At 39.4% G+C, this 144,179-nt stretch overlaps 1 protein-coding gene across 11 annotated transcripts; it reads right to left on the reverse strand.

Annotated features, from left to right (window-relative positions):
- Positions 1-5,686: 5,686 nt before the first annotated feature.
- Positions 5,687-121,399, reverse strand: LOC126297862 (orphan steroid hormone receptor 2-like). 11 transcript variants are annotated; one of them, XM_049989153.1, is made up of 12 exons: positions 121,043-121,399; positions 115,345-115,495; positions 109,587-109,700; positions 92,845-92,995; positions 92,581-92,760; positions 89,367-89,561; positions 89,067-89,215; positions 80,307-80,530; positions 45,074-45,242; positions 44,842-44,950; positions 38,693-38,956; positions 5,687-14,070 (listed from the first exon to the last, which is right to left on the reverse strand). In XM_049989153.1, the coding sequence occupies exons 4-12, from the start codon at positions 92,954-92,956 to the stop codon at positions 13,991-13,993; spliced, it is 1,482 nt and encodes a 493-aa protein (XP_049845110.1). In that variant the 5' UTR covers positions 92,957-92,995; positions 109,587-109,700; positions 115,345-115,495; positions 121,043-121,399; the 3' UTR covers positions 5,687-13,990. The 11 variants fall into 11 exon arrangements, with proteins under 11 accessions (XP_049845110.1, XP_049845102.1, XP_049845104.1 ...); XM_049989145.1 differs by having other exon boundaries at positions 89,367-89,576; positions 121,043-121,353; XM_049989147.1 differs by having other exon boundaries at positions 89,367-89,576; positions 121,286-121,304.
- Positions 121,400-144,179: the final 22,780 nt, after the last annotated feature.

Genomic DNA, 144,179 nt, shown 5'->3' on the forward strand with positions numbered 1-144,179 from the left:
CTGCGAATATCAGTGAGCATTAAAAGTGGTCATAGAGAATTATTCAGTGAATTTTTATTCCATTTGTTGTGAATTGTCATAGTTGAAGGTGCAGGTAGTAACAAATTGTACATATGCAAGTAAGAGAGAATTTTCAGGATACGAGCATTGTTCAAGCACAAAACCCACTATACAAGTATCTAAACTGTCACTTGGAACTGGCAACACTGCTATCCTGTGACCACAGTCATTCATGAACTGGACTATGTTTGTTGTTGTATTCAGCCCAACGTCTGGTTTGAGGCAGCTCTGCATGCTATTTTATTCTGTGCAAGCCTCATCATCTCCGAATAATTACTGCAACATACATCTTTCTGTATCCACTTAGTGTATTCATCTCGTTGTCTTCCTCTGCAATTTTTATCCCCCACATTTCCCTCCAATACTAAACTGATGATCCCTTGATTTCTCAGAATTTGTCCTATCAACCAGTCCCTCCGTTTGGTCCGGTTATGTCACAAATTTCTTGTCTCCCAAATTCTGTACAGTACCTCATCATCAGCTACATGATCTACCTACCTAATCATTGGCATTCCTCTGCAGCACCAAATTTCAAAAGCTTCTATTCTTTTCCTGTCTAAACTAGTTATCGTTCATGTTTCACTTCCATACATGGCTACACTCCAAACAAATATCCTCAGGAAAGACTTCCTAACATGCAAGTCTATATTCAGTGTTAACAAATTTATCTTCTGCAGAAACACTCTCCTTGCCATTGTCAGTCTACATTTTACACCCTCTCCACTTCGACCATCATGTCACTTTGCAAAACTCATCTACTACTTTGTTTTGCTTTCCAATCTAATTCCCTCAGCATCACCTTATTTAATTCGACTACATTCCATTACCCTTATTTTGCTTTTGTTGATGTTCATCGTATGTGCTCCTTTCAAGACACTGTCCATTCCATTCAACTGCTCTTCTAAGTCCATTGCCATCTGATGGAATTATAATGTCGCCAGCAAACCTCAAAGTTTTTATTTCTTTTCCCTGGACTTTAATTCCTACTCCTTTTTTGTTTTGTTTCCTTTACTGCTTTCTAACTGTAAAGACTGGATGAGGACAGGCTACAACAACCCTGTCTCACCCCCTTACCAACCACTGCTTCCCTCTCATACCCCCAAACCCTTATAACTGCTGTATGGTTTCTGTACAAGTTGTAAATAGCCTTTCGCTTCTTGATTTTACCGCTGCTACCTTCAGAATTTCAAACAGAGTATTCCAGTCAACATTGTCAAAAGCTGTATTTAAGTCTACAAACACTATAAACGTAGTTCTGGCTTTCCTTAACCTCTCTCCTAAGATAAGTTATAGGGTCAGTATTGCCTTGCATGTTCCTACATTTCTCCAGAATCCAAACTTATCTCCCCTGAGGTCTTCTTCCGCCAGTTTCTCCATTCCTCTGAAGATAATCTGTATTAGTATTTTGCAACCATGACTTATTAAGCTGATAGTCCAGTAATTTTCACACTTGTCTGCAAATGATTTCTTTGGAAAGCAAATTGTAATACTCTTATAGAAGGCAGAAGGTATTTTGCCTTTCTCATAGACAAGATAGAAGAGTTTTATCATGACTAGCTCTGCCAACGCTATCAGCAGTTCTGATGAAACGTCATCCACTCACGGGGCCTTGCTTCAAGTTTGGCCTTTCAGCGCTCTGTCAAATTATTCTTGCAGCATCATATCTCCCATCTCAGCTTCCTCTTGCATTTCTATAAAATTGCCTTTAAGTACATCTCCCTCAAACAGACTCTGCGTACACTCCTTCCACCTTTCCGTTCTTTGTTTAGGGCTAGTTTTCCATTCGAGTTCATGATGTTCATACATTTTTCCAAAAGCCTCTTTAATTTTCATGTAGGTGATATCTATGTCCCCCCAGTGAAGTAGGCTTCTAAATCATAACATTTGTCCTCTATCCATTCCCGGTTAGCCATTTTGCAACTCCTATCAATCTTATTTTTTAGACATTTGTATTCCCTTTTGCCTGCTTCATTTTTGTATTTTGTCCATTAATTGATTGAATTCAATGGCTCCTGTTACCCAAGGATTTCAACTAGGCCTTGCCTTTTTACCTGTAAGATCCTCTGCTGCCTTTCCTATTTCATCTCTTAAAGCTACCAATTCATCTTCCACTGTATTTCTTTCCCCTGTTCTAGTCAACTGTTGCCTAACGCTCTCCCTGAAACTCTCAACAACCTCTGGTTCTTTCAACTTATCCAGGTCCCATTTCCTCAATTTCCTACATTTCTTCAGTTTTAATCTACAGTTCACATCTGACCTCTGGGAAATGTTTTACAGTTTAAATTCTGGTTCCAAAATCTTTGTCTTATCATTACATAATCAATCCGAAACCCTCTGGTGTCTCCAGGTCTCTTCCACGTATATGATCATCTTTTACAAATCTTAAACCATGTGTTATTGATTCTATTATGCTCCATGCAAAACTCTACCAGGTGGCTTCCTCTTTCATTCCTTTCCCCCAGTCCATATTCACCTACACACTATTTCTCTTTCTTTTTTCCTCCTATCGAACTCCATTCCCCTATCATTATTAAATTTTCATTTCCCTTGATTATCTGGATAATTTCTTATATTGCATCATACATTTCTTTAGTCTCTTCTCCATCTGTGATGCTAGTTGGCATACAAACTGGATGTGCGATTCGTGTCTACATTGGCTATGATGATGCGTTCAGTATGTTGTCCATAGTAGCTTACCTGCATTCCTAAACTCACTCCTGTATTACCTGTTTTTTACTTTATATTTATAGCCCTGTATTCACCTATCCAGAAGTCCTGTTCCTCCTGCCACCACACTTCCCTAATTCCCATTATATCCAACTTCAACCTATCCATTTCCCTTTTTAAATTTTCTAATCTACCTCCACGATTAAGGGATCTAACATTCCATGCTCCAAACCAAATCTGATGATGATACCCTCCTGAGTAGTACCCATCCAGAGATCCAAAAGGGGGTATTGTTTTATCTCCAATACATTTTACTCAAGAGGATGCCATCATTTAACCATGCAGTAGAGCTGCATCCACTCGGGAAAAATTATGTATTGTTTCCACCTGGCTATGGGCTATAGGAGTGCTTAATAAGGTACACTTTTAAAACACAGCTAGGTGTAACTATGTCATTCTACAAATTTATCAACGCTGATGCCCACCCAGAAGAAACTGTAAACAGGAAATATTTCATGCTAAGTGGTATTGGCTAGGTGCCGAACAATAACTTACTATACTTTAAAGCATGCCTTAGTTATTTGAAAGCTAATTGCCCCTTTCATGACAATGTCAGACAACTTTCTGATTCACGCTGCTAAATAGGATTAATACAAGCAAGTCTTTTTCCTCACTATTGTAATTTACTAATATGACCCATTCATAAACAGTAGTACATGAGTAGTCCACCATTTTCACCTACTGCCCACTTTTGTATTAGGGCTCACAGTCAAATTTTCTAACCACCCTCGGGTTTCTCAGTAATGGTGATTTATAATATAGGAAAGTATGTTTAAAAATCTGCAAAGCAGTTACTGCAAAATAAAGCATATAATAATAATTACTTACCAAATACTTTACATCAACATTTTATGAAAATCTAAAGAAAACGTTTTTAAGCCACATACTTCCTACTGGCCGCAATGAAAGCTGGAACACCCATTAGTGAGCGGTATGGACCAGGTTGGCAAGTAACACACAGTACACTAGCTTATGAGTCATGGAGTGATCCAGACCTGAATTGAATCTGCATGTCAGATTGACAACCATGAGTGGGTACACTGCCTAGACTGAGTGTGGTTTCTAGGTGGTGGCCCATTTGTTTAGGCAAATGCTGGGCTGGTCCCCAAGCTGCACATCAGAGAATATGGTAAACAGTCAAAATATAACACACAAAACAAAGTTTAACTGATTTACATACCGATGGTACACTTCCCTCCATCAGGTTAACTTGATGACTGTGGTACCAAGAAGGGCATCTAGTCATAAAGTTAAACAATAAAATAAAATTTGCTACATCTTGAAAAAGCGGACCTCATACTAGGAGGTATAAACACCACAGAAAAGAAGAGAGAAGTGTCACATAGGTGACAAAATGTTATTGCAATATGGTTTGTTAGAAGTAGGGTACTTTTGTTTCACTTCAACTCTACAGACATAGTTCTTTATGTGGGACCCAACTGTCATTCTAAGGTTATGCACATTTTTCAGTGTTGACACAAAAGAAATCTATTTTCAACACTTAACTAGTTATTAATATTAATAAACTACCATCCTCAGGGTTATGACATTTCTACATGGCAAGTGTGCAAGTACCAAATTTTGCAAAAATTGAAGCTAATGTACTGGAACATAAAAAACTTCACATTTTTTATTATCATTTACACAATATTTTCCTGTTCCAAACTATATGCAGTGAATCAACGGAAATAGGAACAACTGTACTATGTACGAGCAACCACCTGGAGTGACCTAAAGTGGAATAACACCAAAACTATTTGTAGGAACAGCAGATTTTTGACAGATTCATTGGGAGAACTTTCAAGATATGTAATGTATTCACAAAATAAAAGCAGTTTGACTATTCTTTTGAGTATTGCTCATCAGCCTGGGACCCTTGCACAGATAATAAGACAGAGAAAAATCAAACTAATAACAGCATATTTTAACACACAGCAAGTTGCAGACACTACAAGAGGGGTGTTGTACTTCATAGAGAGATTTACTGCTGAATTTTGAGAGCATACAGTCCAGTATGTCAGGCAACATACTGCTTCTATCCACATATATCTCGTAAACTGAGCATGGTGACAAAATCAGAGAAATTCTAACGCACCTGAAGGTTTAGTGACAGTGGTGGTTCTAATGTCTTGTTAATTAATGGAACAGTGGAAGTGGGGGAAAAATAGTGGCAGCATGATTGTCCTCTGCCACATACCACAAGGTGGCTTGTGGAGAGTCAAAAACTGCAGCTGACAGCATTTGGTTGCACTGTAAATTTTGATGTAATGCCTAATAGAAGTTTGTGGGAATGGATTACATTTACCACTTAGGGAAACCAATTTGTAAAAATTTTGCTAATCCTCTTGCTTCTTGTATTCTAGGAATGAGTTTAGTATGATTCTGGTGACTTACTTTTTGGCAAACAGTAGATATTCAAATCTTCACAATTTAATATCTACTGTCATTAAAATCTATGCATCATGATCTGACAACACAGTACTGAATTTTTCAAAATACACTTGCAAGCCAATTAAACATAAATGAAAAGTCTGATGGACAGAGAAAAAATGTGAAAGTCAAGAAAATTTCCAGTAAAATAGTGACTGGGCTCTGGAATTAAATATTCACAAATATAAGGCAATACACCTAAACAAATTATACACCACTGAATTTCTTCATTGGAAAACAGTAAAATATGACGATCTTATCTCCAGATTACCCATTATGCCTAAAACCTCGGTTTAGGACCTAGGAAGTGTATGTCTTGTGAGACGAAACCACAAAAAATTGAAGTATCAACAACCTGTTTACAAAATACAGCTATCAAAGAGGCAAAAAGACACTTGAAAAGTATTGAAATAAAACTGGTACATTGTGTATTTATGAATGTGATACATCATAGACAGAAATAAATCAATTACACACAACACTGACAACATTTATTTGTGCAATCATTACAGTGACAATGTCATCTGGTTTTCATACAGGTACATACAAAGACACAGAAGTAGTACACTTTCATTTTGAGAAGTGAAACTATTTGAAATTATAATGCAAGCTGTACCTTATGGTAATCTATACACAAAAACAAATACTCTGGAGTAACAATTTATAGAATCTCACACAATTTATTACTGTACATACATATATACATTAAAAAACAAACAACAAAATCCTATCAGTGCACATCCCGGGGTCTACATTATTCTACATTGCTTAGGTTTATACCCACATCATTATCATAACAACAACATTTCGATAAAAACATTTCTACAACACTTATCAATGGTATACATATTTTATGTGTATTCATTGAAACACTTCTTTAAGACTTATTATTATCATTGTGCCCTTAGTAATTTAGGCCAAGCCCTACAACAAAGGCAATAAATGACTACTCATTATTTGTCTGCAACTTCAGGTCAAATTGTTGGACAATTAGAGGACAAATTAAGAAACCAGGATTTCAAAAATTGAAATCACTGTGCTGACCACTGGATGCTTCATGTGATATGTTAGCATATATATGATGGCAGGTAGAAAACAATCACAATTCTGTAACACAATGCACTTAATTAAAAACAAAATGAGAAATACAATGCTAGAAATAATACTCCCAGATTTTAGGACGGTGTATACCTACATAATGACTATGAAAATTACAAAGTTCTCACTGATTTCAGTTTCATGCACAGCAAACAAATGTTTTTTTACACATCAAATACAGTTAAGAAAGTTAAATGTGCAATAAAAATCTATTGTTAACAATTCATCACAACAGTTCAATACATTTAAGAAAGTAAAAATTTGTAATCCAAAATTATCACCACCAATTCTCATCACAACCTATCATTTTAAGGCTGACCTACTGCAATACTTTTAATGTCTCCAGAAACTAAAAATGCACAGTTTTAGTTATTTTGACACGCAAAGCTCACACTTTACATAAATATAAACGGAAAGGAAGTTAAATTTAGATGTCTACAGAATACACCAACATGAAATACAGAGGTCCTTGATGCAGATAATGTTCAGAATCCAAATCTCTCACACGAATATGAAATTATAAATATACTAGAAAACCTGGCAATGGTTCTCAATTGCTAAATATGAATGAAAATTGGATATACGTCCTAATTTCTTTCTCCTGAAAATTGGATATACGTCCTAATTTCTTTCTCCCCCCCCCTCTACTCCTCTCCCCATCCCCCCTTCCTCTGTCCACATCCTCCTCTTCCCCCCTACCTCTGTCCATCACCTTCCCCATTGCTCCCTATACCTCTGTTATCCCACATTCACTCTATTCATCTTCTCTTCCTCATCTCTCTGACCATATCCTCCTTCCCCTTCTTTATATCCATTTTCTCCCCCACTCTCTGTCCACCTCCTTTTCCCCCTACCTCTGATCCTATTTACTGTTATTTCAAACGGAGCCTTGATTGGAGATAAAAGTAAAAAATGCATCCGTAAACCGGCTGGAATCATTAGTACAATGGGTATGAGAGACTTTTCCAGCTGCTGGATCTTTGAGGACAGTAGTTTTAATGGCACATGGTTTTAATCTACAAACAGGATTATAAAATTTGCCACAAACACAACTTTCCTGTTTTCTGTTAAGTCAGTCAGTCGAGAAGGGATTCGCCCAACCAAAACTTTACTTGAATTTGTGTGAATTGAAACAAAACAATTTCAATACAATCATGAATTTATTGAAATGAAATAAATTTTTGAGGCATAATTGGATTGCACTCAGAAATTCTTATTCAATTTGCCTCCATATGCTGTCTACGTTCTTTGTCAGTCTCATTGTCTTTATGATCATGTTGCACACGTACACCGACCTATATTTCAATGCTTCACTTGTGACATTTTTTCCAAAGAAATAAACCACAAACTGAAATCAACTGAATATCTGCATCGTATATCAACTGAATCAATTTGCAACACACCAAATTACCATGAACTGATATCAATTCAATCTTTGCGACACACCAAGGAAATAGTCACCACTGATAACACACTGAAATATCACTTTCAACTGTATTCTGTATATCAATATTCACTATGGAATTTTTTTTGTTTTGAAAATGTGTGACAATAGAACTGTCAAACTTAATGTCGCAAGTTTATTTTTGTTATGAAAACCTGTGATAGCAGAACTGTCAGACTGACTGTCACAAAAATACTGTCCAAATTTCCAACTATCCTGCTGTATTTTTTTCCCTAACTCTTACTGGGGTGAACATCTTGGCCACTTTTCCAGACAAGTAGTGTGACCATTTTTCCCAACTGGATGCCACATCGGCATTTGTGATCCACAGAAGAAACTGAAGTAAATAACAAGGAACTACATTAATAGCCCAAAGATATTGCTTAAGCATTGATATGGTAAAAAATTTATTATATTCCATACAAGTAAGGTAACAAAAATATATTAATAACACTAATAGCAATGTAAGACATGATCACAATTTTGAAATGAAATTTTAATTTTTCTTGTTGCACTTTATTACAACAGCCTTAATTTTATTGCAAATTACTTGCTGCAAACATGTACCACGTCTGAAGATGACTGCCTCTATAACCCATATTCACGAATCTATTACTTCTATTTGACATTTCTACCATAACAGTGATTGATGCCAGTTGCACGCACTTTTGAGTTGTCGGCATTGGAACACTAAAACATTTCCTTTCTCACTTCTATTAACCATGCAGTGACTGTGCTATACACCACTCTGCCCCTGACGTATGTGGCAAACTTTACTTAGCTCCCAGCAGAAATCACCAGTGTCAATTGAAAGAAACACTTCTTAAAACATTACTGTCTCTGTAAGTACTTTTGTTTGCTACTGAGCACAGATAATACACTATTAAGAAGTTCTTAATGTTAGTTGACATTCTGGATTCAGTTGTTAGTTGCTTGATGCATATTATTACACAGTACAACTGAGAAGCATGGGCCACACATTTACTTGATTCGGGCTGCAGGTGGCCCACAGGCTGTCTTTTGACTACCACTGATCTAGATGAACAGATACGTAATTTAAATTTATACTCCACAAGCAATGTCATGTTGTGTAACAGAGGGAGATATACAAAGCAGTGTTTGAAAATAGAATAAGTGTGAGAGATGGCATAACAAAATATTCACATACTGGTATTGTTTTCAAGTTAAAATACTTATCAATGTTTCACCAGAAAAAGTATTCATTCAGCCAGAGATGCTACTGGCATAGGACTTTCGGTGGAGAATCCAGATAGAACCCATAAATTGTTTTAAGTTATAGGAAAAGGAACAGTAATCCAGGACAAAATCAGAGAAAGTTGGCTCCGAGTACCTTAAAGAATATTGCCTACTTTTACATGAACACAACCTACAAAACTGTTTATCTCATTTTATAATTTATGCCCACACAGCATATAGAAAATAATACACAAGTTTACACCTTATTTTGTAAAAGCAAGTAAGTTTAAAGCTTCCACTTTTGAGTTGAAACACAGTTTATTCATTTAGTGTGGATTGTTCTCATCCTGGAGTTTGTATACTTAGAATGGTTACAATCATGTCACAAGCAGTAAATATTATTTACATAACATATTTTAACTTGAAACCTGTAACTTCACACAGAAGTAACTTTGCAACATGCCTAATATGCTGACAACACATATTTTCATATTGAACTCTTGAGCTATTATTCGACAAGCAACTTTAAGTAATTTCTTTCATTAATTCAGAGCTCTCTGTGACAACTACACTACAAGGCTAAGGGACAGTGTGTGGCTGAAATGTTGTCAGAATTTATCAATGACAACCACCTTAACTAATGACAACTACTCAGATCTGTTATGACAAACCACAGAGAAGTTCGGTATTATACACCATTATATACCAACTGAACTACCCAAGCAGGACTCACGACCCATCCTCACAGCTCGACTTCCACCACTACATCGTCTCCTACCTTCCAAACTTCACAGAAGCTCTCCTGATATTTCTGCTTTTATGCTTCAGGCATACGAATTATTACAAATTTCTGAGCAGTTTAAATTGTTATCACTAAATAAGCACTGAGTTATATAAAGTATTATTTTGTTGTCTCCCTATTAATTGACTCATACAGCAAGTGATGTGGGTTTACTTTTTACTATAGACTTTTCAGCACATGCTTTTAGTAGTCTCTACTGGAGCCTATGCTACTTGAATCATTTTCATAAATCTTCAGTAATCATTTATGCTCTTTGAAGGTAGTGTGCTTCCCCCTTACTCTATTAATGTGGTCACCATAATATTACTCATGGCTTACAGGGCTTTCAAAACTACTCTACAGTTCAAGTATTCTGACAGTTGTGCAAAACTCAACACACACCTGGCTGACAAAAGAGCCTAACTGTATCATTAATTTCCAAACTTGGGTACAGAAATTGACTGCAATGGAAATAATTACTTTTCTTTCATTTATACACATGAGAGACTTGAATACATTCTGCTTCAAGGAATTTGGTAAATTACCCTACTGTAACAAACTACAACTATCCCACAGCATAAAAACTGTGTTTCCAAATATAAAAATGTTTGGATAGTCAGTATTACAAAATCCTCATTTGTGACAGTACTGCCCATTCCATCACTTTTAGTAGTTTCATTTTTTGTACTAGCAAATTTTCTGCGAATAAATAACATTAAATTCTCTTAGAACAGCACAATTACTGCATGTCACACTTAATGTATAGTATCCACATGCTGATCTGTATATATTAAAAGTACATTGCAAAACTTTACAAAAGTCATATCTTGGCAGCAGCATCTGCAAGAGGAGCAGTCTCAGGTAACCCAACACCACAATTTTTTCGGAACAAATAGGAAGAAAGTTTCCCTTTTTCACATAGCTCTTAAATTTGCAGTTGCAGATGGCTGCTGATGCTTAAATTCTGCCAAAATCCAGTATGTGTGAAAATAATACATGGTGTAGTGTTGCACTAAATACCATATAATTTGTAATTTTCCTTTAAAAATGCAGTAAATAAAATATGCAAGTTCTAACACTTAATGAGTTGTGGAAACTGATAAAATCATGTAAACAAACTTTATAGTGACAAGGTGCCTGTAAAGTAACACTCAAAACAAAAATACACTCACCAGTGAGACATTTAACTGGCAACCCATACATTAAAAAAATTCTACAAGAACATGCCATTAATTAACTCAATTGCACTTTAAGTCAAGGCCTTCACAAATTCACAGGAAAATTATCATTTTTCATTAAAAGATAAGGAGCCACATCTGTTGAACAGTGTTAACTTATGTAAGTGGTGAGATCATCCATTACCAGGCACTGTCTCTCTGTCGCTCGAATTCCTCTAGATACTGGTTTTTTAAAATAATTACTAATTACCTATATAACATATTAACACTGTATTTTTATCCTCCTCAACAATCATCTTATTGCACAAAATGGAAACACAAAAAAACACAAAGTTACAGTTTTATACAAGGTGTGACTACATTTATAACACTAAACCTTGGTGTAAAAATTTAAAGTAATTAAGTACATATATAATTTTCATCCAGGAAGAAAAGACGTAGATGTAACAAATCACATTTTTTATATCGTGAAGCAATATCAATCTGGAAATGATTCACATAATTTAACATGGTATGGAAAACAATCTGCACTGCTGAATGGTTTAGTATTCTCCTTTGCTCAACTATTTTACTTATATGACTATTTTTCTACCTTAGACTCATGAAAACTGTTATCCAGATTACACATATCGAGATATGATGAAAACTGAAATAATTTTCTCATAAAATTTAGCTAGACTTCCTCTACCAGCACCAAAAATACGAATAAAGGAATATACAACTTTCAGAATGAAATTTTTGGCCTTCAGCAGTTTTTGTACTCCAGCAAAACTGTGTCTGTTTTGGACTTAAACCTGGAACTTTGCCTTTTGCCAAAAATGCTTAACCAAATGTATCACTGTAGCTTACCTTACAGACTGACTCCAAAGCTTTAATGTGAAGCTCACTACAGGGATTCACAAAGATGACAACAGTTTGGGCATCAGTTCCATTTCTTTCCATAAATGTTGCAGCTTCATCTTCTGAATATCTTACACTTGTCTGACAAACAGTAACATTACAGAAATTTCTTACAGGCAAGGTTCCTATCTGCTGATGCTAACATGTTCCAAATAGTTACAAACAAATTTTCCTTGAGGATTAAGGTCTTCTAAGCTAAGCTACTACCAATCTTCTATGTTCAGTTCTAAATATAAACATCAATAATCAATTTTTCTGGTTCAATTTTTGACAACAAAATACAGGCACAAAATACCTCACCATTATTTTATTATGCTGCTAACACTTCTTTCCATTCAGTACAAAAGGAAGTCAGCATATGAAATTATGGTACTCTGAACTCTCTATAGCATTTAATTGTCTGTATCTTTGAAACACAGACCATTTGCCCAATACAACATTCTGTAACATGATAAAAACTAACAACATTTTGCCCAAGGTACTTGTGACAATTACACTCTCAAATTTCACAACAACTGTGGACGGAAATGAAACAGAAGTATTCATATCTGCTCTGACAGTATGGAAACATAATGCTCAAAGTATAAAGAAATCAAAACACTGAAACAGAGATGAGTAATAAGCCATCTTCCAGTATAAGGTGAGAAAAGGCCATAGGATATGATCATTATACTTATGACTAGCCATTGGGTTTTGTATTTTTCAGCATAAGGGCACATTATGGATTAGTTGGTGCACCCACATTTAAAAGGTAGGGACACAAGAGTAGTAACTGCACTAGTAATAGTTGGCAACTCCATGGTCACAGAAAGCTCAAACTGAGAAACAAGTTGCATCTGAATATAGGTTCTTTAAAACACATTCATCTGATTTCACAAGACTACATCTTTTCCACTAATGTAGATAGAAACTGGGATGAATTTTAACTTACTTTAACTTGAATATAGTTTGGATATTTGTTTTTTGTACAGAGGAGGGCACATTGATCATTTGTGAAAATTAAATGAAGACTGTGATACTAAATGTAACTATGTGCATGCTCTTAACAGACATACTCCCATAAATCAGATGTCTGTTTTGAAAATAAAAACTTTGTATTTCTATGTGTAAGTAAAAATACACCCCACGTCCCTATCTGCATTGATGTAAAGGGTATAGTTTTGTGAAACCAAATGACGTGGCTTGAAACTTCCTATGTAAAGGAGTTAGTATCTCAAGAAATTTGACTACTCACATTATTGGATGATTTTTCTGCATTAATTTCATTGAAAGGCAAAGTACTGATTAATGGCTGCAAAAAATTTAATCAACGAGTTTAGTTCATAGGAACAATTGGTTGTGCTCAATAGCCTGGTTGTAATTGTACTAGGCACCATGGCCATCTCTATGCAAACAACCCTAGCAATGAGCAGGGTTCAATTTATAACAAAACTGCTTTCCTTGTCTCACCTTACCTACATATTCAACAAAAATCTCAACGTTTCTCCATTCCTTGGCAATCCCTGTCCATCCTTCCTACCCATTTTTTATATTAAACATACTGCTGCTGTAATAAGAGACGATGATGTTCTCCTAATGCAGGAGCAGATCCAACTTTTAATCAATTACTCTACCTATTTAGGATGTAACAATTCCTTGTTACCATTTTACAACTTTATTACTGAAAGATGGCAAACTACTAGATACAATATTTTTAATATTTCATATGTTTTTTTTTAATCCCTGCATGACTCTGTGTAATATATAAGTTGAAAACTTCTTTTCTCTCCGTCTCTCTTTATAAAAACATTTTCACATAAAATAAGTAAAAAATAAATTAGGCAAGATCATAACAATAACTATTAAACAAGTTTCTGAAATTATATATCACAGAAATTACTTAAAAGCACGGAACACACACAGAACGTCATAGTGATAAAATAATGAACTTTAACAAATTAACAAAATAACATTGCAACAATTAAGGGGCTATAAACACAGTTTAAAACTGCAGCTAGTTCATTAACAGGTTAAGTATCTTACAACTGCATGTAATACATGAAATACGAGGACAATCTTTCTCCCCTCACAAGCATTTTTAATAAAATATTTTCTGTAAAGCTACAGAAATGTACAAAATTTGCAAAAAATAGTGTAATCATTTCCTGCTTATTAGAATTTTCATATGAAAATACATTATGATAACTCTTCTTCACTATCTTCCACTTTGAACAGCCTTCTTCCAAATTCACCAACATTCATATCATTTCCTGAAACTAAAAAAATAGAATATGCATAGAAAAATGTATGTGACTAGGTACGTTTCAATAAATTTAAAACAACAGTACAGTAGCAGATGATTTAAGATTAAAATTCATCACACTATAGCAAAAGTGCCACACCAAAAAGTATTTCATTATAGCAGATGATAATAATAATTATTATTATTATTAATAATTAATAATAATAATAATTATTATTATTATTAATAATAATAATTAATAATAATAATAATAATTATTATTATTATTATTATTTACTATCCATCTGCAGAAGAGAAATAAGAAGGGTGCCAAAGGAAATGAGTTCATGAGTGGAGGTGGAGACAATAGAAAGAAATATAAAACCGCAAATTACGGAGAAAAATTAATGTTTCTAATGAAGCAGAATTCAATTTTTGTTACAGGCTAACAGAATCAACAAATCTTAGTTTTATTATATTCGTACTGACTAACGTATACAGGATGTCCCTGGCCTACCGTACCTGCCTTTTTCTAGAAAACAGTATGTCTGATAATCCTAGTAAATTACGTTTTATTAATGGAATTAAATTTACTGAAATGAAAAGAATGAAATCAGTCAGAATGATAACAATGAAATGCAATGACACAATCTGATACCATTGAAATTCGCTCTCAAAAACCCTGTGGGAGAAAAACTTCTGGTTGTAGAATTTGGAAATAATAGAAAGGCAACATCAGTGACACAGGAAACATAAACTGCTTCTGGAGGACTATGTATTTTTCTGATAAGCAAGAGATCAAGTTTTGGATCGTAGCTTGTCAAACATTCTCGTCTGTCATGACTAATTAATTATGGTTTGGGCAAAACATTACAGAGAAAATGAATGATGTGTCTTCCAAGTGCCCATAATCTATTGGAAACTGGAAGAAATGAGATCCTCTTTAAAATTTGAAATGAAGGAAAAGGTACAAAAGTATATTAGCATTGTTGAATAGAGGAGGAGGGGCATTTTTGTCAGATTAGTTTTGAAGTAGGATGTACTGATTCAATAGTATTATTAACAAATCTACCTAGTCCTGATAGGCTGAGCAATGATTAAAGAAATAAACACTTATTCTACAGGTAAGAAAAGTATTAAACTGCTACTTTACGGTGGGATGAGGAAGCACATTTTGTTAGACATTGGTATCTAACAGATGTACCTTCTTTCCAATAGATCAGTTATATAATTATGAGTGTTAAACTGAGTACAATCTTCTGTTTGTAAAATGTTACGGAGCAAGTAATTAGCTAGTTTGGTTATGGTTTCCATTATCAGTTTACTTGGTGGCCAGACACACTTCAAACAAAATTTTTCTGGTTCATGTCAAGAGACATATCACCACATCTAACTCATCTTTATTAATTATTGTGCAGCTGCAACAAAGACACCATGTACTAATAGTGGCCTAGATAGATAAATCTAATTCAGAAAATATATCAAATGCTGCAACTTATAGAGATCCAAAGTACACTGTTCACATCTGCAACAAAATGCATCTCTTACAGTAAACTGCAGACAGGTAAATGTGTTCTTTTGCAATAATTTCTGCAGAAGAGGGTTACTGCTCACTTAGAAAAGACTTTACTTTTTTTTTCTAGAATACCAAAAAATGAATTTATTTTAAGTAAGTGCAAGAAAACTTTTACTGTCAGTAAAACAATAAAATTTAATTTTTAATACTATTCCTTATCCGAAAAAATTCACATCTCTCTGTTTCAGCATTGTTAACAGCCCATCAGCAGTAGGAAGACTGCTTTGATGACATCAATGATTCAGCACACTATACAAAAACACTTTTCTGACAAAGAATGTTGTTTTGAGAGGTTTATTCAACAATACTATCTATGTACCTTCACATGAGCAATTTCACAGTTAACCTCATTTCCTGCAGTCTCCAGTAAATTCCACACACTATGAGCTACGCCATTTAATTCATCCTTAATGGTTCATCTAAGGTAGGTAGGTAGGTAGGTAGGTAGGTGTAGGTGTGTGTGAAGCAGGATTTTTGACAAGCGGTATAAAACAAACGGGAGAGTATACTGCAATGTGGTCAATAATCTTAGTTTTTTTAATTATTTACTTATTTTCATTTATGGAGCTACTGAAGCAACTATTCTGTTAATGGAGCTAAGCAATTAAAAACAAACCCACAGGCTGTGGAAAGCAGCGTATAGTGATATGACATTTGCAACGGATTGCTTAGTAAGTTTTCCACAACAACAAATGGGGGAATGTACTATCAAGTCTAAGACCACTAGCATAATGCAAGTTGTGCTCCAGTACCAGTACCTATCATTTATGCAGTAAAGTGGGCAATGACGGACTGTAATATCAGTTTTATCTTCTATTTACCAAATAGTTTAGGTGAGTTACATTTCGCTGTCTGCCCGGTTAGCCGAGTGGTCTAACGCGCTGCTTTCCAGGTGGGAAGGCATGCTGGTCCCTGGCACAAATCCGCCCGGCAGATTAGTGTTGAAGTCCGCTGTGCCAGCCAGTCTGTGGAAGGTTTTTAAGGCGGTTTGCCATCTGCCTCGGCGGATCCAGGCTGGTTCCCCTTATTCCGCCTCGGTTACACTATGTCGGTGATTGCTGCACACACACTATCACCACGTACGCATGCACCATAATTACTCTCTACCACGCAAACATTGGGGTTACACTTATCTGGTGTGTGACATTCCCAGGGGGAGGGAGGGGAGGGGGGGGGGGGGCAGGGTGTCCACTGGAGTTCGAACAGCACAATAACCCTGAGTTTGGTGTAGGGTGGCGGAGGGTGAGCAGACTGCTGTAGCCTGTTGTGGGGTTGTGAACCACTGAGGCCTATGAGGGGGATGAAGCCTCTCCATCGTTTCTAGGTCCTGCGTTCCCTACAATACAATGCAATACCTTTCACTAATCAATCCAAGTTACTCCCAACTTATAAGAAAGATTTTGAAAAATTATGTCAGGCTTATATCGCTGATATAAATTTATTGTAGATTTATGTAACATGTTTTATGCTCACACATTATGATTTTTTTGGAGAACAAGAATTTTTCCTATAAAAACCAACATGGAGCTCTTGTGAAATGCTTCTAACTCTTTTTGTACACGAGATCCAGGGCACCATAAACAACTGCACCCAGATTAATACAGTGTTCACTCACTTTCAGAAAGCATCTGATAAAGTTCCACACTGTTGTTTAGTGAAAAAATTACAAGCTATCATGTAGCGGAACATACTGTGGCTAGATTATGGATTTATTAGCAGATACAACTCGGTCTGTTATACTCAACAGGATGAAATCGACATTGGAAGTTCACTCCAAACATTAATAAATGTAACGGTTTGCACATAAAATTACCAAGCGATCTACTAACGTTTGATTAAATTATTGGCGACAAACAACTGGAAATACACCAACTGACAAAAAATGTTAAGCATCCAGAAGGCATGGTTAAGTGTCAATGTAACTTTGTACACTTACATACTGTCAGCAGGCATGGAAGTAATTTGAGCTGCAATTCTCTGTGACAGCTAAAATGGCCACCAGAGTCCATTAGTACTGTTCACATTCAGTGCTGTTACCAGATCTGGTGGGATATACAAGGGGCATGAACAGTGTTGCATGTGATTACTGTGAAGGACTTAGAGACACCATGTGCTTTTGTGAAACTGTGTTTAAAAGCACCTGATAGGATTTGAAAAGGGCCTCATTGTGGATCTCCATTTTCCTGTCTGGTCAAATTGTGCAATACCAAGATTTGTGAGGAATTCGGATACGATGGTTGCCCAATGTTTGACTGCATGGGAATGTGAAGGCAAGGATACTCTTCGCCAATGTTCTAGTAAACAATATCTGAACACCAAACGGGAGGGTAGTGGTATTGTGCACCAAACCTAACATAACCCTACACATCTGCACCTGTCATTCAGGAAATAGTAATCGACTACCTGCAACATTCTGTGTCATCCTGCACCACTGACAGACTAGAGATCACAAATGGAGCAAGTACAAGTTTAACACTGAGGATTGCGAACTTTGGAAATCAAGGTTCCACTGCTACATCGGTGCGATATTGGCTTCCTTCTTTTCCACTATAGTTTTGTATGATGAGTCTGAGAAAGGTGTCACTGCAATTGCTTCCTGTTCATTGTCTCATTCTCTCTTACTGAAATGTGCAGGACAGTAAGGCTAGTCATGATTTAGTACGGAACCTGCCTGCAGGATTGCAATATTTGCATATACTTTCAGTCATCCCAATTTGTCTCCATGGACCAATAGTGAGTTACGCAGCTTATCGTTCATTTCTGCGACTTTTTCGAAAACTGGTGTAAATTCACTTTAATAACTGATCACCATTTAGATAATACACTTCATCCTCATCCTGCTTTCTTGTGCTGTCATCAAAGAATCGGTGATGTGTGAGTCTACATGTAACTGTTAGGAATGCGCGCTCGCACTCGCGCGCGCTCTCACACGGGGCATCATCTCCAAACTCCAGGGGTAGCGAGTCAGAGAGATTACAAGTCCAGCGCAGGGTGCCTAGGTTTGAACAGTCCAGCAAAATGTGGACGACTGTCAAACGCAGACAGTGGGATGCATCCTCGCGATGGATATGACCATGGGTCAGCCATGTATGGCTGATGCAGAGCCGGCAAAGGACAGTAGAGTCCTGCATGGAGGACCCCCACAGATCAGTAGTCTCCATTATCACCTATAATTAGTATAGTGAAGACAGAGTGAACCATTCTGTATTTCAGGCACCTAAAACTTGACAGAGTAATACCAATCAGAGGTCTGTTTTCGGAATACCAATCTTAAGAGTCAGTTTACTGGTAAACAGTTTGGCCAAGCTGTCAGTGAGTCCATTCCTCATGATCTCAACATGGCCTGGGGTCCAGACGAAGGTCACTGAGCATCCCCACTGTTCAACGGCATACAGGGAATCCTGGATAGCAATGACCAAGGGATGGCAAGGGTAGCACTGGTCAAGAACTTGTAAACTGCTCAAGGAGTCGCTGTAAATTGGAAACGACCCACCAGTACAGGAACGGATATGCTCAAGAGCACGGGAGCTGGCTACTAACACCGCAGTGAAAAAATTAACAGCCATCCCCACAATGAGAGCAGTTCAGTATGCCCCACAAAAGTATAAACAAAGCCCACGCGACCACAACCATCAAGCCATCAGTGTAGATGACTCGCAGACCTGGGGATGTGCGAAGGATCAAGAAAAATTAGTGGCGGAGGGCCTCGGGATGAACAAGTCTTTTGGACCTTGTGATAGATCAAGACAGAGCTGCAGTTGTGGGATGCACCACAGATGTGTGCAGGAGTGGGTCCACAGAAGAGGTGGAAGAGAAAACAACTGAAGTTAGAGAGTATAAACAAGATGTGGATTGCGATCGTAATTCCTTATTGGGGTCGCCGTTGCAGGAGATGAATTACTATCTTTGGAAAGAGGTGACGGTAATTCGGATGCTTAGGGAAGCTGCAAACATGGCTAGCATAATTGCATGGTATCTGATAAGCAATGGAGGGACACCAGCCTCCATGAGTAAGCTGTTCACAGGGCCAATTCAAAAGGCTCCTGTCGCAAGTTGAACCCCAGAGGGATGTATAAGACCCAGTATCCACAATGCTGAGAGTGATGCCGAACCCTATGCCAGACTCCCATAATAAAGGCACGATTGTATCAGGATTCTGTAAAGCTGCAGAAGGGTAGTGCGATCTGCACCTCAGCTAGTGGTACTCTGGCAGAGAAGTGTATTAAGGTGTAGCCATCACTTCCACTTAAGCTGGCAAAGATGGAAAATCCATATCAACTGGAAATCAATGACCAGTCATACAAACTGATAAGTCTCCACCACACCGAGTAGTTGGTCATCAAGGCAACACTTTGGTTGTGTGTGAATGTTACAACATTGACGGAAGTGTAGTCTTGGCAACATAAAATCGAAGGCCATGGGTGAGGAGCCATGCCTGGGCGTTTTGTATGGCGCCTTGCAGTTGACGTTCAGTGACACCAACTAGATGAGGAATAGCATAGGCAAAAGTCATCAACATGATACTAAGGAACCCACAGCTGCTGCCGGACCATTGATGGCAACTAGAAAGAGAGGGGCATTCAGTACAGAGCCCTGCAGGACCCCATTCTCTGGGATATGGGGTGTACTGTAGTAAACACCAACTTGAACCTGGATCGTACGACGTGGTAGGATGTTCTGTATGAAAACCAGGAGCGGACCCTGGAGACTCGACTCATGTAAGGTACCAAGGATGTCGTGTCATAAGCTTTTTTCAAACCAAACAAGACAACTATAATGTGCTGGTGTCAGGCAAAAGCTGTTCAGATGGCAGACTCCAGGTAAACCAGGTTATCAGTAGTGGAATGGTCTTGGTAAAAACTGCCCTGGGACAGAGACAGAAGACACCAACACTCAAGGAGTCAACACACCTGCTGGCTCACCATGCATTCAAGAAACTTACAGGATACACTGGTGAGACTTACTGGGCAATAACTGTCTGTCTCTAGAGGATTCGTACCCCGTTTCAGTACTGGGGCAATGATGCTTTCTCGCCACTGCGATGGGAACTCAACCTCGTGCCTGATGTGGTTAAAGATGGCAAGGATATGATGCTGACAATCCACCTGAAGGTGCTTGATCATTTGGTTGTGGATGCGGTCTGGACCTGCGACTGTATCAGGGCAGTGTGCGAGGACACTGATGAATTCTCACTTACTGTATGGAGTATTATATAGCTCCAGGTGGTGTGTAGTACAAGATAATTGTTTTTATTTCAACCGTTGTTTTAGGACACAAAAGGCCGGTTAATTCTCAGTTGCTGATGCTTGAGAGTAGTGCAGAACAAAATGTTCGGCAACAGTGTCTGGTCAGTGTAGACAGTGCCATTCAAGGTAATACCAGGTACACCTGCAGGTATCTGGTATCTACAGACATGTCTGATCTTAGCCCAAACCTGTGAAGGAGAGGTACAGGCTCCAATGGTTGAAACATACTGTTCCCAACATTCCGCTTCAGTCTCTTTATAAGGTGGATGACCCGGGCACAGAGCTGCTTAAAGGCAATGAGATGCTCCATCGGTAAGTGCTGCTTATGAAGTTGGAGAGCCTGCCTATTATCTTGAACGTCCTCTGTGTTTCAAGGACCACCAAGGAACTGTCTTCCATCACAGCAGGCACAAGGAAGAGGGGATCCCTAAAACATTTGCCATAAGAATTGCTGTAGTTATATTCTGGACTACATCATTGATATCTCCAAGGGGCAGGGAGCCAAGGTCGACAGCAGAGGCGAAAGCATCCCTGTCAGTACTGTTGAGAGTCGTTCTGGGCAGGCGTCCAGGGGGGTAACACTGAAAAGTGGTCACTACCACGCACGTCACCATGGACCCTCTAAGGATGGATGGGAGAAGACAAAGACTGCAAATGGAAATGTCTATGGCCGAGAAGGTTCTGTGTGCCACACTGAAGTGTGCTGGGGGTACCAGTATTCAAGAGGCAAAAGTAAAGTTGTGCCAGTATAGTTTCGAGGTCTTTACCATGGCCAATGACCATTGTTCCACCCCACAAAGGGTTACTGATGTTGAAATCACCCAATTTAGGAAAGGTGGAGGAGCTGAGAAACCAGTGCAAATAGTATGTTCTGAGACACTTCACCACTGAGAGGGAGGTAAATATTGCAGATGGTAATATCCTGAAATGCTCTTATCCAAACAGCCACAGTCTCCAAAGGTGTATTAATAAGCACGAGTTTGCTATACAGACTGTCTAGAACACATTTGCAAACTTCTGACAACCTGTCATATGCAGCATGATTCTTATAATCTCCCCAGTATCCACAAAGGCATTGGGTCTGCCTTGCTGGAAACCAAGTCTCCTGGACTGCAATGCAGAAGCCAGGGGATGTGCTCAACAGATGCCATAGCTCAGCCAAGTGGTGGAAAAACTGCCACAATTCCACTGGAGAAAAATGTCGAAGTACAGTGAGGCCATGAAGGGACCAAGGGGGCAGGCTATTCCTTAGGGTCACCTGCTGCCACTAGTCGAGGGGTTATGGCATCAATATATACAGGTTTCGGGTTCCGTTGTGTCTCAGGGGCCACTAGACTCTCTACCTCGGCCCAGAAGTGGAACAAGTAGGATTTGGTGGCATGGGGGTCACCAGAATGGCCTCCTTCTTGGAGGACTTTTTCTTGCCTCTACTTTCCTAAGAGGATTTTGATGATTGTGTGAGCTTCTCTGAATGAGTTTCGGGTAAAGAGCATGATCACGAAGCCCTGCGACCAGCAGCCTGGTTTTAGGGCACAAAACTGCTATGGTCATAAGCACCCATTCTGTGGCTTAGTGAAGGGTAAAAAACCAAAATTTAAATCAGCAGGAATGGGAGCGAAACTCAAGGAAGGACTCTAAAAATTTAAGGAAATTTTAGGAAATTGCTATTGAAGGAGGGTGGTTTTCCCTGAAAAGGGTGTCAAATGACTGATGTTATCTCACTTAACACTGATAAACTCAAGGATGCGACCTGCTGGGCATGTGTCATCTGCTAAAAGGGAAGATATCTCAGGTGACAGCTGTAAACAGGTGCATAGCGGATTAAAACAGGGGCACTGAAGTATAAAGTGTCTAACCGTCCACAGTTGAGAGCAGTGGGACAAAGCGGGGGAGGATCGCCACTTACAAGATGTCAATGGCCAAAAAGACAGACCCCAATTCGGAGTCTAGTTAAAATTACCCCCTTCTCTGACAAGGCCGGAAGGAAGAGGTCCAAGCACAGGGAAGAGCTTTTATGTTAAGTATTTATTATCAGGAAGTGATGACCGATGTGTGTGCCGCAAAAGAGCAACACTATGACATAAAATGCTCTGTAGTTCGGCAAAGGTAAACAAGCAAGCCATGGGCCAAGGAAGAGAGACTGCAGCCTTTGCTGCTACATCGGTTGCTTTGTTTCCGCAGATACCAACATGTCCTATGGCTCAGAGGAATGCCACAGAGATGCCCCCCCAAGATGAGCATGTGGAGGCAAACCTGAATACGATGGACCAGATGGTGGACAGGATAAAGTGTTTGGTGGTTGAGAAGAGAGCTTAGCGAATCCATGCATATAATATACTGAATCTGTTTATGGCAATGGATGTATTGGACAGCCTGGAGAACAGTGTAAAGCTCCAAAGTAAGAACCGAACTCTGCTCGGGAATCTGAAACCTAATTGGGGGGTCGCCAACAATATAGGCACTCCCAAAACCAAAGGCGGTCTTTCAGGCATCAGTGTAAATAAATGTGGCATCCTCCATTTGTGCGCATAGAGCAGCAAATGCCTTGGGAAGCTGACAAAGGTCACAGAGAAGGCACGTCTGGGGGCAAAGCCAATGTGGCGCCATACCCCCATTTGTCAAGAAAGTTTTAGGAAATTGGGAGGAAAGGTAACGTAGCAGTAGAGAGGAAGGGTGCCCCGCATACCCTAAATCCAAGGAGGTGTCAGAAAAAAGGGCATGGGTCGGATAAGCAGGCAGGGAAGAGAGATGACTAGTATAATGACTCAGAAGGACAGTTCGCCGATTGGACAGTGGAGGTTCAGCAGTCTCAATGTAAAGGCTCTCCACGGGCCTGGTGTAAAAAGCTCCAGACACTAAACGCAGTCCATGGCGGTGGACAAAGTCTAGATGCCAAAGAACAGATGGCCATGCAGAGGAGTAAACTATGCTTTCACAAACAATTTCGAGTGCACGAAGGTGCAAGATAGGCAGAGGAGGACCACTCGGTCCACTCCCCAGTACGTACTATGCAGAACATGGAGGGCGTTGAGGAATTGCAGACAGCGAGCTGAAAGATATGAAATGTGGGAAGACCAGCACAGTTTTCTGTCAAACTCAAGTCCCAAAAATTTGGCGACATCTGCAAACGGAAGGTCAACAGGGGCCTAGATGTACGGGAGGCAGATAAAACTTCATATGACACCAAAAATTTACATAAACGGATTTACTGGGAGAAAACTGGAAGCTGTGGGAGGGGGGGGGGGGGGGGGGAGGTACATGGTATTGAAAGTGAAAGTTCCACGGCTGTAAGAATAGCTTCCGTAACATACGAGTGGCCTGATCGTCAATGCTAGTAAATTGACGGTCATCAAATGTAGCTAGAGAGGAGGAAGTGTCCAATCAGCTTGCGAAAACTGCCAGCATCCTGGGCACATAGATGGCAGTTGTGGCTGTAATCGATGGACACAGGGAAAATGGTCAATCCAGTGTGTATCAGCAAACCATTCATTCAAAGTGCTGAGCTAGCTGAACAGTACCGCTGGAAAGGTCCAAATGAGAGTAAAATGTAGGTTCCCAAGGGTTGAGGCGAACCAGATCCACTTGGTGGAAGAGGTCAATCAATAGGGAGCCTCTCGGACAAGGACACCGGGATCCCCAAAGCGGGTGATGGGTGTTGAAGTCCCCAACCAGCAAAAAGGGGTCTGGGAGCTGACCAAGGAGATGAAGGAGATCGGTTCTTGCCATTGGTGTAGACGATGGAATGTATATGGTAGAAAGACAGAAGGTGTATCCAGAAAGGGAAAGACATACAATGACAGCTTGGAAGGAACTGTGCAAGGGGATTGGGTGATAATGGATAGTATAATGAAAAAGAATATTATGTGCCCCGTGAGCCACAGCACCATCAACAGTGGAGAGATCAAACCGGACTCATTGGGAATGAGGGAAGACAAAGTTATCATGGGAACATAGCTTTGCTTTCTGTAGACAGTAGATGGCCGGAGAGTAGGATCATAAGAGATTTGACAATTCATCCTGACTGGAGCGAATTCCGCGGGTATTCCAATGGATAACTGACATAGGTTGGACAGAAAAGGGAAAAATCTCACCACGGTTGCCTCAGCTCAACAACCACTGATAGCCAGCGGCCGACAGTGTGGAACTTCATTCAGCCAGAGGCAGAAGATCCTGACCCATAGGTTGTTCGGGGGGGGGGGGGGGGGGGAGGGGAGGGGAGGGGGGGCGAGGGGGGGATGGCGGAGGAGGGTTAGCTCCTGCTGCCAGTGATCGGCTAGTTCATTGTCTGCCAGTGGTGCATCTCGGTGACATGGAAGGTGGCCGAGAGCGGCTACTGCTGGGTGGTGCTGTAGAACGGACACACCTTGGTGGAGAAGGAGAGGAACTTTGTTTCTTATGAGTCTCCTTGGAAGCAGGATGTTGAGATGAGGGAGGAGTCGATGCTTGTGAGGTCTGGGTGTGTAAAAAATCTTCACTGGTAGGCTCTTTTTTGGAAGTCTGGGTGTCTGATTTTTGGGCCTGTGATGTAGCAGGAGCCGATGAAGGTTGATCCTTAAAGTGCGGGTGATAGTGGGGAAGTTGAACGATCTTTGGGCTGGCTGATTTGACGACCGTGGTGCTAAAGGCGAGGTCGTAAGTCTGCGTGGCTACCTCCTTAGTAGGTAGTGGGCAATGCTATATTTACCCGCTGGTAGCACAGTGGGCTACCAACCGGTGAATAACTTATGAGCAGCAAAAATAGATGCCATTTTCTTCATTCGGATTTCCTCAATAACTCTATCATCTTTAAAAATAGGGTAAAATCTAGAGCAAGCAGCGTGGTCACCCATACAGTTGATGGACAATCACCCTCAAGGGCATCCCTGCCACACGCAACGCATTTGGCCAAATTGGAGCACAGCTGGCTGGTATGATTGAACTGTTGACACTGATAGCAACGCGTAGGGTTGGGGATGTAAGGGCAAACTGAAATCATCCCATATTCCACTTTAATGTTCAATGGAAGTTGAACTCTGTCAAACGTCAAGAAGAGAATGCCAGTCGGTACCACTTCCTTCCTTTTCAACCCTTTTCATGAATCAATGTTCAGCCATTACAACCTGATCAGACCGGTAATTTTGAATGTCCTCATTGGATAATCCATCGAGTGATCTCACGTAAACCAGCCTGTGCAATCAATTTAAAGTAAGGTGCGCTTCCACCTAGGCACGGAAGGTGTGTAGCAGTAAGCAATTTATGTACCTGGAGGGCACTGTCTGTTTCTAACAACAAGGTGCCATTTCGTAACCGGGAACAAGATCTTCAATTGCGTCGACACCTTTCTGAATAATGAAAGGGCTGACTGTAGAGATGTCTTGGCCTTTGTCAGACCAAGAGACAACTAGGAACTTTGGCACTGACAGAAGAATTGTCCGTGGTTGAAACTCATCTAGATTCCTCTTGTGGGCAGAAGTTGTAGAAGTAGAAGAAACCATGATTACTGGCATCTCCAATGGCGCAATCCTTCTTAGTGGGGTCCCTCTCTGGGGGCAGTCACACCTTAGGTGTTTGTCCACACCTCAGGTCACACCTCCTGAGAAATGGGCGGAGGGACCAATAGGCATGTTCCAAAGGTACCAGCTCAGGTAATCACCCCTCCCCGGGCCTGGCCTTTACCAGGGGGTACGTATGTGTCCTACTTGTATACCTAGGGCAGGGAATTACATGTTACCCTGTCACCGGTAACACATGGGTTGGCCTTCAGACACGCACAGGGAGGAAAGAAAGAGAAAGGAAGAAACAAAGAAAGGGAAAGAAGAGAAAAATTCTCAAACACTGCAATGGAGAAGAAAGTAAAGAGAAGACAAATTAAGGGCAGAGACTTTCCATTAGTGAAATAAAAGAAGAGAAACCATGTCTTACATTCACAAGTGCCCGCCTCCGGACCTATGCACACAACATACACCCAAAGAGAAGGGGAAGGCGAGGTGTGGGGTGAGGAGAGGGGGGGGATATAGAGGACAGGGAGGGATGTGAAAAGGTAAGGTATGCACCCTGGAAAGGAAAAGGGAGCTGCACTAGCTCGGGATCCCGTGCTCGCCATGCACATATCCACGGAAGAGTTGTGGACCCCCTGGGGGTGCACAGGGAGTGTTCGCGTGCAGCGTTTGTCCACAATCTCTACAGATGGTACTAGCACTGCGATGAGAAGACATGTGCCCCAATTTAAAGCACTTGTAGCCCTGGATAAGGGGGAAGGGGGGTAGCCCAACATGTGCTTTCACATCGCATTGGTATACCATTACTATCAAGTTGCATACCGGCCTTAAAAGCCAAGATGAAGGCACCAGTAGCAACTCTATTGCCCTTGATGACAATGAAGTCCCATACTCCTTGACAGAGCATAGGGGAGCGATGCAGGAGTCCCGCACTGCTGTACTAGGCAAGGTCCTAGTGGAGGTGGTTTGCCACCTTCCTCTGACAATAATGGGGATGGGTGGTGGTGGTGATGATGATGATGATGATGATGATGATGATGATGATGATGATGATGATGATGATGGTGGTGGTGGTGGTGGTGACAACACAACACCCAGTCATCTCGAGGCAGGTGAAAACCCCTGAACCTGCCGGGAATTATACCCGGGACCCTGTGCTTGGGAATTGAGAACTCTAACGCGGGACCATGAGATAGACCTCCTATGTACACAATGGACAATGTGTACAGTCCATCACTCCAGGCTGTAAGTTGGTGCATAGCTCATCACCAGATTGTAAGAGCAGGTCTCTGTGGCAAATAATGTCCTGAACTAAATTCAGACAGTTGTGGAGAGTGACAGTCACTGTTATGTCAGCCAGAGTGTTACAAGTGAGCAGTGCCCGCCACTGGGCAGAGGATGCTATTTTTATCAGAACTGATCCATTTTTAATTTTAGAGATGGCAGTCACTTTGCAAAACTTTTCATCTAAGTTCTCTACAAAGAACTGCTTGCTCTGCTTGCTGTCTCGCCATAAGTTTCTCTCATGGTGTAGCCAGAAGGGAACATTTTAAGGTTGTATCTCTTTGTGTTGAAAGAGGACTGTTTTTTCATAGAGACTGCTGGAGCTGTGTGGCCACCAACAGGAGATAACTTCATCCGCTTCATTTGCGGATGATCCACCACGGTGCCAACAACTCCGAATAGGGACTCCCTCCATGGGTGCCACCCAGCCTCAGCAACAGCTACCTTGCCACCAATCCACTGCTCAGAGTCCCTGTGCCCCAGTCAAGATGAGCACATACTCCTTGGCATGCATGGGGAGTTTTCAGCTCAGGTACCAAGAGTGCAATCCCTCTGTGGTCAGGGGGCTACTACCATGCAGGTACTTGACGACCCAACCCACAATGTGGTGGCTACTGTGCTAGGTTTTGGTGGTGCTCTGATGGAAACACACAAAGGTGGAACACACATCGCATTGGGCAATGTTCCTTGCACAATCCACACCTCTGGAGTTTTGAAAACTGGTGGCAGGTCAAACCCAACAATGGGGATCATGTGTCTTATTTGATGAAAACTTGTGGAATATGCCCCAAGTGGAAACTCAAGGCCCAATCATAAACCAGGTCCAAGCACGGACGGCACCAAGACAACCATCCGGTGGAGAGGCAGAGGGAGAGGGAGAAAGGGATAGTGGAAATACAAGCATGCAGCAGGGAAAAGAGGTAATGCTGCAAAGGCTATGATCCTGTGGTAGCCAAGTACGTACTCACAAAAGAGTTGCGAGACCCAGGGAAGGGTGGCAGTAGCAGCAATGCCCCAAGTTCTCTGTTGTACTTGTAAACTTGTTCTCCTATCTGCACAGGTAGAGTCCAATTGTATCTTCAAGATTCAAATGATGAGCTAATGATTAAATGGCCAGTGGCAGAGACAAGGTTCTGAGCATATGGAGACTGATTTCAGAGATGACATCATTGGTCTCGTTGGCAAGTTTAAGGAGAGTATAAGGAGCTCTATTTGAGACTAGAAGCAGGCGGACTAGGGAATTACTGTGTCACTTGTAGGCTGTCATTAACACCATAACACAAATGTTGTATTTTGTTCAGTGATGAACTGCAGTTCTGCACCATCCTAGACGACTACCATCAGCAAGTATGGTGGCAACCTTTGAGAGGTACAATTTTTCCAATGTTTTGGGGAGAGACAGCAATGTTACTTCTGATATCATGGTGGGGCGAGCCATCGAGTATGACTTAAGCTCACAGCTGTTAGTGATCGACGGAACTGTGATGGTACAATGATATGTCACACAAATTCTACGTCCTTGTGTGTTACTTCTCATGCAACAGTACTGTAGTACCATTTTTCACAAGGCATGTCTGTCTACAGACTGTGTGATATGGAGGTACTTCTGTTGCCAACAAAATCCCTGATCCACCCCCAATAGCTCGGACAACAACTCCAACCCAGTGCCAATATACACGATATCAAGGACCAGTTACAATGGTTGAGTCAGCTTGCCTAAGGAGAGGGTACAATGGATTTGCGACACTCTTCTCAACAGTGTCTGTGCATTCATCCAGGCCAGAGAGGGTGCAACATTGTACTGGTAAGTGGGCTCATTCTGCTAAGTTTCTTGGATGTTTGACTATGTTACAATCACTACAATGACTTTACATACCATCTCTACGTCGTAGATGTACCATACTGCTATTGCACACCTTGAAAATGAGTTTCTCGTATCAGTGTTTGTAATGGCACGTGTAAATTGACAGTTGTTGGCAATGTGCCACAAACAGGTGTCAGTTCCACTATGAGTCTTTCACTCTGCAGTTGACTGTGCACTGTTTCGAAACTTTCTGGTTGGCAAACTGCGACTATAAACCAAAACCTTGACTTAGGGATAATGTTTGTATTGACTGAGCTATCTTGGCCATCCACTCACAGTTTCACTTTTGGCAATACCTCATTCCTACCTTCCGCACACTACAGATGTATAATTGCATTCGTTGTATGACAAACACTCCTGCAAGAAGAGACGTTTTGGAGAACAGTTAGCCACAACCTCTGGGATTATTCCCAGGACAAATCTTTCACTCTGCAGTGGAGTATGCACTCCTTCGAAGCTTCATGGTGTGCACACTGCTGCAGAATGAATGACTCAATCTGGAAATTTCTGTCTTGTTCCAGCTTTGTAGAATTGTCTTCTTCCATAGACATTCTGTAAATATTGTTTCCTCCACTGTTAATCACATCTGCTGAAACATCGCCCCCAGATGCTTTCCTTCATATCTCAAATGCCAACAAATGAAATGTGTTTTGCACCAAACACTTTGTCTCCTTCATTCCTGTTTCTCTAACCAAATTTCCATAATATATATTTTCAGCTTGAACACATTTACTAACTACTTTATTTAATTAAGCACATTCTGTCTGCCTGAAAGTTGCATTCTCTTTCACAACCACCTCTCAGTCCACTTGAGATATCCTCCTTTTCCCAATTCAATAAAGTTGTTCACACCAGCAGCATCTTTTGTTATCTGTTTAAGCATCTTCTTTAAGTACTTGCCTCTCTCACTGATGTCTAAACAATTTTCATTTTTTAATATGCTGAACATGGTGTTTAATTTGAGTTACTATATCTCCATACTCTTAAATTACCCCTCATGACATATTTCCTATGTCCTGCCTGATGAGTATCCATTTTTACTCTACGTCTTAACAGTCCACAGTCAGTAGAAACTCTAAATATTTCAACTAGTCCAGCAATTCAGACACAAAAGAAATATTTTACACAACCTGGCTAGAAACAGAGCTGATCCTTCGAAGCACATCACAACTGATAGAGGGGGATAAATGAAGCTATTAAAGGAAATGTTAGGGGAGTATTTTCGTTTGGTTAAATTAACAGACTGCCAGTACCTACTTACTTGAAGGTCAAACTGAGAAACATTTAGTTCAGATGTGGAAAATGCCAAATACTTTATGAATCACAATCTACATATGTGTTCCACGTAATAAGAGGAAGCAAAGATTAATTTTGGTCTGATGGTACTCCTTCAAAGGAGGTTGCAAAAACATGGAAACTGATACAGAAAACTTAATAGCAACTTGTGCATCCACATGAAAGAGTATGCATGGAGCCTACAAAAACGTTCAATCAGATCTTTTGACAGATGTATCATGACACAATCCTAAGTTTTGATCAAATGTAATTTCAATGGAGGAATCAAAGCCTTCCATTCAGCATCTCACAGATTCATCTATTGTCGAAACTGAAGACAGTAGGCAGAAATATTAAGTTCTGCTTTTAAAAATTTATTCACACATGAGGATAATGCCATTTAAATGACTGACCACCATAAAGACTCACAAATGAGCATTATTAATATAAGCAAGCCTGACATTTAAAAGCAATTAAGACTATTTAAAACAAATAAGGCACCACGCCCTGACACTGACAATATTACAGTACAGAATTAACCCCTTTTCTAGCTCATATTTATAGAGAATATCTTTTGTGGCAATGGGGAAAAAAGTGCAAATGACTCCTGGTTATGAAAAGGGTAAAAGATCAGATGCACATAATCACATACCATGTATCTGTTGCAAGGCCCTAGGGCATATACTAAGCTTATGAAATTCTTTATTCATAAATGATATCTTGCAAACAGAAAATGCAGTGAATAGGTAAATCCCTTCTTCCCAGATTTCCGAAAGGTGTTAAGAAAATGTACTGTATCACCGAATACTAACCGAGATACACTCATATAGAGTCGCTATGCAGATATAATTGTTGTTCTCATGGCATAACAACTTTATGTGGGTCTTAGTCTATTCAACTAAGTTCCACCATTCTGCCCTCTCCAGTGCATTTCTCAACTGTTCTCCGACCCAGAAATTTTGTATCTTCTTCCACATTGTCTACCCACTACTTTTCTGGTTTAAACATGTCTTCTCCCAGTTGGCCTCTATTCAAAGACCTGTGTAGTCATTCTTCCAGTATCAATCCTAAGCACTGTAGGAGTGACTCCTGGTTTGTGCCAAACTAATCTTATGATGTTAGCTTCTTGTATGCGGTGGCCCAACTCAACATTCTTTCTAGATTCCCGGGAACCATTGCTATCCTCAACTACACCACTGATCTTGCAGAATTCTGTATTCAAATATCCTGAGCTGCTGCTGATCAGTATAGTTTATTGTCAATGTTTAACATCCATTAGGTTACAACTGGTCTGTTCAGGACCCTACATACTTGCAATTTAAACTGTTTATTTAATAATCTGCATTTCGACAGCTGACATCCCTTTCACAACAAAAAAAAATCCCTACCATACTGCATGGCCACCTGTGGATGGTGTGCCTCAGTAACAAGAACTCCCTCACATAGTACGCTGTGGGTCTCATCCAGCCCTTAACAGACAGGCACTATAGCCAGACCCAGTCTGCAAACACATATCTTGTGCCATTTCCCTCGCACCCCCAATCTTACCAACACCTCCAAGAACCAGCTACAAAGGGATGCCCCCTTCATTACCCAGTACCACTCTGCACAACAACGACCGGACCACATCTTTCGCCAGGGCTTTGATTACCTATCATCATGCCCTGAAATGATGGACATCCTATCTGAGATCCTTCCCACTGAAGTGGTGTTCCACCATCCAACCTCACCAACATTCTAGTCCATCCCTACACCACTCGCAACCCCAAACCCTTGCCACAAGGACGTATCCCTGTGGAAGACCCAGTTGCAAGACCTGCCCAATCCACCCACCCAACATTTCTTATTCCAACTCTGTCACAGGTTTATCCTACCCCATTAGGGGCAATGCCATCTGTGAAAGCAGCCATGTCATTCATGGGCTCTGGTGCAATCATTGCACGGCTTTTTATATTGGTGGACTACCAAACAGCTGTCCACCAGGATGAATGGCCCCCGCCAAACTGTGGCCAAGAGCAAAGTAAACCACCCTTTGGCACAACATGCAGCTGAACATAACTTCTACATCTACATCAATACTCTGCAACTCATATTTAAGTGCATGGCAAAGGGTTCATCGAACCACCTTCACAATTCTCTATGATCCTAATCTCGTATAGCGCGTGGAAAGAACGAACACCTATGTCTTTCTGTAGGAGCTCTGATTTCCCTTATTCCATCACGGTGATCATTTCTCCGTATGTAGAGCGGTATCAACAAAATATTTTTGCAAGTTGGTGATTGGAATTTCATGAGAAGATTCTGCTGTAATGAAAAACACCTTTGTTTTAATGATGTCCATCCCAAATCCTGTATCGTTTCAGTAGTTGCAGAAATGTACAAAATAATAATAATAATATCAGACCAATGAATATTACACTAACAGAATTCAGTATGTTATACCTATGCAGAATGTTGTAAAAATGAAAGTAATGATGAGTGTGCCCCAAAGAAACATAACAGAGCCTCTAATGTTCTCAATATGTGTAAACAATTTACCAGGCAGGGCCAGCAACACAGTACAGTTGTTCATTAATGATACTGTAATCTACAGGAAAGTATTGTTGATGGGCGATAAGGAAATGCAAAATGATTTGGACAAAATTTCCACTACATGTAATGAACTGTAGCTTTTAAATGTGGAGAATACAACTTAATGCCTATGAGGAAGAGAAATAATCAAATTAGAAGGTTAGTGTTAAACATCTTGAGCATTTCACATCGTCCAAGTATTTAGAGGTAATATTAAGAATTAATGTGAACTGGGACAATAACACAAAATCATTTTCAGGAAAGGCAAATGGAAGAAATTATGTATGTTGGAAAGGTACTAGGAATGTACAGTCCACCTATAAAGAAAATTGCGTACAATATGACGGCACTCGGAGTCTTTACCAGCAGGCATTAGCATACACATGGAGTAAATTCAGAAAAATGTCACTAGGAATGTAACTGGGCAGTATAGCCCTTACTCTGGAAAATTAGATGTGAATACTTGGAAAGAAGGTGACTCAGTTCTCGTGCAGTGTCTTACAGAATACATATGTAGATGTAAATTTGTTTAAAGTTGTTATATCCTGTATATCTTTATTGTTCAACAACACAAAATCAATTTCATTTTTATTCCATTTGGCCCTTGTCAAGTTTGTTTTCTTCTGGGTGAATACGTTAAGTGTTAATATGCTGCTGTTCTTCGCAAATTCTACGAACATTTAACATGTGTCATTTCTGCAATTTTACCCAAAGTTTCAAACTGACAAATTTTTATATTTTTATCCTACTTCCATGTTTAAGTCCTACATTATTGTTTTGTAGTGAGATTTACCGTAATCTATGTTTCTATAACCCAGAAGTCTCTCACTTTTTCCATCAGAATGTGACCACACTGGATGATTTCCTAACAATATATTCCACTTATTTATAAAACAGACCTTGCTAATATATTTATGATTCCTTCATAACTGTCATCTTCCAACACTCCACTAAATCCAGATCGAATCCTTTCCACCAAAATCCTAAGCACCAGTCCTAACCAAATGCCTTACCTTTGGCACTAAACCCAAATTTAGTCATGTTGCACTTGTCCAAGGCCTACTCTCGTTCTCCTGAAACCTGCAATGCAAACACTTCTTTGCCACCATTCTCTCCAGCAAAAGCCAACCTAATATCAACATTGAACCCTGTCTATCCCAGTTTATACTACCATCTAACTGCATGCCTCCTCCTCCACCCCCCCCCACCCCCAAAAAAAACCACCCCTCTCACACCTAACCCCCACCTTCAGGTATTCTTTATCTTCAATTTCACCATTCTACCCCTGATCCCTTCCTTAGAATGTCAACCTTTCAGCAGAAGACAGGGCAGTAAAACACAGCCTGAAAACAGATACTGCCCTAATCAACCGACCTGCAGACAAAGGTTTCTCCACTGTTGTTATGAATCAAATGGCTACATGGCAGAAAGTCTTCATCAATTGTCTGACTCTTCCATTTATAAACTCTGCCAGAGTGATCCCATTCCAGAAGTCCAACATATCCTCCAATCTCTGCTTAAGGCCTTAGGCCCTTTCCAGATCCTCTCCCCTGAATAAATTTCTCACCTCAGCCCTATTACACCCTGCACACCCACCATCTACATGCTCCACAAAATCCACAAACTCAACAACCCTTGCCACTTCATTGCAATTTGTTATTATGCACCCACTGAAAAAAAATGTTGACCCTCATTAACCAACACCTCCAACTAATTGCCCGAAATACGTCCTCCCATGTCAAACATACCAAACACTTCCTTCACTGACTTTCCACCATTGTCAACCCCTTACCTCCTGGATCCCTGCCTGACACTGTTGACGCCACTTCCCAACATCCCTCATACCTACAGTTTTGCTGTTATTGAACACCACCACTCCCAACATCCTTCAGACTCTAAACCACCAAGCTTATTCCTCATACACCTTAATAACTTTATCCTAACACACAAGGAAACCTTCCTAGCCTCCCAACACCCCTAACCCCTGGTCTGGTTCCAGTTCATTGATGATATCTTCATGATCTGTACTCAGGGCCAAGACAACCTCTCCTCATTACAACTTCAACACCTTCTGTCCCATCTGCTTTACCTGGTCCTCAGCCCAGTGTGTCACCTTCCTGGACATTGACCTTATCCTCTCTAATGGCTCCATCCGCACCTCTGTACACATTAAAGTCACCAACCGCCAACACTGCCTGCATTTTGACAGCTGCAATACCTTCCATATCAAAAATTCTCCAATGCATCCAGACCACCTGGGAATGACGTATCTACAGTTACAAGAACCCCCCCCCCCCAATCACCCAGTATGCTGAAGGTCTCACCAAAGCCTTCACAGACAGGTCTATCCCCAGACCGAGTTTGCAAACTGATTTCCTGTGTCATATACACCCCCCCCCCCCCCCCCCCAAAGAAACAGATATGGAGGAATGCCCCTTTTGCCACCCAATACCATCTGAGGCTGGAACAACTGAACCTTTGTCAGGGTTTTGATTATCTCTCATAATACCCTACCAAAGATCCTTCCCACTCAACCTCCACAACATCCTAGTTCATCCCCATGCCACTCCCAATCGCAACCCTTAGCCACAGGGATCATATCCCAGTGGAACATCCAGCTGCAGGACCTGCCCAATCCATTCACCCACCATTGCCTATCCTAGTCCTGTCACAGGCTTATCCTACCCCGTGAGAGGATGGGCCACCTGTGAAAGCAGCCACGTCATATACTAGCTATGCTGCAGTCACTACACAGGTTCCTATATTGGTATGACTACCAACCAGCTGTCAACCAGAATGAATGTCCACCACCGAACTGTGGCCAATTGGACCATCATGTGGTACAACATGCAGCAGAAAATAATATTCTTGATTTCAATAGCTACTTCACTACCCAGGCTGTTTGGATCCTGTCTACCACTAGCTGTTCTGAACTGCGCAGATGGGAGTTACCCTCACAACACATTCTCTGCTCCCGAAATTATCCAGGTCTCAACCTAGATTAACATACTATTCCTACACCATCCACCCAACAGTTTCTGCCACCTCTGTCCTACCACCTCCTCCTAATTTACATTCACTCACTCTCACTGTCTGATGTACTCTACCAATGCACGAACCAGTCTTTTCCCCTTCTCAGCTGCTCTCCTTTTCCCCTCCCTTCTCCTCACAACCCCCCAACCACTGTCCTGCTACCATGTAGACCCTGCATGCACCCCTAGACAGTGTTGATTTCTCTCCCCTCTACTATCCCTTCCCCTTCCCCACCCCACTCTAGATGGCTGCTTTTGGTCAATGTGGCACTTGCATTCTGGATGGAGATAGCAGTCATGTGTGTGATGTGTGCTTGCTTGTATGGATGTAAACTGTGTGTGTGTGTGTGTGTGTGTGTGTGTGTGTGTGTGTGTGTGTGTGTGTGTGTGTATTCTGGAGAAGGTTCTGGCCGGCCGAAAGTTCAATATGTAATAGTCTTTTCATTGTGCCTGTCTGCATCTCAATGTATCATTTTTACGGTGTGTTGCAATCTATCCTTTTCATAACACTGTTTTTAATTTTATTATTTACAAAAGAACCTATACTTGAAATTCCTTCCTGTTCTCTTCCTCTACAATAAAACATAATGCTATTTAGTCTTCCTTTTTTTACCATACACCTGATAACTATCTTATATCCTTCTTAACAATATCCTGGATTTTCCATTACATTCCTTTCAAAGTCATTTAATTTGTCTTCCAACAGCACTCACTTGTACTGGTATCCTAATGGCCAGCAGATTACTGATTGAAATGAGAAGATGCAGAAGCAGTTCTATTTGTAACATTCATGTTATAGTTTTTCAGACAGAATTTGAACAACCCATTCAATCCTCCCAAGTTCAACGTTCTTCCACGGAGGCCGGATACCAACATTCTAGGAACTTTACTGTGATAGTAGGGTCTTAGATAATCTCACTCACTGAACACTATCTTTCAGGGCACGAGTTCAGCAACACTCATGTACAGTGCTAAAACTCAATAGAGGTATGGTCATTGAGGTTTCATTTCAGGGCTGAGTGCTTCTGAATCACAGAATTTTGGCTCAACACAAATTGTACTGTAGATAATTCCAGTTTTACAACAAAGTATAATAAAAGTATTTCAGATGATTAAATTGTACAAAATTTCACTACTTAAGAAAGAAAAATGTAAGGCTACTTTAACAGTACGAATTTTACACAATTTGTCTAATCTATTTCAGTCACTCATCCTCATGTTCCTGAATGTAAATCTGTTGCACTCTTGTTTGAAATCAAAGACATAGTACCTGCATGCAACTTAAAGTGTGCATACATTATTGGTTTTCTTGAAACCTGAAATCTGGATAAAAGCTCTGGCTTTTGGCTGTCAATACGATCATCTACACCAGGAGCAACTGACTGTAGTGGCTGCTGTTATGGTAGCTGTGATAGTATGTTGCTTTTAACAAAGATGATGGCAGTGACTGTCAAAAACTTTTACCCACATTTGATGCATCAAGAACGTAATATTTCGGCACACTGCCATTAAACCTATTCCATTTTTGCACATGTGAGAAGAAACCCATGCTTTTCCAATACACTGGCATCAAAAGGGGACATTCCATAATATCCAATTTACTGATCTGCAATTTTAACCATTTCATCAGCAATAAAAAATTCAGTTTATTGATAGTACAATATTTAAAATTGAATGTAGGGTAAATTAGTGAAAAAGATTGAAAAAATAATAAAGATAACCAATAACAGGTTTCACCCACACATTGCTTTCATGTGACAATAATGAGGTAGTAACTGTGAGACCACATGTAATTAGAACTGACTGCTGAAACCTCTAGAGTGAAGATTCTGTCGACTTCATAAAGTGAACACAGGTCAGTCAGATTATGTTTCAAATATGCTTGTTGGAAATAGCTTTCTTGTTATTTCTCTAGCAAATCTGAGTATCACTGTGAAAGCAACTTTCCATCTCCAGGAACCACATGTTCCAGCTATTTCTTCATTTTCTTTGTGAAACTGACAGAGACATGAAAAACAACCCGAATTTGCCTAACTTTCAAACAGAACATGTTCGATTTCTGTATTGTTTGTAGTAAATCACTGCAAATTCAAGCAGGGCATACCCTACTACAGTTTAGTAAAGCAGTGGTGCAGTTCTTATGGAGGAGGAAACAATACAGCAGAATACACCAGGATAAGGGAAAGGGTAAAGGAAACTTACCATGGTAAATTCTGAAATATCATTCAGAACAACCACATTATCTCTGTGAGAAAAATCACATGAAATGCACTTAATCTGAATAGAACACAGAGTACCATAACTTGAGGAACAAAAACGTTTTATTCTTACCGATTTGGTCATTGCAGTCACCACCATCCATTCTTAATATGTATGGTATCACACTATCAATTTGAACACTACCTATTAAACCAGCGAAAAATAGTTCTTCCACAACTTTAGGCTGTAGAGCTCGAAGAGGCGGTAGTCTGAGTAATAACCGCGGGAACCTATCACTATCTTCTGGAAATGTTTGTGTTACATATGTACGGAGTTCTCTAAAAGCTTTTTCTTGAAATTTTTCTACCTGACGTCGAGTGTGAAGACCAGGCTGATCTGAAAACAAAGCAATACAATGATTTAAATCAATGTGCCCAATGAAGGCTATGTACACTCTAAACTTCCATTACACAGTATTTCCATAATATTACGTTATGATTAATATCGCATAAACACACACACACACACACACACACACACACACACACACACACACACACACTTAAAGTTTATTAACACAAACTCACTCACTCACTCACTCACTCACTCACTCACTGTCTGTCTGTCTGTCTGTCTGTCTGTGTGTGTGAGAGAGAGAGAGAGAGAGAGAGAGAGAGAGAGAGAGAGAGAGAGAGAGAGAGAGTGTGCAGGGGTACAATAGTGATGAAAACCAGTCATCTGTCCATACGAAGACAATACTGCAACTGTCGCAAGAGACAAACTCTTTTGGAGAAATACATGAAGCAATGGAAGCAAACTGGGCAAAAACTGGACTTCCTGTAAATTAAAATTGGTCACAACAAATGATAATGTCCAATTCAAAGGCCATATGACTACTACATGACCTGAAAACCTCTAACAAATGTTTCAAAGCTATCAGTTGCTTCATTTATCTAGGTATCCTTTCAACAAGGCATAATAATATGAAGTAACGTATTAGAAAAAGGCTAAAAAAAGAAAAACCAGCCTATTCTGAGAACGTATAGATATTTAAGCACTATCTAATTGCAAGATCAAAACATATGAAAATATACTATTCCACTGTGTGGCCAGTTGTGCAATCTCAACACAGTCACTACAGTGCCGGCATGCACCGATACCTGTAAGCAACAGATGTTGACCCATCAGTTATGAGCAGGTATTATTAAGCAGTGGACATGTGACTGTAGTATGTCACTGTTGTTATGTTACACACTGCAATGGAGCAACCTCTTTCAATCAAGAACACGCTCCAGAATGTTTTAAAGGTAAGAAGACTATGTGAAAAGTTTGTCTCGCATACCCTGACTCCCAAACAAAAACAACAATGCGTGGACACCTGCCACGATTGATCGAAGTGAAAGATGTGGACATTATCAACTACAAACCTATTACAAAATGACAAAGTGCAGAAATTCATACGAAGGGTCAACGCTTGACAACATAACCTACATTTGTTTCACTATGACAGTGAGTTGAACAACATCCTGAAGGACTTTTCTGACTGTTTCACATGATTGTATGGACGTTCTGTGCACTGTCCTTAAGTGGGGAGAGGCTATGTAGAACACCTTAAAGCATTAAAACCTCCAATTCAACCTTTCTCTCTTTTCATTCATCCAGTCTCTAAGTTTTATGGACTCAGAGGGTACAACATAACCACGAATTACAGCAACTTATACAAGGAAAAGATAGAGTCAATTTCTCGAATATCAGACAATCCACTGTTCACGACATAATCGACATAATTAGAGGACGGCAGATGGCAGGATGCCCAACAGAAAAATGAAAGAAAGATTGTATTCTACCAGAAGAAAGAGCCAATTAAGAGCAACATAGATGGACAATTTGTTGGAAGGCCTAGCAAAATGGAGATCTGAGGATGAAGGATAAAATTAGTGAACAGAACAGAGTGGATGCTGACTTTTGACGAGGCCAAGGGCCATCAAAGGCTGTAATGCAAGAAGAAGAAGACCATGTTATGGTAAAATGATAAACATTTTGGCCAGTATGGCAAGTGCCTTTATCATACTACATAATACTCCATAGCAGCAAAAACACTGGTTCATCATTTTACAACATGATGCAGTTACAAATCAGAAGAATTTTATGGAATCCTTGTTACTATTCACTTACTCTTAACAGTTCACAATTCTACACAGATGCAAACTGGTCAGAAACTTTCCTATGTTCTCAATTAATTGTTCTGGATGGATAGCTGATCCAGTACTTCAATAAGGCTAGAACTTAATTTTCAAATGAGTTATCTAAGCACAACTCACAGCCCAAATTATAGTTTAAATCTGCTGACACTTCTCTCCTGTCAATTTAAGTTCAAAGGTGCTCTTCTGTTGCACTAACAACCTTAAGATTAAGTGTTGCCCAAGAAAAGCAGGGTTGGAGTGAATCCCACTCTCAAACATAATTTTATGGTTTAAGAAATTAGTTTATCATGCACATTCAGCTGCAGAGGAAAGTTTTATTCTACAAATAATCATTAAGCTCCAAATGAAACATTTTCCATCAACAAATTTCTTTAAAGTGTGTTAGTTCATCAAATTAGCAAGACAGCATCTGAAAGGCAGGGGAGATGTATTTGCAGGGTTAAAGAAAAAATGAAAGATTAAGACTATAACACACAAAGCCATTACAGATAGGATATAAGCTCACAAGGGGACCATCAGACCTATTAATCACCTATTTTGATGAGTCTTAGGTACGTTGTAGAAGGAGCTGTCCTGAGTACCTGAGTAGCAGCTGCTTGTGCCTGAGAAAATCAAAGTTTTAGTTTTATGCATACCTCCTCCTACATCTATATGGTTACTCATGTTATGACCAAGCAAACAGAGCACAGCGGCTAAGGTTCATGGCTACCATGCTGCCAGTACTGGTTCAAATGTTGCCTGTGTAGTTACTTTCTTTTTTTCAGTTTCGTAAAGAGTATCATTAAACTGCATATTTCACGCAAAATTATTCAAAAATATTCATTTCTGCCATAGCAATTTCATTAATTAACCAGTCATTACACAAAATTTTCTACCAATATGTATTCGGTTTGTGTTTAGTAGTTAAAGTTCCAAATATTTTGACAGTTGCCTAGAGTTTGCAACAAGTAACAAAGTGTTAACAGCTACCAAAGAATTCCAGATACATACAAAAGTACTTATCCCTGAGTTTGAACTGATTATGCAATTAATACCAATCACATTAGCTGCCAGATCAACCAATGTACAACAGATCTCTTGCGGAACAAGCAGCAAAAACCGTCACTGCGCAGAAAAAAAGCTTTGAATGGGACTAGTCAGTTCTGCGTTGCCCACAGGGAGCCACTGAACCAGTACTGACAGTGTGCTAGCCATGAACCTCAGGCAATGCACTACGCTCGCTTGGTCAAAACAGGAGTAAGATTACGGGTATAGGAGGTGCACATAAAACTTCAAGATCAATTTTCTCAGCAACTAGAGCCTGTCACATGAAAAGCCACTAGCCCAGTACTCTGGACAGGTCCCACTACAACATACCGAAGACTCATTGAAATCTGTTATTAACAGTTCTGATGGTCCCCTTGTGAGATAGAGCAAAGATGAGGAAGGGAGCTGTTCCAACAGCTCTATTAACAAATTTAAGAAAAAACCACATAACAAGTACATCTGAGCAAGTGGATGAGGGCTGAATCTCTGCTCCTTCCATATGTCCATAACGAAATTTTGAGCTGAACTGTGTTGAATACTCTGACAAATTAATTAGTGAAGTGTTGCCCATAACAGGCATATATATGAATCCAAGTTCCATACAGTTTTAATCTGTTGAACTGTTTATCTTCCCTGCACTATGTCTGTCTTTTACTGTGTGGTGTATAGAGTAGGGGGAGGGCGGCAATGTGTACAGAACAAAACCTCAACCTCTAAACAGTGACAACATTTCACCTCTTAAATAATGACAACATTTCGGAAATATACAAATAATAACCACTTTATAAGTTTTAAACTGGATAGAGTATTCACCTAATCACCTGTCTTGATGTAATCTGGCCTGACAGCTCACAGTACTACTACTCTTTATTGTGTGTCAAGAGCAAAGGGAAATGTCCTCAGCCCAAGCAACAGTTGCACTGATATGAATGAAGTTTTGCTTTTGTCACGTGAGTACATGCTGTGCAATAATGTAGAAGTCAGGGGTCAACTTCATCCACGCAAGAGATTGTTGTTTCTTTTCTTTATGGTTTTTACAAGTGGTATTTTGTACAAGTTTCATTTGAACAGTTAAAGTGGAATACTGGGCTATCACAAAATTATTTTGGTTTTGACAGTTATTAGCCAAAGGTAATTGATCCTAAGCTGTTGGGGATTATGTAAGAAGTCTACTCCGTCATGTCTGACACAAAAAAAGGGGTAGATGAATTTTCATGTGGCTACAGTGAAGGATGCTATAAAACTGTAACCACAGCCAAAAACATGAAGAAGGTGCAACATATGGAACTGGTCGATTGGTGATGGAATGATTTTCTTGAAAATGGTACAACAATAGCTGCAAAACAGTTTCCAAGTGTTCTACACACATTAAAAAAAGTTTTCCATCACCCGGTTCCCAGAACTCGGGAAGATAGATGCTGACTATGGATATTGTATCACAGACACAGCCCCTTTGACTGTTATGTCACTAAATCCACCCAAATATGTAAACAACCATATATGAGCAGCACCTATTAGACAGAGGTGATCTGACAGTCGATCAGTTCCAGTCATCCCACCAGGGAGGAGGTACACGGCTCATGTTGTCTGTAGTTCAACCATGCCTAAATGGTCAATACTGCAGTTCGATTGCATCCACATTGTTATTTTGTGCCAGGAAGGGCTCTCAACAAGGGAAGCGTCCAGGCCTCTCAGAGTGAACCGAAGCGATGTTGTTCGGACATGCAGGAGATACAGAGAGACAGGAACTGTCGATGACATGCCTCCCTCAGGCCTCCCAATGGCTACTACTACAGTGGATGATCGCTACCTACAGATTATGGCTTGTAGGAACCCTGACAGAAATGCCATTATGTTGAGTAATGTTTTTTGTGCAGCCACAGGACATCGTGTTACAACTCAAACTGTGTGCAATACGTTGCATGATGTGTAACTTCACTCCCGACGTCCATGGCGGGGAGACGGGGGAATGAATGATGCTATAATTATGAAGGTCAGTCAAATGGAAATGAGACGTGTGGAAAGACAGTAAACTGTTAATCATTGCAAAAGTAATCACCATAACTGTTAATACATTTTATCTCAGTGAGAGACAAGACAGTCAGTGCTTTCCCTTAAAACTGTTTGTGGTTTTCTATGGAACCTCAATTCTACCCAAGCATGCACCTCTTCAACTGAAGCAAATCGGCCACAAATGTCTGTCTTCATGGCTTCAGAAATGTAGAAATCAGATGGGGAGAGATTGGGACTGTGTGGAGATTGTGTAAGGGCTTCCCAGAGGAACTTCTCCAGCATAATCTAAACAACCTTTGCAACATGTGAGCTGGCCCAGAGCAAACTTTTTTCCATGAACGTGCCAATCATCTTGTCTCACAGTGGGATAAATGTATTAACAGTTGTGGTAATTACTTTTGAACTAATAAAGAGATTACTTACTCTTTTTCCATCTGTCTTGTTTTCATTTGACACCACCTTAAACTTATACAAATGGGCTATCTAAGAGTGGTACTGAGTCTACATCAATTTGTGTTGCAAGTACACAATGCCAAGTGTCAACATTTTCTTTATGAACAATCTTGAGCTAGTATTTGGATTTGATCTCATATTGCATTCACGCAAATACCACATCTGATAGTGTGTAACCAATAGGAATTTAAAAAAAATTACGACTAATGATTATAAAATCCTCAACAAACACTGACACTTCGTCACCCAGGAACATGCAATTACAGTATTAAGGAGTGATTCCACTATCAAATTAAAATAATAATAATAATAATAATAATAATAATAATAATAATAATAATAGAAATAAATGGTAACTATTCCACAGACCTAGTGAGAGACAGAAAAAGCTTTGTGATGTCTGCAAAAGCCTACGACTTTATTTGGTGGTTCAGTTAAGCAAATATCAACATTTTACAGGCAATAATGGAAATAAAACAGTCAGAGCAAAAATAAACTTCTCTTATGAGAATTAAATAAATCTACTATAAAAACTGCATTTTCATCTTAAATTATAGAGAGTTGAACTGTATAAATCATACTTACCAGCACTGAAAAGTGTAATCGCTTTCAAGTAAGCATATTCATGCTCATCAATCTGGAGCCTATTCATAGAATTCACGTATTCCTGCAACTTACATATGTGATCCGTCACCTGTAAGACACCATACTTATGAAAACACCACATACTTCTATGTTTTAATTTCATATGCTCTCATATGAAGGAATGTAAGACGCCAACCTTAGTAAACATTATAACTTCCAAATTTCAACTTACTTGTTTCACATGTCGTGCAGATATGCTTTCTTGTGTTACAGAAGTTTGAAGATGACCAATAATTGATGAAAGGATGGAAGAAAGTGAGAGCACCTCAGAGCACTGAGCAAGTCCAAGAGTAAAAAGCTCAGCCCAACATGCACGTAGTAAAGCAACATGTGTATCTGAACTGAAAAATGCACAGACACATTTAGGGTGATGCTCTGTGTACGTCTTGATGCATAGAAACTAATTTCCTTACAACAATGCGCAAAAAAAATATTGCTAAAGGCAAGATGAAAATAAGCACAATAATATTTGTACAGCAAGCATATGTAGTGTTAACTGCAGCTCATGCACAATAAAAAGTTTTATATGCGTGCACAAGCTATTGGCATCACATTTTTATAGTTGCATATAACCATACAAAATTAACTAATGGTAAGGGTCCCCCTGAATCATTTAGAACAGTAAGAGACGTACAGAGCAACAGTTAAACTGGAGGTGTAAATATAGAAAGTAAACTACCCTCCCCTCAATACACCTTTCCTACTGGCTTCCTGCAACTCCTTTTCATGCCATACACTCCAACAGAAGTTTGAAACCTTTGGCCACACGGCCTGTGCATGCCTAGCAGAAACAGGAAAACTAAAGCCATCAAACAGCACGGTCTTGACATGTGTGTATAGCGCATTACAAGATGCTCACATGAGCATGACACTATTACCAAAATCAGCAGACAGTACATTGCAATAGAGATTTTCAGCCAGACACAAACAATGGGCTCTTTTAACTTTTTTTAAGGCTGAAAAATCATACATCATGAAAATTTTTCAAAATACTGGAGTGAAAGAGCAGCCAGAGCTCCATTCTGGAGGCCTTCCATGTTTATGTATTCTTGTGTGAATTAGGAGGTATATTGCAGCAAAAGACATTACTATCACTCACCTGTTAAATTATAATTATTGCAGTTTTGATTACTTGAAAATTTAAGCAATCATTAGGTCTTCAAGTGGATTATACCCCCCCCCCAACCCCGCCCCCCCCCCTCCCCACAACGAACACTGACAAATAAGCCAGTGCAGATACTGTATGCCACTGGCTGTTCTGTCTTGTACTGATAAAATTTTGGAGGCGATAGAAAAGGGGAAGATAGCAAAGGGAGAAAAGCGAGGGAAAAGTGTTTATAACTTTGGAGAGGAGAAGGAAGAAAAAAGATAACAGTTAACGTAACTTATTTTTGTTTAACTATCCTGTGCAAAGAACTAAGTGTACCCAACGAACTGGGTACCTGAAGAGTCATTTGCATCAGTCACACTTGCTTTGAATTCAATTTCCTTTGCTGGCTTCCTTCAAGAAGTCATTTTAAATGTGGTGTATGCACTTCACCCAATCTTCCACAGTACCTTCATTAAAACCTCCTTCAAGTAAATGCTGCACATCTTTAATTCAGAATGGTCCAGTTCTGCTCCTTTGCTCAAAGGTGCTTGTAATGTTCCTAACTTTTCCAACATTTCCACTTGTGTATAGCAACCCAAAATTGGAAGGTCTCTCTTCTAGCTACTGTTCAATTTCTTCCTGCTTTGTGTTTGAATTAGGAATTTTCTCCTCTTTCTCTCTCTCTTTAATGACAGCTGGAGTTATCCATGACAATCACACAACCTTCTCCTAACTAACGTAAAAAATATAGAAACCAGTGTTTTAACACATTACTATTCAGTGCATGATCGTAACTGCTAGATTCGCTGGTTGTTAAAATTAGTTTTGCACTTTTCATAACCACCCCATGAACCATGGACCTTGCCGTTGGTGGGAAAGCTCGCGTGCCTCAGCGATACAGATGGCCGTACCGTAGGTGCAACCACAATGGAGGGGTATCTGTTGAGAGGCCAGACAAACATGTGGTTCCTGAAGAGCGGCAGCAGCCTTTTCAGTAGTTGCAGGGGCAACAGTCTGGATGATTGACTGATCTGGCCTTGCAACATTAACCAAAACGGCCTTGCTGTGCTGGTACTGCGAACGGCTGAAAGCAAGGGGAAACTACAGACGTAATTTTTCTCGAGGACATGCAGCTTTACTGTATGATTAAATGATGATGGCGTCCTCTTGGGTAAAATATTCCGGAGGTAAAATAGTCCCCCATTTGGATCTCCGGGCGGGGACTACTCAGGAGGACGTCGTTATCAGGAGAAAGAAAACTGATGTTCTACGCATCAGAGCGTGGAATGTCAGATCCCTTAATCTGGCAGGTAGGTCAGAAAATTTAAAAAGGGAAATGGATTGGTTAAAGTTACATATAGTGGGAATTAGTGAAGTTCGGTGGCAGGAGGAATAAGACTTCTGGTCAGGTGAATACAGGATTATAAATACAAAATCAAATATGGGTAATTCAGGAGTAGGTTTAATAATGAATAAAAAAAAAAAATAGGAGTGCGGGTAAGGTACTACAAACAGCATAGTGAATGCATTATTGTGGCCAAGATAGACACAAAGCCCATGCCTACTACAGTAGTACAAGTTTATATGCCAACTAGCTCTGCAGATGATGAAGAAATTGATGAAATGTATGATGAGATAAAAGAAATTATTCAGGTAGTGAAGGGAGACGAAAATTTAATAGTCATGGGTGACTGGAATTCGTCAGTAGGAAAAGGGAGAGAAGGAAACATAGTAGGTAATTATGGATTGGGGCTAAGAAATGAAAGAAGAAGCCATCTGGTAGAATTTTGAACAGAGCATAACTTAATCATAGCTAACACTTGATTCAAGAATCATAAAAGAAGGTTGTATACATGGAAGAATCCTGGAGATACAAAAAGGTATGAGATAGATTATATAATGGTAAGACAGAGATTTAGGAATCAGGTTTTAAATTGTAGGACATTTCCAGGGGCAGATGTGGACTCTGACCACAATATATTGCTTATGACCTGTAGGTTAAAACTGAACAAACTGCAAAAAGGTGGGAATTTAAGGACATGGGATCTGGATAAGCTGAAAGAACCAGAGGTTGTACAGAGTTTCAAGGAGAGCATAAGGGAACAATTGACAGGAATGGGGGAAAGAAACACAGTAGAAGAAGAATGGGTAGCTCTGAGGGATGAAGTAGTGAAGGCAGCAGAGGATAAAGTAGGTAAGAAGACGAGGGCTAGTAGAAATCCTTGGGTAACAGAAGAAATATTGAATTTAATTAATGACAGGAGAAAATATAAAAATGCAGTAAACGAAGCAGGCAAAAAGGAATACAAACGTCTCAAAAATGAGATCAACAGGAAGTGCAAAATGGCTAAGCAGGGATGGCTAGAGGACAAATGTAAGGATGTACAGGCTTATCTCACTAGGGGTAAGATAGATACTGCCTACAGAAAAATTAAAGAGACCTTTGGAGAGAAGAGAACCACATGTATGAACATCAAGAGCTCAGATGGAAACCCAGTTCTAAGCAAAGAAGGGAAAGCAGAAAGGTGGAAAGAGTATATACAGGGTCTATACAAGGGCGATGTACTTGAGGACAATATTATGGAAATGGAAGAGGATGTAGATGAAGATGAAATGGGAGATATGACACTGCGTGAAGAGTTTGACAGAGCACTGAAAGACCTGAGCCGAAACAAGGCCCCCGGAGTAGACAACATTCCATTAGAAGTACTGACGGCCTTGGGAGAGCCTGTCATGACAAAACTCTACCAGCTGGTGAGCAAGATGTATGAGACAGGCGAAATACCCTCAGACGTCAAGAAGAATATAATAACTCCAATCCCAAAGAAAGCAGGTGCTGACAGGTGTGAAAATTACCGAACTGTCAGTTTAATAAGTCACAGCTGCATAATACTAACGCGAATTCTTTCCAGACGAATAGAAAAACTGGTAGATGCGGACCTCGGGGAAGATCAGTTTGGATTCCGTAAATATGTTGAAAGACGTGAGGCAATACTGACCTTACGACTTATCTTAGAAGAAAGATTAAGAAAAGGCAAACCTACATTTCTAGCAGTTGTAGACTTAGAGAAAGCTTTAGACAATGTTGACTGGAATACTCTCTTTCAAATTCTGAAGGTGGCAGGGGTAAAATACAGGGAGCGAAAGGCTATTTACAATTCGTACAGAAACCAGATGGCAGTTACAAGAGTGGAGGGGCATGAAAGGGAAGCAGTGGTTGCGAAAGGAGTGAGACTGGGTTGTAGCGTCTCCCTGATGTTATTCCATGTGTATATTGAGCAAGCAGTAAAGGAAACAAAAGAAAAATTTGGAGTAGGTATTAAAATTCATGGAGAAGAAGTAAAAACTTTGAGGTTCGCCGATGACATTGTAATTCTGTCAGAGACGGCAAAGGATTTGGAAGAGCAGTTGAACGGAATGAACATGTCTTGAAAGGAGGATATAAGATGAACACCAACAAAAGCAAAACGAGGATAATGGAATGCAGTCAAATTAGATCGAGTGATGCTGAGGGAATTAGATTAGGAAATGAGATGCTTAAAGTAGTAAATGAGGTTTGTTATTTGGGGAGCAAAATAACTGATGATGGTCGAAGTAGAGAGGATATAAAATGTAGACTGGCAATGACAAGGAAAGCGTTTCTGAAGAAGAGAAATTTGTTAACATCAAATATAGATTTATGTATCAGGAAGTCGTTTCAGAAAGTATTTGTTTGGAGTGTAGCCATGTATGGAAGTGAAACATGGACGATAACTAGTTTGGACAAGAAGAGAATAGAAATTTTCGAAATGTGGTGCTACAGAAGAATGCTGAAGATACGGTGGATAGATCACTTAACTAATGAAGAGGTATTGAATAGGATTGGGGAGAAGAGAAGTTTATGGCACAACTTCACTAGAAGAAGGGATCGGTTGGTAGGACATGTTTTGAGGCATCAAGGGATCACAAATTTAGCATTGGAGGGCAGCGTGGAGGGTAAAAATCGTAGAGGGAGACCAAGAGATGAATACACTAAGCAGATTCAGAAGGATGTAGGTTGGAATAGGTACTGGGAGATGAAGAAGCTTGCACAGGATAGAGTAGCATGGAGAGCTGCATCAAACCAGTCTCAGGACAGAAGACAACAACAACTTTTCATAAAACCACATTCAGATGATCCTGCATGACAGATAATAAGCCCATTTCCTGTGCCAGTTAGCACTGTCAAACCACCATTGCTCTTTGAATCCTGACAGGTGTACACTGTGCCATGATTTTTCATCGAGATAAATAATATGGCAACGACAATTTTCTTTCCTGATGGGCATTTTTTCATAAAAGTTGCCCTAGTTGCTACAATATCAGATTGTCCATAAGAATGAATCTTGCATTGTTGAATTTTCTGTACCCAAATCTGCTGCCTTTTGGAATACTCTCCACAATCATAAAATTCAAATATAGTACAGTGAACTATGTCCTTGGATCCGTGACCGTTCTTATTCCCCTATTTTCTTTCCTGAGAAAGTGTAGCTTCATTTCTTGATTACAGGTTTTATTCTCTGTGCTTCAGCACACATTCTCTGTAGCATTCGGACTGAAACATAACACGCCTCTCGTTGCGGATGTGATGCTGATAAGATTTTCTCTCTTCTGGGATTATTTTTAAGGTCTTGATGAAATTTTAATAGCTGGTGTGTCATAACTGAGTAATCTGAACTTGTAAACAAGAAAGCAGTAGGATGCAATGAAAATCACAGCTATCTTTGCAAACGTACAACAGTTCTATACAGAGAACATGTGAGCAAATGATTGGTAGCAACGAAGTTCCCCAATCAGGGGTACAATTAAAGTGCGGTGTTGCCACATGAACCATGTCAATTAAGGGCAGCAGCCTCCTATAATGCTAACTGGAGCACAGATGTGGTAGAAATGGCACTGTGGGAACAGTGTGCAATTAAAATTGTGGACTAAGCCAGACTAGGCCAAAAACTTCTCATTGGCAGTCGCAAATGACGAGTATATTGAGGTCAGAGAACTGACAGCATATTCTATCTCTGAGTTGGTTTGAGAAGCACACATGGATGGCTTAGGCTGTATTCTGTTGACCATCAAATTGAAATATATCTGTTTGAATTCCACTCTTGTATGCATTTTTAATACATTAGGAATGTTCAAAATATTCAATAGTTCAAATGGAAGTGTATCATGATTACCCGTGTATTCTGACTGAGTCTAAAATTAGTAAGTAAGCATTACAAACCCCCACCCCCACCTGCCACTGTGGTTCATACAAAGGATTTTCGATACAATGGCACCAACCTTCAGAGCTAGGATCTTTAGTGTGTTTGGAGAAGGACATCAGAATTTCCACCCAAAACCATTTTGTGTCCATTAAAGATGTCATCTTTATGTATTTCAATTTCTTGCTTTGGCATAGTCATAAGACAGAGATGTCTCTCTCAACACTTGCATTACATTGCAGATCACTGAACACATTCTCAGATTGTTAACTTTGTCAGTTGTCACACGTTCTTTGCAAGGTGTATGTCCCATTGTGTATAACACATACCCGAAGCACACAAATCCCATAGTTTTGGGAAAGAAACAGGTACACAGTTTTCACTGTAGCATCCAAAATAGCATGGGTTGCAGTGGACTTATTTTTGTCCTCAAAGCTAGTTTTCATTAAGGTCCAACACTATAACCTTCAATCAGCACTTTGAATGCCCATCCATTCAAATTATGAAAATGCATGAATATTTCAATATGAGGGGGTAATGAAAAGTAACGCCTCATAAGTTTTTATGGGAAAACGATTAAACTTTTCAAAATAAAACAAATGTGATTAAGTTTCTACACCTTGTCTACATGTTTATGTCTCAACATAGACACACTGGCAATGAATGCATTTCCTCCAACGAAAGACCAGTTTGTTGATACCCGCAACTGTAGAATGCCTGACTTTGCTGACAGTGTCACAACCTCACCTCCGCTTGCTCTACTTCACCACTATCAAAATGAAGTCCTCAAGGTGTTCTTTAAGTTTTCGAAACATATGGAAATTGGATGGGGCCAAGTCAAGACTGTGGATGATCTATGACAGTCAAACAAAGACATCATATTGTTGAAGACATCACTTTGCTCATGTGTAATCCGGCATTTCATGCTGAAAGAGACTGTGCTACACATGTGGAAGAACTCTTTGAATTGGTGCTTTCAGTTTTCTGAAGGTCTCACAGTATCTTGCAGAATTTATGGTGGTACCTTCAAAAAGGTGTACACGTGGACAAGAAAAAAAAAATTCCCAGATTTTTCCCCTGATTTCCCAGTCAAAAACACTTTTTTCCACAGGAAAATACACTTCTTCCTAGGTGAAAAATACACTTTTCCATGACAAGTGACAGTATATTTTCCATTGGACCCATAAAAATATCAATCCTTTGAAGGGTAAAGGTTTTATACACCAGCGCGGAACTTCAGAGAATGAAAAAACTCTCAAAGAAAAAAAAAAAAAAATTGGGAAGATCTGTTAAGTGCAGCAACATCCACACTGTATATTTTCGTATTACAATACACTGCATATTTTTGTATTTGTATTATGAAAGTACAGATTCCAAACAGCACATTACCTTCCGAAGCATTGAAATTGAGATTGCAATGTGCTACTGTAAGCCAATCATAGCTCGTGTCACGTGATCGTGCAGCCAATGACAGCAGATATTCAGAGCATAGGACATGTGACGTTGTCAGCCAATAGCAACATCACTGTTAAGTAATGTGAACACACAAATAGGAAAAGCTATTGGTTTAAATTAATGTACATAGTGTGGCTAAAAGAAAAGTTAAGCTTTCACATATAATATTTGCATTTTTTGTGTGTGTTACACTTTAAGATACATCACACAAATGTGCCTGTAAAATTTTAAATAATTAATGTCTGGTCTTCTGAGCTCAAAATTCTTCTACATGGCTAGTCCTCAGTGTATCAAGTTTTAAATGAGAGTCAAACACTCTTGTCATTTAAGAAATCCATTGTACATTTGCACACGTAATATAATTCATCTTGCGTAAAAGGGGATGTAGTTGGAAACTAATGGTTTTGAAAGTACCTATTGCAATATTTTCCCCCGATGTATTAGAAATAGCTTCGTTTCAGCAGTTGCCAGAGAGCACCAGAAAACAGGTGTTAACTACGTGTGGGCCACTATGAGGACATAAAGCCCATAGGTTCGTACATATATAGTATTAAGAGATCTTACATGATGTCATAAAAGAAATAGGATACTCCAAGAGCATTGGAATTTTGTAAACCATACTAAAATGCATAATTCAGCTTAAAGTGCACATTCATATGTCAAGATTCACAATGAAGTAGGCCCCAACCTGATATTTAGCTTTTCAGTGCGATTTGTGTGATGCAAATTTTCTTCAGGTACTAGTATTGCATTATCTCATGTTTGATTCTTTACTATGGGATCATGCCATATGTGCCTGAAGATGAAAATGTGCACTTAAAATTCAGTGAATATTTGAAACCAGCCATAACTCAGAATGAAACACTTTATTGCTATTAAACTGACTACCTCTGGGGAAAAGATTAATAAAAGCCACATTTATTTAGCAAACTGACAAAAATAACTTCATTGATCTGCAAGGCGACCGACTGCCAAAAACATGGAAATAAAATAAAATCAGAAAACTGAAACTAATAACATATGTTAGCCTTCAGTAATTATGTGAATGTATTTTAATTCACTTGATTGCTTCCAACGACAGAAATCCATTGTTTTCATTTGATGTGGTAAGTGTAAATGAAGAGGGAACAGCAGAATCACTAAACGTAAACATGGCTTATGTGGAGACTAACCCCCTCCCTACAACAACCCAGACTGCTATGCACGTGCGCAAAACCATCTACTTGGGCATGCCAGAACAATTTTGGCAGATAGTATCTGGCTGCTGATACAGCTAACAGCCACACTTCAAGTAGCCGGAAGCGGGAGAAGGTACTGCCCATAAGCAACTCATCTATGCATGTGTGTGAGCCTCTGGGCACCTGCTCAATGAACTTAATGTAAACAGTTGTGACGTCACACTCATCGGCAGCAGTTTGTTGCTATGAAGTACTCCATAGTCTTTGTTCTAAAACCTCTGACATGTTTGCTGTTTATCAGTTCTAACCAGTCAAATAAAAAAAATTTAACTGGAGACTAATACAATGAAAAATTCCCATAATTAACAATGTGGGCATGACTTTGCCTGCTGATGGCATGGTTTGGAACATTTTTTGGCACTGGTGATACTTTGTTGCACAATTCCATTGACACTCTCTTTGTTTTGATGTCAAAATAGTGAATCTAGCTTTCAACACCTGTCACAATGTTTTTAAGGAAGTTATCACCCTCATGCTCAAAACGCAAAAGAAATTTTTGATAGATATTCACAACCTACCCTGTTTCACGTCAGAAGTGAGCATCTGAGGCACCCACCATGCACACAGTTTTCTGTACCGCAGCTCTGGCCTGTAAACACTCTCATGATATTCTACACTTACATGAGAGCTGTGTCCATGTTCTCCAATGAGTTCATCAACCTAATTTCAATAAGTGTCATTGTTTGCTGGGTGCGGTCATCCACTCTGAGCTGTGTTATACACACTGAGATTAGCACCCCCATTTCCTTCATTACGAGCATCAACAAAAGAATGTTGCACATTACTGATGTCATGTCAATCATCACCGTACACAGCTTGCATTCATCTATGAATTTCAATTGGAGACATGTTTTCTGCAGTTAGAAACTCAATTACAGCGCACTGTTTCTCACACACTGACTTAGATTGCACACCACTGTGTTACACACTAAAATTAGGAGCTATCTAGCAGCAGAGGGTTCCAACTTGCATCACTGAATTGGGATAGTCAACCAAATAACATGAATGGTATGTAATGCCTCAACCGATATCGAGAACAGAATTAAAAATTAAGGGGCACTACTTTTCAGTATGCCCTTGTACAATGACAGCATGTGAGTGAAAGCTTCCACTATGAATTAACCTTTCCTCCCCGTTTGGTGTGATTTTCTTACACCCGAATATGATGTAACCAAACAAATAAATTCCACAGAGCCAAGAAAAATATTAAGGTCTCACATTCTGGATGCCCAGATAGATGAAATCTAATATCTGAAGCCTAGAAGATAAGTATTTGCTACTGATGGGGCAGCAGCATAGTTCTGTTACGTAGTCATGGCTTGGAGCCAGCCAATGGCTAATAGAACTTATGCAGATAGCAACAACTGTCTCATCAGATGTATTAATCTTAGCAATACAGGATGCTGATGTTTCAGTTTGCTGCACTTGACATCAAATTAAAAATTTGCTTGACTTTTAGTGTTTGTTTAATTTCATTTCATATTTAACCATGTACCGTGCAGCGAGTAGTGCAAGCAAAACATATTAAGTGAAATAATGAAAGGAAAGTATGCCATGTGGCCAAGCTCATGAATTGGTGTGTTCAATGACGGAGTACTGTAAAGTAGGGAGGAAATATGGTGAACCATTATTTCCTATTGCTCCAGTTGTAAAAAGAACTGCAACAACTTTTCAAATAATGAAAAATATCATAGTAGCAATAGGGTAAAGGTAAATTTGAAGTACATTATGATTAGACTGGCATAACACAGCTTCAAACACCGAGAAAAAAGTGGTTCAGGTAGGAACAGGTGACAGCTTTGGACTACTTCTAGGAAGACACGATTTACTTTAACACTATGCCATCCAGCGACACCATAGTGGTGTTATGCATGAAATAGTGGTCAATGGGCGGCGATACCACAGTGGTGTCGTGTTCATAGTATCGCTCAGTGGCCAGCGACAGCACTTCGTATCCTTTCAATTCTGTTGGTGTTTTGGTTAGGTAACAATAAGTTATATATGTCGTCAAGTTTTTTTTTATTTTTATAAGTACTTGTGCCCTTTCTTCATGGCAGAGGAAAGAAATGATATGATTATTTACGATGAATGCGCGGATGTCTTAGCTGATTGGGAAGAAGACATTGACTATAAAAAAATGGAAGTGAAGCGGAATTGTCAGAAGATAGTGAAATACTTCCACGAAGAATTCAGCAAAAGCTGTGGTTGCCAGCTGATTTGGACGTATCAGAAGAAGAAGCCAGTGAACAGTGGTCAGACTGATTTACCGAAGACCATTAATAAATAATAAATTTGCACGATCTCTGGGTCCAAACATATTTCCCAAAGATACACAGAGCGTCGAGGATATAGTAGAATTATATATTGTGAACGATCTATTTGAATATATTAGCAATGAAACCAACAAGTACTACAGTCAAAATTGCAATAGAAGAATACTGAATTTTAAAAAAAATTGCCAAGTTTGTTGACATTAGGGGACCCGAACTTAGAAAATGCAATGATCGATGATTATTCTTCAACAAATCTGTTGATAGGCACACCGATATTTCGCAAAACAATGTCCTGCAACCGATTCAGACAAATATTACCATTTTTACAACGATAAACAAGATAATGCCGACCGGATCTTCAAATGCAATTCATAATTGATTATTTTTCCAAAAGTTTAAATAAACCTTTAATCCAAGTCAAAACATCTCAGTTGGTGAAGGAATGATACCGTGGCACGAAATGTTAAATTTTGAAGTTTACAATCCATCAAAAATTACAAAATATGGCATATTTATTCTGATGCTGTGTAATTCAAGTATCTAATACATTACTTCATTCAACATATATTCCTGCGCTGGAAATCCTTTAGCAAAAATAGTGATGGAACTATTGATACCTTCTTATGGAAAGTGGAATCACCTCTACATGGATAATTATTATAAAAGTGTAGAAGTTACTTGAACAGAAAATTCGAGTTTGTGGAACGATATGGCAAAATAGAGGATTTCTGGAAAAATTAAAATGCGCAAAAGTCAATGTGTTTGAAGCTTGTCATCAACGGAAAGGTGAAGTACTCGCATAGGTATGGAGAGCTTCGGAAACTAAAACGCTACAAATGATCTCTAGAATACATAATGCCACTTTGACTGACACTCAAAGAAAATGTAGAAAAACCAATTACACAACAAAAAAGCATAAAGTGTTTTAGACTATAACAAATACATGAAAGGAGGGTATCGGGCAGATCAATATTAGAGTTATTACCCTATATACAGAAAAACTATAAAATGGTCAAAAAGTTTGAATGTACCTCTCTAACTGCACATTATTTAATGCGTTCCGTACATGGCAATATTTCAATCTAGACCACAAGAGTCTCAGATTTCACATTTTTTTATTGAAAGTGTCCGATTCGTGGATAAAAGACAATGTACCTGCTTCTGAGCAAGACCTGGGGATTGCCACTATGTCACGCATGTCTCATTATGACCAGGTTTCCAGTCACATAAAGCAACACTAGCTAATACTTATTTCCGAAATGAATAAACGAAAATGAAAGAACTGCCACGTACGTTCCAAAAACAAAAAGGAAGAACAACAAACTTAATGTACGAGTCTTGTGGAGTTGTGTCACATACTGGAGACTGTTTTGCTGCATATCATACAAAGGAGAACTACTAAGTACCAAAGACAATGCAAATAAACAAATATATGAAACAAACAAATTTTCTATTTATTTACATGCGTAAACCTTCAAAATTTTATGAAAGTAGGGGAACAGGATTGTGAACTTATGAGAACTAAAGATGAGATTGGTAAAACTTAACAATTTCTAATCCCCTGATAATGTCAAGAACAGCCGGCGACAAGCCAAGCAATCCGAATCAGCGCTGCTGGCGCCAAGCAAATACATTTGTATGAGATGTGCGGACAGTGAAGTGTTAATAAACATAAGCAACTCTGATAACAAGCTTTTCAAAATACTTGTATTGCATCAAAAAGACCATTGTTTCAAAGGGAGCAAATTTTTGTTTAATGCAGTTCTGTTGGCCATTTATCAATGGATGGAAAATATTAATGGAAATAAAAGATAATAACTCATGGCAACACAGATTTCTACAGAGGTTGTGTGTGAACATGTGTAATACAGTATCAATCATTAATTACATAGAAGGTGTACAACAGAAGCAGTGTCACTTGATATATGACAAATCAACGCAGCACACGCAAATACATTGGAGAGTTCTGTGCCAAAGTGCTTGTTAATGTTTTGTTCAAGAAACGCAAGTGACTATAATAAAAACTATAGTTTTAGAGAAGTTCCCAGAATGAATTGTCACTCTGCAGTGGAGCCTGTACTGATCTAAAACTTCCCGGTTGATTAAAACTGTGTGCCAGTTAAAGACAAAGGTCCCAGCTTCAAGTCTTTGTTTGGCACACAGTTTTAATCTGCCAGACAGTTTTTTTCCAGAATTGCTGAAAACATCCCTAGTGATAATCTTGCATGGCCTCCAAATGTTGCTACAAATACTCCACATTATTCAGCTGTTCTCGGTAAGATGCCAACTTTGGCAATATGAAAAGACAAAATTATCAACAGGTCGAAAAGATGGGATGAGGATCTCAGAGAAAATAAGAATACTGAATTGTTCAAATTGTGGTGTAACATGCCACAATTTCCTAGAGCCACAATACCGAGGAAATTGCAAAATGATAAGGGCAGTCGGTAAATTTATTCACAAATTTATGACCTGCATGTCATTGCACTTTTGTTCTTACCGCATGGTTATTTGAGTGGAACTCACCATAATTCTGTGTGCCAGCTGTGTAAGGAGTCAGTACCAATGATTAGTTTCATGGACTATATTGGAAGCTGAGCTACACAAACAATTACTAAAAATTTGCCGTTGCTGCCACTCCTTATGCAATAGAAGAATATCAAATAGCATACTTCAACTGTACCTTGTTATCTGCAACCACAAGAGTTTATTAAATAAACTTCACACTTAAAATGAGAGTATAATGGTCGCACTGAATGACAAAAAAACTAAACAATGCTCTTCATCATATATGCCCACTATGCTCTGAGAGAAACAGGAAAGCAACCACAAAAATTTAGAAACGTAAGCCAAGAGTTGATATGAATGGATGTGTTGCAGCCAACAATGTGGCATTAAAAAAGCAGGTCAAAATCCTCTTACACAGTTATTATTAAGAACACAGGCTGTACATGCAGTCAGTGAAGGTGTGCAGAAGAGAGCACGGAGTTCCAAACTAAATTGTCAGAAACGACTATTCCACAATAATTCTTGGTCACAGAACACAAAATTATTTGCAATAAAATAATATCCATACATAACTCCTAGCAATCCTCATACATCTGACCTTGAAGCAGTATTTAATATCTACATAAATGAAAAGTTCATTATTACGACAGTTAAGTATACTGGCAACTCTCAACTATTACTAACTGGCAACTCCCAATCCTGTATACAACTGACGAAAATGTCACAAGGAGGGAGTGCACGATACCTTGCTGCAGAAGTGGATACTACACTCCTGGATACACCTGAAAATGACTACATTGTGTGTACTGTTGAAACATCCTACTTGCCTGATGATCATATCACCTTTCTTGTCTGAGAGATGTCCAAGTTACGTGAGGGGACAACAATTATCAGTTTTCCATTAATATAATTTATCCTAAATGCGCAGTGGCTTATGTATGAAATTTGAATAGCAACTGTAACAATACAGAGCTACCATCGATTTATCTTTAAGCATTCAATCTCTACAATAGAAGTAATACTAATCAAAATGACATTTTCGGCTTACCTAATTCAAAACAATGGCATATATCCTGACTAGTTTTTGGAAATCAAATGAACATTAAGACCACAGTGGTGCTAACATGATTGATGGGTGGAAGCAAGTACATCAGTAACTAGGTAGGTTAAATGTCAGTAAGTAAGGAAGGCAGGTAGGTTAGATTCTAAGAGCTCACTGACAGCAAAGTCACTATAGGCATCTACAATACTATGGGTGGGATACCAGTATAAATGTAAACATTATACAGGTTCCATTGCTTTACTCTTCTCGAACTGGTATCACCATGAATTTTATGTTATTTATATAGAAACATTTATATCAAAAATAGAACAATAAACAATAATCAGCAGTTTTCTATGGAGCAGTAATTGAAGTTACAAGAAGAACATGAATGAGAAATTTGATGATCTAATTGGTACTTACAATTAAGAAGCACAAAATTTTTATTATCCAAGAACACTTCATATGCAACTAATAAGTCCTCACAACGGTAAAACAAAAGTGGTTAACATTTAGTACCCATTTAAATGACACTAAACATGTGTTTCAGCAATCGGGATTTATCATTCATGTTTCTAGTTCTTAGCTATCAGAGCACACATTAAGTTCATAGTCAAGAAAAAACTATTGGCAAATTTAGCTCTGCATCACTGCACAATATTTTTTATGCTTATTACTGTAGTACTGCCACTGATAGTGTCACTATAAAATAATTTGAATATTTATAGGGAATGCATAGCAAAATGCAAGAAGAGGCCAAACACTGCTGGTGGCTTCCCCTTAATTAGAACACTGCACATACGTCACTTTCAACAAATGACATAAATCCCAAGCAATACAGTAATGAATAATAATGCAAAGCAAACACTGAAAAAGGTAAATGGAAAAATTCAACAGCTTGTCAACACAGGATACAACACACAAATTTTCTCGGCTGTAGCTAAAAATTCAACTCCAACATAAGGTGTCACAAGTTATCCAGGACGTCTCCAGGGAAGCTCAGTATGATAACAGATAAGGAGGGTGGAGGTATATGACCTACTAACTTAATTTTTTAATATTATAATAGTAGAAACAAATCATCTTTATTGTTTAGCTGAGAAACCCCTATCGAGAGCAGATTAAGACTACTGATCACTACACTACAGACAAACCTAGTGGGTTGTAAACATCTATCTTATAGAATGAAGGAATAACACTTGTTTATTGAAATGGCGATAATCTATGTTCCCTTGATATAAATGAACAAGATTAAACTATATGTTGGCTTTTCATCCTACCCATCAGATCCACATGCAGCTGTCAGAGTGCTTAAGCATACTCAGCCAATCTTCTACAGTGTATAGCTGTAAGTGAAATATACTATACTAAGATTGGATAACTCTCTATTACTAAGTGACTCTACCAGAACCCAGTACCAGTTACAGATCACATTTTGCATAAATATTGATCAAATTTAAAAATTTAATGTGTTATCATAATCTACTCATTAAGAGGTATAACCTTATGTTACAAGTTTAATGCAACAAGACAAGTATTAGAGTTACAAACTGTGTGTTTCTCTTTTGGCAACACAACTGATGGCGTGCAAATACCTGGACATTATTTATCCAGTATTTGAGAATGAGAGTACACAGCGACTCCCAACAAACTTTACACAATTTAAAACCTTTAAGGAACTTTTTCTCGCTGACATGCACTACAAAATGATGAAAGGAAAAATTTCATCGCTTACTACATTTTCGGTGTTCATGAAGTAAAACATCAGCAGCAGACATGACATTTTAATTCAATACTTCTTTACTACCAACTCTATACACAACACAGTTTGTCTACAGTATCCATATATACCACTGAATGCACCTGAAAAATTATATCATTGTATGACACACAGTTCAGGAGATACAATGTCATACACATTGAGATGCGTAAAAAACTAGCTTTTGCTTGAAGCAGAACACAAATTACGCAAACTATTTTCATCCAGTGTTTCATAATGAGAGCATTTGGTGACTTCCAATGATCTATAAGCATAATTTCAATCCTTTTCTGAACTTGTTCTCATTTACATGCTTAACATCAAATATTTAACACATTAATTCATTTGTAAAGTAATCCAAAGTCTGAAGCTGTATTATGCATAAGAGTTTGATTCTTTAAGGAATCTGGTAAAATACTAAACAATAAATGAGGAGGTATGTGTGGGATTGCGCCACAGTTCAACACTTTAAGACCAAATATTGATACATATTTTTATTTGCTTAATGTTCTCCACCTTTATGAAGATGTTCTGGTGTACTCCCCCTCCCCAAACACAAAGATACCAATACACTCAAAAGAAACAAACATGGAAGTACACTGGGTGGTCAGAAAGAGAATGCTAAGCATCAAAGCATGTACACGTGTTGCAGAATAGTTTGTGATGAACGGAAAAAAAGCATAAATATGTTGTGCCATTTCTGAGTTAATTAGCACTGAAGATCAGTGCTGTTGTGTGTACAAATTACAGTGGTCCTCCAAATAAAACTACTGTCTGTCATTCTTGTAGCACAGATTATAGTGCGTCAGGCTTCTCAGTGTTTGGCTTGCGTTCAGACCTTACTGCTGTCCCATGTCCAATTTTTTGATCACTCGCTTGTTCGATTTTTAGGAAACCGAACAAAGAACATGTATGGCAGCACCGTCTCTGGCAGGCCGTTCGAATCTGTGCACACAACGGCCTGACTGGCTAACTTCAATGCTAATTAACTCAGAAATGGTGCAACGTATAAAATTTTTTCCTTAGCAATTAATTCTCAGCACAATTTATGCTACAACTCCCCTACAGATTTTCAGACTGTTTCTGACCACCCTGTGTAGGCTTAGAAATGCACCTATTTAAACTTTTAAACACCTTTCATATTTGTGAACTAAACTGATATGCTCACAGGTAAAATCCATGTTTTTGTAAACAACCAAGGACCAAGACTTACATCTAATATCACAAACCGGCTTGACTATTTTCTCACGGTTTCCTGATAAAGCAAAATATGGTCACACCCCACAAAGAAAATTTCAAACTACAGAATAAGAAATTTAGTTACCTAAAGAAACAAAAGAACCATACAAATCACCGTCCTCTTTCAAGTTACTTTTAGAAGTACTTCATTCACAAATCTGCACAAAATTTCTACTTTTTATTGCAAAGATTATTTTTATTTTGAAGATCTAACATTCTTAATTCAGCATCCTATATCCCTCAAGTCCTTCCACTCATGTTATTATCTTATGAAACACTATCTTCACCACATTATAATGTTACTTGCAACAGCATTACGAAAATCAAACGAAATTCAAAAGATGAAAGTTACAGTCAACATGACTGAATAAAATCAGAAAAGATATAACGTGAATTGCAAAGAGATTACACTACATTTGACCAATGCATGATGTCCTTCACATTGCATATTAATAGTAAGAACAATTACATGCAAAACTAAAAAGCATTTTATTTAAAACAATACAGTCCAAAGACTCAGTTGATGTGACTGCAACGTATTGCACTTAAAGAGCTTCTCATGGCAGGCTAAAGCAACTGACAAGTAAAAAAATGAACATAAGCTGAAATATATTTCATTTATAATGAAAAACCTGTTGAGTATTTGACACAGTGCTGGAGTCCAACAAAGTGGCCACACTTACAGGCACAGCACTTCACGAACTACACATGCCAATTAAGAATCACGTTCCTCTCAACATATAGATTGCTGCTTCATGTAGAAGTGAAAATTTTTGCAGGATGAGAAGACAACGTTCACTACAGAGAATGGAAAGAACAAGCTCCTCCCCTCTTCACTCAAAATACATTGTTGTAAACTGCAATAAAAGAAAACTATGTTCAGCACATTACTTCAATGATCATTTGTAAGTGACAGCATGCATTTGCAAGTAAGTTGCACATTTAAGTTCCAGTTTATTGAGTGGTTTCTAGGCTCCATGAATGCTCAACACAATATTTACAGAATTTAAATGATACTCAACAATAAACAATTGTCACCAGAAGAACGACAAACAAGGAACATCTGACGACATTTATTTCAATTGTGTCAGTACTTATCTATCCCATAAAAGAAAGTATCTCATCTGGTAAACACTATTTAAGAGCCGATTTCCTGGGATAATGTAGAAGAAGACCAGCACAACAATAAGTAAGGACAATGGCTCATTGTATAGTGGAAGTAATGAGCAATGGAGAGGCCCAAGAACAACAACAAGCGTAGCTCAGTTTGTAAAATAGCCGTCTTCATCAGTACGTGCATTTACGAAATTTCAGTCACCAACTTTCTCTTCCGAATGCAAAAATATTTTGTTGAGCCCAACCTACATAGGTAGGAATGATCATCAAAATAAAATAATAGAAATCAGAGCTCGAACAGAAAGGTTTAGGTGTTCATTTCTCCAGCGCACTGTTCGGGAGCGGAATGCTAGAGAGATAGTATAATTGTGGTTCGATGAACCCTCTGGCAAGCACTTAAATGTGAATTGCAGAGTAGTCATGTAGATGATGTTGATGTAGATGTATTGACTACTTGAAGTCTCAACTAGACAGAGTGTGACTATCATTACCCATTCCACTGTTTTTGCTCCTCCTATCTCTTGCCTGTCTGACCCAACCAACAAAGGGTTGGAATTCTTATCAATGGATTTGGCACGATTGGTAGGAGTGGCCAGATCCTCTTTCTATTGCCACCCCATTTCCTTGCTACGATGCAACATGTGTACTGCAACTGTCTATGTGTAGTGCGATTTGTGTGACAGTGAGCAAAACGTTTCCAAAAGTCTGTAAATTGCATAACTGAGGTCAGAATTTAGTACCAGCCCGTATTTACCTAGGGTGCTATGGGAAACAGCCTAAAAACTACATCAAGCCTGGTCAGCACACTGACCCTCATTGTCAATCTGCCATGCTGATTTTATCTGGGGCCAGTGAATCTCCCTGTCCCAAAAACGGTGCTTTAACATTCACGGCTATTGTGAGGGTACTCCACCACCAATAACAATACTTTTTCAAATTCAAATTACTTCAGTATTTTGAATTCTGGTGTCCCCTGTGCTCTCTCTCTCTCTCTCTCTCTCTCTCTCTCAACACATTTCTTTAATATTCTAAGTGGCTACTTCTATCTTGATTGCAAAGTGGAACGCTTAGCGTGTCGGCTTAGAAACCAATGCATTAGGTCGGAGTCAGACCAAATGCATCATTATACGTTTGAAAGTTGGACCAGTAAACCACCCAGCCTGAATGTGAGTTTTAGAAGATAAATTTATTAAAATACAAAAAGTTTCAGGACAGAGGCTCTACACACACACACACACACACACACACACACACACACACACACACACACACACACACACACACACACACAACTACAAAACTCAAGAAAACCAAAGTATACCGCAAATCTGGAATAAAGTAAGGTAGCAAAAAATGAAGGAATGTAAGATCTTATGAAGAAACATTTCCTCAGCGTATCTTCAAGCTGTTTAGCATAAAGAAAGCAGTTACTAGTGTAATCACATTTTCTTTTCACAACAAATGGATAAAACAGATTTTGTTGTACAGTGGAATCTCATTAGTACGTCATTCATTACATTTTCCTGCATAGTACGCACATATTTGGAAGTGCTAGTCAAAACTGCATTAAACACACATTAAACTGACTTGTTTGTGCATTCTACCTTCCTGCTTAGCACATTCAAATTTAGCAGTATAGGCACTGTCTGGCAACTGCAAATTTTGCCCCTGAGAGTTGTCAGAGTCGTGGGACTAGGAAGTTTGCAGTTTTGTGATGTGGAAATGCGCATGAAGAGACTGCTATTCAGTGTTGGCAACTTTGCAAGTCATACAGATCATTTGCTACAGTACAGATAACATGTGGGAGTAGTTCATATAGGCTGGCAGCAGCTCTGACAACTTCCAGTCTCTATAGCAGCCAAACAAACTGAAAAGCTTGAAATTCAGTCACTGATCTCCTCTGTTCATGTTTAGTGTTTGAATGATCCTAAGTTTGTGATAATTTTTTTTATGTTAAATGGTATTCTGATACATCATGCATAAAAAACAGTGAGACAGATAGAAAAAAAGTGGAATCTTATTCAGAAAGTGGACAGAAATTCACACATGAAGCATGTTGATTCTGCACAAAAACTGAGTGTTTCTCCATCAACATTAAATACAATAGTGAACAAATAAAAAATAATTGAAACAGCAAGTTTGGAAGAAGGAAACCACAAATGAAAATGAGATGACATTCAGTTTCCAGAACTGGAAAACATGCTGTTGAAGTGCATAAACCAAGCTTATGGTTCGATTATTCTGGTTGATGGTACTGTGGTTCATGCTAAAGTAATATGTATTTCGCACAAAAATTGGGTCTCACAGATTTCAAAACATCCAATGGTTGTATCAAAAAGGTTCAAGAACAAACATAATTTAGTGTATAAATTTGTTTGAGGTGATTCTGAATGAAAGAATATCGAGACTGTTTAGTCGTGGAAAAATACTCTTCCATCAATCATAGAAAAGTACAGTCCCAATGATGTTTCTAATGTAAATGAAACGGGCTTATTTTTTCACCTTCTGCCTGACAAAACTCTCGAGTTCAGAGGTTGGTGGCAAATTTGATGAAGAGAGGCTAACTGTTTTATTATGTTGCAATGAAAGTGGAACAAGAAAGTTGGTGCAACTAATAACTGAAAAGGCAGAGAGTCCACAAAGCTGCAAAGATGTGCAGACATATCCATGTAAATATACACCCAATGTGAATACATGGGTAACAACAACTATGTCTGAACAGTTCTTGCATGCCTGGGTTGCAATGTTGGGGGTAGAAATAGGAAAATCATCCTGTTTATTTACCAGTGTGCGGTGCATCATAAAGATACGTTGTATCTGCGCAATATAAATGTAGTGTCTTTTTTCCCCTCCCAATTGTAAAAGCCATCTTCAGCCACTTGACCAAGGTGTTATAAAATGCCTGAAACAAAAACACAGAAAGATTCTTGTACAGAAGAGGCCGTCCTGTCTTCATTCTATGATGATAAAGGTTATGCTCCTGGATGCTATGCATTTTGTAAGAACTGCCTGGGATTCCATGCAAGAAAGCAGAATCAAACTGTCTCAAGAAAGCTGGCTTTCATTGCATACTTATAGAAGAAATCATGCTAGAAAACAAAGTAACTGCACCTGAATAATGGTAGCAAATAACAGGGCATAAGAAAACACAGACTACCTTAGCTTCAATCAACATTTTGAAAGTGACAAAGGTCTTATCTGTTGGTCCATGACAACTGATTAAGTGTTGCATGGGCAGATGGCAGAGAAACTAGAAGAAAGTGAAGAGGAGGATGGAGCGGAACCTTCACTGCTTTCTACAGTATCAGAAGCTATTGACGCAATGGGCAGAGTTAAGCATTATGTTTTGAGTTTTATAATCAACGAACAATTGATGAACATGTTAACTAATATGGACAATATAATGATAAAACTGAGACAAAAGAAAGTCCTCTATTGGTGCATTTGCCAAACCTTTGTGAAGCCAGGACTACACACTCTCTGTTATGTCATAGTGAAGTTAGGCTAACAAGATGTGCAATTTACCAATAGTTTGTTAAAACAACCCCTATTTAGTTGCCTGTAGGGATTCACTAATGGAGAAATGCTAAATGAACGATGTTAATTTGTTATGAGAATTATAACAAAAATTGCAGTTTTAGGATCTTTTTAGTTTTTCTACATCAAAAGCCCGGTACATATTTTGGACAGAGGTTACAGTCTCACATCACATGATTTTTCCTGCATTACAATTGGCTCAGAGAAAATATGTATATGTCTGCTATATTGGATGTAGCCAATGTCACACTGTATTTAACACATTTTTGCTTCTTGCACAGTAACACTTAGTTTACCAAGTTTCTGGGTGTGATATTCTGAACTTAATCTTGATAAGGTGCATTTTGAGTCATAATTTATTGACACAGCATGCCAGGAAGTGTGGCATTATGAGATCACATATTACCCAAATTCGATACCCTTAATTTCACATTTTCACTGAAAAAAGAATTGAATCATTACCAAATAAGGTAATTTTTGGTAGTACGTTTAAAATCTGCAGGCCTTTCAAACACAAGCTAATGAAATTCCACTGTAGTCTATCTTTTGTTACCCATTCTAACATTTCCCATTTTAAGATGTGTCCAAGTGACTGAAGATGAAACTGTAAAATGCTTGAAAATCTGTTGCAAATAATGTGAACAACGAACACCTGAGTGAAAAATTAGTAAATGCAGTCTTTCCGGGGGGAGGGGGAGAGGGGGGGGGGGGGGGGGGAGAGAGAGAGAGCTGATGTGCACGAATCTTATCAGCTTGCAATAACAAACCAAGTCACAGACGCTTGTTCGCCCACTGCTTGAATACTGCTCAGCAGTGTGGAATCTGTACCAGATAGGGTTGATAAAAGAGAGAGAGAAGATCCAACGGAGAGCAGCGCGCTTCATTACAGGATCATTTAATAATCGCGAAAGCGTTACGGAGATGATAGATAAACTGCAGTGGAAGACTCTGCAGGAGAGACGCTCAGTAGGTCGGTACGGGCTTTTGTTGAAGTTTCGAGAACATACCTTCACCGAGGAGTCAAGCAGTATATTGCTCCCTCCTACGTATATCTCGCGAAGAGACCATGAGGATAAAATCAGAGAGATTAGAGCCCACACAGAAGCATACCGACAATCCTTCTTTCCACGAACAATACGAGACTGGAATAGAAGGGAGAACCGATAGAGGTACTAAAGGTACCCTCCGCCACACACCGTCAGGTAGCTTGCGGAGTATAGATGTAGATGTAGATATGGATAATTCAAAGTACTGCTATGAGTTGAAATAGGCACTTCCCAGTAACTGTTTCTCAAGAATGGATTTAAATAATTCCCTCACAGTATAGAAGACAATCACCATTCTCTTCTTCGCAGTCTTTTCAACATGTGAATTATAATCTTCAAACATCCACTTTTGTTTCTACAATTTTGAAATTCCATTATAATAAAGGCATGTGTCGAAGTCTGTAACTCAACAAGACAAAAACTTCCTCACATTACTGTGGTCTTGCAAATGCTGTGAATTTCTGACACAGATAGGCTCAATGATTTCTCTGTCGCAGTGTCCACCATTAGCTTCCACACAGTAGTGAAATTCCCTTGACCAACAAACCTGATCACATTGAGTAGGAATGGTTTACACAGCTTTTCTGCTAATTATGTAGGATGATAATCTGTAGACTTTTAAAAGTGTGAATGCAGCTATGCTGAGCATCTTAGGTAAAAAACAAATTTCAAAATAGCTTTTTGTTCATCGTCTCCCACAGCTTTTATAGATTATAAAAATGGCGTAATGCAACATCTCCAGCTGCTATTAAATGTATTCTTTATTGTGCAAGCAGTTTCAGTCAAAGACCATTATCCAGCCATTAATGTTAAACATTTTTTTTCCTTAGACTTAAGTTAGAAGTAAAAGTAAGTGTACTAAGGTAAGGTATTTTCTCTCATTTTTTTCATGTACTGTGGCAGAGGAGAACCGCCTCAAAGGGAACTGAGAGCAGTGCATTTCCTTACTAATTGACGGCATGGACAACTTGGTGAGAAAATGTGTAAAAGCTCATTGAAAAAGTGGAAGTGCTTGTGAAAATTACTAAACATTGAGCAAATAAATTTTTTTTCTAAACATGAACTGCAATGCCCAGTATAATAGTGTAATTCAACTTATTTGCTGCCCATAGGGATTAATGTTTTGTTAAGCAAGACAGGACTTGTATAAAGTGACATGTATGTTTAAATGTAATCTCTGCTTAAAAAAATAGGGCAGTGACATCACTTATGATGAAGATGCATAATTCTTGTTAAAAGTATAACTTGTAGGTACTTTGTGATATTGTACAACAATACACTGTGTGTAATTATTTTGTATGGGGATTTTCGCATGGCCAGTTCACGTAAGTATAAATTTGAAAAAACATGCTTACTGTAGTTTTTGATAACATTTCTTATGTAATATTTTGCGTGTAGGTCTTAAACTAAATTTCTGGGGTCACTTGTGGTCACTGAATTGACCAGTTAGCCATTTTCAATATCTATCTGGTCAATCCAATGAGGGGATGATGTGACGAAGCAAGTTGGGATATTTTCGCTTCCCCTCGTTTTGCCATCTGCCTCCTTAAAATTCATTTTTTCACTGTTAACTAATTACCATTAACGTAAGTGAATATAATCTGCATTTCCATAAAAGATAAAGGTTGGCCCTCAGTTTTAAAGAATATAACACAAGACCTAATTTTGTGCTTAGTTTTACGTACGTAATTGATTTTCTAATTTATTTGGACTATCACTAATTAGTATCTTCTGTTAGAGGGTGACATCAGTAACTGTTTCGTAACTTAAATTCTATTGTTGACATAAACAAATATAAATTCTATAATAATTGTAATCATTTGGAAGGCAAAATGCTATTATTCTTAAAGTATTTATTTGGCTCTATTCGAAAACATGTTAACAAAGCCAGCACTTAATTAATTCCAAAGTAATTTCCAGTTTCATCGAAAGTATTGTTCATGTAATGATATCTGTCAATTTCATCAGTAAAAAAATAATTCGGCCTAAACCTTGTAGTAGAAGAACCTGTTAAAAGGAACAAATTTTTTGATGTAAGCAGTTAATTGAATGAGTTAAGTTTTAATTGTAATTTCTGTAAATTTAATTTCAAACACTGTGTAGTGTCAGTACCTATTATTATGAGGATATATAAGGGGCCCCAATTTTGGCATGAGGCAGTCAGTCCACGGCCGAGTTTCAGATGAGGAACCTGTGTCGGTTAGAATGACAACAATGCATCAACTTAACAGTGAAATAAGTGTTACAAAAATAGGCCATGTGTTAATGCACTGGCTGTGTCTGTCAAATTTATTTGAAAGACTAAACAGTGTGGTTAGGCTTCCACTGCTCAAAGATGTTCAACAGTAAACTATTGTAGCAGTATGTGGATGTTCATCTGTAAACTATTAATGAGGCTTATGGGAAGTTAAAACAATATTGCACTGGCCATATAACTGTGTAATATTAGGGGGCTGTGAACAGTGAAAGTAAAAGACAGTGAAATGCAACTTTGAATCTGTCGGCTACATCATTTATAGTAGAAAGTAGTTGCACACCAAATCCCAATTTTTTTCAGCCAGAATGTCAACACCAAGGACAACAAATGAAGAGATAAACTAAGCAGGCGAGCACCACCACAAACTGTCCACCCAAATGAATGGCTGTGGCTAAACTGTGATGGAGAGCAAAGGTGACCAGACAGTGGTAGAATATGCCTCTGAACGCAACACTGCTGCATTAGCTCCATTAGGTGTGGAGATACTTAAGTCTATGACTGGATAAAATTAACCACAATGTCAAAGTTGTACTACACCAACAAGTTTTGCCTTAAATGAAGGATAACAATGAACAATTTCGGCTTTGAAAAACCACTCTCTGCAAAAGAAACTTTGCATCTTTTTATTTGTGTGAAGAGTTTAACTATAAAGTGATTATTACATAACCTGCTTTAAGAGTATTAGTGTTTTGTATTAACATCATGATTTACTTTGTATTTATATTCTGTTTTTACTTTTTATCTGTGAATATTTTTATCTATTCTATTAACTTTTGGTGTTATCTTCATATTCTGCCTTTCAGCTTACTTTTTATGATAGCCTAGTTTTCACCACTATGTGGTTATTTTCATCTTCCACAATTTTACATGTTACTGTTTTAATTTCTTACTGACAATTTTTGTAACTGTTAACTCGTACGACATCTGGCATAGTATTTGGTGACTTTACTGTTTGGCTTACATGAGTACACCAAGCTGTTGGTTTACTGTGTACCTTCAAATAGGCCATTACCAACACAGGCTTGCTTGTACACTGCACAGACTTTCATCTTACATTCCTATGTATTTTCATAAAGTATGGCACATTTTCTTTTATAATTAACCAAACTATTTTGGATAACATAGACTATATATTACATTTCTATTTCTCTGGGTCACTTTATTTTTGTTTCCATATTTTTGTAGATTTAGAAGCACTTTACTGCTCTACTGATGATAGGTCTATTTTTCATGACCATACATTGTTCAAGGGACTCTGCTGTGGTAGAAAAATATTCATTTTCTATATTTTTGATTGGAATGTTTCCTGTTATTAAGATGCTGTGTTTTATCCACTTCACAAACAATTACACTAACTTTTCATCAAACTGGGTACATCCTACCTCTTTAGTTAAATATTGTGATAAATTTTCTTTTCTGTAATACCATCAACATAAAAAAATCTTATCATTTAGAGCCATTTTGTGTTTGCTTATTCTTTTCAGATTTGCAGATGGTTGATTTTTTCAACTGAAACTAGTTATCTTGTTGTTGTTGTTGTTGTTGTTGTTGTTGTTGTCGTCTTCAGTCCAGAGACTGGTTTGATGTAACTTTCCATGCTACTTTATCCTGAGCAAGCTGCTTCATCTCCCAGTACCTACTGCAACATACATCCTTCTGAATCAGCTTAGTGTATTCATCTCTTGGTCTCCCTCTACGAATTTTACCCTGCACGCTGCCCTCCAATACTAAATTAGTGATCCCTTGATGCCTCAGAACATGTCCTGCCAACCGATACCTTCTTCTAGTCAAGTTGTTCCACAAATTTCTCTTCTCCCCAATTCTATTCAATACCTCCTCATTAGTTATGTGGTCTACTCATCTAATCTTAAGCATTCTTCTGTAGCACCACATTTTGAAAGCTTCTATTCTCTTCTTGTCTGAACTATTTATCGTCCATATTTCACTTCCGTACATGGCACAACTCCACATAAATACTTTCCGAAATGACTTACTGTCATTTAAATCTACACTCAATGTTAACTAATTTCTCTTCTTCAGAAACACTTTCCTTGCCATTGCCAGTCTACATTTTATATCCTCTCTACTTCGACCATTGTCAGTTATTTTGCTCCCCAAACAGCGAAACACATTTACTACTTTAATTTTCTCATTTCCTAATCTAATTTCCTCAGCATCACCCGATTTAATTCAACTACATTCCATGCTCCTTGTTTTGCTTTTGTTGGTGTTCATCTTACATCCTACTTCCAAGACACTGTCCATTCTGTTCAACTAATCTTCCAGGTCCTTTGCTGTCTCTGACAGACTTACAATGTCATCAGGGAACCTCAAAGTTTTTATTTCTTCTCCATGGATTTTAATACCTACTCCGAACTTTTCTTTTGATTCCTTCACTGCTTGCTCAATATACAGTCTGAATAACATCGGGGAAAGGCTACAACCCTGTCTCACTCCCTTCCCAACCACTGCTTCCCTTTCATATCCCTCGACTCTTATTACTGCCATCTGGTTTCTGTACAAATTGTAAATAGCCTTTCGCTCCCTGTATTTTACCCCTGCCACCTTCAGAATTTGAAAATGAGTATTCCAGCCAACATTGTCAGAAGCTTTCTCTAAGTCTACAAACGCTAGAAACGTAGGTTTGCCTTTCCTTAATCTATTTTCTAAGATAAGTCATAGGGTCAGTATTGCCTCACGTGTTCCAACATTTCCGCCGAGGTCGGCTTCTACCAGTTTTTCCACTCGTCTGTAAAGAATTCGCTTTAGTATTTTGCAGCCTTGACTTATTAAACTGATAGCTCAGTAATTTTCACATCTGTCAATATCTGCTTTCTTTGGGATTGGAATTTATTATGAAACTTCCTAGCAGATTAAAACTGTGTGACTACCGAGACTCGAACTCAAGACCTTTGCCTTTCGCAGGCAAGTGCTCTACCAACTGAGCTACCCAAGCTCTACTCACGCCTCGTCCTCACAGCTTCACTTCCGCCAGTGCCTACCTTCCAAACTCAACAGAAGCTCTCCTGTGAACCTAGAAGAACTAGCACTCCTGAAAGAATGGATATTGCGGAGACATGGCTTAGCCACAGCCTGGGGGATGTTTCCAGAATGAGATTTTCACTCTGCAGTGGAGTGTGCAATGATATGAAACTTCTCGGCAGATTAAAACTGTGCCGCAATAGGCAAAGGTCCCGAGTTCGAGTCTCGGCCCGGCACACAGTTTTAATCTGCCAGGAAGTTTCATATCAGCGCACACTCTGCTGCAGAGTGAAAATCTCATTCTGGAATTTATTATTATTATTGTTATCTAATTATGACCTAGACAATTAAAACTTTTTAATAATTTCTAAAATTTTTATATATATAAAAATATATTAATGATTGCTTCTCTCCAGCCTAACAATTTCATGTGTAAACGGTGAACTCTAAATTACACAAAATATTTTTTTTTTACTGCATCATTCATATAACAGCTGTCTGCTGTTCCGACAGGAAGATGAAGTTTCATAGTTGGAACATAATGTATCTGTGTATCTACGAAATATCTACATTTCAGAACTAAAAAGGAAACAAAAATGAATTTGATTCATATTAATTACAATACTTTATTACTCTCACCTAGTACTATTTAATTATTCATATGCACATTGCACAACTATGGTAACTACGAATTTCACCAAACTATTCAATTGAACTAACCAACCACAACCACAATTCGTAAATTATGAAATATCAATTTGTAGTTAAACGAACATTTTGTGGGTAAATAACTATGAGGAAAAAAGGCAAAAAAAAGCAGTTTCTAGTGGCATAGTGAGAAATTGGAGATTTTAAGTGAGGGCAGCTGTTTAACAATATTTGAACCAATATATAATGTTGAAATTGGAGCTAGACATTTTTCTTAAAGCTGTTTGTGGACAACCTGTAAATGACTGATCATTTCCTGTATAAACAGCTGATCTCCTTGATGCGACACCAGACAAAAAAATCCCACTTCAAAGAAACTAACTCCATAACAGTTTTATCTGTCATCACATTTCCTGAAATTTTTTCACAATGAAAAGTACCAAAAAATTATGAGTTTTGGAGAACTCTTTAGTGTGTAATGCAGCTAAACTGCATATTTTTTAAGTATACAATTAGATATAAAAATTGTCACCAACAATTTGATCAATGTAATGCCTGCTTGGCTTACTTCTAGAAGCCAGTCATAGTAAAGACTGTGATATCATGCAAATGTCACTGTAATTGACTATGACAGATGGAAGAATTTAAATTATGCTGCATGAATTGTATGATAGATTGTTACAGAATCATGTTTCAAACGTGTCAGTGAAAAAATGATAGGAAAATTTTACTCGCTTTCACAATGAGCGAGTGTGTCCAAAACATATTAGAAGCTTAGCTGAATCTTCACCAACTATTCCAGGCTGTAACACAGCTAAAGCTTTTTCTGTATTTTTTCTTAGTTTAATTCTTCAGTTCCTTGTGTGTTGTATTTAACAGGTGTGATCTCGTGTTTTAGTACCTGCAAAGTGTAGATTTGCACAGCCTGTAGAACAACTGTCATTTGTTTTGAATGGCTGCCTAAACAGCTCAGTAAGATGTCAGACACTCGTGGAGACACATTATCAGGTTAGCAAATTACATAATAGTTTTCTGTGTGCTTTTGTAGTTAATTCTTAAGTTGGAAGTACAAGGATGTGTGCAGATGCAGGAGGAACAGGCAACATTTCGCAGAGGAGCTGGCCACTGTTCACAAACAGCCGAAGACACTTTTGCCACAGTCAGCCATCTTCTGTCCACTGCCTTAGGGTGTAGCGGTGGTGGGAATATGGCACCTTGCATGCGACACTTATGATGTCACTTGTTTGCTCACGGGTTCTGCTACCAACACACCTTGCAGTGTTCCTGAAGCTGATGAAACACCCCCACCCCAGGGTGAGTGGCAGGAGGTAACATGTTCATGTCGGAGGTAACATGTTCATGTCGCTCAACACGGACAGTTAATGTGGAGGCTGGCTTTCTGGGCTCACCTATTCACCCTGTTGAGTTGACAGCCAGTCACTTCTTCAGCAGGATTTGAGCAGGTACACAGGAGGGACAGGGGGAGGAGGTGTTTGTCAGTTATCGGGAGCTCCAATATTAGTCGTGTTACGGAACCCTTTATGGAAATACAGTCCAGGGCTGGAAAGAAATCCAAAATGCGCCTGGTATGTCTACCAGGGGACCTCATTCGAGATGTGTAGGAGAGACTGCCTGCTGCTATCGAGCATGCAAGGTGCAGTCACCTACAAGTTGCGGCTCACGTCAGCATCAGTGATGTTTGTCATTTGGAGTCTGAGGCCATCCTCAGTTCACACAGGCAGTTGGCAGAAGTGGTGAAGATTGCTGGCCTTGGTCGCGCGATGCATGTAAAACTCAAAATTTGCAGCACAGTTCCCAGTATTTATCAGTGAGCTTTGGTTTGGAGCCGAGTGGAGGACCTCAACCAAAGGCTCAGTTGATTCGGTGAAGGTCTTGGCTGTAGATTTCTGGACCTCCATTATAGGATGGAGAATTGTAGGATCCACTTTCATAGGTCAGGGATGCACTACACACGGAAGCAACTATTTCAGTAGCAGAGCACATGTGGAGTGCATTTTTAAGGCTAGGCAGTAATATGTGGTCCTCCGATTAACACTCAGCACTCGATATGGAGTGAGCGAAATCAGACTGTGACCAAAGTAAGGAAACTTTGACTGCCAAAAAATTTAAGTGTAAATTGTTACATTCAGGTTATTCTCGGAACTGACAGCTGGCCAAAATCTGAAGTAGAAAGTTCTGAAATACTTAGTGAGGCATGGAATGTTCCTCATGAAAAAAGATTAGGCACCACAGGAGTAGTAGTATTCATGGCAGTAGACAAAAATATTATATCTATCAAGGTCGAAATAGAGTTTGATTGTGAAGTTGCCTGGAAGTACGTAAAAGGTATAAGTGAACTCTTGTTAATTACCGGATGTTTTGGATACTGCCATGACAGTTTCAGAATCGTTCAAAGATAGTCTACGCTCAGTAGTATGGATATGCCCAGATCGGGCAACTTTAACCTACTGAGTGTAGATTGGGACATCTACAGATTAACTGCAGGTGTTGCATACAGACAGTCTTGTGAAGTACTAACTAACACGTTTTTCGAAATCTGTCCTGAGTAGCTAGCCTACACACAGTTGAAGTAGTTTAGGCCATGTAGCTAAATACAGGCCTGACCTTATTAGCAGTGTTAGTGGAGTGATAGGGATTAGTGATCACGATACCTCAGTGATGATGGAAACTGAAGTTAAATTCATGAGAGCATTTTTACTAGAAAGAGCAGATAAGCAGTCGTTAGCACCCAACTTACACAATGAATGTACACCATTTAGTTCCAATATGATGTACATAGAGCAATTATGGGCAAAGTTTCAATGGATTACGAATCACACTCTGGAGAAGTCTGTGCCAAGTGGATTAAGGACACAAAATACTCACCAAGGTTTAACGAAAATTCGGAAAATGCTTAGGAAGCAGAGACTGTTGCATTCTTTGTTCAAAAAAGGATGCATACATGATGACAGGCAAAAGTCAGTAGACATTTGTCCATGTGTAAACAGACTGATGCGCAGAGTATACAGCTACCACTGCAATGCCTTTGGAGATTTTGCCGATGACCCAAAAAAAAATTCTAGTCCTGTGTAAAATTGCTAAGTGGGACAAAGGCTTCCATCAAGTCACACACTGGCTAGTCTGATGGGGCAATAGAAGACAGCACAAGGAAAGCTGAAGTTTTAAATTTTGCATTTAAGAAATCATTCATAAAGGAGGATTGTACAAGAACACCAGTGTTTGTTTGTCACACAGATTATCATATGGAGCACATAGTAATAGGGATCCCTGGTGTGGAGAAGCAATGGAAAGTATTGGAAAATCGACAGGTCTGGATTGAATCCCAATTCGGTTTTAAGAAGGGTACTTTCTGGCAATGGTCTCATACTTAGCTTGCATTTATGGTCAAACTCTAGCCCATTGCAAACGTCCAAGTGGCTCCTGTATATAAGAAAAGTAAATGAATGGACCCGCAAAATTACAGACCAATATTCTTAACATTGGTTTGCTGCAGAATCCTTAAACATATTCACTGTTCGGATACAATATATTTTCTGGAGATGGAGAAAATCTTGTGTCCCCTCACCAGCACAGATTTAGGAAGCATCACGTGTTTTCAGTCAGATAGCTCTTTTCTAGCATATCATCCTGCGAACCATGGACAAAGGACAACAAGCATATTTCTAGATTTCTGGAAAGTATTTGATATGTTGCCCCACTGCAGACTGTTAATGAAGGTACGAGTGTAGAGAATAGGTTGCCAGATATGTGGGTGGCCTGAAGACTTATGTAACAGAACCAAGTACATTTTCCACGATGATGAGTGTTAATCAGAGACAAGGGTATCATCCCAAATGCCCCAGTGTAATGTGATAGAGCTACTCTTATTCTCTATATTCATACATGATCTGATTGACAGGGTGAGCAGCAATCTGCAGCTGTTTGCTGTTGATGCTGTGGTATACGGAAAGGTTGTCAACGCTGAATGACTGTGATAGGTTAATAGATGAGTTGGACAAAATTTTCAGTATTTAATGAATGGCAGCTTACTCCAAATGTAGTAATGTCCACGTTAACGCAGATGAGTAGGAAAAACAATCCCATAATGTTCAAATACAGCATTAGTAATGTGCTGCTTGACACAGCCATGTTGATCAAATATATAGACTTAGCACTGCAAGGCAATAGGAAATGGAACGATCATGTAATGACAGAAGTAGATAAGAAAAACTGTTGACTTCAGTTTATTGGGAGAATTTTAGGAAAGTGTGGGTTATCTGTAAAGGACACTGGGCACAGAACACTAACACAACCATTACTGAGTAGTGCTGGAGTGTCTGGGATCCTCTTGGGATCAGGTTAAAGGAAGTCATCAATGTAATCCAGAGGTGGACTGCTAGATCTGTTGCCATAAGGTTCTATCAATACACTGGCATTACAGAGATGCTTCATGAACTGAAATGAGGACCCCTAGAGGGAAGACTAAGTTTTTTTTTTTTTTCAAGAAACATTTTTGAGAAAATTTAGAGAACATACATTTGAAATTGATTGCAGAACGATTCTACTGCCACCACATACATTTCATGTGAGGACCATGAAGACAGGATAAGAGAAATTAGGGCTCGGTTCAGAGCCATAAAGGAAGTCATTTTTTCCTCACTCTATTTGCAAGAGAAATAGGACAGGAAATAATTAGTATGGCACAAGGTGTACCGCCCCCCCCCCCCCCCCCTCCCGCAATGCACTATATGGTGGCTTGCAGAGTATGTATGTAGATTTAGATTTTCGATACAAAATGTGTGAATTTTGTATTTAAATACATTTCCTAACTCAATATGCAATATTGTTGTTAATCTCTCATTAGTTGAATGACAGATCACGTAAAAATAAATTATTATTAAGCACATGTTGATGTAACTCCAGCGGCCGTGAGTTTTACTCTTTCTCCTGACGTTTTGTAAATTATTTTCAAAATGTCCTGAATTCACTTAAAAATGATATGGGAACCTCACACTGACACAATGTGGAGAGGTAAGTGATGTACTTCCCCACCCCACAAAGATTCACACTGGCTACATCCAAGTGAAGCGTCATTACATTATACACGTATGTTATGATCTGGACATGGAAACCACAGCATACTCACACAAGTTAGAAACTTTGTTTATTAACATCATAATCGATATACTGCAGCCTTTCCCACAAGAGGTTACTACATGTCTTCCATCCCATGAAAATGAAATGAAATTAGAATTTGGTGTCATTGGTCGGAAGGCCCCTTACGGGGCAGGTCTGGCCGCCTTGGTGCAGATAACACCTGAGGAATACATATAATCCCTTCATGTTTCATCATGACATTTCTAAAAAATTAATACAATACCATAAGGTCACTAATCAGGTGTTAATCATGACTATTGTTGGAACTTCACTTTTAAAGGGTACTACTGTGAATTTATCTATCTTCAGCCATGATTTTTTTCCATCTTCATAACTATTCGTTCGATGCTTTGCTTGCAAGACTGAAACCACAAATAATAAAACAGCCACCTTCTATGATTCTCCTCCTAAAATAAAAGATATGTTGTTGAAGATAATATCATTTTGAGTGATGAAAGAATTTGTTTCCACCCTTGCATTTTCCACAATGTGTGTTACCAACAGGGTGGGGTGGGAGCAATTTATGCCCCCCCCCCCCCGCCAAAAAAAAAAAAAAAAAAAAAAAAAAAAAAAAAATGCAGATTTCTTTCATTGCTGTTGAATTTTCCGCATAACATATTATTTAAAAAGATACTGATGTGTAAGTGAGGTCCTGAACCTGAAAATATGGCATTCATCATGGAAGGGACACCTACTCCTAAGAATTGAATTTTCGGGTTAACTTTAACTATGCACGCACGCGCACGCACGCGCACGCACGCGCACGCACGCACACACACACACACACACATTTTCTGAGGAGAGGAAAATACATCACAATTTAAGGTACAGTACCTTACCTCAACAGTTGGAATGCTGGTAAGCTACGAGCCCAATGAACAGACAGGAACAGTAGTCTAGAAGCACTTTCACAAATATAGTGCACATTTAGGTAGGCTGGCATTGGACTTGGTGTCTGCAAGTTAAAAGAAATGTGGTGATCTTGAACTAGTAGGCCTTCCAGCTCGAAAACACTTTCATCACCATAGTCTGCCAATGCAAATGAGTCACTTTCATTTAAATTCTGAAAAGGAATATTTACAGGTTTTATATACACAGCACTGGGTAACACAACCATATATTGAAAATAATGACATCAAAATGATCTTAAATAACTAATTATCATAGTATATTCATGAGAAACATAGTGTTTATACATACTTATTTTCAAATAAAACACATTCAAGGAGTGAATCTTCAATCGCCCTTAAGGATACATGAATCAGTTCACAGAGGTAGTTACCATACATGTTGTTACAGTGTTGCCAGATTGTCACTCTAATGCCTTTTTGATGCCGGATGTACTCGCTGGACAAAATTTTGGGACAGACCTTTTTTTTCCCCGCTGTCACGTGAGGAGTCGCACTGGGAAGCCCGAGTGTGCAAATTTTGCTTCATTGTGTGTGTGTGTGTGTGTGTGTGTGTGTGTGTGTGTGTGTGTGTGTGTGTGTGTGTGCCAAAACACACACAAAATCACAAGCTGATGAGGTCCACACTGGCACATTTGAAACTTCCTCCAAGAGCTAGAGTTATGAAGTGCTTTTCAGAGACAGCACAATTTCTATAGTGAAATTTGCATATAATATGTGGTGCTAATGTACAACGAACATCTTGTTAAACACATCCAATAACCACCATTTCGCAATAACTGTGTGATGAGTTTCACACACAAATAGCACACTGTGGCTTTCAGTTATAGGGCTACTAAAGGTAACAGGAGTATGGAGGTTAGGCAGATTCATTATTAATACTAAAAGCAGCTATTCACTGTCATGTGCTAAGAACAACAACAAAGTTCTCTTCAAAACTACACAAACTTTTGAGCTTTGTCTGAAAACCATTATGATGATGATCATAGTTAACACTTACTTATTAATTATAATTACATTGGACAAAATAAAAGCCACCCCTTAAAAGAGCATACTGGTTACTTTCGAGTGGCGTAGATGGTGTAGAACTGGTAGCACATGGTCACATCACCCTCCACCACTGATGTTATATCATTGCAGTGAAGTTACGTATATGTGCCAGTTAGCTGTGTGGAATCTGAGTAGTAAAATTGGTCGACGTGGAGATGTAACAAAATGGCAAAAAGGAGCTATCGAGTTAAGAGAAGCCCAAGGCCACATCTGACTGGTAGGTAAATAGGGTTAAGGGACTAAACAGCAAGGTCATCAGTACCTTGATCTGGAGGTAGTTCACCCATAGTTAGTGACATCTGCAGAGGACATGTTCTGATGATGAAAGGCTGCAGGAGTGGTAAAACCAAGACCGTGATGGCAAGACTGGTGCTACAACTGAGAAAGAGTTTACGCAGAAGTGTACCAAGTGGGCCGGTACACATGTCAGAGCAGATGAGGGATCTCCTACGGTTCATCCAGTGGTGGGAAAAGCCCCACCCTGCATCTGACCCCCTGCTACCTCAATGAAGGAGAAAGACTGTCACAGAGCAAAGAATGTCTTCAAGTTGGCAGATTTAGAAAACAAAGTGAAACGGCTAAACCTGTAGTGGACATCACTTAGACTGTCAACAATAAAAACACAGAGGAGAGAAATAGATAAGACAGCAATGGCTGTCCACGGGGCTCTACATGCAACGTGAGTCACCCCATCCACAGCCATCCCACCCTTGCTCCAGTGGAGTCAAGGCATTTAAGAGCACCCACTATTTACCACAGCACTACGTCTATAATAGAAAATATGGTGCAGGAGGAAAGGAGACAAACCACATTGAAAAGCAATTAAAATAGAGCAAGAGAGGGATGAAAGAGTGAACTGGTCAAGGACAGAGTTGGGATGGTGGTGGTGATTAGTGTTTAACGTCCCGTCGACAACGAGGTCTTTAGAGACGGAGCGCAAGCTCGGGTTAGGGAAGGATTGGGAAGGAAATCGGCCGTGCCCTTTCAAAGGAACCATCCCGGCATTTGCCTGAAACAATTTAGGGAAATTACGGAAAACCTAAATCAGGACGGCCGGAGACGGGATTATACCGTCGTCCTCCCGAATGCGAGTCCAGTGTGCTAACCACTGCGCCACCTCGCTCGATGACAGAGTTGGGAGTTCCCCCTGCCCTGACCTCAATGCTCCTGCACCACAGGTAGCTTAAAACCTTATAAAAACAAACTTTCATAGAGAAAATGGAGAAGCAGATCCTGCCATGAATCATCTGCAAAAAATTGAAGCGAAGAATTTGGATAGCCATTCTTAGCATGGACAGCCAGAAGTACAGGGTATTCCACCAGGACAGGAGATACTGTCTATAAGGCTCCACAGGTACAATGTGGCAGTGGCTTGTTAAATAACAGAAAACTGGGTTAGCCTGGTGTGACTAATGCAAGGGCAACATAGGACGAAGGATTTCTTCAGGGAGGAACGCAAGAAAAATCACCATGCAGCAGTAGTCTTCTTGATAGTGCAGAGATTATTAAAGGGGGCAGTAGCCAACCATATTTCATTCCATCTCTGAATAAACAGAGGTCTTATTTGCACCAACAAGTCTGCACCTGGGACCAGCAATGCAAATGGAAGCAAATAATCACTCCTCTAGATGAAGAGTCAGCCAGTTCATTCCCTAGGGTACTCACATGGCTTGGGACCAAGAGAAAGACAACTGAGCAGCCAGTATGACTACATTCAGCGAGAAGGTCGTGAGTAGCAGACACCATAGGGTGACAAAAGTAACAATGGTTAACAGCCTGAAGAATGCTCACTGAATCACTACATATTAAAATGTGGTCAATGGAGATCTGTTTAATGAAGTGTAGGGCTCTGCTGTAAAAACACTGCAAGTCCCTGGCAATGAATGGTATTCCTGACCAGCTGGGGATGTAAAAGCATATCTCACCTTATCCACAAGTTTTAGAGCCACCGGTGTAAAAGAACTGAGACTTTAGGATCTGGAAGAGGGGGGGGGGGGGGGGGGGAGAGGAGAGGGCACAAGAAAGAAATAGTGAGCACATTCCAGGGAGGAGAGGCAGAGATCCTAGCACAGAGCTGAAGTGCATTCCAACTGGTAATACCACCCGACGGCTGGTATGAGGTGGTCAATGCCGCTCACATGCAAAAAGAATGGGATTGTTGGATGATCAGGGAACTGTAGATTGGAGCAGCTTTTTATCAAAAAGAAGGTCCAGAAGTGAGACTGTGCAACAACTTCCAACTGCTGGGCAGCCAAGTACAGTTCTGCATCAAGTTGGACCATGGTATAACAACAGAAATCCGTGACCTACATTTCTGCATGAGAGGTTTGGAAACCATAGGAAAGGATCCACATAGAGGCCCATCAAATGGCCACTTGAAGCTCTGTTCTATCGGACGCATGGAGAGGTAAGTGAAGTACTAACTTGAACCTGGAACAACAGGTGGGATAAAAACTGATGAGTAAAAATGAGTAGGGAGCCTTGAAAGCCCCAGTCATCGAGGTCAAGTAATATGTGATGGCACGAAGCAGTGACATATCACTTAAGTAGATAAAATAAGATTGCAATGAGGTGTTGTGTCTAGAATAAGCCTTTCAGACTGTTGTTTCCAACCAGATCAGATGGATGACTGGATCGTGCCTCCTGGAAATCACACTGATGGGGTGACAAAAGGCCCTGAGAATTAAGAACCCAGCATAAACTGCAGGCAATCATCCTTTCAAGCAATTTAATTTCTAGAGCAAGTTGGCGAGGCTAATTGGTCAGTAGTGCAGTAGTGGTCATGAGAGTCTGAGTTAGCCAAGAGCCTGTATTGGATTGACTGGTGGGGGGGGGGGGGGGGGGGGAGGGGGGGGGAGGGTTGTAGGACTAAACTGAGAGGTCACCAGTCCCGCAATTCAAAGTTACTTGCATAAGATAGATGGTCCATTAAAAGTGGGTGGATCCAGTCAGACGGGTCAAACTATAAAGTGAAGAAGTTAAAACACACAGCATAAGTTATAAAAAGGTAGGTAAAATCTAAAATCTGGAAAAACGGAAGGATAAAAGAGTGGTCTTTGCATGGGGGAATGGTCATTGGTCCCAGTCCTAGAAAACACATAGAGGGGCCCCAACCATAACCACCGTGCCCCTGCTCCAGGAGCAAAGCAAAACCTCATAACTGAAAATAAAACCACTTTCATGGCGGAAACTGAGGACCAGTTCAATCATCAATGAATTGTCTGCTAATATTAAAAACAAAGAATCTAGAAGGCTATATTCAGCATCAAGAGCTAACAGTAAGGGACATTCCACCACTATATGGGACACCATCAGTCTCGCTCCACAGCCACATTTTGGGGAGATAAGAACAGGATGCCACTGTTGTCAAAAAGTGGGTCACATGTCCATCAAAAACCTAACGCATCGATACAAAAACCACCCTATAGGATAAGACCTGCAACAGTTGTTTATCACTTGTGGCTCAGATGACTTCTTACTGCCTTTAGTGAAACCACATCAATGTCAGAATCTGACAGTGTGGCAGCACCTGTGGTCACCTGAGTAGCCTTGTCCCAATTTTTCTCCTTCTCCTATCCTCGACGAGCATGGGGGTGAATTAAAAATGGGTAGCCCTGGGACCCTGTGGTTCCTTCAACCACTGGCTGGCATCAGGCTTCTGATGTTTGTTTCCGGGGAAAGGCAACTCAAGAGAGAAGCCTGCCACCAGTAGATGCCAGAGGGAGAAGCTGCCATTCCACACATGTGAACTGTTTTTGAAAAAACTGACGTAGTGGGAGTCAGCCATGTGACTTTTGCATAACTGATCATCATACCAACAGGATGTAGTAATTCATATTTTTTATGTGCCTCAGTATACAACAGGCAGTCAATAAATTTATATTCCTGTTTTCCTTTCTTTCTTTAGTATTGGGCAAGCCAGTGAACATGGAGGTCGGGGTTCCATGCAGCTGACACAAATAGGTAATCAGAAGGAACACATTTTTGGAGTGATCACTCGCAGTTACCATACTCTGAGCCCGCAGCTGAATGACATAAGACCAAAGCGCAAGCATCGAAAGCAGCTCTGTGGGCAGTGGGATGTAACGCTTCACGCCACAGCTGTATACCATGACAAACTTTTTAAGGGAGGGCATTATTCCCTTTGATGGCTGAGATAAAGGCACCTGTATCTATTTTACAACCCCTGGGACCTTTTTGGACATGCCAAACAAAAAGTATGCCATGCCGCTCCCTGTCTATTTGGAGAGTAAGGTCTTGGTGGAAGGTGGTTTCTTGGACCATATTCAAAGTTTTGGGTGAGGGCAATGATCACTGGTATGTCACCCAGACGTTCACATGACTGAAGAGCTGTAGATTGTGTAGCAGAAGAGGCTTTAACCAATAGTGATCCATTGTGCAGTTTTCCTTATGACTCAACTTCTTCAATTTTATCTTCAATATGCTCCAAAAAAATAATGGCTGTGTCACAGCAAAAGTATCCCAATCAGTTCCAGTTAATACTACATACTGAATAATTTGTCTCACTCCCAGATGTCTTGCTTGTCCCTCTTCCAACGAGACAGCCAAGGTAGGAAAACCAACAGGATTATAGCTGTCCACAGTGAAATTTCTATACCTATCTGATGAGATGGCCAGATCAGAACAACCATCGATTTGATTTAATTTGATAAATGTCTTCTGCAAAATGTCTGGCCCCAACATGTCAGATTGGCTACTGTGTTGGATTTGAAGCGCAAATAAGAGCCTAAGCATGTATTGTGTGTACATGATCTTTAATGTTGCATGCAGTAGGTGCTATTTAAGACGTTCTTCATCAATCGGTTCTCACTAAATGAAAATTTGGAAAATGAAGGTCAAAACCACAATGGAGCCACAAATTACTTCAGCCAAAACGCGGTGAATGACAGAATACTTCAAGAAAGAAAGGCTGAATCAGACTGAAATTAAAAGCTGTCACCGTGAGAAAGAGAGCAAAATAATGTAAAGATAGTCAGAAATAAGAAATTGCAGCAGTGGAAAGGCAGTAGGTGCTACAACAGCTCTGAGTCCTGTGCTTGCCACACACATACTCACAAAAAGAGCCGTAAGTGCTCCGAGGGGATGAATGAAGTTGCTCAAGTTGTTTGTGTATCAACACTAACTGTAAAACTCATCTATAATGAATTGTATAGCACTAATAGCAATGTAGCATACTGTAAGAACAGTGGTTGTCAAAAGAACCTAACCAACAGTGACTGGACACAAGTGTCACACTTTGTCAATGAGAATAGGTTTCAGAATGAACAGGAATTACTGCCATCAGAAAATGCAGGTCCATTTTATCCACTTTCTGAGCAAGGAGTGTGTAGAGAATTGTATGCAATGAGCACACAATTGGTACCTCTCAAAATGCCACTCTACACAATGGCACATAAAGCTGCACATATTCAGTGGGCTAAACAGCACAAGAACGGACAGTAGCTGACCACAGGCATGTACTATGGTCCAACAAGTCACGAGTTTGCCTCTTTTCACTATGAAAGGCTTCTTGTACACTATTGTGTCCAATGAGGCATTCAACCCACAGTGTGCAGAATGTGTAATACAGGTCAGAGGTGGTTCAGTGATGTTTTGAGGGGGTTTCACACATCATGAATTCTTCCTCCTCAATCAGGTTACTGCGAACATGAACTAGGATGTTTTGTTCAACATTCTTTGTATCAAATTTTGACCTTTTGCTACATCTTCACAATCATGTATGCTGTGGACACTCCTAGCTTCTAAGATCACAACAGCAATTTTCACAAGGTTGCATGCATTCACTTGTGGTTGGATGAACACTTGCAACTTGGTTTGCTGATCCACTAATCACCTGATCTTAATCACATAGAAAAGGCCAAGGACTATACTGAACAGTGGGTGAAACATAGCAATCAACAACACTGCAATTTGTAGGCTCTGCAGGATGAAACGTCAATTAATGGCTTCAGCTAGATACAGCTCACCTAAAGAAACTTTTAGACTCCCTTTCTCACCGCACTAATGTTATACTATGCTTGTCTGTCCTCTTCTGGAGTACCGCTCTGTCATATGAGATCCTGACCAGAGAGAGTTGACAGAGGACACTGAAAAAGTTCAACGAAGGGCAGCTCATTTCATAATACCATGAAACGGGGGGGGGGGGGGGGGGGGGGGGGGGGGGATTGTCACAGATATGATATGCAAGTTGGGGGTTGGGGTGGCAATTATTAAAACGATGGTGTTTCTTATTATTGCGAGAACTTTTCATGAAATTTTGATCACCAATTTTGTCCTCTGAGTGTCTAAATATTTTGTGGACACCTATCTGCATAGGGAAAAATGATCAAATAAGAAAATAAAGAGAAATCTGAGCTCACACAGAAAGATTCAGGTTTTCATTTTTTTTCCACGTGCTATTTGAGAGTGGAACAGTTCAGAATACAGGGGGTTCAATAAAATCTCTCCCAAACACGTGTGTGAATTACAGAGTATTCACTTAGATGTAGATTATAAAGGTTACAAATGAATATTAGAGTGATGTCTCCTGGGAGTGAATAATTTTTTTGTCCAGGTGTGCTTATTGTGTGTCTGTACAAACTGCTTGTTAAATGAAGGTAACAGCTCAACCGCATGGGTGAACCATGCAGTGGCATCACCTGTGTGAAAGCAGCCTTATGCTACTGGCATGTGTGCACCACTCAGTGCTGAATACTTCGGCTAAATGTGTGATTGGCACCAAGGACCCTACAATATTTCCACGAGTTTGTGATGTTTTCATTGATGGAACATATTAATGTTTGTTTGCATATGAACTACATTTCCTTTAAATTTTCGTCTATTATCTAAAAAATTTAACTTTGCATGAAACATTTTGCTATAACGAGGAACACAAAATGCACAACTAAAAGCAGTACACATCTCAATTTGTGGCAGCGCTTTTTAAGCACACACAACTAACTTTCATTTGGCTAAATTCCTTACTGGCATTGACTGTAAGACATCTACATACTAGTTCCATTTCCAAACATCACTGTATTCCCTACAATATGTTACGAATATGGTTAAATTGTGAATCATGTAATTTCTCTATACAATGTTTCATGCACCTCTTTATGTACTTGCCAGCAATAATACGCTGACAGTAAGCTGTCTCAAAATTGTAACTAGCACTGTCTTACATCGAGATCTTAAGGTGAACCCCCACCTAAGCTGTTACTTATGGATAGGATGAGTGGGTACGAATTATGACCACAGCAGTGAACATAATATGCAGGAAAGTTATTTCAGTTGTAGCACCCAGTGAACATATTGTTTCAGAAGGAACATCATCCTCACAGCAGCTGAAAGTTAAAGAAGGCAATCTACGTTATATCCATAATCACTAATGTTAAGAGACTTTAATCTCATGTGGTGGATGTTTTTAAAAATATTACTGCAACTGGCTTTTCAAAAGCCATTTCTGTGTGTTTTGGTATGTATCTCAGGAAAAGTAAAATGATTTCACTGTAATTAACAACAATCTTTTATTCAAGATACATTTATATGAGGCTCCTTGTCTGCATCAAAATATTAATAAACTAAATATAGATTATTGATGGCAAAATAGAAAAGACTATGGAGAAATCTTCACTATGTTACCTTTGCAGCTGTATCCAGTGCATGTGAGATAATAGTTTTGTCTCGTGCAGCACTTAATGAATCATTCAAATCTCCATTCCCTAAAAAGCTGTCCACTGAACCTTCTTCATCTGCACTCCCTTGGCTTGGAGACAACTGTCTGCAGTCCACTGAGTAACAAAAGGGCAGGAAACCAATAAAACAAACAATAGATTTCCCACTTACAGAAAATTATTGTAATTTACTTCACAGCTTACAAAACACTTACAGAAAAAGTAACTGAAAACTCAGTATTAGACAAATCTGTTAAGATATACTAACCTGCAGATTTTCCAAAATTTGAGTTTATCTGTCCTAAATCCGAAATTGAGAAGTTGGAAGGTAGACCAGAAGAATCCAAATTCAAATCTTTCCTAATGTATATCTTGTTTAAAGGATTCTGGGGAAAGGGCGAACTAACACCTGTGACAGAGTAATCCCGTTTCTCGGAAATTGGTTTCCGCTCGTGCTGGACGGCTAAAACATGGGGAGCTTTGAATGTTTCTCATGTCTGTTTCACAGAGCAATTGTAGCACAAAAATGATGCAAAGAAATAAGGATCACTTAATTTAAAAAATTTAAGCAACTCAACAATTTCATATATCAGATAAGAAAACATCTAAAAGGTGATATCTGTTTATGGCTAAAATATTTGGAGATAAGTGTGGCACTATGAAGTATGATGATTTTGTCAACTGTTTTCCTGAAATATTAATTCACATAATAATAAATTGCCTTTTTATACCACACAAGAAGCACATATGCATTGAATTCACATTAGGTATCTATGTAAAGATGCCACACATCATCTTCAATGCATTTAATGTTAGCTTACGAAACAGATGAAAATTTTATTAACAAGGGCAACCAATCGTCACTTGTAGAAATGTGTGTTTATAGAATAACCACCTGACATAATAGTTACAATATGTGTAAGAGGATAGATAACTCCTTATCAGAGACACACTGAGCAACAGAAAATCAGTACAAAGTAATGTTGTATCAACCAGTCACATAAATGAACAACTGTTGATACTGTGGAAGAATCAACCAAATTAAACACCTCATTTAATCTTTCAACATTTACTCATACAGTTCCCCTGAAAGAAACCACCTCTCTCCAGGTGGGACTTTCGCAGCGCAGAATTTACAGTTTAGGGAATAATCTCTAATCTAATCTAATCATCAGCAGCACTACATCTAGAAACTGCATGCACATGTTTACAATAGTTTACTTTCTTCTGTTGGCTACACTTCATACCATGACATGTTTGCCATTGCAATAAATGAATCGTACCATAGAAGTTCCTAATGCCTTTCTTTCCAGAATAAATATATAAATTCTAAATGGGGAGTTCATGGACAGAGACAGTAGCTGATTATATTAATAAAAGGAGAGAGAGAGAGAGAGAGAGAGAGAGAGAGAGAGAGAGAGAGAGAGAGAGAGAGAGATGATTACCAGAATGTAAAAAAAAGAAGACACTTTCCTGCTAGGAAGAAAGGGAAAAAATATCACTGAGGGCTTTCTGCAATGACATGTGGGAGGCACTGCAGAAGACACCACCTCCCTCTCAGCAATAGCAGAGACCTCGTGCTAAGGTCAATATAGCGTCGAGCATGTAAGCACTCTGCCCAGTACGAGACCTCAGGAGCAGCACTCAACATCATCGAGTAAGACAGTGAGAGTTAAAGTTTCAGATGAAATGCAACTTTGTTAGTGTAGAACACTGTACCTCAAGAGAACAGTTTGTTAATTAGAGATTTAAGTGACACTTTGCTAGTCCACGATACACTATGTGATCAAAAGTATCCAGACACCCAAAAACATACGTTTTTCATATTAGGTGCATTGTACTGCTACCTACTGCCAGGTACTCTACATCAGCGAACTCAGTAGACATTAGACATCGTGAGAGAGAAGAATGGGGCACTCTGTGGAACTCACGGACTTAGAATATGATCAGGTGATCGGGTGTCACTTGTGTCGTACATCTGTATGTGAGATTTCCACACTCCTAAACATCCTAGGTCCACTGTTTACAATGTGATAGTGAAATGCAAATGTGAAGGGACACGTACAGCACAAAGGCCTACAGGCCGACCTAGTCTGTTGACTAACAGAGAACGCCGACAGTTGAAGAGGGTCGTAATGTGTAATAGGTAGTCATCTATCCAGACCATCACACAGGGATTCCAAACTACATCAGGATCCACTGCAAGTACTAATGACAATTAGGTGGGAGGTGAAAAAACTTTGATTGCACGGTCGAGCGATTGCTCATAAGCCACACATCATGCTGGTAAATGCCAAACAACGCCTCACTTGGTGTAAGGAGCGTAAACATTGGAGAACTGAATAGTGGCAAAACATTGTGTGGAGTGACGAATCACGGTACACAATGTGGCGATCCGATGGCAGGTTGTGGGTATGACGAATGCCCGGTGAACATCTGTCAGCATGTGTAGTGCCAACAGTAAAATTAGGAGGCAGTAGTGTTATGGTATGGTCATGTTTTTCATGGATGGAGCTTGCACCCATTGTTGTTTTGCATGTCACTATCACAGTACTGATGTTTTAAGCACCTTCTTGCTTCCCACTGTTGAAGAGCAATTCGAGAATAGCGATTGCATCTTTCAACATGATTGAGCACCTGTTCATAATGCACGGCCTGTGGTTACCCGACAATAACATCCCTGTAATGGACTGGCCTACACAGACTCCTGACCTGAATCCTATAGAACATCTTTGGCACGTTTTGGAACGCCAACTTCATGCCAGGCCTCACTGATCGACATCGATGCCCCTCCCATCTGATTGAATGTGTGCCTGCGAGAGTGGAAGCTGTCATCAAGGCTAAGGGTGAGCCAACACCATAATAAATTCCAGCATTACCGATGGAGGGTGCCATGAACTTTTAAGTCATTTTCAGCCAGGTGTCCATATACTTTTGATCAGACAGTGTAGTTGTAAATTATCCAGTACTCCTACAACAAAAATGTAAGACTTAATGGTTTCTGAACTAAACACCCTGTTAAGTTTTGTAAGTTAATCAGTTGTGCATCACGGTCTGACAATCAATTTATCACAGGAAAAGCATGTGTTTGTTTTACATCCTCTTTCTGTACAAATACATTATCTATTAGGATGCTACTGTCTTGAGCTATATGTACAGGGAAATTGACCACTGATTCTAAGTAATATGTTGTTAATAACACTTCTAGTTCACTTTTCCTATCAGAATTACTTAGAAAGTTTGCACTGAAATCACCACAGATTAATAACAGACAGCATAATAGGGAATCAAACTTTTTTATGAATAGCTCCCATTCTGGAAGTTTGGGGCGCCAATCCAATAAACAAGAGAATTTATAGGGCCTTGACCACATATAGGGAGTCCAGGAAACCGGGTGGAGGGGAGACAGAGAGAAAGAGAGAGAGAAAGAGAGAGAGAGAGAGAGAGAGAGAGAGAGATGTTAATTTTGACGAAACACTTACAATCACTTCTCATTCCCATTGTAAGGCACTTCTGAAGACGGCAATACTGACACCTATTCCTGTGATGTTTGGTAACTTCACAATTCTTGTTTCCTCGACACTGATAACCTAACTGTTTGCGTATCGAACGTTTGAAAAACCCTTTACATCCTTCACAGCTTATTGCTCCATAATGCCGACCTGTAACACCAAGCAAAACAGTTGTCAAAATTTCGTTATTTCCATTACTTTTATCAGAGGAACTTACGAAGAAATGTTAGTTACCTGATGCCCTGTCTCCACAAACTACACATAATTCAACTGAAAGGCACAAGGAACGGACTTTATCATGTGCAGTATGCACTGCATTCATTTCTACTTTCAATGGTTGATCCATGTGACTGATACAGCATTTCTTCAGACAACAACGTAGAATCTGAAAAAATGGCAAGAACTGTTAAGAAAAGCAGGCAGTTGTAAAATTTACCTACAGAAAACATGACTCATACTACAGGAAGATGATATGTAAATGTACTGTGCAAAACTTATCATACCAGATTAATTGCAAACGACACACCCAAAGGTTTTTCACAGGTTATTAAGACAATGGATAAATGCGAGAATGAATTATTCTGAATGCTAGCTTTTTTTAATGACAGTGCATGCATGCAAACATGAAGTTAGCTGCTGCTATTTGTTTTTTCTGTCTTGCGTAGTGTATGTTTTCCTTCAAATGAATTAGATGGATTTGTTTATCCTTCATCTCAACACCTTGCATTTACTGCTCCAGTTACACTGGAGAACAGACACTGTTCTCTGAAAAGTAAGGATCTACTCTTTATTTATTTTTTTGGACTATCATCTCTCAACAGCCTTATTTTATTTTAGCGCTTTCCACATTTCGTTTTTCATTTTAGCAAAACGATACAGTTAAAATCTTGGAAATAAACTAGCAATCTGTGGCATGTACAGAACAAATAAATTAAATTACAATATCGTAAGTAACAGAACATTTCTTTGCATTTTAATACTGAATATTTCTCCTGAACATTTTTAACAAGTTCATAATTTTACAGTTTTTCATTGTGGTCAGGATTTTTTCAGGCTGCCATTTTGAAGGGCAGCAGTAACAGAGTACATTTTTTCAAAGCTTTGAAAGTTGAGATATATCGTGCGATGACTGGGGCTTTTACACTGCTTTAGTATGATAACTTCTGCAGAAGATCTCAATGCAGAAAGTGAACAGTGTTATCAGACATGTAGCTGCCCCTATAGGCATTAGCAACAAAGACAATACACAGCATGTTGTTCTTAAGCTGTCTGAGTTCCTTTGAAGGCCTGGACACGGTCAGAGGTAGGAAGACCATTAGTTAGTCCTCTGTGATGCAATAACTAGTAATATTTGCCGGCCACAACCCAGAAGAGAGACAAAAAAAGACAATGGAAACCATTAAACAACAATACTGGAAATTAAAAAAAAAATAGTAGTGTTAACAGATTGGACTGAATTCTACACCTAAAAGCACAAAAATTGTCCATCAACAATCATGGCATGAGTTTAAGTCCTGCATAGCATTAACACACAGGAAATGAAACATGCCAACAATGGCATATCTACTTGAATATCCCTGGGAACTTCAAGACACTTCTTGATGAGAGGTGGAATGAAGCACAGAAACTGAAGATATGGCTGAAGTGCCAGCGACACAAAATGAAATACTGGATATTATGACTTGCAAAAGTAACTGTGAGGCAAATAAAAATTTCTCTATTTTATGGAATTATTATTCCAAAATATACATGGCTGGCTAGGAGCAATTCACTCAATGTGTGTGTTGTGTCAACCCTGACACGCTTAACTTTCACTAGAAACTGAGTTTCTATAAGGCCACTGCTTAATGGTACAGCTAATATCTCTGAGCAGACCAAGTGTGTGAAGGAAATTCGTCTTCGCGATCAGTCAAGAATCTGTTACGTACACTGCAGTAACCAGTGTTTTGATCTTTCACGCACTTACATCCACTGCAGTAACCAGTGATTGGATCTTGCAAGAAGTTATCTATTGTGTGATATATTGGTAATGTGGAAGCATTTGATATGCTGTTTAAGAAAGCCATGGATTATTCAAAGAACCTCAATCTGAAAGACCCAAATATCTCACAGCCAAGAAAAATTCTACTGAAATTGAAGCACACATAAACATAATCTGATCCTGAAGAATTGTCTCACAAATGAAGGTTTAAGAAAGATGAGTTTGAAATTCTTGAGCTCTTTCTCAATGAGATTCATCCAGCAATCAGTAACTAGGTTCACTTGCATCCCGACAAAAAATAGTTAATACACCACTGCATGCAACTATCTCCATTTACACTAAGACCCAGTGAAACAGCAATTGTTATCTCAAGAACTAGATGACGCAGGGCCTGTCAGTAGTTCAGACACATTTAAAGAAACTAGCAATGTTTTTCATCAAATTGAATACACTGTTGTTACTATTATTATTATGTATACTAAATTCTAACTAAAATGTACCATTGGCGGTCTTCGTGGCTAAATGGTCAATATTTATACTTTCCTTGAGGGGGATACCACATTCAACTCTGGGTTAGAGTGCTATTTGGTACAACAAATACATTATTCTGACTTTACACCTGGATATCTATAATGCCACATACTATATGACATGGACAACATCCTTCCTTTAAAATGATATGTATGGTGAAACCCCATGTTTACACTTTTCAAGGGACTTCAAAAAAATGGTGTATATGCAGGAACATGTAAAATGTGGTAAACAACGTTTTAATCTGTAAAAGTTATGTATAAGATACCCCCTTGCACTTTATGTATGATAAATTTACATACAGGCATCAAAAGACTTGTCTGGGACTTTTTACTATTTAATGAAGGTTTATTACATAAAAAAACTGCTGATGTAACTGGAACTGATAACTGTATGGGAAGTAGGGATGTTTGATTCAATTTCATATGTCATAATCCACGTTCTTGAATGCCTGTAGCTGTCATTCGTTATCTAAATAATAAAATACTGCACTTGTTACGTATTTTTTCATGCTTAGCACGACGTGTTTCGAGAATTTTTTCTCGTTGTCAAGTGCAAATATGTAAATAAGTATTTTGAATGGTGTTTGAATGTGTGTTATTCTGCATCTCTTGCACTGTAGTTGTCTTTTTGAGATTATCAGGTACTGTGCCTCATACTGCACTTGATAACAAGAATACATTCTCGACACATGTTTTGCTCAGTATGAATAAAACTAAGTAACAGGCACTGTGTTTAAACTAAAAACATTTGAGCAATGGAAAGGGAATGACAGTGTCAACTAGCACTCCAAGTGCCCACACGCCGAAACACACCAAATATGCCCAGAATGAGATTTTCACTCTGCAGCGGAGTGTGTGCTGATATGAAACTTCCTGGCAGATTAAAACTGTGTGCCGGACCGAGACTCGAACTCGGGACCTTTGCCTTTCGCGGGCAAGTGCTCTACCAACTGAGCTGCCCAAGCACGACTCACGTCCCGTCCTCACAGCTCCACTTCTGCCGGTACCTCGTCTCCTACCCTCCAAACTTTACAGAAGCTCTCCTGCGAACCTTGCAGAACTAGCACTCCTGAAAAAAAAGATGAAAAAGTGCACTTGAAATTCAGCGAACAGTTGGAACTAGCCAGTACTGTGCAATGCAACACTTTGTTTCAAATAAATTGATTGCCTCAGCAGAAAGAGTAATAAAGCCAGATTTCTAACAAACTGACAAAACTAGCTTCATTGTTCTGCAAGGCGATTAATGATTGACTGCCAATAGCTTGCAAATAAAATAAAAGGAGAACACAAACTAATAATATATTTTCCCCCTCCGTAATTATGCGAATGAATTATGATTCACTTGCTAGCTCACGGCAGCAGAAATCCGTTCTATTTTCATTTGACGCAGGAGCTATAAGCAAAGAGGTAACAGCGAAATCACTTAACGCAAACAGGGGTCAGGTAGAGACTAGCCCTCTCCCCACTACAACTCAGACAACTCTGCGCATGCGCGAATCTGGCAGCAAGGGCACGTGAGAAAAATTTTTCTCGTTAGCATCTGGCTGCTTGCTGCTACTGCCGATACAACGGGAGAAGGTACTGCTCACACACGAGTCAACTGTGCATGCGTATGAGCCCCCTGGCAGCTGGTTGAACTGACCTAATGTAAACAGTTGTGACATGAAACTCATAGAAAGCAGTTTATTGTTATGAAGTATTACATAGTCTTCGCCCTAAGACCTTTGACATATTTTTGCTGTTATCAGAAGCTTGTGTTGCATGGTGTTTTGTTCTTGTAAATGGTACATTTCCTTTGCCACTGAAGTTTTATTCTTTCCCTCTCGTTTATATTTTATTACTGCAGTATCATTCTCCAGTAGCAGGATACAGTAACATTCTTTGCTAGAGAATCAAGTCTTACCTGTCAAAATTACAAAAATTTATCTGAAAGCTAAAACAATGAAAAATTGGCAGAATTCTGAAATATTTCCGGGTTTTTCCTGGATGAAAAAGTTCCCGGGTTTTTCCCGGGCCGTATACACCCAGTGTACAAAACGCCCTACTGGCAGCAGCATACTACAGACATGCGAAATGTGGCCACAATACCAGTTAAAAATTGTTGCCCCACTTGCGACATGTATGAAGGGGTAACAGTGTTCTGTCACATGTTTTCTGAGCAGTGGGAGTACAGAACCAGTGGAAATCAACTGGTGAATGAAGGTCCAGTACGGCGATGCATGTCTATCAATGCAACAAGTGTACGAGTGGAGTGGAAAGTTCCGAAAAAGTGAGAGTTCAGTGACATACCCTCACAGTCTAGGTCAAGCACACCGTGTTGTGGTACATGTGTTTACTGCATTAGTTGAAACCAATGTGATAGAAAATTGCCATGTGATGATGGATGAACAGAGGTGATAAGGGAGTATTAAGTGAATTTAGCAGCATAATTCAGTGCAACATCTCAAAACAGCTGGACAGTCACAGAGTTTCCAAACATGCCCAACAATAATGCTATGTCAAAACTATGCTAACAGTTATAAGAGCATATCCATAGCCCCTTGCAGAAGTTATCATAGGTGTCTCCTTAGGGAAAAAAATATCCCTCAAAATCTTAGAATAGTCTGTTAATGGCACATATTTTAGCTGATCTTCATCAATAAGGAGACAATTATCAAGGGGAAAAATTATGGAAGCAATGAACAGACTAATTAGCATCACTTCTCTCTGGTAGATCTTAAGGTAAAAATGTTGAAAATGTAAAATCATGCACATGTTCACTTCTGTATTAGCCTAAATTGTTTTCAGTTTAGTTTTTGAAAGGCCCAATTTTACTTATTACTGCATAACAACAGATAATGCATTAGCTAGTTTTTCTTTATAAGTCTACTATCACCATCACATTCATGACAGAGAGTGTGTGGGCAGCCCTTATTGAGATAAAAAATGTATCTGTCATTAACTAATATTTGTAAGTGCATAATGTATTATATTTCACAAATAAATTTTAATCGCAACATCTCATTGTATACTGCCGTGTTCCACTGAGGAACATTGCAGTTTTCATCTTACATGACTAGGGCAAACGACTAAATTTCCCATTTCACACTTTTCCATTACATAATTTAAGAAATAAGGCAATTCCAGATAAAAATCTTCCTAAATATCTATTGCATCATTTTCACTTAACATAAACGAATCTCAAAAGTGGACACTATGTCTGTGTTCCTATTAAACACGTGATGCACAGTATTCATTGAATATCATTGATGTTCCTCATGAAAAAACATAGAAGAGTTTTGTAGTCACCAACTAGATACACAGTATTTGACACTGTAGACTGTAAGCAGTCTTTGCTGTGACAAAAAAGTTTGTGTAGCAACTGGCCTTGATACCTGGAATGAAGGTCCTCCGAGATCTACGTGCAATGAGGTGTTCAAAAACAGACAGGTGCCAAAAATATTTGGGGATGGAATTGTTATTTTTGTTACAGCATAAAGTCAAAGTGTCTGCACGACAGTTGAGAATGAGAGAGAAGAGGTGGCTGTGAGAAGAGGTCAGCCAATATCATGCTGACCGACCCCTCCCCAGGATCTAGGATCTCCCCCCCCCCCCCCCCCCCCGACAGCACCGGCCTCTATGCGAAGAGGACATAAGCGCTATGCCTGACTGATCAGGGCCCAATCAAAGAGAAGCTTCAAAGGCCAGCGACCTGAATAGAAGCGTCAACTCTATTACTTCGCTCTTATTAGAGTTGTTTGAACACAAGAACATCTACATCTACATCTACATGACTACTCTGCAATTCACATTTAAGTGCTTGGCAGAGGGTTCATCGAACCACAATCATACTATCTCTCTACTATTCCACTCCCGAACAGCGAGCGGGAAAAACGAACACCTAAACCTTTCTGTTCGAGCTCTGATTTCTCTTATTTTATTTTGATGATCATTCCTACCTATGTAGGTTGGGCTCAACAAAATATTTTCGCATTCGGAAGAGAAAGTTGGTGACTGAAATTTCGTAAAAAGCTCTCGCCGCGACGAAAAACGTCTATGCTGTAATGACTTCCATCCCAACTCGTGTATCATATCTGCCACACTCTCTCCCCTATAACGCGATAATACAAAACGAGCTGCCCTTCTTTGCACCCTCTCGATGTCCTCCGTCAATCCCACCTGGTAAGGATCCCACACCGCGCAGCAATATTCTAACAGAGGACGAACGAGTGTAGTGTAAGCTGTCTCTTTAGTGGACTTGTTGCATCTTCTAAGTGTCCTGCCAATGAAACGCAACCTTTGGCTCGCCTTCCCGACAATATTATCTATGTGGTCCTTCCAACTGAAGTTGTTCGTAATTTTAACACCCAGGTACTTAGTTGAATTGACAGCCTTGAGAATTGTACTATTTATTGAGTAATCGAATTCCAACGGATTTCTTTTCGAACTCATGTGGATCATCTCACACTTTTCGTTATTTAGCGTCAACTGCCACCTGACACACCATACAGCAATCTTTTCTAAATCGCTTTGCAGCTGATACTGGTCTTCGGATGACCTTACTAGACGGTAAATTACAGCATCATCTGCGAACAACCTAAGAGAACTGCTCAGATTGTCACCCAGGTCATTTATATAGATCAGGAACAGTAGAGGTCCCAGGACGCTTCCCTGGGGAACACCTGATATCACTTCAGTTTTACTCGATGATTTGCCGTCTATTACTACGAACTGCGACCTTCCTGCCAGGAAATCACGAATCCAGTCGCACAACTGAGACGATACCCCATAGCTCCGCAGCTTGATTAGAAGTCGCTTGTGAGGAACGGTGTCAAAAGCTTTCCGGAAATCCAGAAATACGGAATCAACTTGAGATCCCCTGTCGATAGCGGCCATTACTTCGTGCGAATAAAGAGCTAGCTGCGTTGCACAAGAGCGATGTTTTCTGAAGCCATGCTGATTACGTGTCAATAGATCGTTCCCTTCGAGGTGATTCATAATGTTTGAATACAGTATATGCTCCAAAACCCTACTGCAAACCGACGTCAATGATATAGGTCTGTAGTTAAATGGATTACTCCTACTACCCTTCTTGAACACTGGTGCGACCTGCGCAATTTTCCAATCTGTAGGTACAGATCTATCGGTGAGCGAGCGGTTGTATATGAGTGCTAAGTAGGGAGCTATAGTATCAGCGTAATCTGAAAGGAACCTAATCGGTATACAATCTGGACCTAAAGACTTGCCCGTATCAAGCGATTTGAGTTGCTTCGCAACCCCTAAGGTATCTACTTCTAAGAAACTCATGCTAGCAGATGTTCGTGTTTCAAATTCTGGAATATTCCATGCTTATTTTGCATGTCGCCTTTTGCTTGCGACCCATCTGTGTGAGACAAAGTTAAGTATCTGTAAATTTCATTTTGTAGTAAAACTCATTAATATGACGTGTTTAAATGTTGTCTAACAATCCGAAAAAGCAGGTTTCCTAGACACCCCATATTCCACGACTAGGCAGAATTTAACCCTTTTTGGAATGTTGAAAGTGAAAAATTATTACTGACCCTTATACACACACATTTATAGCATATAGGTGAAATCACATTTAAAAAATTCAGACTGATTGTCCACGAATATCGGACATGTGTTTATATAGTATACATTTTATTACTAACTATACCACCACCAGTACATGTGACAATCGACCGTGTATGGTACAGAGTTTTCCCTTAAATTGCCATAGCCTGCAGTCTTGGTAGCTTATGCAGACTCTTGCACTTGAATTCTGAGAAAGTCAATGTACATGTCACATCAAAAATTGGCTGAAATTACGCAACTGTGGTAAACTTTCTTCCAATTTTTTTTTTTTTTTTTGTCTCAGAGAATGTTCGAGGTTGTGTTCAACATCATGTCACAGATGATAAAAGTGGCAGCGATCGAGAAATTCAGTTACAGTATCTCCTGCCAACAGACCACTGATATGGTACAATTGGGGGACTGCAACTTAATTTCATGGAACTCTGCAACACTGTTTTGAAAGTACTGATTATCCTGCAGTTTAGTCCCTTCACTCCCCTAACAAACAAACAAACAAACAAACAAACAAACAAACAAACAAACAAACAAACAAACAAACAAACAAACAAACAAACAAACAAACAAACAAACAAACAAACAAACAAACAAACAAACAAACAAACAAACAAACAAACAAACAAACAAACAAACAAACAAACAAACAAACAAACAAACAAACAAACAAACAAACAAACAAACAAACAAACAAACAAACAAACAAACAAACAAACAAACAAACAAACAAACAAACCAACCAACCAACCAACCAACCAACCAACATTGTTTGAACTATGGTTTTACAATTTGGATGCTTGTTGTTGCCTAAAAAGTTGTCCAGTACTACTTAAACAAAATCCAAGCCCATTTTCCCACTGCGTACTTTCAAAAATTTGTCTACCTTTAAATTTCTTATCTGCACCCCCCACAAAGATCCCTTCTTTTTCTCTTGTAACACACTTTTTATTATATTCTGAGAACTAGGTTACAGAGTTCTTCTTTCACATCTGTTAATTACCTTCCAAAGCTTATCTTTGGCTCTGCCGTCCCACACTCAAATGAAACAAGTCATTTTTATGTAGCTAGATTGTTGATGAAATAATATGCCAACTACTTTCATATCCCCACATATTGTCCAAGAATGTTAATAAACCCTCAGTATCACAACATATTATCTTTTTCTTTAAAGAATTTTCTTTATTCCTTTACTTTGTTCCTGTACCAGGGTGTATACGTGGACAAGGAAGAAAAATTCCCGGATTTCCTGGTTAAAAACACACTTTCTCCCGGGTGAAAACACACTTTTACCATGTTAAGTAACAGTATATTTTCTATCGGAATGGCAAAACTTATCAATCCTTTGAAGGGTTATGGTTTTATACATGTGCATAGAATTTCCCAGCACATTAGAAAACTAAACTCAGTGAAAAAAGACATGTTCTGGAAATATCTTTGATGTGCAGCAACATGTACACAGCATATTTTGGTATTATGAAAGTATACATTGGAATTCCAACAAACACTGCACGTTACTTTCCGAATCATTGAAATCGAGATTGCGATTGGCTTTTGTAAGCCAGTCATAGCTCATGTCACGTGATCTTGCCAGCCAACGATAGTGGATATTCAGAGCATAGGTCACCTGATGTAGTCAGCTAACAGCAACATCACTGTTAAGTAGCACAAACACACAAACAGGAAAAGTTAATAGTTTAAATTAACATACATAGTGTTGCTACAAGAAAAGAAAAGCTTTCACACATAATATTGCTCTCTAAGGTTAATAAGCTGCAAGAGCAGTTGAGCTTTCGTATATAATGTTGATCTTTTTTGCGCGTGTTACACTATAGGATATATGAAAGTAAAATTTTTAATGTTGGCATAAATTTCTGATCTTCAGGGTTCGAAATTCTTCTACATGGCTAGTCATCAAAGAGTTGATTTTTAAATGAGAGTCAAACACACTGTGAGTTAAGAAATTCACGGTACATTCTCACACATAGTTCAACTTAAGTAAAAGGACATTTACTTTGAAATTAATGCTTTTCAAAGCACCATTAGCAATATTTTCCCGCAACCTGTTAGAAATACGTTCGTTTCAGCAGTTGCCATTGAGCGCAGATAACAGACGACACCGCGCTTGCACAGCTACCATGACGTAAGAAGCCCGTATGTATGAACGTGTACAATATTAAAAGATCACACATCAGAGTGTACTCCAACAGAATCGCGATTCCGTGAACCATACTAAAATGTGCACATTTAAAGTGCACATCCGTATGTCCAGATTCCCAATGAAGTAGACTTCGACCTGATATTAAGCTTTTCAGTGTGATTTTCAGGATGTAAATTTTCTTGGAGCTCCAGTACTGTATTATATCATATCTGGTTCTTTATTATGGCATAATGCCAAACGTGCTAGAAGAAGAAAACGTGAACTTGACATGCAGCGAACAGTTGAAAGTAGCCAGTACTGTGAAATTAAACATTTCATTTCAAATACATTGACTGCCTCGGAGGAAAAGGTCAATAAGAGTAACATTTCTTTAGCAAACAGACAAAAATAACTTCATTGTTCTGCAAGGTGATTAATGCTTGAATGTCAGAAAGGTGGAAATAAAATAAAATCTGAAACTAATAACATATTTTAGCATTCCGTAATTATGTGAATGTATTTTAATTCACTTGATAATTCCCGGCCATAGATATCTATTTTTTGTTTTATTTCATTTGAGAGTAAACGAAGGGCAAACAGCAAAATCACTAAATGTAAACACGGGTCATGCGGAGACTACCAACTATAACTCAGACTGTTCTGCGCATGAGCCCCGGATCTATATTTTTCGCTAGTAGTTATAACAACGCTGATCACTAGCAAACCCAATCAATGACATAATCAGACAGCAATTGGCATTCATCCATTCAGCTTTACTCTGCTCAGCTCGTATAGCCCCATCCCTTTTAGTATGCGGAAAGTTTATTTCTAGATGCGACTAGGATTCTTATGACAGAGAGAACACGTACACTGTGCATGCATTCAAAAATCAACTTATGATTCATTCAGAAATCAACTTAAAATGTGTACAAAAATGTTCAGAAACCAACAGGGATGCATTTCAAAATCATAAGAATGATAGATAGACCAATGTGCGCTGGTTGCTAGGCGCTTTGTGAACAAATATTTTGCTCAAGAACATGAATTTGGCGCCCCCTTTTCCCGGTAGCATCTAGCTGCTTGCTGCGACTGCTTGCACAGCCAACAACCACATTCCTGTAGCCAGAAGCGGGAGAATCTACTGCTCAAATGCGACTCAACTGCGCATGGGCATCAGCCCGCTCGTAACTGCTAAAATGAATCTAATGTGAACAGTTGTGACTTCACGCTCATCGGAAGCAATTTGTTGTTATGAAGCATGCATAGTCTTCCTAAAGCCTTTGACACATTTTGCTGCAGGCAGACGCTTGCATGAACACAGTGTGTCATCATGGTATATGGAGCATTTCCTTTTTTTTCCTCTCATTTATGTTTCATTGTTGAAGTATTATTCTGCAGTAATATCCTTTGTAATAGTATCGGTTCTTCCCAGCCAAAATCACAAAAATTTAACTGAAAACTAAAACAATGAAAAATTCCCCAGGTTTCTTCCGGATGAAAAAATTCCCGGGTTTTTAACAGATCTCCCAGGTCATATACACCCTGTGTATCAAGAGAACAATACACTGGGTAGTAGAAGACTTTTGCTTTCAGTCTTGATCAAAGCAATTTAGCAACATCTTTTGCCAGATTCAAGTCACAAATTAGATCACTTAGTTTGATTTGACTAAATGATTCTGCTCCAGGATCTTCCTCCAGGTTGAAATCATCACCATAATCACGTTCATTTTCTGAACTACTCTCCAGTAACAGCACAGGAAAAATGAGAGACACTGTGTGTAACTACTTGTAAGGCTCAAGAAATATTAGGATGTTTTATATCCTTATTTTCTGCATTATGGCATTCAGTGTTGACCATATAACAATAACAATCATATACACGATTTTGTGGCTCCCTCCAATTCATGGGCATTGCAAAAGGCATTCATTTCCTCATCCCATTTTTTCATAGCTTCAGTTCCTCAACACATGTACAGCATACATTGTTGCAGTGTCCAGCTTTTGACTTTAACACCAAGCCTTATATCAAAGTATGTGTAACAGACTTTTTCATGAAACTATTATTGTCCTGCCTTTACTCAGCAATTATGTGGCTACAACAAACGTGATTCTGCTGCAGGATCTTCCTTCAGGTTGAAAAAATAACTATAATCACATCCATTTTCTGAACTCCTCTCCAGAAACGGTGTGGAGTCATTTCTAAGAAACAGCAAAACTACATTTAACAGTACAAATATAACCTCACAACCCTATAGCGTGTACCACAAACTAAAATTTCCTATCTAACACCCAGATAGGTGCGGCAAATGTGGTAAACTACTCCACCTTACTGAAACACAATTTTCCTTAGTTGCAATCAAATGCCTCTCTGTGTAACGTAGGTTTAAATGAAAAATTAGTGTACTTGATTTGAACAGAACCTATACACAATAGAAAAAGACTAATAACAGATCTTAATTTAGTGCAAGAAAGTACTCTGGGAACAGTGAAAATTACATAAACATGAAAATCCATGCTCCATAGTGTAACACCTGAGAACTCTTGACATTAATTCCTCACAGCTGTTAATTTTAGTTCCACATGGCCGTTCAATAATAACAGCAACAAAAAATAATGTATTTGTAATGAATTACCACAGAAAATTAGTACAACTGAAATGACTGACTGTTCTAGAAAGAGATAAGGACACTTTTGGTGTCCATAAGCAAGTTGCACAGTAACAGACAAGTCAATAATCAGGATTCTGGAGAATGCAGCAGCTGTCTGGGAACTGGACACACACACACACACACACACACACACACACACACACACACACGTAATAAAATGACAGTCCAATAAGAGTATACAGGTCAAAAAGTATCTACTTTGATTCAAATATTTTCGTTACTCATTTAATAGTGGTAGTTTGTGACAGTGAGAGACCCTCATGTTCTCATGACTTTGAACGCTTCACACAACAGATGGTCAATTTCATGATTCTATCATTGCAAGAACTATATCCTGAGGAATTAACCTGTTTACTGCCGAATCAGTCTCCCATGCGAATGCTAGTAATGATACATAAGTAGTTTCCAGAACAGGATGACATTTCCCCTTCCTGACTAGCTATTTTCTGCACCAATAAAAAGGTTGCTACACATTTTAGCTTACAGCCAAAAGGCCTTCTTATCTGTAATCCTATGAATGACAACCCTCCACCCCCCTCCCCCCCCCCCCCCCCCCCAATGAACCATGGACCTTGCTGTTGGTGGGGAGGCTTGCGTGCCTCAATGATACAGATAGCCGTACCGTAGGTGCAGCCACAACAGAGGGGTATCTGTTGAGAGGCCAAACTAATGTGTGGTTCCTGAAGAGGGGCAGCAGCCTTTTCAGTAGTTGCAGAGGCAACACTCTGGATGATTGATTGATCTGGCCTTGTAGCAATAACCAAAACAGCCTTGCTGTGCTAGTACTGCAAACGGCTGAAAGCAAGGGGAAACTACGGCCGTAATTTTTCCTGAGGGCATGCAGCTTTACTGTATGATTAAATGATGATGGCGTCCTCTTGGGTAAAATATTCCAGAGGTAAAATAGTCCCCCATTCGGATCTCCGGGCGGGGACTACCCAAGAAGGCGTTGTTATCAGGAGAAGGAAAACTGGTGTTCTACGGATCGGAGCGTGGCATGTCAGATCCCTTAATCGGGCAGGTAGGTTAGAAAATTTAAAAAGGGAAATGGATAGGTTAAAGTTAGATATAGTGGGAATTGGTGAAGTTCGGTGGCAGGAGGAACAAGACTTCTGGTCAGGTCACTACAGGGTCATAAACACACAATCAAATAGGGGTAATGCAGTAGTAGGTTTAATAATGAATAAAAAAATAGGAGTGCGGGTAACCTACTACAAACAGCATAGTGAACGCATTAATGTGGCCAAGATAGACACGAAGCCCACACCTAATACAGTAGTACAAGTTTATATGCCAACTAGCTCTGCAGATGACGAAGAAATTGATGAAATGTATGATGAGATAAAAGAAATTATACAGGCAGTGAAGGGAGACGAAAATTTAATAGTCATGGTTGACTGGAATTAAAGAGTAGGAAAAGGGAGAGAAGGAAACATAGTAGGTGAATATGCTTGGGGCTAAGAAATGAAAGAGAAAGCCGCCTGGTAGAATTTTGCGCAGAGCATAACTTAATCATAGCTAACACTTGGTTTAAGAATCATGAAAGAAGTTTGTATACATGGAAGAACCCTGGAGATACTAAAAGGTATCAGATAGATTATATAATGGTAAGACAGAGAGTTAGGAACCAGGTTTTAAATTGTAGGGCATTTCCAGGAGCAGATGTGGACTCTAGACCACAATATATTGCTTATGAACTGTAGATTAAAGCTGGAGAAACTGAAAAAAAGGTGGGAATTTAAGGAGATGGGACCTGGATAAACTGACTAAACCAGCGGTTATACAGAGTTTCAGAGAGAGCATAAAGGAACAACTGACAGGAATGGGGGAAAGAAACACAGTAGAAGAAGAATGGGTAGCTCTGAGGGATGAAGTAGTGAAGGCAGCAGAGGATCAAGTAGGTAAAAAGACGAGGGCTAGTAGAAATCCTTGGGTAACAGAAGAAATATTGGATTTAATTGATGAAAGGAGAAAATATAAAAATGCAGTAAATGAAGCAGGCAAAAAGGAATACAAACGTCTCAAAAATGAGATCGACAGGAAGTGCAAAATGGCTAAGCAGGGATGGCTAGATGGCAAATGTAAGGATGTACAGGCTTATCTCACTAGGGGTAAGATAGATACTGCCTACAGAAAAATTAAAGTGACCTTTGGAGAAAGGAGAACCACTTGCATGAATATCAAGAGCTTTGATGGAAACCCAGTTCTAAGCAAAGAAGGGAAAGCAGAAATGTGGCAGGAGTATATAGAGGGTCTGTACAAGGGTGCTGAACTTGAGGACAATATTATAGAAATGGAAGAGGATGTAGATGAAGATGAAATGGGAGATATGATATTGCGTGAAGAATCTGACAGAGCACTGAAAGACCTGAGTCGAAACAAGGCCCCCGGGGTAGACAACAATCCATTAGAACTACTGACAGCCTTGGGAGAGCCAGTCCGGACAAAACTCTACCATCTGGTGAGCAAGTTGTACGAGACAAGCGAAATACTCTCAGACTTTAAGAAGAATGTAATAATCCCAATCCCAAAGAAAGCAGGTGTTGACAGATGTGAAAATTGCCGAACTATCAGTTTAATAAGTCACAGCTGCAAAATACTAATGCAAATTCTTTACAGACGAATGGAAAAACTAGTAGAAGCTGACCTCAAGGAAGATCAGTTTGGATTCCGTAGAAATGTTAGAACACATGAGGCAATACTGCCCCTACGACTTATCTTAGAAGCTAGATTAAGGAAGGGCAAACCTACGTTTCTAGCATTTGTAGACTTAGAGAAAGCTTTTGACAATGTTGACTGGAATACTCTCTTTCAAATTCTGATGGTGGCAGGGCTAAAATACAGGGAGCGAAAGACTATTTACAATTTGTACAGAGACCTCATGGTAGTTATAAGAGTCGAGGGACACGAAAGGGAAGCAGTGGTTGGGAAGGGAGTGAGACAGGGTTGTAGCCTGTCCCCGATGTTATTCAATCTGTATATTGAGCAAGCAGTAAAGGAAACAAAAGAAAAGTTTGGAGTAGGTATTAAAATCCATGGAGAAGAAATAAAAACTTTGAGGTTTGCCGATGACATTGTAAGTCTGTCAGAGACAGCAAAGGACGTGGAAGAGCAGTTGAACGGAATGGACAGTGTCTTGAAAGGAGGATATAAGATGAACATCAACAAAAGCAAAACGAGGATAATGGAATGTAGTCGAATTAACTCTGGTGATTCTGAGGGAATTAGATTAGGAAATGAGACACTTAAAGTAGTAAAGGAGTTTTGCTATTTGGGAAGCAAAATAGCTGATGATGGCCGAAGTAGAAAGGACATAAAATGTAGACTGGCAATGGCAAGGAAAGCGTTTCTGAAGAAGAAAAAAAATTGTTAGCATTGAGTATTGATTTAAGTGTCAGGAAGTCATTTCTGGAAGTATTTGTTTGGAGTGTAGCTGTGTATGGAAGTGAAACGTAGACAATAAATAGTTTAGACAAGAAGAGAATAGAAGCTTCCGAAATATGGTGCTACAGAATAATGCTGAAGATTAAATGGGTAGATCACATAACTAATGAGGAGGTATGGAATAGAATTGGGGAGAAGAGGAGCTTGTGGCACCACTTGACTAGAAGAAGGGATCGGTTGGTAGGACATGTTCTGAGACATTGAGGGATCACCAAGTTAGTATTGGAGGGCAGCATGGAGGGTAAAAATTGTTGAGGGAGACCGGGAGATGAATACACTAAGCAGATTCAGAAGGATGTAGGCTGCAGTAGGTACTGGGAGATGAAGAAGCTTGCACAGGATAGAGTAGCATGGAGAGCTGCATCAAATCAGTCTCAGGACTGAAGACCACAACAACAACATGAATGACAATGCATAATTTTTAGGAGGCACTTCCCTATTTTGAGTGTCACGAAAATGTTAATCCTTCAGTTACAGATACAATTACGAGTGTTCTTCACTTTCACAGGCACACTAATATGATTAATTCCTGTGAAATATGGCAAGTAGTTACAGTTTCAGCTCTGGCCATTTTTGTGTTGTCAAGTGCACCCAGAAATATTAATGCAAACTGTATAAATCTAAAACAAATTGGTAAGACTTACCACAGTGATTTTGGGAAGGAGAAGACAGCTGCAGAGAAGAAATTTGCTTCTGTAGGTAGTTGGTTGATCAGCATTTTGCAACTTTCATAATTTCCAGTATTTTCATTTCAGGTCCTGCTAAAAACAAATTCAAACCAATTACACAATATGCACACACAGCAAACAAACTAATTTTGCCCAATTGTACTTGGTGATTGGCTACTAATAATAACAAAACATAGTTTACTTATTTTAAATATTAGATACAGCACAATTTCTAATGACAATGCATTACATTTTGTGATCACCATTTGCTGCTTTCATTTTATGGGTGCAAAACAAGTAACATATCATTTACTTATTGCTTTATATGTAGATGTGGCAAAATTTAATAGAAGCAATCTCTCACTCTATATGTACATGTGGCAAAATGTACTAGAATCTCTCTCTCTCTCTCTCCCCACCCCACCCCCCTGTTCTTTTAGTTCTGATGTTGGCCAGTAGAGGCCAATACCTGTTAATGTCTTATGATTGTGTCAAACAAAGCTGAAGTGTTAATTTAATCAAATGTGGCTCCCCAGTAATTAAAATGTTCAAACCTTTCCTTTACACTACACTGGGAAACCACAAACATTATTTTTATTCCTTCCTTGCTCCCTTCCTCACACACGGCAATTAGGAGAAAAAGATTCCTTGGTGTTTTCCAAAACCTATCAATCTTAATACCTGTGCAGCATGCATGAGCAACAAACTAATAAATTCAGAGCCTTCTGAGCCCAGGCATATCCTCAAATTCAGAAGCAGCTCTTCATGTGAGATATTAACTTTTATGTAAGGACTTCAGAAAGTAACACAGTCCATCCCACACTAGGACTGTTATGTAGTAAGAGTAGTGCAGTGTTGGAAGAGGGTGAAGGTTGTGGGTTTCTTGCAAAACCAGTTCTATGGCAATATGGGTAACTGGTACAAAAACACGTGCAACTGAAATGGCACGGCAACTGGAACTTACTCCAAAATTGGAGTACGCGGGACAGTACGATTCTTGTGGGCAAACTGTCCAGAAAGATTCATCTTGAAATTCTGGCAATATACACACCAAATGTAATATCACACCCAGCCACAGTTACAAGGTGTTAACAATTTGCATAAGGCTGCACAGAGGTTGTTGATGCTGATCATGAAATTCAGATCTTGCACCATGTAATCTCCCTCTTTTCGGCATGTAGAAAGAACATTTGGAGGAAAGAGATTCTCCAATGATGATTAAGTTCACTCCTCATTTCTCAATGAGCTCCAAGACCGAGGAGCGAATCTCCATCATCAAGGAATTTGAACTATTGGAAGAATGTTCTGACTGTTATTGACAGATATTTGGTGACCACACTGAAAAACAGTGTCATGCATCTTCATCACTTTGAAGTGCATTGCAGCAGTCAATAAAAGTTACTTGTCCTGTCATAAAAGTAGGTCCCCTCACAACAACTTTCACAAAAATTTCTTGAACGTCATTTTTATGTGCACTAAATACATGGGTTGGACAAAATAAAAAAGGCATCTACTAATATGCTACAAGACTACCTTTGACCCTACAGCAGCTTTAATCCTGTGGATTGATGCATATAAAGCTTGAAATGTGACCAAAGGCTGTGTGTTGAATCTATATTTGCCTTCAGTAAATTCAGTATTTCTCCATCAGTAGCTACAGACCGAATGCAAAACACTAAATAAATCCGTGATGCATGTTACTATTCACACAGGCCATTGCCCTATCCTTAGACATGCCAGGAAATTTTTTCCATTCTAAGTTGCTATACAGAGATTCATCACGAGACCTTTGGCTGCTCTATTAGCTTGCTCATTTTCTTGAATTCTCAAAAATTATGGTTAAAGCATCACAGACAACATCTGTCTGTCAAGAGAAGCGGGCTTTGTGTATGGAAAGAAGAATTTTCTTGCTGGATGCATATGTTCAATAGGCAGATAGGCATCAAGAGAATCATATCACATGGTAAAATTCTGATGCTTACACTACCTGATCACAATTACCTGGTCATCCCAATGTAATGTGGAACTGACCACTAAATGTCATGACAGGCAGACCTGCCAGTACAAAAGGAGGCAAGAAGTATTGTGTAGTCAGCAGAGAAGGGGTAACAATAGAATCAGTCAGTCAGGGGAGATAAGTGACTTTGAAAATGGACGAGTTGTTGGATGTCATCTAAGTAACAAATGCAGCCTTTTGTACTGCACACAGTAGAGGAACAGATCAGGAACAACAGTTTGCAGCAGCACAACAATGCACCCTGTCATAAAGCAGCATCTGTGTAGCAATGGTTTGTGGAGGATAGCATTCCTGAAATGTCCTCAAGTCCCACCTCAAACCCAATGGCAAACCTTTAGGATGAATTAGAATGTCGACTTCACTCCTGACACCCGTTTCAAACATCAATACCTCCTTTCGTGTCAGCTCTTGAGAAATAATGGGCTGTAATTCCTCCACAGTCATTAAAGAACCTCACTGAAAGCGTTCCAAGCCATCATAGAGGAAAATGGTGGGCACACCCCATATTAAAATGTCCACTGATGTGTGTCTGGATACTTTGGATTAGATAGCATATAAGCCGTCTCTGCCCCCATACCTTCAGGCCTGCACAGATCTTAGCATCACACAAGAAAATTCATTAGGAAGTTTCATCCATGAAAAGGTGCATACAAATACCACTTGACAGCTAACAAGAGTCTGCTACCTTGACCCATCAGCATAGAGGAATGTCTTACAATAATTATCCAGTCAAATAAGAAATCTAGATTTAAAAATGTGTTTTGGTATACAAACTTTCCAGTACTCAGTCAAATGCAAAACTTATTGGGGCTCCTTCAGTAGCTACGAAAGTGCCCAAGATGATCCCAATGCAGGTCATCCTAAAAGTGCACCCACACCAGAAATCACCAAAAAAAATGCATTATCTTGGAAGGTCAGTAAATGACAATGCACAAAATAATCAATATTATAAAGATTTCAAAAGAACATGTTGGCAACATATTGCATAGAGAATTGCACTAGTTGAGAGCCATGCCTGCTTAGAAAAAAATTCACATGATAATATTCTAATAGTGTCTGGTGTGGTTTTGTAAAACCTAAAGTGATATTCTCCATCAGCATGTGACAGCTGATGAAATATGGATTCACCACTACAAATCACAATCAAAACAATTATCTAAATTGATGAATTGAAATTATTTATATTAACAAACACTTGGCCTTAGTGCAGTACAGAAAGGGACGAAATATTCATGAATGAAAGCTAGGACCACATTAACAAATAACTGCCAGAAACAGAAGAAGCATTAAGTGACAGAAAAAAAAAATCCTATGACTATCTGCGGATCTAATACCTGAACTTAAGATTTATAGTCTGACACTTTCCTTCCAAGGAAGCCTGAATAAAAATCTGCAGACCTCCTTGTACACCACCTTGTGAAGTTGACAAAAGATGATTTTTCTCCAAGTGGTGCCAAAAACTTTTTCCATGTCAAAAAACACTCAAATAAATGACACACAGAAAAGACTTTTGTAGTTGGTTACCTTGCAATACCACCTCAGTCCCAACTTAAAGTGTGTCAGGGGTTTCTGCATTCAAGAACACATACAAAGACTGGTTGATTATCTGTTCAAGACTTTCCTATGTAGCTGGTAACAGCAAAGTTTCTGTAACTTTTAAGACTGGTAAAATCCTTTCCAAGGTTCAATAGCAGAATCATTATTGTATGCCTTCAAGTGCCAGGACATTTATTTAATAGGAAAAATAAAACAAGGAGTACATCTTCTGTACCCAAAAACCGATGACATAATTTGGTGTTGAGCTGTTTCTCAACCCACACATACAACAGATTCCAGCTTCCACATAGAAAATAAAACTGTATTTCCATTGGACATTGCTGTTTCAGAAAGGAGGATCCATTCGGGCGTGGTCATAAGAAAATAAATCACTATCAACTTTGCACTGTGCAATGTCCACAGTACTGGATGAGCAAAAGGAGATGTCAGTTGCTAATATTGACTCTGCTGTAGTGTCTTGACCCCCTTTCAACAGAAAGCTAACGTGTCTGAGGATGAGGAGGCAGGTGCCAGCAGAACACCACAATATGTTATGTGTACTGAGATATCCAAGGATGAGGAATGGACATGGAAGTTGTCTAAGGAGGTCAGTGAGGGCTTAGACTGTCAAAAGAGCCATGTTATAACATGCATTATTTTCAGAAACATATGCAATCTGCTGACAATGTCTTGAAATTTGGTGGTAAGTGGGATTGGCGAGGAGTGGTATTTGACATTCCTGTCACCATACAGCTCACAACATTTGTGCAGATGCTGATCACAGCCCCCTTAGTATGACAGTGTAGCTGTCTACAAAATGTGTTTCATGGGGACAAAAATATTAGGGTTTTACCTGTAAAAGACACTTTGATTCTGCACTGCTCTAATCGATTTTCATATTCCACCACTCCCTCAGCTCAAAATCCCCATGTTCGCCTTGTCTTTACCCAACCATTTGTGGCATAAGTCTTGGACTGTGGCCAATGTACGAATTTTCAAGAAGCCTGTGTGCTTGGCTCGAAACTGGCTGCAGCATCAGAAAATAATAGAGACTACTGAAATAATTAAATAACCAACAACATGAACAAGGATGATCACAACAAATTAGCAATTGTCTGGGTGCCATCAATCCCCATTGTAGAGAGCATGGAAGCCTCTGCTCTCAGCTTTTGTCACAGCAGTTCAGTATTTGAAAGAATGTGGCTCCTTTCTTGACCGAGCCACTTACGGAAAGTATTCAAAGAAAACTGCTACAACAACCAATAAATTTCACAAGCCTTTTAACAGAAGACTGACTTGTAAGCAGAAGCCCCCCGCCCATCAACCCAAGAAACCACAAAGTGGCATGCATTTTTGCCATACTGTGGTTCAGTAACAAAATCAGACAATCTGACAATTCATGAATCCTATGAAAGATGATGTCGGCCACAAAATACAATGTAGGTGTGGACAGTTTTACACTGGAGAGGCTGTGCACACTATTTAACAGTGCCATACAGAACATGAAACATGTTTCCCCCTATGATATGCTGAGAACTAAGTGCAAGTAAAACATGCTTTGGGAAACAGAGACGCTTTGAATCATTGAGACATCTATTACTAGACAGACATATGGTTTCTGAGAGTGAGTTATAAACGATGTGATCAAGATAAAAATTTCTGAAAGCATCCTAAGTAAATATGGCAGTCTGCAGCTGAGCATAGCCTGGGATCCAGCCACTAGAAGGTTGACACAGGCGTGTTGATCTAACAAGAACATTACTTCAAATAGTCATAGACTAGGCACTAGTGATGTCACACAGCTACTTACGACAGCAGCAGCAGCAATCATACAACAGTCACCCTTCGACACCAACTGAGGGATACTCAGCCAAAATCTTGTGGTCTTAAGCAACTGACACGGCCGGTAGATTGAGAAAATTTTATTGGAAAAGATTATGTTCACAACATTAAAATTGTCCATTACCCTCATCTTCACTTGATGGAAGTCACTGCTTTCAACCACAATTCTCTTAAAGACGTATATGTTCTGTGCTATAGATGCTAGAAAGTCAGATTTTAAAATGGAAGGTGATATGAGACTCACTTTTGAGCAAAACTATACTCTTCCTGTATGAACTGAGTTGCACCAAAATATTACTACACATGACAGAAGGAATAAAATTACGCGCAATAAATCACCTTATTTGCCTCGTGAGTGCTGACAGTGGGCAGTATTCTGATCATAATGGTAGCTACTTTCAACTGACTGGAATCCGTCACTGTCGGTGATCGATACCTGATGTCTCTCACTTCTATTATTGTTTAAAGATTCGAAGGGAGTACAATGTTACTGTAACAGAATTAAATGCATTAAGATTTACAGCAACTGGGAATCACCATATTAGCATTAAGCCATGACTGTATCAGCAAATAGAGCACCTTTACACTGAAAATATACTGACATGCAGTACTACTTAAAAAGACAGTCTTAGTATGGAACTCTGAGGAATACCTGCTTGGATGCTAACACATCTGATAGTGCAAAGTGACCTTTTACTACAGTACCTACTGCTCACTTAAGGCAGGAACCAACTGAGTCTCTTTCCCATAATTCCACAATGTTTAGCTGTTAAATAAATTAACAGTGTACACATTCTTTGAAGATTATTATTATTAAGGTGTCAACACTTCCTCCACCACAAAATTAAGCTTATAGGAAGCGAATTAAGCACCTTTTACTATCCTACTTCAAAATATGTGATGAACTTGCTCAAATCTACTGACGACACTTATTATACAGATGAACATAGTTATAAATACTGATATGTAAATTTTTTTATGACGTACCAATAATAATGAAAACATCAATAGCATTCACAAAGGAATAAAAATGACTTCCACTGTTAATGAAACATTTTTCGTCTTACAAAATGGAGTTCATTATTGAAATATCATGCATTACTTTCATACAACTACATTATACAGACATGAAATCCCTCAAGAAGCCAAAACAATGCATTCTATTTTTGTGATCCAACTGGCAAATTGCATGTCTCAATTAATTCACACCACTATGGAGAATAATGTGACAAGTTTCTAAAATTTCTGGCAACCTCTTTTATTCACCTGCATTGTTTTTCTTTCTATGCTCATCTCCCTTTAATACAGAAGTCTCATAACAGAACAATAAGTAATAGAGGAATTAATATTCTTAATGTTTATTCTAATACTACAATTAATTTTTTAGCATTTATTACCCGAATAAAAAGCTTGAACACAAACCGCATAAAAGCGGAAACAATTCATTATGTCACCTTGTCTCTACTGGTACTTCATTAAGTACATACATTAAGCAAGCTGACAACTATGCCACCCCCCTCCAAATAATGTGACATGACTTATGTGAGAAGGCATTAAAGTTTAATTAGTCTTAATTAGTCAACTATGTTATTTTAAAGCAGATTACTTTCTTCTCACAAAGTAAGATTTCAGCAACAGGGCTAGAGCAGTGAACGTTTTGCACTCTTCCTGTGTAGATTTCTTACTGTGGTAATGAAAATACAATAGGAATGAACAGGCAAGACATCAGTGAGTCTATTCATTCCTAGCAAACGAGAAACAACTTATGTTCTAGAAAGTCTCAAAATAAACAATTAACCTTTAAGATTGCATACATTAACATTTGTTTGCAGTTTGTTCATTAATGGCATGGGCACTCAAAATTACACATAACAAAATCAAATTCATTTACAAGTACACTACTGCGAACATAAAATTTTATTCTGAGGCATGAAGACCTTCCTCGAGGACTAAATAGCAGCATATGCTGTACTTTTGTCTCACAGACTCAAAGTTATCATCACAATTTCTGTGTGGAAAGAACACGTTTGTCTTCAACTTAATCAAAAATTAATAATTTTGCCAAAAGAAATGTTACACCAAAGCAAACATGAGAGTTAGAAATTGACATGCCAGGTTTCTTTCTTTTTCTTCATATAACAATCAGTATTTGCGATCTGGTACAAACCTTCTCATGTCATAGTATAACAGCTACCCTTTTAAAAAATATGTTTCTATCTAAAACAAAAAAGTGCAAGACTGAAAATAATAATAATAATAATAATAATAACAAAATTGGAAAGCAGCTTTTAGACTGAAAATGTATGTCATTTTCATGCAGTAAATAGCGACAATTATACTAACTTTTACAGTTCTTCATTATTTTACGCCGCCAAATATTGGGGAGAAAAATATTTAAGGCACAGGTTTACTAAAAGAATGGACTGGTTGATAGGGCAAATTCTGAGACATCATGAGTTCACTAATTTAGTACTGGAGGGAAACATGAGGCAGGGATTCACAAGGCCATACTTTGCACTACTTATTCGGAGATGAAAAGGTTTGCACAGGATAGAGAACCATGGTATGGCTAGCAGCCTCAAACCAACCTTCATACTGAAGACCACAACAACAACAACTTTACCATAATCCAGAATAACTGATCAAAAACACACACACACACACACACACGAGGGAGGGAGGGAGAGGGAGAGGGAGAGGGAGAGGGAGAGGGAGAGGGAGAGGGAGAGAGAGATATCAAGGATAGCAGTAAAGAAGAATTCATAAACTCCTGAAACAACTTAGTTCAGCCATATTTGCACACAGAATCACTGCAAATCTTGAGGAGAGACAAATCAGTAAGATGACATGTTCTGCATATTTTCATTCAATAATGACATATGTATTAATGTGGCGTATCTAATGTTTTTTAAGAGTCTCCATTGCTAAAAAATGTACTGCAAAAGTAATATGTGGTGCTCACCCACAATCATCTTTTATATATCTGTTTAAGGTGTTCGCCATTCTGACTACTGTTTCACTGCAGGCTATATGTATTATCTCATTAAGTTTGTTATAAATAATCCACTACAGTTCAAAAGGAACAATGTTGTATGTAAGTACAATACCAGAAAGAAAAACTACATTCATTACTCCATGTTACGGTTGTCATTGGCACACAAAGAAGTGCACATTGCTTCAACTAAAATTTTTGATAACTTACCCAGTGATATATAAAATGTCTGACAGACGGCACAGTAACATTTGAAACTGAATTGATAAAGTTTCTCTTTGACAACTCCTCCTATTATTGTAATGTGTACAAGGCGACTGGTAGGAATCACCAACTCACATCTGTATACTTTTTCTTAAAAGCCTTATAGGCCCCTAAATGTTCAACATGTAGCCATATTTACAAACTATTTTGTAAAGGGAATGTAAAATGACTTGTCCTAAATCATTACAATTTATGTAGGAAAATGATCCTTGGGACATGAAACTGATTAACCAAATAGCTTTATCAGTGGTGGAATGAAGAAGTTTATGTCACATATTTAGAATGAAGACTATAATGATACCCTCAGGTCGAAGTTAGACTGGAATGTGATATGAGTTAGCAAAGCCAGTGGATATGATATTAGAGGAAACTTGGCTACTGTCACTAAACAGCAGTATTAGTGGTTCAGGAAATAGTCAGCATTTAGAGGTTATTTCATCTTGCAGACAGTCATTAAGTTGATGACATCACTACTAGAAGCACATACCTCATTTGAAGCAAAGATGTAAGGGAGCTTGAATGGAGATGGTTGGAAAAGTTTTTCTGTAATTTATAAGTTTCTGAGCTCACCATTTGGTAATACAGATGCAAATTTAAGAAATTTATACCACTTGCTGTCTCACACCAACAAATTTTGCTGTTTTACAATCCTTATGCACTCTGTTTTTCCTTAATATATTTTAATTTCACTATCACAGATTTAAGCTGCACTTGCATACACTTACCACAGATATGCAAGAGGCATAGTTGCAATATATACTTCAAGTGATTAAAAAAAATTTTTTAGTATCCCACTGCCCATCTCCTTGGAGCTGCGTGGTCAAGTGCGGCTAACTTCCACATGGAGGACTTAGATTCAACTCCTGGTAGTCAGGTATTTTCCTTGGTGGAAGGACAGGTACAGGGTGTATTGAGCCTTGCGCAGCCAACCGAGAAGTTACTCTATTTCTTGACAGCATTTCAAATGTCAAGAAACCTGACAATGACTGGTAGAGCAGAGTGCTGTCCATATACTCCTCCATGCCATTTTCATTGCCACAATGGACAGAGGATGACACAGCAGGCAGTCACGTCTGCCAGAATGTGGAACTTTAACTTTCAACTTAATTCCCTATCTCTTCTTTCGCTATTCTGTCCACATATTCGAGTTGTGACTAGTACTCTATATTTGAGAAACTGACCGACAGGTACAAAAATTATAGCAATGAAGCGTAGTTATTGGCATTTATAAATGTACTAAGTGCACTTACTCTTTGTCAATATACATTTTTCAATGTATAAAAACAATGTTGAACTTCAATTTAATAACACTACAGCATTTTCAGAGTTAGCATGTGATAACTCTACATGACACTAAGGAAATTAACATTTGTCATCTGCTATATAACTTAAATGCTCTCATGAAATTTCATGCCATTAATGTGTGCAAGCGAAAGAGGTAGTTTCCAATAGCACTTAACATATGTGTGCTGTTTGCTACTGCTTGGTGTAGTAACTTCCTGCATTGCATCATATGCAACAAAATGTATAGAAACAGACCTACCCTTTTTTTTTTAACAGTTATATCACAACTTAACCTGTTGCATTCAATATATGATGTTGGGCTAGGAGAATTAAATGCCCCACATAACTGAAAGCCAGATAGTGTCACATACAGCCCAGACATTTCACATTATACAGTATCTGAGCCACACCTAGACTGAACTGCATGCCTGAAACCTAATTTAGTTACACAATTTTCTTACAAAATATTTGTGTACACCAACTAATTCCATGACCACGATTACAATGACTGTGGGTGCCATCCAATTGTAACTCTGAGGTTACATTACCTTTATTCAATGAATATAGTGTGAGTATGAGTAGATTAAGGCACTCAAGGAGCAACATTACCACGATTACAAGACAGCAGCATTATATACACCCATAACCTTGAGGTATCATCCAAGTGGAAGAACATGCCATAAAGTATTCAATAACAGACAATTTGTGTGCTGCACAGAAACAAAGTTCATTTACAAAACAATTGCATGGACAGTTCACACTGCTGTTTCAATTTAATAATGAGGTAGAGTCGATCACAATGAAATGTCCTGCTGCAATGGGAAACAGAGTTATTTAAACGACGCTATTTTGGTGAAATCACACGGCAGCAACAAAAGTGTACACCACATTCTCTTCTTCTGTTACTAACTGAAGTAGATATGTGTGATTTGTCTTGAATGTAAACAGAAAGATAAACAATCCAACAATAAGAACAATCCTCGCATTGGCGATGCAAAGTGATTACAATTACAAAAGATCAACTTCCTACTGGTTAATAACACTTTACAAGCCACTGATTAGACGCAAAATGACAATTTACATCTTAATATAACATTGTTCAACAACGAAAAATGTACTTCTCTACCTCGTAAACATATTTCATTACCGCCACTATAGCTAGAATGTTAGCTGTTCTTCCTAGCAATACAGTTCATACACCGTGGAGCTAAGTACTGTTTCCGGTTGGCCGTGTACGATTTTTCAGTGCAGCAGTTTAATATACGTTCAGTACTAATACGAGTTTAAGCAATCATCACGTCTGTCATCTTACACTAAGAAGTGAAATAAAGTTATCTATATACTTCCAATTTAAAACAGGAAATATCTTAATTATACCACACGACACTGAACTATTATCTATGAAAGTGTTTAACAGAGCAGTACGGTCGCATGTTTCCAAACAACCCGTAAACGAAACATAATATCATATTCGTGAAAATATTACAAAGCACTTACCGGCCCATGCTATTCTCAAAATTTACCCCCGTTTACTGTCCATCGTACTTTTTCCAAAACAATGCCGTTTAACTCTTATGTTAGTGCCTGTCCTTGACTACCAACAATTTACATTAATGTAACATAAACAACAGTGTGCACACGCACTGCATATTGTCACAGACCGGATAAACACGTCAGCACCATTTGTTTCCCATTTTGTAAACAACATCTACACCGTTCCTATATGGAGCAAAAACTTACTGATATTTTAGCTACTGTAAGGTGAAAGTTCACGACCTTCGCCGCAACATCACAGAAAGTAATTATTCAATATGTATTTGCCAATATACGCTGCTATCGATTTATCGAATGTTTCGTATATATTGAACAGCTGTTGCTTTCGACTTTGCAGAGAATCATAACGACACAGAAAAAGGATTAAGCAAAATGTACTGACGGAATCACTAAATTTACCTTGAATTTTTCCTCGTAAGTACAAACTGTGCAGGAAACAACAGAAAATAATAATACTATTTGTACTCAGGGCCACTGAAAAAATATATTTTGAATTTATTTTTTTGCTACAGCTCTGCACGAGTACAAGAGAAATTACAGGCATATTTGTAAAATTACCTAGTCTCGGAAACGTCTGTGAAGCAAGGTATGGTTCTACCCATCTGTGTATCTGATGGTTTATAATATACAGGGTGAAATAGTTTAAGATTTCATAATTCCATTTCCTCCCAGATGAAATGAAGGAAGTCGTCAAGAAACAGCGTGCAGTCTCTCTTAAAAGCTTCTTTAACTACAGAGATATCAGTATCAAATGCGCTTTTTGAAACAGAAGTATACGAACTTCTACTAACATCATAGATAACAGAGAGACAAATTCGACGATTTTGTACTCTCCAAAATCCGACAATTAGCTTCGGATAAATTACAATATTTGTAACTTAGGCTTTATCTGTTTTTAATACAAGCTAGTAGCTGTCTTATGCGGAAGTTCGTGTTATCATATGGAACCGTCGCATGAGCTTGACACTATTAGAGAGTTTAATAACAAATTCGCGGTGAATGAGACCAGTCTAATTTGAAACTGATACTAATCACACTTGGCTGCATGTGGTTGGATTGACACATTAAATAGAGACAGAAGGACCTAACATATAAGAATGATTCGCCATCGACATCTACATCCATACACAGCAGAGGGTATGCCCCACTGTACCAGTTATTAGCGCTTTTCCCCGTTCCATTCACGTATGAAGCCCAAGAAAAATAACCATTTAAATGACTCTGTGTCTGCTGTAATTAATCTATCTTACCCTCACTATCCCTATGGGACCATAGGAGGTTGTAGTATATTGTAGTCATCATTTAAATCCAATTCTTGAAACTCTGTGAATATACTTTCTTGGGGTAGTTTCCATCTATCTTTAATAGACTGCCATTTCAGTTCCTTCAATACCTTAGGACATTCTCCTGCAGATCAAACAAATATGTGACTTCATGCTGCCCTTCTTTGTACACATTCAATATCCCCTGCTAGATCTACACATGAGCTACTTTCTAGAATATGTCGCACAAGTATTTGTAAAGAACCTCACTGGTATTTCCCTAGTATTCTACCAATAAATCGAAGTGGGTTACCTGCTTTACCCACAACTGAACCTATGTGACAGTTCCACTTTATGTCCCTACTAAGATTTATACCTAAGTATTTGTGTGAGTTTACACTTTCCGACAATGACTCACTAATATTATATTCATAGGACACTATACTTTTTTCGTTTTGTGAACTGTAAAGTTTTACATTTTTGAACTTTTAAGGCAAGCTATCAGTCATTGCACCACTTTGAAATTTCATCGAGGTCTGACTGAATATTTCTACAGCTTCGTTCAGACTGTACTTTGTTGTAGATAACTGCATCATCTGCAAAAAGTCTGAGATTACTATTAATACTGTCTACAAGATCATTAATAAACAGCATGAACAACAAGGAACTCAGCACACTTCTTTGGAGTACACTCAAAGTTACTTCTTTATCTGTTGATGGCTCTCCATGTAAGGTATCGTGCTGCATGTCAGAAAAGAGCGAGTAGGGTTTCACATGATCTATGCTTTCGAAATCCACGTTGGTTGACTTGAAGGAGATCATTCTATTCGAGATGTCTCATTATTACTAAGACAAAAAATGGATACCAAGGCTACTGTACGGTAGATTTGTGGATCACTTCTGCTACCATTCTTGTAGACAGATGTGATCTGTGTTTTTTTCAGATGCTCGGTATAATTTTTTCTTAGATGCTTCCACAATAGATTATAGTTAAAAGAGGGGCTAACTCAGCTGCGAATTGGGTATAGAATCTGATAGGTATTTTATCAGTCCCTTGGGCTTTATTCAATTTTAACGATTTCAGCTGTTTTTCCAATGCCACTGAAACCAATATCTATTTCACTCATGTTTTCAGTGGTATGAGAATTAAATTGGGGCAATACTCCTGGGTTTTCCTTTCTAAAGGAACATTTGCGGCCAGCCGAGGGGTCCGAGTGGTTCTAGGCGCTCACTCCATAACCACGTGACTGCTACTGTCGCAGGTTTGAATCCTGCTTCGAGCATGGATGTGTGTGACGTCCTTAGGTTAGTTAGGTTTAAGTAGTTCTAAGTTATAGGGGACTGATGAGCACAGATGTTAAACCCCACAGTTCTCAGAGTCATTTGAACCATTTGAATATTTGAAAACAGAGTTAAGCATTTCTGGTTTTGCTTTGCTGCTCTCAGCTTCACTTCCAGTCTCGTCCATGAGTGACTTCTTTGGGTTTTGTGAAAGAGTATTTGATATCATTCTACTACGATAGTCACTGAAGGCTTCACACATTGCTCCCTTGACGCCCACATGCGTTCGTTTTTGCATCTCTATAGCACTATGCTTTGTTTTACATCTATTATGTGGTAGTTTCTGGTACTTTAGAAGTTTCTTTATAGCGACTGAATGCCATGAGGGAGCTTTCCCATTATGCTGTCCTACTCAGTACATACCTAGACAGTGTATGGTTAACTGTTCTTTTAAACTTGAATTGTAGTTCCTCTGCATGCTCGTGTCCTGAGCTAAAAGATTCAAGTTCCTCATTGCGGTATGAACACTATTGTTTCCGTGTCTAATTTGCTAAACATATAAGTCTTTCTAATTGTTTTAGCTGCCCTTTGAGTTTTGGTATTCATTGTTGCTATAACTGCCTCGTTGCCATGGATACAATTTTCGATCCGGATTTTGTCAAAAAGTTAGCACATCGTGGCTGGGGTTCTTAACTATTTGTTCTATATAGTTTTCAGACAAGGCTTTTAGCAATGTTTCATCACACTAGTAAATGCCAAACGACACCTCGCTTGGTGTAAGGAGAATCAACATTGGACGACTGAAAAAAGGAAAAACGTTGTGTGGAGTGACGAATCATGGTACACAATGTGGCGATCCGATGGCAAGGTGTTGGTATGGCGAATGCCCAGTGAACGTCACCTGCCAGCGTGTGTAGTGCCAACAGTAAAATTCGGAGGCGGTGGTGTTATGGTGTGGTCATGATTTTCATGGAGGGGGCTTGCACCACTTGTTGTCTGACATGGTAATATCACAGCAGAGGCCTACATTGATTTTAAGCAACTTCTTGCTTCCCGCTGTTGAAGAGAAATTCGGTAATGGTGTTTGCATCTTTTAACACAATCGAGCATCTATTCATAATGCACGGCTTGTGGCACAGTGGTTACACGACAATAACATACCTGTAATGGACTGGCCTGCAGAGACTCCTGACCTCAATCCAACAGAACACCTTTGGGATGTTTTGGAACGGCGACTACGTGCCAGGCTTCACCGACCGATATCGATATCTGTCCTCAGAGCAGCACTCCATGAAGAATGGGCTGCCAAGAAACATTCCAGCACCTTATTGAACGTATGCCTGCCAGAGTGGAAGCTGTCATCGAGGTTAAGGGTGGGCTAAGTTCATATTGAATTGCAATATTGCCGATGGAGGACGCCACAAACGTGTAAGTCATATTCAGTCAGGTGTCCCGATACCTTTGATCATATAGTGTATGTTCACAAAACTGATGTATACATTACACTCTGCACGAGATATTGCCAGCATAATTCGAACAAACTGAAAATTGTTCACATAGAGAGAATTTTGCGAGAGAATTCCATTGAAGAAAATGAGTCTGAGCTCCTTTCCAACACTGTCTCACTTTAACTACGTTATGATAACCTTGTCTGCAGTATTCACTGATAGAAAATGTCTGTTTCACGAGTATTGATCGGAATGTAACTCAGGATGAATGTTGCCTTTTCAACATGATTCAAACCAGGAGTTGCCTCAACAAGAACTGAGTAATTCTTCTCATTTTCTCTCTGTTCAAAGATGGCAAATGGGCACAACTAGAAATAAATTCATTCTGAGTATTGCTTGACAGATAATTCACTTGTAAAGGCTTTCCAGATTCTTGTCCATCTCTGATCTAGCTGATGCGTTTTGCAAGAATTGGATCATAGTGACTCAAGAGCTCTAATACTGTGAGGAAATTTCCGTTATATGGATCTCCAGTTTTCTGAGATGCGACTCTTAAGCCCAAGCATTTTTCATCAAGAAACATTGTCACATCAAGTTACATGAGCGTTCCCATGTAAGTTAGCTACTCTATGAACCAACAAAAGAATATTACCTCCTTACTTCCGAGCAGTAGTATGGATAATTTACTCATTCGTGACATTTAATTTCTTCACCCTTACGATTTTTCTAGAACAGCTATAAATATATATTTTTTATTTTGTGTTTACCTGAGTGCCAATCATTTTCTGTATATTTCGTATAAAATGACCTTATCATGGAATCGGAAGTGTCATCTCTGATTATTGTTGTCAGTCCCACTGAATTATAACAAAATTTGACAATTGTTACTGTGTACATTTGTTTGGGGAATGTTTTGGTAGGTCTTCGAACAATTTTTAAGGTAAGCACAGACTAGACTCCATTACAAGACGGTTTTCGTGCACAATGGCTAAAGAGAAAAATGTGCATTCACGATTAAGCTCGAAATAGAATTGTATGCAGTTGACCTATAAGAATAATAAAAATAAAGAAATGAAATGAAAAACACGAGCTAGAATGGCTAGGCTGGTGCTGGGCTAATATTTTTCTGTTTATTATATGATACAAAATTGAGTTTACAATAGTAATATGATTGTTATCAAGTGAATACCCTGAAGGATCTGAACCTTTGAAAGACTTGAGGCCTGGGGATCAGGGATTTTGCCCCCTCCGCTCTATCCCCTCTCATTGGGCCTGATTATGCAATCCTGCTGGTTAATGTGCTGGTAATGTAAAACAGTTTGCATACAAAATGCTAAAAACACAAGGATATCCTTATTTCAGAGGTACTCACAATGTTTCTGGAGTTAACACATGGATTTTGAGTAATAGCTGTCAGGACATGTTTCATTCACAACACTTGTTGCCAGTTTGCCTCTTGCAGTCTCCACAGCACTGGTAGGCAAGAAGTTTTTGGTGTGCAGTTCAACTGTTCTCTTTGTATTCCATCAGCATTTTCCATACAGAAGTAGGACCTCTAATTTCTTTTGGTTTGTGTATGAATTTCTTCGAATTAACCATCTGTCGACACACATAATCTATACATGCAGAATTGAAACCTGCTGCATGTGCCTTTTACATAGGTATCACAGTGCTAAAACCCTGCTTTGTCCTTATCCAACAAGAATGTTTCCATTTTTGGGTACAAAATCATGAACATTCATATACAATAGAGGTCAATTTTATATTCAAAACACATAAATCCTAAAGTCTAAATATTCTAATATCTCGAATTTCAGAGTGTGAAATGTGACTGAATTTATCTCTTCGAAATATATGATACCAGCAAAGGAAACTACCATATGATTCTTGAGTTTCTCCCGACGTATTTGATAATCAAAATATCCACAGGTGTACTGCTGGTTTATAGTGTCCAACGGGCACAATATTTCGGCGATCAAACATGTCGCCATCATCAGGTGAACTGACGGACTGAGCTCCTGTGAACGTGCCGGCACGGAGATCCGTACGCTATGGCTGCTCAGGGGGAACTATGTTTGGTCGAGCGGCGGCCGATTTAAATACCCTCCGCCCGCGGCGCGCTCCCTCCGCGCGGTGGAACAGATTGCGACTGCGTCTGATATGACGTCGGTGTGATGACTCTGTCCACCATGGTCGTCACAACTATACGTTTGCTCGATTTACTGTTGATTAACCCAATCGCTGGTTCCCAAGCCTTGCTAAGATTATAGCCATAGTCACGGTTTATGAGGTCGTCATTGGTGCGATTTTCGATGGCCTCTCTAACAACGCTGTCCCAGTATCTCGACGTCTGTACCAGAATCCTCGTGCGGCCATACTCCATAGCGTGATTTTCCGACATTGTTCAGCGACCGCCGACTTGCTCGGATACATCAGTCGAGTGTGCCTCTGATGTTCACGGCATCGATCCTCGACGGTACGCATCGTCTGACCAATGTACGACTTGCCACATTGACACGGAATCTGGTACACGCTGGCCTTGATGGCGACATGTTTGATGCTGAAATATTGTGCCAGTTGGACACTATAGACTGGCAGTACACCTGTGGATCTTTTGAAACTACTATAGTTCCATTTGAGAAATGAAAACATGTCATTAACTCTGTAATTAATACAGTTATGACAAGAGCTCATTTGTCGTTTAGCGACAAATTTCTTAAAGTGTATCTGACTTAAAGCATAATCACAAGAGTTAAGTTAAATGGTTCCAGAAACATTTGATGTGAGCAGTGTAGCTCAAGGATGCCCAACCCTCAGTCCAAAGAAAGTATTAATGTGCCACAAGAAGTGGACATCTGTCACACAATCGATAAATTCCATAAAATTCTGTTTATGTAAAGTAACGATAAATTGAATAATTTGAATCGGAAACCCCTGCTACATGATGCTGTTCTCTCTTTAGTCCATACCACTTACCTTTCTTTCCTTTTTTTCTCAGCAGTTATTGTTAGTGTTAAGTATGTTGCGTGTGCAGCCCAAAAAATCTTATCTTCTTCCCATGTGACCCAGGCAAACTAAATGATGGACACCCCTGGCTTATCTGAACCCCCTTGTTTGGTTGACTGATGAATTTGTGCTCAACTTGAAACCACTGGGTTTTCGTTTAGCAACCAGTGTCATTTCACACAACACTGGGACAATGCAGATATTTATACTTCATAATAAGTCAGAATATTACAGAATATCTCTTAATTACGGAAATCTATGATATCACTTGTTTTTCCATGTTTACACGTATTTTAGATAGTAAAGAAACTGATTCATATTTCTGGAATATCACTAAAAACTTTTAAAACACGATCTCATTTTTATTTCTATTTTCCAATTATCTCAACGTCATCCATGAGAAATGTCAACAATTTTTTATTAACTTAGAAATCAGTATTATGTTAGATTAATGTTGTGGCATAAGGTCTGTAATTTTGAAAAATTTGTTATTTATTTTGTTATTTTCATAAATACCTTTTACTTTAATAATAACCACAAAGGTTTTCTATATGTAATAAGCAGTGAATATTTTGGAGATATATCAAATCTTAAAATTTGGAGTTCATTAACTTCTATTTAAGCTCATAATATATTCTCAATGCTCCAGAAACAAAGATAATGGATATACATTGTAATTTCAGCCCCATAGGCGTCACTGCCATTGTGACCTTGCTCAGAAATTGTTCAGGACTCTCTGCTATGATGATAGTGAACAAACAGATACTGCACATAAACTTTTTGTTATGAAAACTATAACTTTAATTTTTGTGGAAAGTGTTTGTGAGGTGTCTACTGAATTCAAAGAACTGCAAATAAAGATAGATGTATGGAAAGTAACCACAGAATCTTCAGTAATTCTTGTAGAAATACCTGGAACATATTGATTTTTAATAAGGTTATATAGACATCGCAACTCTTGATTGTTTAGTCAGCCAGAATTTAAATAAAAACTTTCAAATCGCTGTGAAGTATCCTCTCAACTATTTACTAGAATTATTGCTGTAGCAGTAGTAGACACTAATAGGCAATAAATATAGAATAATAACTGTGTCATAGTGTTAAAGGGTATTTAGTAACTTCTACATTTATTGTTCAACAATGATGTTTAGGAACAGTTATGCAATTCATTTGAAACTTAGTAAAACAATGAGCTGCAATTTTTAGAGCATTGCCTGTTTTTCAGTTAACATCATAACTATTAGTGTGATTCTTGAGTTTCTCCCGGCGTATTTGATAATCAAAATATCCACGGGTGTACTGCCGGTCTATAGTGTCCAACGGGCACAATATTTCGGCGTTCAAACATGTCGCCATCATCAGGTGAACTGACGGACTGAGCTCCTGTGAACGTGCCGGCACGGAGATCCGTACGCTATGGCTGCTCAGGGGGAACTGGGTTCGGTCGCTGCGGCGGCCGATTTAAATACCCTCCGCCCGCGGCGCGCTCCCTCCGCCGTCCTCGTGTTGAGAAATGTTCAGACTAAAACGCCATGCCACCTTCAACAGTAGGCTCTGTTCCTTTCAAGTTATAATTACGACAATGCTGTTCAGCAACCTGAAATACAATACAAATGCTGACTTCTTCTTGCATCTGCCCCTGGGGTAGGACCCTGACTCCGATGCAGATTACAAAGTCTGTTTCCACCTGGATATCACCACTGAGGCATCCCTGGCAAACTTTTTGCTGGACACCAAGCTCATTACATTTCATTCCACCAAGGAACCAGTGCTCCATGAGGTACTCCATCTGCTGTAATTTGTTTTGCTGCCAGATGGCTAGCAGCAGTGACACCTGAACGTCCAGGCCTACTAATATTGCTGAAGTGAGCTCTCCACCCTCAACAATGAGCTCCTGCTCGTGGGGTCAGTGGTTACACCAGGGTTTTGATCCCAGGGGCACTCTGGCAGTGCATATTGTCTTTCTTGCATGTTGGGCACTGGGCCATTGTGCTCACCAAGTGGCTAGTCTGACAACATGTCTACTGGCACGGCATGTGCATGGTGGTCATCCACATGGTTGTCTTCTGCCCTACCTTCCAGAGCAAACAGGTCACTGCCCAATGTCGTTTTCTTCCTTGGCCATACACTTCAGTCCTCTGGATTTTGCAGCTCACTTCCTCGGTACTCCTGTTTAATCGCCACATATGCTGCCAGTGGCTTCCCCTATGTCCCATGCATGTCTACCATGTCTGCAAGGCATTCCATTCAAACCCTGCACTGCATTATTTCCATTGAAGGGCTCTGATTACGGCCCTCAGTTTGCTTCCGTGTAATTCTCCACTTTCTGTGAAGTAAATGCCATAGCGCTGATACACACCTTTCTACACTGCTTCTAATGGTCTAGCCAAAGCTTCAAATGTATGTTTAAATCTTAGCTGTCCAAGATGCACCACCATATCTTTTGGATGTAGCCTTGCACTCTTCCTGGCTTTTTATCGTTACACTCCCCTGGATAGGTCAACTGCTGCAGGAAAACTCCGTGGCCATCAATATTGATCGCAAGTCCCTCCTCTAAGCAATCTAGCTGTTACTGTTTCTGTCTCCAAGATCATGGTGAGCCATTGTCTTCATGAAAGGCCACCAGAATTGGTTTCTCTGGTATCAGGCCTCGCAAAATTTGAATGCCCACCCACCTCGTGAGTGCACCACTGTCTCTCCCTGTGAATACACCGGCCAATAATGGCCTCGCAACCAGCATAAATAGCGCCACATCTCGCCACCCACTCCTTCATGGATGTTGTTCCTTGTTTTCTATCTCGATCATACTACTGAGTACCCACCATCAACTTGGCTTTCATTTTTGTTCTCTCTCTGGCCGTGTTTTTGACTGTGATTGTACTTGATATGTTCTCAGTGTTGTGTCCAAGGTCCATTGCACTTGAGTAGCAGGGTAAGGGGGCTATCGCCCCACATTGTGGGTTGCCCACATCAGGGTCAAGCATAGATTTGGAGGTAAACCCATTGTTCTTTTTTGATTGGCAGTTCCTTAACCTATTGTTCTTCTGAGTGAATTATGGCCCCCTGGCGTATCTAACCTTTTGATTGACAGGTCCTTAACGTATTTTCCTGCTAAGTGGATTATGACCCCTGGGGATAATCCGTCCTTGAGAGAAACCCCCACCCCCTATTTCTCGCCCTTCCTATCCCCCTTCTCCCTCATAACTCTGGCAACTCCCCTCATCAATACAAGCACCTTTTGATATAAATTTGATTGACTAATTAATTAAATCATCAATTAATTAGCCCCTCCACCTCTGAGAAATCCTTCAGCCCTCCCCGCCCCCCTCCACCTGAAAATTGGAGGTTCAAATGGCTCTGAGCACTATGGGACTTAACATCTGTGGTCATCAATCCCCTAGAACGTAAAACTTCTTAAACCTAACTAACCTAAGGACATCAAACACATCCATGCCCGAGGCAGGATTCGAACCTGTAACCATAGTGGTAACGTGATTCCGGCCTGAAGCCCCTAGAACCGCACGGCTAAAATTGGAGGGAAAATGACTCAGTTGATTGGCCGTTTAGCGGGAAATCGATTGCAGTGTATGGAATATGGTTTAAAAAATGTAGACAATATGTGGAAAATTGTTTATTTAAATAATTTATGGGATACAGGGTGGTATATGGAACATAATTTGTTCATTTATTTGTTTATTTAAAGGATTCGGTGGGAAATCGATTGCAATGTATGGAATATTGTTCAAACAGTTTCTGTCAGGCAAGATAATGTGTGGAATATTGCTCATTTAAACAATTTATGGAAAGCAAGGCGGCGTTTACGGTATAAGAAGAAGAATTTGTCAGGAAGTTAACAGCAATCTAAGGAATACCGTTTATTTAAACAATTTGTGGGTGATAAGACAGTATGGAATATTTAAACAATAGTTGCGCTTTTTTATTCTGATTCCATATAGAAACGCTAAGTGGTCTTAGTTGATATTTGCTGCTGGTGTCAGGGATGCTAAGATTTTCATTTTTCATTTTCATTACTTTTCGAAGCACACTGGTGTCCAAGCACAGACGGAGAAATCGGAACGATTACATATCTAAAAGTTCATGACATATTTCGAAACTCATCACCACTTTCTGTAGATGGACAAATTACTAGAATCTCAGCGTTCAACTATTTTGTGCAGATCGAGAAACATGCAGCAGTCATATTGAACTGGCAGTTAAATGCTGCAAAAGTGGCCTACACTTCGCGAATGGAATGAAATGTAGTATGGCATCCACCATTTGGGGTCTTCTGCTCTCGTGTCTGTCATCATGCTGTCACAACGGAGGTCCAAACTGCCCAATGTCCTAATTATAGATCACATTACTAAATACCACCAATCACAGATCACATAACAGCCTCCTTTGATTCTAACAGCCACCAAACAATGCATCAAGTGGAGACATTCTGTTGACTGATAAACTCCAGACTCACTTCCTGTTTCTGTCTTTCTCAAGAGGCCACTCCCTGTTTGGCTGTGGAACGAACGTCTCGAAGCATGCAGCTGGAGGTTTTCATCCCTCCTCAGAATATTGGGTTCCCACTGGCTAATGCTGGAGACAAAGGAAGAGCTGACGTAATTTCGATATCAAATGTATAGTGAAATAATCCATTTGCTCTACGTTATCAAATTAATTGTTTAACAATTTACAGGAGTCAAATAGATGACTTAAAACACTCACATCCGACTTATGATGATCCTTCTTCGTAATAAAACATATTTTCAACATTTGAGTATTACATGCATACATTACACAAACCAAGTAATGAAATTTCCAACACAAATAGATCATAGTGCTAAATACAGGGTGTCCCGAAAAGAATGACACGATTTTAAATATAATTATTTATTAGGAAGAAGGGCTTAACACCAATAAATTGCATACTAAATTAATCATAAAAGACAGAAGTTTATAAAAATCCATCAGAAATGTTCAATATTTTCTCCATTGGCTGCACGGACTACAGCTAGTCGATAGCCGAATTCATCCCAAACTGAGCATAAGGTGTCTTCTCTCACTGAAGCTATAGCAGCTGATTTTCTGGTTTTTAGTTCATCAGTGTCACGAGGTAAGGGAAGAACGTAACCACATTGTTTAACATATCCCCACACGAAGATATCACATGGTGTTAAGTGAGGGGACCTAGGAGGCAAGGAGTGTAAATCCTGATATCGCAGTCATGTACGCCCTATCCAACGTTGAGGCACGTTGGCATTGAAGAGACTATGCACATTGTTGTGCCAGTGTGGTGGTGCTACATCACGCTGATAGGTGAAATTGTCAGAGTCAAGTTATGGGAATAACCAGTTCTGTAGCATTGCAAATATGTTTGTTCTTGTGGTGTGCGTACTGTAAGACCTTCGGTACACACACAATCAGATTATTTGACTTGTCGCTCTAGCAAAATAGGCGAGTGTCAGCAATATGTCTTGTGTTCTTATAGTGGCGTGTTTATCTTCTGCCGTTAGGTCAGACGATAGAAATGGCACTTGCATGCTTAGAGTAGCAGATGGACGGTGACCAACTTTAAACAGAACTTGATTAATTTTTACACACATTTATTAAAATAATAAAAAAACATAGATCTTATGTAACTGGATTCTGGATACTGTTTACAATTGACAATCTGAAGTTCCTTTGGTCTTGGTACGTTAATCTTATTCTCACATATCTCTGATACTTGACAAAGTGTCTATACATTTCTCTTCATAGCTATGTACAGGAATATGATAATCTTATTAAGCGCAGACTGAAACTTGACTATAGACTGGTACAGACAAATGCAGACTAATGCACACTTGTACACACTAATGCAGACTGGTACAGACTAATGCAGACTGACTAATCGGAGGTCTGTACACTCGTTATAATACCTTGCGTGTTCAGGTATCACTGCGCGAGTGTGATCCACAAGGAGAAAAGTTTCTACGTTAGCAGCAATCTCATTGTCTGCGTTACATATTAATACGCGGATTGGCGGAAGCAGAATTTGGTCCGTCTCTAAGACAGCGCCATCTCGTAGTGCAGAGATGGACGAGCGCTGCGCCTGCGCTGTTGTACTTAGCAGGGCGCACTCTAGTGGGAAAGTTGTGTACGTGCTGACTATGCAGAACTATGAACACAACAGTCCTGTTACGGTTAGTTCCTCAAAACAGTAGGGTCCATAAACTTTGCTTTGCGAAACAGCACAAAAACATTTAACTTTTACTGAATCACGGTCATGTTCAATTGTTTCATGAGGATTTTCGAGGCCCCACATACACACATTATAATGGTGCTAACATGGGAAGTTGCCACATCGCTGAATATCAACTGCGACATAAAAGTGTCATCTTCCATGTCCTCTAGAATAGCATTGGTAAAGGCAAATCGCTTCACTTTGTCAGTATCTCGAAGAGCTTGTACCAGTTGTCATACTGTGATGCACGGTGACCGAAGTTCTCGGCTAGCACGACGCCTAGACTTGCAGGGGCTCCACGTGTGGCCGGTCAGAAATTCTGCGTTTACAGAGGCACCCTGTTTCTTTAAACTGTTTATACCACCGTCGAATGTTCTTTGCTGATGGTGGTTTAGCACGAAATCGAATATGAAACGACCGCTGAATTTCGATCACTGATTGAGTACGACTAAATTCAATAACACAATATGCCTTCTCTTGTGTGGACGCCATATTGCGTGAGACTTTCTGCACGCTCCATGTCAGCGCTCGTAACGACGTCCTGCGGATTTTTCTGAAACTCTAGACCATGATGATTACATTTAGCGCTGTTTCAGTTACCTTGCAACATTTTTCTCAATATTTTTGCAAGTTAAAATCTGGTCAATCTTTTTGAGACACCTTGCATATCCAAAGTCCTGTACACGTTAATGTTTGAGAGCGCAAACCCCCTCCCCAACACATTTCCACTAAACAAACCTGGTGAAAAAATGCTACCGATCACACAAAGTTCCGACCGCAAGGCTTGTGCCATCCTCTGACTACAGGGTAGCCCCATCTGCTCCTGCCAGGAGAGAGACCCAGACCCATGGAGGGCATGCCTCCCTGTACCGAAGGCATGTGTGCTCGCAATACAGCCATGGGAAACAATAAATTGATCAATCGGGAATTTGACGTTGGGATTGGGTTTTTACAGCACTACAGAATTCTTAATTGATCCTCCCTGTTACATTGAGAAGGAGGAGGAAGCGTATATCACATGATGGGATAGTTGTTGTTGTTGTTGTCTTCAGTCCTGAGACTGGTTTGATGCAGCTCTCCATGCTACTCTATCCTGTGCAAGCTTCTTCATCTCCCAGTACCTACTGCAACCTACATCCTTCTGAATTTGCTTAGTATAGTCATCTCTTGATCTCCCTCTACGATTTTTACCCTCCACGCTGCCCTCCAGTACTAAATTGGTGATCCCTTGATGCCTCAGAACATCTCCTACCAACCGATCCCTTCCTCTAGTCAAGTTGTGCCACAAACTTCTCTGCTGCCCAATCCTATTCAATACATCCTCATTAGTTATGCGATCTACCCATCTAATCTTCAGCATTCTTCTGTAGCACCACATTTCAAAAGCTTCTATTCTCTTCTTGTTCAAACTAGTTATCGTCCATGTTTCATTCCCATACATGGTTACACTCCATACAAATACTTTCAGAAATGACTTCCTGACACTTAAATCTATACTCGATGCTAACAAATTTCTCTTCTTTAGAAACGCTTTCCTTGCCATTGCCAGTCTACATTTTATATCCTCTCTACTTCGACCATCATCAGTTATTTTGCTCCCCAAATAGCAAAACTCTTTTACTACTTTAAGTGTCTCATTTCCTAATCTAATTCCCTCAGCATCACCCAACTTAATTTGACTACATTCCATTATCCTCGTTTTGCTTTTGTTGATGTTCATCTTATATCCTCCTTTCAGGACACTATCCATTCCGTTCAACTGCTCTTCCAAGTCCTTTGCTGTCTCTGACAGAATTACGGTGTCATCGGCGAACCTCAAAGTTTTTATTTCTGCTCCATGGATTTTAATACCTACTCCAAATTTTTCTTTTGTTTCCTTTACTGCTTGCTCAATATACAGATTGGATAACATCGGGGAGAGACTACAACCCTGTCTCAATCCCTTCTCAACCACTGCTTCCCTTTCATGTCCCTCGACTCTTATAACTGCCATCTGGTTTCTGTACAAATTGTAAATAGCCTTTCGCTCCCTATATTTTACCCCTGCCACCTTCATAATTTGAAAGAGAGTATTCCAGTCAACATTGTCAAAAGCTTTCTCGAAGTCTACAAATGCTAGAAACGTAGGTTTGCCCTTCCTTAATCTAGCTTCTAAGATAAGTCGTAGGGGCAGTATTGCCTCACGTGTTCCAACAATTCTACGGAACCCAAACTGATCTTCCCCGAGGTCGGCTTCTACCAGTTTTTCCATTCGTCTGTAAAGAATTTGCATTAGTATTTTGCAGCCGTGACTTATTAATCTGATAGTTCGGTAATTTTCACATCTGTCAACATCTGGTTTCTTTGGAATTGGAATTATTATATTCTTCTTGAAGTCTGAGGGTATTTCGCCTGTCTCATACATTTTGCTCACCAGATGGTAGAGTTTTGTCATGACTGGCTCTCCCAAGGCCGTCAGTAGTTCCAATGAAATGTTGTCTATTCCGGGGGCCTTGTTTCGACTCAGGTCTTTCAGTGCTCTGTCAAACTCTTCACGCAGTGTCATATCTCCCATTTCATCTTCATCTACATCCTCTTCCATTTCTATAATATTGTCCTCAAGTACATCGTCCTGGTATAGACCCTCTATATACTCTTTTCACCTTTCTGCTTTCCCTTCTTTGCTTAGAACTTGGTTTCCATCTGAGCTCTTGATGTTCATACATGTGGTTCTCTTATCTCCAAAGGTCTCTTTAATTTTTCTGTAGGCAGTATCTATCTTACCCCTAGTGAGATAAGCCTCTACATCCTTACATTTGTCCTCTAGCCATCCCTGCTTAGTCATTTTTCACTTCCTGTCGATCTCATTTTTGAGACGTCTGTATTTCTTTTTGTCTGCTTCATTTACTGCATTTTTATATTTTCTCCTTTCATCAATTAAATTCAATATTTCTTCTGTTACCCAAGGATTTCTACTAGCCCTCGTCTTTTTACCTACTTCATCCTCTGCAGCCTTCACTACTTCATCCCTCAAAGCTACCCATTCTTCTTCTACTGTATTTCTTTCCCGTATTCCTGTCTATTGTTCCTTATGCTCAAACTGAAACTCTGTACAACCTCTGGTTCTTTTAGTTTATCTATGTCCCATCTCCTTAAGTTCCCAACTTTTAGCAGTTTCTTCAGTTTTAACCTACAGGTCATAACCAACAGATTGTGGTCAGAGTCCACATCTGCCCCTGGAAATGTCTTACAATTTAAAACCCGGTTCCTAACTCTCTGTCTTACCATTATATAATCTATCTGAAACCTGTTAGTATCTCCATGCTTCTTCCATGTATACAGCCTTCATTTATGATTCTTGAACCAAGTGTTACCTATGATTAAGTTGTGCTCTGTGCAAAATTCTACCAGGCGGCTTCCTCTTTCATTTCTTAGCCCCAAGCCATATTCACCTACTATGTTTCCTTCTCTCCCTTTTCCTACTCTTTAATTCCAGTCAACCATGACTATTAAATTTTCGTCTCCCTTCACTGCCTGTATAATTTTTTTTATCTCATCATACATTTCATCAATTTCTTCGTCATCTGCAGAGCTAGTTGGCATATAAACTTGTACTACTGTATTAGGTGTGGGGTTCGTATCTATCTTGGCCACAATAATGCGTTCACTATGCTGTTTGTAGTAGCTTACCCGCATTCCTATTTTCCTATTCATTATTAAACTTACTCCTGCATTACCCCTATTTGATTTTGTGTTTATAACCCTGTAGTCACCTGACCAGAAGTCTTGTTCCTCCTGCCACCGAACTTCACTAACTCCCACTATATCTAACTTTAACCTATCCATTTCCCTTTTTAAATTTTCTAACATACCTGCCCGATTAAGAGATCTGACATTCTAATCTCCGATCCGTAGAACGCCAGTTTTCTTTATCCTGATAACGATATCCTCTTGAGTAGTCCCCGCCCGGAGATCCGAATGGGGGACTATTTTACCTCCGGCATATTTTACCCAAGAGAACGCCATCATCATTTAATCATACAGTAAAGCTGCATGTCCTCGGGAAAAATTACGGCCGTAGTTTCCCCTTGCTTTCAGCCGTTCGCAGTACCAACACAACAAGGCCGTTTTGGTTAATGTTACAAGGCCAGATTAGTCAATCATCCAGACTGTTGCCCCTGCAACTACTGAAAAGGCTGCTGCCCCTCTTCAGGAACCACATGTTTGTCTGGCCTCTCAACAGATACCCCTCCGTTGTGGTTGAACCTACGGTACGGCTATCTGTATCGCTGAGGCACACAAGCCTCTCCACCAACGGCAAGGTCCATGGTTCATGGGGGGAGGGATGGGATAGTATCAATAACAAATATCTCTGCAAGACAGAGTCCAATGCAGTGTATTGAGAAGCAGTAAACATGACACACTTAAATACTATTTAGTTCGTAGCAATAGTTGTCATTGCTAGATGTCAAAGATCGCTGAAACAATTGCACATTATATGTGCTCATGTGTCGACGTTCATAAGCAGTGCCCCAACCCTGTGTTATGCCACCACCACCAACAGTCAGATGTCAGTGAAAACTAACACCGGGGCCACAGCCGCACTCATAGACACGCGTGTATGCCAGACTGCACCACTCCTGGCCATGAAGGGCATCCGGGGATGATTGGAATGGTGGAATTAGGATGTTATTAACACATTATGTGAAAAAGTATGTGATTTTGAATCTCCTCTCACATAACACAAACGTCCGCTTCTGTCGTCACTCACCCAGCACACTGGTCACTTCTGCAGTCCCTGCTAATGTGGGCAAGATCAGACACTTTGGCGCGTTGTTTGTAACTAATCATCCATCACAGGTTGAGCTAATCTGCAACTTCCGGTTGTCGAAGCCTACAGACCACTTCTGCCTACAGCCACAGAGCCCAGCGAAAAAAAAGCCGTCAGCCATGGTGCACTGGAAAAACAAACAGCTGCGGCTCGGAGGTATACACTAGTTCTAAACAACTCCACTCCAACACAGACTACCCAGCCAGGTTAAAAAATCTGCTTTACTCAATCCGAGACATCTATTTTGTTTACACACACCTCAGATTTCTCACGTGAAATATAGATTTCTCTCTATTATACAAATCATTTTCGAAGACAGAAGAAATGACCATATACAAATGGAAAACTATTGAAAAATACGAAAAAGACATAATATCGGTAAAATTCCAGGAAAACCTGATATAATCATGAAAAAGTGATGTGAGAGAGGTAAAAAATGAGGGGAATACAATGACATGTGTAAAATCGCGAAAATCTAGTGAAATTAGAGAAACTGACTGAGAATACATAAAATCAGAGAAAAGTAACATGAAATGAGTACTGAGCCAAATCAATAAAATTGCGTTTTCTGGAGCAGGAGAGTAGACTGATACTACATATACACACCTTAATAGTGGAGAGAGGAGGCATTCTAGAGATGTGTTGTAAAGGCGAAACGGCAATATTATCCTGCACATGAGCAATACAGTCTAACAGTGGACCATGACTTCGGAATGCAAGAGGAAGGTTACCAGAGGCGGTGCCAAAACGAGATAAGACTATTACATCTCCTCTGGTTACTGATTGTAGCGTTTATTTTCTCGTAAGATGTTACTGTTTCTTTGTATGCATTTTCGGCTGCCGACGATCATTTTATAGGACTATTGAGAACATATCACAATTTCTGAACAGTAATCGGTCTTGAACTTTGGAAACAGCAGGTGTCATACACCTCTGTAAAGCTATGTAGTATTTGTGTCAAAAGAATCCCTATTTTCTTTGGTGTGCAAAGTAGTAGTTTTATCACTTTACAGTTTGTCATCATGGAGAAACTTGCATTGAAAATGTGTGTCAAATGCTGGAATTTCTTACTTTGGAATATTAGCAGTTTTGCGTTCCACATGACTCATAGGTCGGAAACAACACCACTCTAGCATTATAGCGTGTTTTAAGTGTAGAACCGTGTAGCCTTAGGACTGCATGTGTTTATGTCCCATAGTCATTTCCCTCTTACCAATACCTTCTTGGTACTGACCCCAGACTCTACAACAATACTTTAGAATTAATAGCCCAGTTGATTTACGTAAAATGTTTCAAACTACGTCCACCTGGTGCTCCATCGTTCATAAACCACACGTTTCTTCTTCGTAACTGTCTTTTATACAACCACAATACTCTCATATCTACTGTACACCGATAAGGGGTGCTAACCTCCTCGACATGCGCGCATCTGGAGGTATATTGTGTACTTGGCTGGGCGCTATGAGTAAGACTGGTACGGATATAGTACCCTCCCACTTCTGATCAGTGCAAATTTAATCGAGGACAGTGGTGTAGGGAGGGTTGGTCAAAGACAATGCTGGAGGATCTTTCAACCTCTAACTTTATCTAAAGAATGCGAGAATGCTCTGTGACGCCCATCTACCTAAGGAAAGATGGGAAATCATAATCGTAAATCACCCACTGTGGTCGAAGTGCTAGAAATATGTAGTTCGGTATAGAACGCTGTCAGTATACTGTGGTGTATATATTCGAGAATTAAACATGAATGGATGTACTTCACAGTCATATATCTACATTCGCAATCAGGTATATGGTACTCTCAGAGTAGTGGAAGGGTGGTTTAGAGACGATACAGTAATTAGGAAGCATGCTGTCTTGTCATTGGTCGGCACTGAAATTACAGAAGAACTGGTGAAATTGCTAAAATTGATCACAATATGATCTGTGGTACTTATTACAGTACATAGCCCCATATCGATGGTGACTTTTTCATCCCATCCATCCACTGGTATGCTGTTGATTACCACGAAACGACTGACTGACATCACTTGTTAAAGATGGAGAGAGAGTCTTGGTGGCAGCAACACCTTTCGGGGATTGCGTGCACCGAAAAGGTGATCGCGTACATGACTGCAATATGAGGAATCAATGAAACGGAACACCTAGACATCTGCTAGCACGTCACTGTGCAGGATGAGTTTAAATGTAGAGTCATGCAGTCATCTGTGGTACTTATTACAGTACATAGCCCCATATCGATGGTGACTTTTTCATCCCATCCATCCACTGGTATGCTGTTGATTACCACGAAACGACTGACTGACATCACTTGTTAAAGATGGAGAGAGAGTCTTGGTGGCAGCAACACCTTTCAGGGATTGCGTGCACCGAAAAGGTGATCGCGTACATGATTGCAATATGAGGAATCAATCAAAGGGAACACCTAGACATCTGCTAGCACGTCACTGTGCAGGACGAGTTTAAATGTAAAGGTCATCAGTCACCTTCGGGAATCTGTCTGGTAACGCCCCACAACGCCGCAAAATCTTCCAGTTTCAATATTCTGTAATGTCTTCCACATTTTTGTGAATATGATATACCGCCTCCATCTTTTATTCAAGCATCCTATATGTTGTGGGAGCAGAAGGATAGTTTACACAATGTGATATCTGGTTTTCTGTGAGAGCCAATGGAGAAAAACGTGATAATGTAGGTTTAGCACCTGACACACACCTCAGAGTCATGCAGGAAAAAGAAAATGTATGGCAGTGTACAAAGCTGTAGTCATACACTACTTGCATGTGTTGCAGCAAAAGAAACAATGCATCATTGATGGTCTGTAGGTTATGGTCCTCATACAGTACAGGTGATGAAACTTTACACTGGTCTGTCCAGGCAACTTCGATCACTGGCCATCTGCTATAGTGGATAAATACCCGTATATTTAATGGGATCGCCACACACGCTCGATGTCAGCACACAGACGGCATTTGTTTCCCCATATATTGGTAGAGAGGGACATGGTAGCATCGAGTACTCTACTGGGTGACATTAGTGGAGTTTTTATAGTTCGTATTTTGTCTCTGATGCTACAAAATAATGAGTATAGAGAGGATGTTTGGGTGATGGACATGAATGCACTCTGAGAGATGCAGATCTACATTGGACTGCAGTACCTGTCTGTGGTCTGGAGATGCACCACAATGGAGCAGCAAGATCCTCACCCTTCTTCCAGTTCTTGCACGATGTGGAATCTTCAGCATTTTCTCGATAAGAAACACTCCCGTAACTGCTCATACTGTCTTTCCTACTACCACGTGTTGCAGGAGGAAGCTTCTTTTGGTGCTGGCTTTACGCATCGTTCACAGTTGATGGAGCAGGCCAGTGGCTGTGGTCGAGGGGTTCTATTCACTTCAGTCTGGAACCGCGCTACCGCTACTGTCGCAAGTTCGAATCCTGCCTCAGGCATGGATGTTTGTGATGTCCTTAGGTTAGTTAGGTTTAAGTAGTTCTATGTTCTAGGGGACTGATGACCTCAGATGTTAAGTCCCATAGTGCTCAGAGCCATTTGAACCATTTGGTGGAGCAATGACAACGTGTTCCCATTTTCACTGAGTGGTCAAAACATGGTCCTGTCACATTAACTCAGCTTATCCTGTGTCTCCACAGGATGCGAAAGTCCTGAGATATAGCAGCCCCTGACTTCCATTCAGTTCCACCTTAAATTGGAACAATCACATGGATAAGGCTGTAGGTAGGGCGGGTCAGAGACTGAGGAACTGTTCCAAGATGCAAAGGGACTGTCTAAAAGCGGCGCTGGAGTTTTTCTGCATGGGATCCTTAGCAGACAGCTTAAAAAAAAAAGTGACTCGTTTCGAGATATGAGAGTGTCATGAATATGATTCACCAGTGTCTGTAATCATTTAAAGTCATTTCCATAGGATCTGATGGAAGGATGTGGTTGAACAGAGAGACTTGATTCCAGATCACAGACAGCATTTCTACCAGACAGCGTAACACTAACAGCAACTCTTGTGTGTGCCTGTAGAAGCAAGGCCACTTTTTATGCAGGGTGTCATTCACATAGTAGTAGTGATCATGTTCTTAACAGCACAGCCCTTATGCAAAATGTATGTTGCTAATGGTAGAATCGCTGTGGTCAGCTTCAATGTCGTTTCTCAATAGTGTTCCTCAAAAAGAACATCATCTTCCTTCCAGGGATTCCCATTGGAGCTATGTGGTGAGTGTAATCCGACTGCTGGAAAAAAAATTACTCGCCATGCAAAGTGATCTCATGGTCAATTTAATTAATTACCCTATCAATCTTATATCAATGAATTGTCGCCTGTTGGGTGGAAGCAATGGTTAGGGTAGAAAGAATATGGTTCTTGAGTTGAAGAGGTAATCAGACTTTTTTTTCATTGTGGCGATATCTTTTAACGAAATTTCAATCCCTCACCTTCACATGGAGGGATGACCATCATTATAAAATCAGGTGTATTACCGAATTTATAAAGTGTTAGCTAGTTTAAATCTGATATTTATAACTTATCTGTGCTGTTACCTTAAGAGACTTCATATGTGGCGAGGCATTTGGTTACTTTACAGGAGTTCGAAAGTGAGGAGGCATCCTCTGATAGAGGTAGATCTTAGCGCTCCACCATGAGCCAAAAATAAGTTTAATATTCTCCTCCTGTACGCATGACTTAACAGACATTAAGCTGATTAGAACAGACTTTTTTCTACCTGATGAGAAAATGCTTAGAAGAAATGTAGCGTATGTCATACTGTTACAGGATTTTCTCAAGTAACGATGGGAAAAAAGTGTGTATGTTCTGATTTCTTCCGTCTTCGAAGATAACTAGTATAAAAGGGAGAAATCTAAATTTTACGTGAGAAATCTGAGGTGTGTGATAAACAACATCGTTTTGGATAGTGTAAATTGGATTTTTTAAATTGTGGGGGGGGGGGGGGGTATGTTGGGTGGAACTGTTTGCAACTACTGTATACATCCAAGCCACAGCTGTTTGTTTTGCCATGCATCATGGCTGGAGGTCTTTGTTTCGCTGTGCAC

The sequence above is a fragment of the Schistocerca gregaria genome, chromosome X, assembly GCF_023897955.1.
Source record: "Schistocerca gregaria isolate iqSchGreg1 chromosome X, iqSchGreg1.2, whole genome shotgun sequence".
NCBI lineage: Eukaryota > Metazoa > Arthropoda > Insecta > Orthoptera > Acrididae > Schistocerca > Schistocerca gregaria.

What these genes read in the sequence shown, in the direction of transcription:
- LOC126297862 (XM_049989144.1), bottom strand. Translation starts at nt 92,956, where the DNA reads ATGGATCAACCATTGAAAGTAGAAATGAATGCAGTGCATACTGCACAT. An exon ending in TTGTGGAGACAGGGCATCAG is followed by an intron (nt 92,761 to 92,844) that starts GTAACTAACATT and finishes TTGGTGTTACAG; the next exon opens with GTCGGCATTATGGAGCAATA. An exon ending in CCAGCATTCCAACTGTTGAG is followed by an intron (nt 45,243 to 80,306) that starts GTAAGGTACTGT and finishes TGCATTTTTCAG; the next exon opens with TTCAGATACACATGTTGCTT.